This window comes from Rhinatrema bivittatum, chromosome 14 (assembly GCF_901001135.1).
Source record: "Rhinatrema bivittatum chromosome 14, aRhiBiv1.1, whole genome shotgun sequence".
In the NCBI taxonomy this organism is placed as follows: Eukaryota; Metazoa; Chordata; class Amphibia; order Gymnophiona; family Rhinatrematidae; genus Rhinatrema; species Rhinatrema bivittatum.
The window spans coordinates 20,678,953-20,812,694 of NC_042628.1; the positions used below are offsets into that span (position 1 = coordinate 20,678,953).

At 45.3% G+C, this 133,742-nt stretch overlaps 2 protein-coding genes and 1 long non-coding RNA gene across 12 annotated transcripts; 1 reads left to right on the forward strand and 2 right to left on the reverse strand.

The window, feature by feature from the left end:
* The first annotated feature begins 22,921 nt into the window (after nt 1-22,921).
* On the forward strand, nt 22,922-91,954 carry ABCC6 (ATP binding cassette subfamily C member 6). 7 transcript variants are annotated; one of them, XM_029576405.1, is made up of 31 exons: nt 22,922-23,368; nt 24,829-25,005; nt 26,908-27,033; nt 29,024-29,161; nt 35,674-35,799; nt 36,376-36,437; nt 36,730-36,861; nt 37,967-38,182; nt 41,079-41,256; nt 43,907-44,068; nt 46,242-46,334; nt 46,890-47,093; nt 54,234-54,380; nt 55,378-55,465; nt 56,573-56,642; nt 57,988-58,114; nt 60,716-60,892; nt 63,241-63,408; nt 64,103-64,286; nt 67,831-67,885; nt 70,695-70,815; nt 72,617-72,824; nt 72,955-73,265; nt 76,228-76,427; nt 77,705-77,831; nt 78,528-78,629; nt 79,067-79,213; nt 80,851-81,009; nt 81,180-81,346; nt 83,074-83,268; nt 83,678-83,820. In XM_029576405.1, the coding sequence occupies exons 1-31, from the start codon at nt 23,024-23,026 to the stop codon at nt 83,688-83,690; spliced, it is 4,725 nt and encodes a 1,574-aa protein (XP_029432265.1). In that variant the 5' UTR covers nt 22,922-23,023; the 3' UTR covers nt 83,691-83,820. The 7 variants fall into 7 exon arrangements, with proteins under 7 accessions (XP_029432265.1, XP_029432270.1, XP_029432269.1 ...); XM_029576404.1 differs by lacking the exon at nt 83,678-83,820 and adding an exon at nt 91,660-91,954 and having other exon boundaries at nt 22,928-23,368; XM_029576406.1 differs by lacking the exons at nt 60,716-60,892; nt 83,678-83,820 and adding an exon at nt 91,660-91,954 and having other exon boundaries at nt 22,927-23,368.
* On the reverse strand, nt 60,861-64,208 carry LOC115075729. The gene is made up of 4 exons (XR_003852587.1): nt 64,075-64,208; nt 63,417-63,460; nt 62,040-62,100; nt 60,861-60,937 (listed from the first exon to the last, which is right to left on the reverse strand). It is a non-coding gene; the product is annotated as an uncharacterized LOC115075729 (long non-coding RNA).
* On the reverse strand, nt 64,855-120,047 carry LOC115075728 (cilia- and flagella-associated protein 251-like). Of its 4 annotated transcripts, none has more exons than XM_029576417.1 (5): nt 119,795-120,047; nt 102,091-102,268; nt 99,154-99,244; nt 67,701-67,760; nt 64,855-65,499 (listed from the first exon to the last, which is right to left on the reverse strand). In XM_029576417.1, exons 1-5 carry the CDS (start codon nt 119,800-119,802, stop codon nt 64,913-64,915), a joined length of 924 nt encoding a protein of 307 aa, XP_029432277.1. In that variant the 5' UTR covers nt 119,803-120,047; the 3' UTR covers nt 64,855-64,912. The 4 variants fall into 4 exon arrangements, with proteins under 4 accessions (XP_029432277.1, XP_029432276.1, XP_029432278.1 ...); XM_029576416.1 differs by having other exon boundaries at nt 67,701-67,763; XM_029576418.1 differs by lacking the exon at nt 67,701-67,760 and having other exon boundaries at nt 119,795-120,045.
* Between the last annotated feature and the right edge of the window lie 13,695 nt (nt 120,048-133,742).

A 133,742-nucleotide genomic window follows, 5' to 3' on the forward strand; every position in this document is an offset into this window, starting at 1 on the left:
TCGGGCCGTCAGCTGCGCTAATAAAAATGGCGCCGATGGCCCTTTGCCCTCACCATTTGACAGGGTATCCGTGCTATTGGCCGGCCCCTGTCACATGGTAGAAGCACTGGATGGCCAGCGCCATCTTTAAAAATGGCACGGGCCATCCAGTGGACAGCCGGCGCCATCTTTAAAAATGGTGCCGGCCGTCCAGTGCTCCTACCATGTGACAGGGGCCGGCCAATGGCACGGATACCCTGTCACATGGTAAGGGCAAAGGGCCATCGGCGCCATTTTTATTAGTGGCAGCCGACGGCCCCAGAGCGGGAGATCGCTCCCGGTGCCCATACTGGACCACCAGGAGATTTTAAAACGTTTTGGGGGGGTTTGGGAGGGTGGGGGAGGTTAAGGAGTCAGGTTTAAAGGGTCGGGGTGGGTTATTTTTTATCGGGCCATCGGCGCCATTTTTATTAGTGGCAGCTGACGGCCCGAGAGTGGGCGATCGGTCCCGGGGCTTCCACTGGACCACCAGGTGATTTTAAAAGGTTTTGGGGGGTTGGGAGGGTGGGAGAAGGTAAGGGTTTCGTTTTAAAGGGTCGGGTGGGTTTAGGGGTTGTTTTGGTGTGCCGGTTTTCCCGCCCTCCCCCCAAATAACTCCCGTTAGTGGACACAAACTCGATTAATGATTTTTCACGATAAATCAGGGAAGTTTCTATTGTATCGCACTCTTTAATGATTTATAAAATATCGGACGATATTTTAAATCGTCAAAAAACGATTCACATCCCTAGTAAAAACTGCTTTTCTGTGCACCCTCCGACTTAATATCATGGCGATATTAAGTCGGAGGTCCCGACGGGTAAAAATAGTAAAAAAAAAAATTTAAAAATTTTTTTTAAATGGGCCGGCACCTGTCGGGTCGTAAACCGGACGCTCAATTTTGCCAGCGTCCGGTTTCCGAGCCCGGGGCTGTCAGCGGGCTTGAGAACCGACGCCGGCAAAATTGAGCATCGGCTGTCAAACTCGCTGACAGCTGCTGCTCCTGTCAGCGTTTCTACCGCTGGGCCTAATTTAAATACTGAATCGCGCACACCGGCGAGTAGCCAGTGTGCGCGTCGGGAGAATGGGCGTTCGCCCGCTCTCCCACGGACTTTACTGAATTGGCCTGATAGTTAGCAGTATTTTTCTCATGTGCAGCATCTGTCAGTTTTCCCAGTGGAGAGAAGTGAAAAGCAAATTGCAGCAGGAATCTGTCCTGGGAGCAATGTTGTTTAACTTATTCATTAAGGATCTGGAAAAGGGAGCAATGAGTGAGGCGATCAAACCTGCAGATGGCACAACACTAACCAAAATAGTTAAACACAAGCAGATTGAGGAATTGCAAAAGGACCTTGTGTTCATCTAAATGGCAGATCAAATTTGAGGTGGACAAATGCAAATTTTGTCCTATTTTTTACTAATTCACAATAGAGCATTGCCTCCTATCTCATGACTTTTTAATTTCTCAAGCTTCTCTTATGAGGGACTTCATGAAATGCCTTCTGAAAATCCAGATTCATCCTGCAAAGCATTCTCATAGGGCAGTAAAGCACAACTTCTTTTGCTAAATTCATGTCAGGATTATTCATGTGCCTAATAATTCTATTCTTAACAATGGCTCAGCTTCCCTATCACTCCTGGATCCCTTTTTAACACTTTGCATTACATTGGCTACCCTCTAGTCCTCAGGTACAGTACCAAGTTTGAATGTATTTATTTATAGACATTTGATACTCTGCATTTTACCAAGGGTAGCCTGAAAGTGGATTACAAATTGAAAAATAGAAAATACCATTTGAATTGACTATACCAGAGCTTTCCAAACTATGTGTGCCTGCAGAGTGCAGGTGTGTCGTGCACCGTGCCATCAACTCCGACGTGAGTTTAGACTTTTTTTTCCTAGCCAGTCACTTTTTTTTTCCCCCAGTTCGTAGGTTGCTTATTATTGGGCGATTTTTGCTGTCAATCGTGTTTTTTGGTGCTTGGTGGGTGGGACTTGAGCCCAGTTGTTCCTGTCATTGGCTACTGCTGCCCATAAGGAGTACTGACGGTAAGCGTGTGTCTGGTGGTTGTGGAAGGTGTTATGCAGCGTGGTAGGCTTGAACCATGAAGAGGCAACAATACAAAAAAAGGAAGAGGTACATGAGTGTGGGGGCCAGACGTGCTGGGGTGGGGAGAGAGATGAGTGTGTGGGGGACAGCCATGTGCTTGGGCTTGTTTTTTTTTTTTTTTAATTATGCTGGCTTTTTCATGAAAAACTGGCAACAATCAAAAAGAAGAGGTACATGAGTGTGGGGGCCAGACATGCTGGGGGGGGGGGGAAGGGGGGGAGTGAGTGTGTGTGAGGGGCCAGACTGTGCTTGGGGGGGGGGAGAGTGAGTGTGTGTGAGGGGCCAGGACATGTGCTTGGGGGGGGGAGTGAGTGTGTGTGGGGGGCCAGACATGTGCTTGGGGGGGGGGGGGGGGAGTGAGTGTGTGTGTGTGTGGGGGGGCCAGACATGTGCTTGGGGGGGGGAAGGGGGGGAGTGAGTGTGTGGGGGGCCAGACATGTGCTGGGGGGGGGGGGAGGGGGGGAGGGTGTGTGGGGGGCCAGACATGTGCTTGGGGGGGGGGGGAAGGGGGGGAGTGAGTGTGTGGGGGGCCAGACATGTGCTTGGGGGAAGGGGGGGGGAGTGAGTGTGTGTGTGGGGGGCCAGACATGTGCTTGGGGGAAGGGGGGGGGGGGAGTGGGTGTGGGGGGCCAGACATGTGCTTGGGGGAAGGGGGGGGGAGTGAGTGTGTGTGTGGGGGGCCAGACATGTGCTTGGGGGAAGGGGGGGGAGTGAGTGTGTGTTTGGGGGGCCAGACATGTGCTTGGGGGAAGGGGGGGGAGTGAGTGTGTGTGTGTGTGGGGGGGCCCGACATGTGCTTGGGGAAGGGGGGGAGTGGAGTGTGTGTGTGGGGGGCCAGACATGTGCTTGGGGGAAGGGGGGGGGGAGTGAGTGTGTGTGTGGGGGGCCAGACAATGTGCTTGGGGGAAGGGGGGGGGGAGTGAGTGTGTGTGTGGGGGGGCCAGACATGTGCTTGGGGAAGGGGGGGAGTGAGTGTGTGTGTGGGGGGCCAGACATGTGCTTGGGGGAAGGGGGGGGGAGTGAGTGTGTGTGTGGGGGGCCCAGACATGTGCTTGGGGGAAGGGGGGGGAGTGAGTGTGTGTGTGGGGGGCCAGACATGTGCTTGGGGGGAGGGGGGGGGATGTGAGTGGTGTGGTGGGGGGGCCAGACATTGTGCTTGGGGGAAGGGGGGGGAGTGAGTGTGTGTGTGGGGGGCCAGACATGTGCTTGGGGGAAGGGGGGGGGGAGGGAGTGTGTGTGTGGGGGGCCAGACATGTGCTTGGGGGAGGGGGGGATAGTGAGTGTGTGTGTGGGGGAGGCCAGGACATGTGCTTGGGGAGGGGGGGGAGTGAGTGTGTGTGTGGGGGGCCAGACATGTGCTTGGGAGGAGGGGGGGGGATGAGTGAGTGTGTGTGTGGGGGGCAGACATGTGCTTGGGGCGAGGGGGGGAGTGAGATGTCGTGTGTGGGGGGCCAGACATGTGCTTGGGGGGGAAGGGGGGGAGTGAGTGTGTGTGTGGGGGGCCAGGACATGTGCTTGGGGGGAAGTGGTGTGGGGGGGCCGACATGTGGATGGGGGGGGAGTTGGTGTTGTGGGGGGCCAGACAATGTGCTTGGGGAAGGGGGGGGGAGAGTGCGTTTGGTGTTGGGGGGCCAGGCCATGTGCTTGGGGGAAGGGGGGGAGTGAGTGTGTGTGTGGGGGGCCAGACATGTGCTTGGGGGAAGGGGGGGGAGTGAGTGTGTGTGTGGGGGCCAGGACATGTGCTTGGGGGAAGGGGGGGGAGTGAGTGTGTGTTGTGGGGGGCCAGACATGTGCTTGGGGAAGGGGGGGGAGTGAGTGTGTGTGTGGGGGGCCAGACATGTGCTTGGGGAAGGGGGGGGAGTGAGTGTGTGTGTGGGGGGCCAGACATGTGCTTGGGGAAGGGGGGGGAGTGAGTGTGTGTGTGGGGGGGCCAGACATGTGCTTTGGGGGAAGGGGGGGGAGTGAGTGTGTGTGTGGGGGGCCAGGACATGTGCTTGGGGAAGGGGGGGGAGTGAGTGTGTGTGTGGGGGGCCAGACATGTGCTTGGGGGAAGGGGGGGGAGTGAGTGTGTGTGTGGGGGGCCAGACATGTGCTTGGGGGAAGGGGGGGGGGTGAGTGTGTGTGTGGGGGGCCAGACATGTGCTTGGGGAAGGGGGAAGGGGAAGGGGAGTGAGTGTGTGTGTGGGGGGGCCAGACATGTGCTTGGGGGGGGGGAAGGGGGGGAGTGAGTGTGTGTGGGGGGGCCAGACATGTGCTTGGGGGGAGGAGGGGAAGGGGTGAGTGTGTGGGGGCCAGACGTGCTTGGGCTGGTTTTCTTTTTTTTTTTTTTTTTTGCAAATAGTGCTTGGAATATTATATATTTTTAATATAAATGAGAGGTTGTGTCTTGAGAGGTTATATTTGTCTATATTTAAGGAAACATACATAAATTGTCAAAATATGTTTAATTTGTTTAACCTTTAACCTCTGGTTTGCTAGTAGACTGAATTACTTTGTCGTGAAATTGTTTGTCTAAAGTGTGTTTCACCAAGATGAGTTTGGATAGCTCTGGACTATACAGTTAGAGCTTTCTGCAGGGAAGGTCTGGGTGAAGAGCCATGCTTTTTGCTTCAGCTCTTTTTCTGAAAGTAAGGTAGCTGCTCTCAAGGTGTAAAGTTAGTAGTGTTTTAGTGCATAGTAGCAGAATGCCCTGTGCTAGACTCTGGGCTATCTGGCAGAGGCCACATTGGGGTGGATCACAGTTTTCTTATGGGGGTGTACAGGAGAAGGTGAGAGGTAAGCTGGAGCCTGTTTATTCATGCATTGGAAGATGAAGCAGAGTTTTCAATTATATCTTCCTTTTGACTGCAGCATTGCTTTTTATGTGCTCTGTTGCTTTGGCTCCTACCAGAATTCCGGCAGCTGTATTTTTTTAGAACTTGGAGGCACTTCATGCTATCTTATGAGATGACATATTGCCAGCAGCAGGTCTGTAATTTCTTATTGAAATTTTTTCAGAACTCTGGAATGAAACCCTTCAGGTCCTGGGGATTTGGTACAATTTAGTATTCCTGTTTGCTCTAGCATTTCTTCTGAATTTCCACTCATGTGCTTTAGTTGCTTTGAATCGTTGCCTGCAGAGGATGGTTCTGGTGTGGGTGCCTCTGACATCCTCTGCAATGAAGACTGAAGCAAAAAATAAATTTTAGTTTATATCCTAGGGTGCCCAATTTACCCCATCATCTAATGGTCCAGTTGACTCCTTCAAGCCATTCATGCACATCTTGCTTTTGATGCAACTGAAAATGATTTTTTAATTCATTTTTGCCTCTTTGACAAGTTTCTTCTCTAATTCTGTCTTGTCCTGATTATTAATATTTTACTTATGCTCTTTTCTACTTTCCCAATATGACTTACATACATTTTTGAAAGGATGGATTTAAGGCTTTTACATTTTCTTTTATGGCACAATCTGCCAGACATTTACAGCTCAGTTGACCTTTTTTTTTTTTTTTGGGGGGGGGGGGGGGATGAGCAGTTTCCTTCCTGTGGACTTCAATTGAGTCAGAACCAGGGATCTGATACTATAAGCTTTAAATTGCAACTTCTCAATGATTTTGTCCTTTCTTTTATAATTACCCCCACCCCAACCTCACCTAGTGCATCTGGAAGGGGTAAACATGGTCTTGCAATCCTGGGTCAATGCTGAATGGGCTTGTGTCAGAGCTTCTTCCCTCCCTCCTGTAATCCTGAGCTATACAGAAATCTTCCTCTTCAGATCACTGAGCTGGCATTTGGTTTGCCTAATTGCTTGATTTGACTTCTTGGCTGGGGAAAGGAGTCTCACTGTTTACTACAGCTGATAGAACTCAGCTCCTAAAAATAGCTGATGCAGTAATAAGGCGCATGCATGCATGTTAGCTCATGGTTGTGTGCATTTAGTTTTGGAGCATGGAACTTTACTCTCTGTATAAAAAGGAGTTTGGTTTGCAGAAAGTGTGCACACAACTTAGCGCGCACCCCCCCCCCCCCCCCAGGCATTACCTATTACTCCCCGATGCTAAGAGGTGAGCTGGGATTACTCAGGTTTTATACTGCTGGAAATTTAAGTTCTGGGGAGAGCGGGGACAGGGGCTCCCAACCCAGTCCTCAGGACAGGACACTGCTAATAGATACAAAAACACATAGCAGGCAGCCCTCGCTTCTACATATTCATTGTGAATATTCTGAAAACCGGACTGGCTAGGTGTGCCCCAGGACTGGGCATGAACCTGGGGTTCATGGTGTGGGGATCCTGAACTTGCAATATGTCCCTAAAACATGCTTTTTTGCATGCACATTTTGGCTTAGCCTGCTTGTTTTGTTTTTCACTCCCGATGCATTAGCCTGCCTTTAGTTTACTGCACCCAGAGTTAACATTTCTAGTGCTCGAATAAAGCTGAAGGTGCTTGCACATTTTTTTTTTTTTTTACTCGCATCTTCTTACATCAGAGGCTCTGTTCTCTAATGCATGTGTGTGATTTTACTCACGTCTTTTTATGTTGAGGCTCGGTGCTCACGCGAGTGCATTTTAAATAGGTGACTCTTTCTTTCCTATGCTCCCCAGAACGGTCTGGGCTCTCTATTTGCATTAGAAAGATTATTTGTGTGGCAGTATTCCCAGTGTAAGCTCTACTGGACTCAAACCAGTTTCCAGTGGACCAGTTGGTGTTTGCCTTGCAGAAGCTAAAATTGCAAAGACCATTCCTTCAACAGAACAGGTGGTGGTGGCTCCGTCAGTGCTGCCTGACCAGATAAGATTGTTTATCTGGTTCCTTTACTGTGGAAGAATCAGACACACTCCTCTGCGCGCTACATTGGGATTCTTGGATGAGTGCTCTGTTTAAGTTGCAGCTGGCTGAGGTGGTGGGCGGTGTCAGCGGGTCCAATAAGCCATCTGGGTCTGGCCTGACGGAGAGCCTGGGTTTGATTCTGCTTCAGGGGCTAGACACGTTGCAGAGGCTGTGTTCACAGCCCTGGGGGATGAAGTGTAATGGTGACACCTAGTGGTGGGTTTAGAGCTAATGACTCCGGGGCTCTGGCAAGAATCCTGGTGCCCGGCTCTTGGCTGAGGACTTGCCCGGGTTAGGTGAGTTGAGAGGGGTTATAAAACAGGTTCGTTACCCCCATATCCCAGCCCTGGTTCCAATCAAGCTGGAAGTGCAAACGTGCAAGTGGAATCTGCTGCCTCTCCCTCTCACCTCAAAAAAAGAAGCTTTCAGCTTTTTTTTGACAAACTGACTGTATCCTCCAGCCTTTTATTTCTTTATTTGTGGTCTGGCAGTTTCTTCCTGCTCCCTTTAGGCTTGCAGCTTGAGTCTTCATTCAGCATTACCCAGGGTTTGCCCTAGGGATGTGCAGAGGGCAAACCATACCTTGGATTCGTATTCGGGGGGCAGATACATTGCATTAGGCAAGGTGGCACCCCGATAAGTTAATTCCTTTTCGTTTCCCCGCTAAAATTAAATAAACTAAAACTACAGTCCAGTGGGGGTCCAGGAGCGACCACCTGCACTCTGGCCGTTGGCTGCCAGTATTCAAAATGGTGCCAACCATCACTTTGCCCCTGTGACATAATGAGGGCAAAGGCTATCTGCACCATAGTAAGGACAAAGGCTATTGGTGCCATTTTGAATACTGATAGCCCCTCTGACATAATGAGGGCAAAGGCTGACAGTCGGCCCCTGTGACATAGGGCAAAATGACGGTCGGCGCTATTTTGATTACTGGCAGCAGATGGCCAGAGTGCAAGAGATCGCTCCCGGACCCCCACTGGACTTTTGGCAAGTCCTGTGGGGGTCAGGAGGGTCCCCCAAGACTTGCCAAAAGTCCCTGGTGGTCCAGCGGGGGTCCAGGAGCAATCTCCTGCACTCGGGCCGTTGGCTGCCAGTAATCAAAATGGCGCAGATAGCCTTTGCCCTTACTATGTCACAGGGGCTACCGGTGCCATTGGTTAGCCCCTGTCACATGGTAGGAGCACAAGATGGCACTGATGGCCATGTGACAGATGCTGACCAATGGCACCGGTAGCCCCTGTGACGTAGGTCAAAGGCTATCAGCACCATTTTGAATACCGGAGCAGAGGGTGTGAGTACAGGGGCTGGCTCCTGGCGCCCCCCCCCCCCCCCCGGACCACCAGGGAGTTTTGGTAAGTCTGGGGGGGGGGGTCAGGAGGGTGGGGGGTTTGTTTAAATTGACTCCTTTAGGCGGCCAAATAGGTGAAGATTGGTTGTATTTGTGGGGAAGCGTGATACGTTTCGCTTCCCCACGAATACAACGAAAATGACCCTATACGTTGCGGATTCCCAATTTGTAGGGAACAAATGCACACCCCTAACTTGCCCCCTTCTCACTCACCCCAGTCGTTGCAGTGACAGGCGCTCTTCAGAACCTGATAAAACATGGATTCCAAGTCTGGGCCATTGTCACTTCTCCAAGCCCATCCGGCCCAGGGAGCAGGTTCTCCTCAACTTTGTAACGTTTCTTGTACTGATTTCCAGTTCGTGTCTGAATGGGAGCTTTAGGACTCTTCCTCTGTTTTGGAACGTGCTCTTGCCCCAGAGCGTCGATAGCTTTGCAGATTGGTCGCCTTTCCGGTCTCTGATATTTGTCTCTGCATGAGTAGAGCAGGGACAAGCAGGAAGTAAGACCACAAATGCAAGTGTTCCCCCCTCAGTGCAACTAAATTTCTCCCCGAGATCCCAAATTGTATTTTACCCCTTTAGGTTTGCTGCTTTTCTGCCTTGCTGGCTCATTTCTGTTGTGCGGGGAATATAGCACAGGTGCGGAGCAGCAGCAGGAGAGCAGTACAGGGCTTGCAGAGTGGCCCAAGCATCTACCATCGCACAACAGAGAGGAGAATAAACAGGCCGGCCCGCTTTGTGCAGAAAGTGCGCTTAGTTCGGGTCTAGGACGGTCAGAGGTCACACAAATTCCACCTTGAATCTGTGGTAAATTGTTGAGCCCTGCTGAGCTGGTGGCAGTTGGAGCCGTTTTCATGGCTAAGGAAGTGAAGCTTAAACAGAGCAGACGGAGGTTCTCTCTCGTTTTTCTACCACTTGTTGATTTCAGCAATGGGCATTTACATCAGCTCTCGACCATTTCCCCAATACTGCCCTCTAGAGCTGCTTTGGGTATGTCCCTTCCTTTCACAGCTTCCCACTGGTCCTTTAGCACCGTTCTCATTTTTAACTTTCATCCTGGTTTTTCTTGTCGGTGCCTCCCTTGGTAGAGTATTCCATGCGTCGTCCACCAGTAAATGTTTTCTCATGTTCTTCTACTCCTTCCTCCCTGCAGGGCTGGTGCAAGCCACTGTGCAAGCCATGCATTTGCACAGGCTGGTGGCTTTGGAGAGGGGGGGGGGCAGCGGTTTAGGGGCCACCTGCAACCAAAGTTAGGAGGAGGCTGCGGACTGCCCAGCAGACCCCCAACGCACGGGCATCCAAGGTGCAGAAGATGCCATGGGCTAGCCAGAGGACCCCCAGACCATGGGCAGCCAAGGTGAAGATGCCACATGCCACCAAGTGGACCCCAATCCACTGGTGGCTGAGGTGAATAGGAGGCTGTGAGGCCCAGGTGGATCCAAACTCAGCTGCCAGAGTTCAGAAGATGCTATGGCAGTCCGGCAGGTCCCACCCCACTGGCTGCCCAGACGGAGAGGAGGCCAAGGCAGCTGGAATGAAGAGGAGGGCCTGGGATTGCTGGTGGACAGGAGAGAGAGGCCCAGTGTGTGAGCTTGTGTGTCTGTATTTGAGAGAGCAGTGTCAGTGTGAGTGAGAAGGAACATGTGAGTAAGAGGGAGCTTGTGTAAATGAGAGGGAGTGTGTGCATGAATGAGCTTGTGTGAGGGGAAAAGAGCATGCACTTGTGTGTGAGAGAAGAGTTTGCATCCTCAGTCCCACCCCCACTAATCAATGACAGTTTCAAGGTGACTGGAAATGAAAATTCCCAGGTATTTCTTAAGAGGATTTTTAAAGTTCTTATGGGTTTTAATGATTGGGTGTTTGCGATATTTTACTGATTTTTGGGAAATTATGAGCTTTTCATTACTGGATATTCTATTCATCAGCTGTGTTAAAATATTTATTCGTTTTATTAGTCTGGTTCTACTATTTTGTTTTCTTGGTTTTATTGTTTAAAGTTTTATGAGGAATGTACTGTTTGATTTTTCCATTGTTGCAGTGCATACACGGACTTCTGGTTTCCAGTTCATGTTTTGTATGAACATTTCTAGTTCTGCTTTCTAGTCTCTTTATTCTATATTTCTTGAGGTTCTGTCTGTGTGACTGAGGTGAGGTAGTCTGCTAGCGAGGATGCAGGGATCCACAGCAGCCAGGCTTGTTCTGTTTTCCTAATAGAAGGTGTATTGGTGTTTTAGGGCCTGTGTAATATTTGCAGTGTTGCCATTTTATAGGACAGGACACCTCCCAAACTTCGCCACATGATGTGCAGCTCCTGGCAAACCTGCTTGTGGAGGATGAGACACCTTTTTTTTCGCCCTGGGCGCCTGCGAAATCAGGCTACGTCAGATGCTGCCTGGCAGGCGCTCAGGGCGAGAGTCAACGCCCAAGCCACCTACCTCAGGGAGGTGAGCATAGCTGAGGCCTCGAATTGTACGATGGGTGGCCCAGCATTAAATAAATGCTTGCATTTTTTATTTCTCCCCTCCCTGCCTATGGGGAGGCCTCCATTGGAAGCTGGAATTGTAGGATGGGTGGGAGGTGCAGGCCCAGCATTAAATACTGTAGTGCATAAGGTAATGTTTGCATTTTTTTTATTTCTGTGCCCAGGTGGAGACATTGAAGACGAGGGCCAGGCGGGAGGAGAAGGAGGGGCTCCTGGCCCTCCCCAAGAGACATAGGCAGCCGGCTGGTGAGTATATTAGGAATTACAGACAATTATTACACTGCCTAAATCAACAATGTTCATGCGTGCACTTGTCCATTTACTTGGCTTCCCATCATTACAATTGTTGAGTGGAGAGAATAAGGTTTAATTACATCTGTTGTGTATTATCCAAACATCTTTCCTTCCATCCTTCTGCTTTCTCGTCTCTTTATTCTATATTTCTTGCAGCTCTGTCTGGGTTCCTGAGATGAGGTAGTGAGGATGCAGGGATCCACAGCAGCCAGGCTTGTTCTGTTTTCCTAATAGAAGGTGTATTGGTGTTTTAGGGCCTGTGTAATATTTGCAATGTTGCCTTTTTATAGGAGAGGACGCCACGGGATGTAGAACTACTTGTAAATCTTATTGAAGATGAAAGGCACCTGTTTTATCGCCCTGGGCACCTGCGGAACCAGGTTGCATCAGAGGCTGCCTGGCAGGCGCTCAGGGCGAGATTTAACGCCCAAGCCTCTTACCCCAGGGAGGTGAGTATAGCTGAGGCCTCGAATTGTACGATAGGTGGGAGGTGCAGGCCCAGCATTAAATACTGTAGTGCATAAGGTAATGATTGCATTTTATATTTCTGTCGCCAGGTAGAGGCGTTGAAGAAGAGGGCCAGGCGCCTGCGGCGGGAGGAGAGGGAGTGGCTCCTGGCCCTCCGCAACAGACGTGGGCAGCCGGATGGTGAGTATATTAGGAATTACAGACTATTACACCGCCTAAATCGATAATATAGAGGTTCAAGCGTGCACTTGTCCATTTCCTTGGCTTCCCATCATTACAGTTGTTGTGAGTGGAGATAAGGTTTAATTACATCTGTTGTGTATTATCCAAACATCTTTCCTTCCATCCTTCTGCTTTCTCGTCTCTTTATTCTATATTTCTTGAGGCTGTGTCTGGGTTCCTGAGGTGAGGTAGTGAGGATGCAGGGATCCACAGCAGCCAGGCTTGTTCTGTTTTCCTAATAGAAGGTGTATTGGTGTTTTAGGGCCTGTGTAATATTTGCAGTGTTGCCATTTTATAGGACAGGACACCTCCCAAACTTCGCCACATGATGTGCAGCTCCTGGCAAACCTGCTTGTGGAGGATGAGACACCTTTTTTTTCGCCCTGGGCGCCTGCGAAATCAGGCTACGTCAGATGCTGCCTGGCAGGCGCTCAGGGCGAGAGTCAACGCCCAAGCCACCTACCTCAGGGAGGTGAGCATAGCTGAGGCCTCGAATTGTACGATGGGTGGCCCAGCATTAAATAAATGCTTGCATTTTTTATTTCTCCCCTCCCTGCCTATGGGGAGGCCTCCATTGTAAGCTGGAATTGTAGGATGGGTGGGAGGTGCAGGCCCAGCATTAAATACTGTAGTGCATAAGGTAATGTTTGCATTTTTTATTTCTGTGGCCAGGTGGAGGCATTGAAAGAGGGCCAGGCGTCTGCGGCGGGAGGAGAGGGAGTGGCTCCAGACCTGGGCAGCCGGATGGTGAGTATATTAGGAATTACAGACTATGACACTGCCTAAATCAATGGCTTCCCATCATTACAATTGTGAGTGGAGATAAGGTTTATCTGTTGTGTATTATCCATACAGGTTTCCTCTCGTTTTTTTTTTTTGTTTTTTTTTATTCCCCCCCCCATCTTTTGCTATTACAGATTTCAGGCTCCTCCAGTTCCAGTGCCGAGGAGGAAGAAAAGGTGCCCTAGATTGCGGAGGAGCCAGAAGGCCCTGCCCCGTTTCCTGGATGCTGCCGTGGCCCTGCTTGGTCGGCTGGACCACAAGATGGATGCACTGGAAGGGCTCCTAGAGGCCAATTTGGCAGAGCAGGTCCATGGCCAGCAGATCATTCAGCTTCCGTCAACCAGGGCAGGAGCTGAATCACTGCAGGTCCTGTCCTGGCCCCTGCCAGTGACACTCCTCGTCCCTCATCCCATCCCCACCACCTCCTTGAAGACTTGTAAATATTTTTGATGTATATTTCAAAGAAAACTCTTTCCTTGTGTTAATTCTGAATGTTATTGTTTAGAACTTCATTTTAATCGATTTGTTTTATAATATTATGTATTTTAGAATTTAATTTTAATCATGTTTGGTTTTAATATTAAATATGTAAACAAATATAAAGTTTGTTTTTACAAATATCAGTATAAAAGTGTGTAAATAAAATTCATACATTTCATGCTTGTCTTGTTGGTTCTCTGGTGCTGTCCCTGTAATGTGCAAGGGGGAAGAGGTGAGAGGATGATGGGGAGAGGGTACATGAAGATACCAGGCAGGGGGTATCAGTGGCGATGTCTAGGGTTTGGGGGAAGAGGTGAGTTGTGCTGCCATCTCCTGTGCTTTTTATTAGCAGGCTTCCCACCTTTAATAAAGCATAAGAAGGTAAAAAAATAGACATCTCGTAAGCACTGTAAAAATGAGACATTGCAGCCTTGGAAAAACAGGGAACTAATTCATGGAGAAGACAAAACTGTCACTGTGGCTTTGCTGATGTGAAGACTTGGCTTAAGGTCGCCACAGCCAGAACCAGTCTTCCCACCAGTGCCGTGATGTCTTGGAACTCTAGATTCTCCCGCTGCATCTGCCGGAGGACCGATTGGACTCCGTCCACCCCTCCAACAGCAGCGTTGTGACCTTGCTGATGTTCTATTAGGTTGGTCACCATGTTGGCAAGCTCATTGAGGCAGATAGGCAGGCATGCAACCTCCTCCACTTGCTGCATTTCTGGGGTGTCCTCCTGCAGGGTCAGCATCCAAAGTTGTTTGGGCTGCATGACCTCAACCATTTAGGTCTCAGTGGGAGGGTTCTCATTGGTGATGTCGGGGAATATGAATTCAGGTGTAGGAGAGTCCTGAATCACCTTCCACACCCTCATCCATATTGTTTCTTGTCAATTCTGACACAGCAGCTGCAGGAATGAACAAAACATTGCAAAAATTAGTTAGGTCACTTGCCCAAGCACATAGAAATAAACAATTGTAGAGCCATTAAAATCAGCTTAACTGTGCTGCCCCATGGATCCAGAGGTACTACACCAAATTTAAGTTTATTGCATATCAACAGGCAATTATGGGACCTCTGGATGGCTCGGCGTAATAGCTCCATCTTTCCAGAGCTATTCCTGTGTCTCCCCATATGTGAGTACATGCTGGCTTTTTATAGGTAAAACATAACAATAATCCCTAACAGGACTCCATGAATGGGAGTAGATCGTACCAGGTGTCTTGTGTTAAAACAAGATAAGTTGAATCTAAGTTGCCCTGTCCTGCCTCCTACCGTGAGGCCAAATTAAGGCCTAGTTGAGACCCACGTGTCTACCGCTTACTGTCAATCTTCTGTTCGTTCTTTGTCCTGTCAGCCTTTCATTCTCTTAATCTCAGGAGGATCTCCAGCACTCTGATTTCACTGGGGCCCTCAAGTCGAGCCTGTGGGAATGTGGCCTCATCCAGGTGCTCTTTGTGACCTCATGACCCTCCATCATATTTGAACAGCTCCAAATGCAGTCCAGATGTCTCCCAGAGTCTTTCCAAGAGGAGGGTCACTCTGAGGTCCTCATGGCCAGAGTTTGTTACCCAGCCTCCTTTGCAGCTTGGCCTAAGCCAGAATCTCTGTGTTGGTCTCAGACTTCAGGCACACACATCACAAGGTAGTCATTTTGAAAATTCAACCTTCTGGTTGACCTGAGTCACTGCCGTCAGGTGCAGTCACTCCAAGCACCTCTGGGTGCAGTGTGGAGAGGACCAGCTCCTCTTGGGGGGGGTCAATTGCAGACTGCAAGCAGGCCCACCACCTGTCTGTTTACGCGAAGCTGCAATTTTGGCAGCTTTCTCCTTCACCACCATGTGGGTGTTATGCCAGCAGTGCTGAACCTACTTCACATCCCTGGTCTTGATCCCCTGGAGACTGACCTCTCCAGCGATCTGCTCCCAGATTTGCTTTCTGGTGGACTGTGAGCACTTGGGTTTGAAGAGGGTCCTGTTGTCTCACACACTCCGGCAGAGCTGCTCCTTCTCTGCATCAGAAGCGCACATCACGCGCACACTTCTGTGGAGGTGGTTAGACACCACGAGGGCCTAGGGCCTTGCATTCATTTGCAACGTATGGGCCGTATTCATGGGGGTCACGAAATGTATGGTGAATCCTCGCGAATACAATGTATCACTAACAAATACACCTCATCCTCCTGACCACCCCAAGACTTGCCAAAAGTCCCTGGTGGTCCAGCGGGGGTCCTCGAGATCTCCCGCACTCGGGCTGCTGGTATTCAAAATGGTGCCAATAGCCTTTGCCCTTAATATGTCACAGGGGCTACTGGTGCCATTGGTCAGCCCCTGTCACATGGTAGGAGCACAAGATGGTGCCGGCTGTCCATACACCCCAGAGTTCTGAAGGAACTAAAAAATGAAATTTCAGACCTATTAGTAAACATGTAACCTATCATTAAAATCATCCAGTGTACTTGCAGACTGGAGGATAGCAAATGTAACCCTAATATTTAAAAAGGGCTCCAGGGGTGATCTGGGAAACTACAGACCCGTTAGCCTGACTTCAGTGCCAGGAAAAAATAGTGGAAAGTGTTCTAAACATCAAAATCACAAAACATTTAGACATGGTTTAATGGAACAAAGTCAGCATGGCTTTACCCAAGGCAAGTCTTGCCTCACAAATCTGCTTCACTTTTTTTGAAGGAGTTAATAAACATGTGGATAAAGGTGAACCGGTAGATGTAGTAAACTTGGATTTTCAGAAGGCGTTTGACAAAGTTCCTCATGAGAGGCTTCTAGGAAAAGTAAAAAGTCATGGGATAGGTGGCGATGTCCTTTCGTGGATTGCAAACTGGCTAAAAGACAGGAAACAGAGAGTAGGATTAAATGGACAATTTTCTCAGTGGAAGGGAGTGGACAGTGGAGTGCCTCAGGGATCTGTATTGGGACCCTTACTTTTCAATATATTAAATGATCTGGAAAGAAATACAAGTGCAATAATCAAATTTGCAGATACAAAACTGGTCTGAGTAGTTAAATCACAAGCAGATTGTGATAAATTGCAGGAAGACCTTGTGAGACTGGAAAATTGGGCATCCAAATGGCAGATGAAATTTAATATGGATAAGTGCAAGGTGAAGCATATAGGGAAAAATAACCCTTGCTATAGTTACACAATGTTAGGTTCCATATTAAGGGCTACAACCCAAGAAAGAGATCTAGGCGTGATAGTGGATAACACATTGAAAGCGTCTGTTCAGTGTGCTGCGGCAGTCAAAAAAGCAAACTATGTTGGGAATTATTAGAAAGGGAATGGTGAATAAAACAGAAAATGTCATAATGCCTCTGTATCGCTCCATGGTGAGACCGCATCTTGAATACTGTGTACAATTCTGGTTGCCGCATCTCAAAGATAATTGCGATGGAGAAGGTACAAGAAGGGCTACCAAAATGATAAAGGGAATGGAACAGCTCCCCTACGAGGAAAGACTAAAGAGGTTAGGACTTTTCAGCTTGGAGAAGAGACAGCTGAGGGGGGATATGATAGAGGTGTTTAAAATCATGAAAGGTGAATCAGTTGTTTACTCTTTCGGATAATAGACTAGGGGGCACTCCATGAAGTTAGCATGGGGCACATTTAAAACTAATCGGAGAAAGTTCTTTTTTACTCAACGCACAATTAAACTCTGGAATTTGTTGCCAGAGGATGTGGTTAGTGCAGTTAGTATAGCTGTGTTTAAAAAAGGATTGGATAAGTTCTTGGAGGAGAAGTCCATTACTTGCTATTAATTAAGTTGACTTAGAAAATAGCCACTGCTATTACTAGCAACGGTAGCATGGAATAGACTTAGTTTTTGGGTACTGGCCAGGTTCTTATGGCCTGGATTGGCCACTGTTGGAAACAGGATGCTGGGTTTGATGGACCCTTGGTCTGACCCAGTATGGCATTTTCTTATGTTTGAGCATGTGTGAGTATGAACATGTGTGAACTGAGCATGTATGATGTGTATGAGCATGTGAGAGTGTATGAGTGTGTCTAGTATGGTTGAGCATGAAAGTGTGAATGAGCATTTATGTATATAGTTGAGCATGAGAGAGAAAAGCATCTGTGTATGTAAAATTGAGTATGCATTAGAGCATATGAACATCTGTGCATGATTAAACGTGAAAATGTATGAGCATGCGTGCGTATGATTGAGCAAGTGAGAGAGCGCATGGTATACCTGGGAACCTTTGAATCCTGCTCACCCTGAGATTTCTCAAGATTAGCAGGGAGGGGGAGCAGCCATTTATTCAGATATTCATAATCATTGTTTTAATCACCAATTCATCAATATTATTCAATCAATATAATCAGTATCAATATTTAATATTAATCCTCAATTCATCAGGCAGACCAATGAAAACCTGTCCCACTCACCCACCCTGAGTTGCAAGTGTGCTCTTACTGTGCTGTGTATATATAGTGATCGTGTTTCTCTCTCGCTCTCTCCCCTCTAGCAATTCTTTACTAATGCTGTTTGTTGAAAAGAATTAGCCTTTGTCTGGCTACAACAAATATGATTATCACAAGTTTTATTTACAACATTTTTACCATCTATTACACACCTAGTTTAAATAGCAGATTAAAAAAAATAGTAACTATGCAGCATTATCCTCCCAAACTCGCACTCTTTTTTTAAATCTTTCCTTCAGGTATAATAGAAATTGTATGAATCCCTAAGAGGAGAGAATTTACACATCCGATCAGACAATATTTCAAGAGCATCCAGAAAACAAAATAATGGCTAAGCTGGCTCCGTGTGTGCTGGGAGGAATCTGGGTTTTCAAGTGAAGGGGCCAGCCAGGCCTGTCCTGTCATGGAGAGTTTGTGCAGCAGAGTGGAAGCGTAACCTGCTGGTTATGGCAGAGGACTGCCAGCCACACGTGTGACCTTAGATAAGTCCCTTCATTACCTCAGGTAGAAAGTGAGATTGTAAACCCTCTGGAGCAGGGAAGGGCCTGCTGTAACTGATTGTAATGTGCTCAGATTTAGAAAGGGGAATAAAAAAACAAATAGGAGTGGCTGCGACTGGCAGCCCTGAGACAGACAAGGGGTTTCTGATTGCCTGAACATGACTAGAGGGGGAGATCCCTCAGGGTACTAGGTTATAAATAATAATAAAAAAAAAGTTTTGTATTTTTCTAATTTAAATCTGGGGACTATAAGACCTGTGTGGTTTGCCTGCTTTATGTCCTAGTACACTTTTTTTTTTTCCTCTTTCATTTCTTCACATCCAGGGATCTTCTGTGCTCATCCCACCTTCGTGAATCTTGGCACTGATTTGCCCCAACCACAGAGCTATTCCAGGCATTCCCCACCTTTACCATGGAGACTTATGTTCTGAGGTTCCCCCCGAATCAGTCTACCCCCTTGATGCTTGTGCATGACTTCACTCATCCCCTGTAGGAACGCACGGATGCTCTCCACATGCAGGTGGCTCACACATAATTCTGTAGAGGATCTGACATACGGCTAGGTCTTTCTGAGTGACTTGGGGAACAAGGAAGGCAATGCAGCGTCTGAAATATCCCAGCATTTTACTTATTACCAAAATCTGATTACTTGCCTAGGTCAAGTACATCCTTCAAAGCACAAGAGTTAAAAGTAAGTTCAATTCCTTGGGGTTTCTGTTACTGTAACCCGCTGGGTCACTAGATGGCACAGTATGCTATGGAAAACATTGAAGACTGGTGGCTTTAACATTAGGGATTTTTTTCCTAGGTGAGTTCACTCACAGGTCTTCTTAAATGGGGACTTTTGCAGTTCAGAAAGGTTTTCTGGAGGTCCGCTATTTTTTAACATTCTGGAGGGGGGAGTTCACAGAAAAGGAAAGGGAGGTAGACATTACCTGGATTGACAGAATGGTCCAGCCCAGTAAGGGGAATGGTGGAGTTTGTAGAGCTGGCCTGGGAAGAGCTTGAGACAGATGGGGTGGATGTAGCAGGTTCTATGCCCTGCAGAGCCTCTGTGTCAGAGTTGGACTCCCTGAGCTGTTTCCAAAAGACCTCAAGGCGTATGGGAGCTGGGGAAGTTGGTGACTGTAGTGCACTAAAGAAGAAGAAGTGAAATTTGGAGACCTGGATACTGGGGTTGAAGGCTACAGAACCTAGAGCAAGGGGGCCTGTCAGAGGTTCAACGCAGGGAGGAGGAATGGGGGTGTTTCGTCCGGATCCAATCCTGGTGGCTGGGTGCTGAGTTTGCTTGTAAAGAGACTTTAAGTGGGTCTGGGAGAGAGGAAAGGTAGGCTGTGAATAGCTGGGTGTCTCTCCTGGAGCCGCAGAGGATCTGGGGAATGTAATATCAGGACTTGCTAGACACAAAGTTCCTGGATGCAATAAATGACTGCTTCATGGAGCAATTGGTTCAGGAACCAACAAGAGAGGGAGCTATTTTAGATTTAATTCTTAGTGGAATGCAAGATTTGGTGAGAGGTAACTGTGGTGGGGCCACTTGGCAACAGTGATCACAACATGATCAAATTTAAACTAATAACTGGAAGGGGGACAATAAGTAAATCTGCAGCTCTAACACTAAATTTTAAAAAGGGAAACTTTTGATAAAATGAGAAAAATAGTTAGAAAAAACTGAAAGGTGCAGCTGCAAAGGTTAAAAGTGTTCAACAGGCATGGACATTGTTTAAAAACACAATCCTAGAGGCGCAGTCCATATGTATTCTGTGCATTAAGAAAGGTGGAAGGAAGGAAAAACGATTACCGTCATGGTTAAAAGGTGAGGTGAAAGAGGCTATTTTAGCCAAAAAAAAATCCTTCAAAAACTGGAAGAAGGATCCATCTGAAGAAAATAGGATAAAACATAAGCATTGTCAAGCTAAGTGTAAAACATTGATAAGACAGGCGAAGAGAGAATTTGAAATGAAATTGGCCATAGAGGCAAAAACTCATAATAAAAACTTTTTTAAATATATCCAAAGCAAGAAACCTGTGAGGGAGTCGGTTGGACCATTAGATGACAGAGGGGTTAAAGGGGTTCTTAGGGAAGATAAGGCCATTGCAGAAAGACTAAATGAATTCTTTGCCTCCGTGTTTACTAATGAGGATGTTGGGGATATACCAGTTCCGGAGATGGTTTTCAGAGGTGATGAGTCAGACGAACTGAACGAAATCACTGTGAACCTGGAAGATGTAGTAGGCCAGATTGACAAACTAAAGAGTAGCAAATCACCTGGACCGGATGGTATGCATCCTAGGGTTCTGAAGGAACTAAAAAATGAAATTTCTGATCTATTAGTTAAAATTAGTAACCTATCATTAAAATCATCCATTGTACCTGAAGACTGGAGGGTGGCCAATGTTACCCTAATATTTAAAAAAGGTTCCAGGGGCGATCCGGGTAACTATAGACCAGTGAGCCTGACTTCAGTGCCGGGAAAAATAGTGGAAACTATTCTCAAGAACAAAATTGTAAAGCATATAGAAAGACATGATTTAATGGAACATAGTCAACATGGATTTACCCAAGGGAAGTCTGGCCTAACAAATCTGCTTCATTTTTTTGAAGGGGTTAATAAACATGTGGATAAAGGTGAACCGGTAGATGTAGTGTATTTGGATTTTCAGAAGGCGTTTGACAAAGTCCTTCATGAGAGGCTTCTACGAAAACTAAAAAGTCATGGGATAGGAGGCGATGTCCTTTCGTGGATTACAAACTGGTTAAAAGACAGGAAACAGAGAGTAGGATTAAATGGTCAATTTTCTCAGTGGATAAGGGTAAACAGTGGAGTGCCTCAGGGATCTGTACTTGGACCGATGCTTTTCAATATATATATAAATGATCTGGAAAGGAATACGACGAGTGAGGTTATCAAATTTGCAGATGATACAAAATTATTCAGAGTAGTTAAATCACAAGCAGACTGTGATACATTGCAGGAGGACCTTGCAAGACTTGAAGATTGGGCATCCAAATGGCAGATGAAATTTAATGTGGACAAGTGCACGGTGTTGCATATAGGGAAAAATAACCGTTGCTGTAGTTACACGATGTTAGGTTCCATATTAGGAGCTACAACCCAGGAAAAAGATCTAGGCATCATAGTGGATAATACTTTAAAATTGTCAGCTCAGTGTGCTGCAGCAGTCAAAAAAGCAAATAGAATGTTAGGAATTATTAGGAAGGGAATGGTTAATAGAACGGAAAATGTCATAATGTCTCTATATCGCTCCATGGTGAGACCACACCTTGAATACTGTGTACAATTCTGGTCCCCGCATCTCAAAAAAGATATAGTTGCGATGGAGAAGGTACAGAGAAGGGCGACCAAAATGATAAAGGGGATGGAACAGCTTCCCTATAAGGAAAGGCTGAAGAGATTAGGGCTGTTCAGCTTGGAGAAGAGACGGCTGAGGGGGGATATGATAGAGGTCTTTAAGATCATGAGAGGTCTTGAACGAGTAGATGTGACTCAGTTATTTTCACTTTCGAATAATAGAAGGACTAGGGGGCATTCCATGAAGTTAGCAAGTAGCACATTTAAGACCAATTAGAGAAAATTCTTTTTCACTCAACGCACAATAAAGCTCTGGAATTTGTTGCCAGAGGATGTGGTTAGTATAGCTGGGTTCAAAAAAGGTTTGGATAAGTTCTTGGAGGAGAAATCCATTAATGGCTATTAATCAATTTTACTTAGGGAATAGCCACTGCTATTAATTGCATCAGTAGCATGGGATCTTCTTAGTGTTTGGGTAATTGCCAGGTTCTTGTGGCCTGGTTTTGGCCTCTGTTGGAAACAGGATGCTGGGCTTGATGGACCCTTGGTCTGACCCAGCATGGCAATTTCTTATGTTCTTATGTTATTATGGGGAAAGAAAAACACAAGGCTGGGAGTGGAGGTAGGGCCCTGGGAGTGGGTGACATTGATGCCAACTGTTTTCTGGGCCCTGTTTGTGAGCTGGAATGAGTTGGGTCCTTCTTCCACTAAACTGAAAAGAAGGACAGTGTTGTTAATAATCCCCTGAACTACAGTTGATCTGGGAAAGAAGAGCACTAGGACTATTCTGGTGAATTCTTGATCTGTTTTACTGTGTGTGATTTTTGGAACCCGGAACAGTGAATTTTTTCTAAAACTGCTGAATTTGAACTGATTGCTGTTTTGGATTTTTTTTTAGATTTTGCTACTGAACTGATTTGAACTGTGCATTTACTTCTTCTGTTATTTTTTCCTGAACTGTAATTTTGATTCCACCTATTTTTCTGAATGCATTAATTTATAGTGCATCTTTTATTATTGGAGCACAAGTATTGCAGTGGACAATGTGTTTTTGCAGAGTCTTTAACCCAGTTTGGTTTTGCAGGAAAGCCTGCTCCCAGCCCACCAGAAAAGAGACAATGTACCCAGCGGCGGATTCACGATGTCGGACGGGCCCGGGTATTCGCCGCCCAGGCCGGTCCAGGACACATCACGTGGTCGGCCGAGTTTGGCTCTGTCACAGCCGCGCACGGCAGACCACGTGACTGGAGTGATCGGCCCACTGGGGGATGCCTGATCCCCCAATAGGCCAATCCGCCCCTGAATGTACCCCCACGCTGCAGAGGGGACTGGGAAGGTGACCTCCTGGGAGGGAGGTGGCTACATTACATTTTCTGATTATAAAGCTTCTGCTCTGTGGATTCTCTAAGGCAGGGGCATACTACTTCCTGTGTATGCAAAATATTTCTCATGCATATTCATTAGGGATATCCTAAAACCCGACTAGCTTGGGGGGGGGGCGCGCTGTAGAAATGATTTGAGCACCCCTGCTCTAATGCTTGTGTGATTTTTCTGAATTTTTCCGCAGGCGAAGTATTTTAGATACAGAAGTTGACTATAAAGAGGATGCTCTTGAAATCTATGGGGAAACAGAAGGGAAAGCTGGAAGTTTTTCTGCAATAAACATGAACTTGCATTGCTGGCCCAGGCGCCAGGACGGCGTCTGCTCAGCACCGGGAGGACCCTCTCTCCCTCGTGTACTTCTGATCTTATGACAAGCGTGGCCAGGGAGGAAGAGGCAGCGTTTGATCTGGGACTGCGCTGTTCCACTTTGCCAGGAAGGAAGCGCGGGGGGGGGGAATGTGAGCGCTGCCCCAGACGTGCAGAGCCTTCGGGAGTGGACATTGCTCTGCGTGACCTCAGAGGCAGGAACCTGGTTGGAGTCAGGGAAATAAACAGGGAGACTGGCCGGGGCTGGAGGTGCCAGCTGCAGCCTCCCAGCCTGCCAGGACGAGATCGTGCTGGGTCAAACGATTCGAATCGGAAGGGTTGCACCCCTCTCGCGCCAGGAAGGATGGAGGAATTTTGCGCTTTCAATGGCTCCGCTTATCCCTGGGTAAGTCTACAGCAGCCGAGACGCGCACCTGCAGATGAAAGCTTTTAGCCAGTCGGGTTGATTTCAGTCGCCAGCACTGCTCGGAGATGATCTTCTCTTTTGTTCAGTTTTGCTTGCTTTTTAGAGTATTGAGATTACTTTCCCATTAATGTTCCTAATGTCACTGCTGAGGTTTTTCCTATTTGTTGCAGGCAGTTTTGCTTCTTGTTTTTCTTTTTCACTTCCTGATCCTGAGGTTTCTCTGCAGGCGCCTCATGCCAGAGCAATGTCAAATTGAACTCAGAATGTAGGCTGCTATTTTGGGTTTAATGTGACAAAAACCCTTCTTCTCTGATAAAGAGCTGTAGTAGTGCGGATCTCATTCTGTCTTTTGCATATAAGGCATGGAGTAGTTCACTAAATAAATGACAGGCAGAAGTCTGTGACAAAGTGAAAAATCCCCTGATAACTATTGGCCAGGTTGTTTTGCCCGTTGTCCCCTTCATTACATGGAACACCCTGGGGTCTCCCATCCCCTACACAGTTGCATTTTAGCCCTTAGGCACCCATGGCCCAACCAATCAGGAGCCTTGCAAATAAACACACCACAATGTGAAGAAAACACACAACCCCCCCCCCCCCCTCCTGAAGAATGTAGAAGAAGAAATATGAGAAATACAGAAGAGAGGAAGAGAATGAAGAGAACTGGCAGGACATCTGATGAAAGGGTGAAGTTCCACACCAGTCTTATTCTGAGGGCTTTTACATCTGTGCTGGGGGCCCAGACGAAACCCTGGTGCTTGTAAATCAGGAGTCATAGACACCATCTCCTTATGCCACCCCGTGGTGCCAGGCATTTGGCTAATATTCTGCAATCCCACAAAAGAATAGCTTTGGCGATCAAAGGGGCCCTCTTCTGGGCTGTTTCTCTCTCATATCCAGGCAAGATCGCCAGCAAATCTTCCCCTGGGCCCATGAGAGAGAAACAGCCCAGAAGAGGGCCCCAATGATCGCCAAAGCTATACTTTTGTGGGATTGCAGAATATTAGCCAAATGCCTGGCAGGGCCCTTCCTCAGATGCGATTCTCATATAACATAGGCTGTGGATTAACCAATAATCCCCATAAGGTAGTGTTTTCTAGCTCCTGTTTTAATTAAACTTCCTTCCCTTTCCTGTTTACTTATTCCTGCTTGCTCATTTTCCTCTTCTTAACTTGAGCAATATCCGTTGAGTATATAGCACTCTCCTCATAGGAATTTCGCTTTAGTGATAATATGGAAATATATTTTTAAATAAAATATTCATTTCAGGGTGGAACTGTATGATTTAGCTGTACAATGCTCTCATATTTTCAATTCTTTAAGTGATTCCTCTTATGCCCTTGGGTGCAATATAGTAGCAAGGCATGGTTTATGTTGCTATTTTTTCAATATTGTATCTTGTATAAATGTCACAGTCTGATTTTGTTTGCATTTGTTAGGACTGGAACCAGAAATGGCACATATGGGATAGCTCACACACCCGCTGCTTGCTGAATACCATCTTGGTTTGGATTCCTTGTGCCTATCTTTGGCTCCTTTTCCCATTCTACTTTCTATATCTTCGGCAAAACGGTAGAGGCTACATCAGAATGTCACATCTCTTCAAAGCAAAAATGGTAATCAAAGTCCCAGCGTTTTATTGCAATTACTCGTCTGATATGGTAATCCTGTTCAGAAGAGGGTCCCTCGAATGAAAGGGTTCAGTACTCAGATTTATGCTAGTATCTCCTGAACCAGAGACTGAATCCAGGAATGAATATATCAGAGTTGCTATTTGCTGTGCCTCAGAGGTGACACATTTGATCCTGTAAAGGGAGGGAAGACAGCAGCTGCTGCAGCGACCCCTGCTGGCCAAAGCGTGTCTGAGATTCCCCTCCAGCCTTCTTGGCCAATAAGGGCGCATGTATTACGGGGCGAGCCATTTTGCATGGGAACTGGGTAGAGAGTACTAAAAGAGGGGGGAAATGGGAGATACGTAGATATTTAAAAAGCTATTGCAAGGATAGAAACTCATATTTGCACATTTATATGTTTTCATTCATTATACTGTTAGTCAATGCTACAAAAGATTGGGAAAGGTAGTTAAACCAAACTGTTTTCTAATTGAGGATCCATATTGAATGTAATAATTTAATCTGTTGACTAGGGAAGCCTTGTTTTTCAACTGGATTGTGGGGCCACAGGGAAACGAGGTGGCTTCTCTGAGCACGCCTCAGAACGTTTTCTAACTCATAGTACCATGTTCTAGCCACAAGACCACTCCTCCTCCTCCTCCTCCTCCTTGCTAAATAAAAGCCCTTTCAGGTCTAAGTAAGAATGCGCTGACATTTACGCGGGTCAGTTTTCAACAGGGGTTTCCACGAGTAAAAGAGCATTTACTCCAAGAAAAAAAAAGCCTTTGAAAATTGATCTCCAGCCCCACCTCCCCTCTCCACACCCACCCACCCCATTGGGAAAAGTTCATGTGCTCGCCCTAGTGCGTGTACTTTATCCTATGGAGAAGAGGAGTGGTGCCAAGGGCTACCTTAGGACAGGCCCGGCCAAGTGTGCACAGGGATTTAATTCTGGAATACCCACATGTTCTTTACCCCTCCGTGCACTTTACTCCCTGTAATTTGCAAATGCAAAGAATCCCTGCAGCGCCGGCCACCGCAGGGGAGCTTCCCTTTCAAAGTCCAGCTGGCAGGCCTGTGGCTGCCCCACGTCATGGTTTAGCTCCTGTTGGGCTGGGCTACTTTTCACTTTAAGATGGCAAACGTTAAGGGTCTTCAAAAGTGCTTTTACATGGTGTCGCACCAACACATTTTTCATGGCCCATTAGTGCACCCCGGCTTCCAGCATTACAATAATTCTGTATAATGTCAACAGTATACACAGCCAGCGTATCTTCCTAAGAGGATCAGCTTACAGACTTGGATCGCACAAGTGTAGCACAGTAAGAGTTTACTAATTTGTAAGAGGTAGCCTGGTTGCCAGGTTAGTCCATGTGAATCCATGTAGATAAAGGTCAGTCATCGTAAGCTAGTTGAGAAGTGCATTAAGTTAGTCAAATGAAAAACGTGTCACCTCTTATTTTATTTCTTCAACAACCTTTAATGCCACCTATTTTATAACAGACATTTCCAGAGAAAATCAGTTTGGGGACTGAAAGCGACTGCACTATCTATCCAGCATCCTTAAAAACATGAGCTTGACTCTGACAATCTTGCTTTCCCTTTTGGTCAAATTCCTAGATTTCCTTTCTTTTTTGTTCTAATGTTTTGCTTCTTGTGTTTTTATTCCTTTTTTTTTTTTTTAGCATAAGAGGAAAAGCTGCTGCTTTGTCATAGATCTGCCCTCTCTTTTAAAAACATCTCCTTCTCTTCTTTGAAACCTGTGAACATTAATGAAATTCAGAATGAAAAAAAAGAGGGAACAGCGACTGTGATTGATATAAAATGGAAGTTAAACCAGTCTCAGAACAACTTCATATCTTCTTTGCTTATTTTACACCGAAAATGTATTTCTCCCTTTCACAGGCATTTGGATTTGTCTTGATATTGTTCTGTTTCTGTAAACTTTTCTTCACCCTTTGGGAAATAAACCAAGGAATCCGAAGGCTTCCAGCGTTCCTCCTAGGTCCAGCAGTGCTGGGCATCACACTGGTAATTTTGCTATCGATTTTGGTTGACTTTTACTATAACATTTTAAAAAGTAGCGACTTCTGCTTGCTGGAAAGTAAGGTTTTCAGGGAGTAAGAGTGCACAAAGCATTAAAGAAAAAAGCAACGCTGCTTCAGATTCACTTTTAATCCATTTAGGAGCCTACTTACTCTTTCTTGTTAAAACTGTCCATCAGCGCAGGTTAAAGCACCCATTTTAGCAGGGGGGAGGGGGGATGAAAGGATTTAACACCCAATTTACTAACGGGGATAAAGTCTTGGATAACGTGAGTGCTTTCCTGGTCTCATTAATGCCAGCCCCAATGGGAGATCTGTCCCTACCCCGAGCTGATCCCCCACCTTCTGCGAATCTTGAAGGTAGGGCTCACGTGGACCGATTTCCCCACTCCCCTCAGGAAAGCAAAAATAAACCTCTGAGACTTAATTTTTCCCCCCAATCCAACTATCCTTAAATTAAGATGAGGGCAGGAGAGGACTGCCTCATGCCCTGCTCCGATATTAAAATGGCACTGGCTGACTTGATGTGCACCTTTGCTCTGAATGCAGATGTACGCTGACTAAAATTGTAAAGTGCAAGGAATAACCCAAACATTCATGCCCTTTAAGGCATGTTTAACACGTGTTAATACCTGTATCAGCATTAACGATCATTAGCAAGAAGACCCCATACATTTGTCAAATGAAAAGGAGCTGAGAGACTGCTGGTCGGGAGGTCTGGACCTTGCTTTATCCCATTCACACTTTGGCTGTAAGGGAGGGCCTGCTGTCATTCTAAAATGTCAGTGAAATATGGTGTTTTAGTTTGTGTCGTTTCCAATCTGGAACAAAACAATTACATTTTGTTTGTTTGGTTCATGTGGTTTAACAACAGCACTGGGACAGGGAGATCATGGTGAACCCACCAGAATTCCCTGCACCCTCTGGAACCCCCTTCCTCCAGAGCTGAGGAAAAGTCTCAGGGGCAAGGTTGCAGGCCTGGACTGACTGAGAGCGGGCACGCGAGCCTTCTCAGCGACCCAGTCTGCGGTTCAGTGGAAGAGCTCCAGCCCTTCAGCTGGGCAGTCTTTGCTTGATAACCAGGTCCAGCTCTTTATTACCCTAACAGTACCCCCCATCCTGGCATCCCCAGAGAACCACTGGGCTCCACGGTCAACCACCAGGGGACAAGGCTTGGTCTAGGATAGGGCAACCAAGTCAGAAATCAGGGATGTGGGATTTAGGATTAAAGTATCTGGCAAGAAAACAAAAATATTATTGCTAGGCACCAAAACAAAATCTGAGCCAAAGGCTGAAACACAGTCTAGGTCAAAATAGAGAATTAGCACAGGGTGACGGTCCAGCTTGGAGTCTGGGTCAGCAGTGGCTGGAGCGGCCCCCTCCCCCCCCCCTCAGACATAGCTACGGGGTGTGGAAGAGAAGCTTGAATCTGAAGTCAGACATTTTACTTTTAAAATGTTTGGGGTTTGTTTTTTTAAAGACAAATGAACCAAACTCAAGATAAATAGAATTATTGAACTAAAGGGATAAACATATTGAAATAAAGGGTTTACATTTTTAAATGTCAACGGTGCTGAGATAGTCTGCAGTTCAGAAATAAAAACCCTTCCAGATTTTGGAGGGCTTTTTTTTTTTCATTTTGCTTTTTAACAAAATGAAACAAAACAAGATTTTGTTGTATTTTTAAATTTGTAAGAAAAGAAATTCATAACCCTAAGTGTTGATGAAAGAGTCCCAATCAGAGGGTCTCATGCCCTCTTTAAGTTGTACAAATATAAAAAAGTATGAAAGAGGCTATATTTACTTTGTCTAGCTAGCTGTATCTGTGTATGCATGATAACATTATTTTTGTGAGGCCCGTAGTCCATAAGGCAGAGCTATGCCTCATGGTCCTGAAAACAAAAAAACAACGCAATGATCTTCCTTTGAAGTAGTTCTAAAATTGTTTTTAAGTACTTCTGTTCCTTTCTGCGCAGGTACTTGTAGTATTTCTCATCCAGTATGAAAGGACGAAAGGTGTCCAGTCCTCTGGAGTTTTGATTGTCTTCTGGTTGTTATCCCTGCTGGCGGCTGTTGTCCCATTTTGGTCTAACCTTCAAAATGCTTTGCAAGAAGTAAGTTGGGTGCACCGTTCTGGCAATTGTAATACCGTAGTTCTATGACTTCTCAAGACTGTAGTCTGTATTTTGAAGAATGCTGGAGTTAACAATCAGACTGATATTCTGCTGTTGGGATGTTTTGGTTTCAGTAGGTCACATATTTAAATCAAATAGATTTTTATTAATATGAACATTATTGACAGGGCCATTGGAACAGTGTAGGTGCCTTAAAATTGTAAATTTAATGTGCTTTTATGTTGTATTGCTGTGCTGCAAACACAGTATCTTTTGAGTTATGTGCCTCCTGATGATTTACAGAAAAACCTCATTGGCAAGTTACCTATGTATTCAGCAGTTTTGTAACCTTTGCTCTGACTGGGCAGGAAGCAGTGTGTTCTGGGAGATTTAGTTTCACTGTAAGGTGAATTTTAAAAGCTCGGTGCATATTGAAAAAAGGGGATGCACGAAGAAGTTGGGCTTACGCACGTCAACCGTATTTTAAAAAGTGCCCATATATGTGCATAAATCCCGCAGCACACACATTTCAAAAGTTTCCAAAAAGGGACAGGGGATGGGTGTGGTCTGGGCGGGGGCATTGCAGGGCCTGGCCAAGAGATGTGCGCATAAATACTGACGCGCTCCGGCACGCACCATAGTCCTCTGCCGCATAACTGTACTTCTGCTATGAATGACGAGATGTGTAAGTTATAAACTAAAAGGATCCAGCTATTTCTGAGGGGTTTAAAGGGTCTGGGGTAACTGGGGGGAGTGTAGGCTATCAAACCGGGAGAGAGGTTTGAGTACCTAGTTGTTAACTGGATGAACTGGTGGAGGAACTGGTAAACTGGGAATGTGTAGGTGTGCGCCTCTTTTAAAATCTCCTGACTTACACGGTAGAAGCAGGATTTCCGTGCCCATGCGTATGTCCACTTAAAATTTGGCACGTATGTGCGCACAGCCAGGCTATTTTTATAATATACGCACATATATGCACGTAAATTATAAAATAACCACATCCCTGTGCACGGGCTGACACACACGTGCAAATTGTCACCCACGTGCCAGTTTGAAAGTTACCAACCCTGTGAGGATTCACTATTTTCTGTCGGCAATTCTCAGATAAGCCTGCCATTCTTGTTACATTTTTCTGTATCTCAGAACTTACAAAATGCATCGCTTTTCACCCTGATTCAACCTAAACATTAAAAGAGGTCTTCATTACAACTTTAACTCAGTTCAGGCACTGCGACATTTATTCTTATTTCCATTTCATCTTCCAGTAAATTTTGTGGTTTTTAGTTTGTTTTAAATAAATGTATAGAATTACCAGAATGTAGGTTTTTGGATTGTATGACAGTGTTATGGTTAGTGGTGTTTAGGTAGATCCTTGGACACTGTGGCAGCTGACCACGCCCACGGGGGGCAGTCCCGTGAGGGACCACGGTGTCAGGCTACACTCTGGACACACAAACACAGATTTGAATCTTTTATTAAACAGTCTTGGAAACCACCAGAGGTGGCAGTAGTGAGTAGTAGATGTGAAGCCCGGCTGGGCGCGTCTCCCACAGAACACTGGAACAGCGAATCCTCTGCTAGGCTGTGCTGTAGTGGAAAGAGACAGAGTTATGAGTATACAATGAGAAGCATTCAGAGTCACAGACAGAATTAGGAGAAGCTCCGAGACAGGGAGAGCAGGCCCTCGAGGAGCGAGTACCTGATCCCTTAGAGCAGAGAGACTCAATTGTATTGTACTCACGTAGCAGTAACAGAGATTCCACTAGACGAGAGGTCTGGCACTGGAGCAGAGGACAGGCCCTCGAGGAGCGAGTACCTGGTTCCAGTGAAGCAGTACTGTGTAATAGATGGTAGTTGTACTCACTGATGGAAACTGTTAGTGAAGTCTTCCAAGTAGAAAGGTTTGAAGATGCAGGCAGCGACTCAGGGAACATGGGCCCTCGAGGAGTGAGTACCGGTTTCCTGATGGCACCTGAAAGAAGCAGAAGAGGCCCCGAAGGGTGTAAGAGTTCCAGAAGCGCAGGAGTGGCAGAGTAGCTTCAGTACGGAGAGTAAATCCCATCTGTAAGGGTTCCGTTGCTAACTCGATGAGCTAGCAAATGCTGTAGGCTTAAATATCCAGGAGGCATGATGTCAAATCAGGGGGACGCCCCTGAGGTTCGCGCCAACATGAGAATAAAGATGAGGGTGGCACGCACGAGCCCTAAGGACCTTGGAGGAGCATAGCGTGAGGCACCACCAAAGCTGGTCTGGGGACGCCGGAGAGGTGAGCAGGAGGAGCCGCAAGAAGTGAGAGGTAGGCAGGGCGAAGCCGTCGTAGACCGATGGTCGCAACAGTACCCCCCTTCAAAGGGCGGACTCCAACTCTTTTACCAGGTCTTGGATTTTGAGGATGCATCTGATGAAACTGAAGAAGCTTCTCTTTATCCAGGATATTAGCCATCGGCTCCCAAGAATTTTCTTTGGGGCCGTAACCTTCCCACGAAAGAAGGTATTCCTAAGTTTTGCCACATCTTCTTACATCTAGAATAGCTTCAACCTTATATTCAAGGTCTTCTTCTGTGTTAACAGAAGTTGGTTCTGGAGACTTGGAAGAGAACTCACTGAGAATGAGTGGTTTCAAAAGTGAAACGTGGAATGCGTTGTGGATTTTCAATCCAGGTGGTAGCTTCAGACTGTATGTAACGTTGCCAAGATGTTGGAGGATTGGAAATGGTCCAACGTAGCGAGGAGCAAATCGAGTGGAGAGTAACTTTAGTCTCAAATGCTTGGTTGATAGCCAGACTTTGTCACCAGGTTGAAATACAGGCGCTTTAGAATGGTGAGCGTCGTAGGATTTCTTGGCTCGTTCACCCGCTTTGATTAGCATATCTTTAGTCTGAGTCCATAATTGATGGATATCATCAGCAGTGGGTTGAGCTGCTGGGGACGACACTGAGAGCGTCAGTGGAAGTGGCGGTGAAGGTAATCGTCCATATACCAGTGGATGACGCTGGATGTGAGTTAATGGCAAATTCTGCCCATGGTAACAGCTCGGCCCAGTTATTCTGATGGCAACTCACATAGGCTCAAATGAACTGTTTCAGGGTCCTATTCATCCTTTCAGTTTGGCCATTAGATTGTGGATGATAGGCAGATGTATAATCCAGAGAGATGTCAAATAGCTTGCACAAAGCCTTCCAGAATTTTGCTGTGAATTGAGATCCTCTATCCGAGACTATGTGCTTCGGTAGGCCATGAAGGTGAAAGCCATGGATGATGAAGAGCTTCGCAAGCTCCAAGACTGAGGGTAAGCCAGGCAGTGCCACGAAATGAGCCATCTTGCTGAAACGGTCAACCGTCACCCAGATAGTATTCATTCCTCCAGAAAGAGGTAGATCAGCTACAAAGTGTGTAGCAATGTGAGTCCATGGCTGTTCCGGAACTGGCAGTGGTTGTAGCAATCCCCAAGGCTGACCAGAAGTAGGCTTATGTTTTGCACAGTTGGAGCATGACGCTACATAGGACGCTACATAGGAGTATGTGTCTTCCTTGATAGTAGGCCACCAATTTCAGCAGGGTACAGTGTTGACCAGGATGGCCAGCCAACTTGGAATCATGAGCCCAGTGTAGAAGTTTCTTTCTGAGGTTCTTGGGCACAATTGTTTTACCGGCAGGCACAGAATGGGTAGCAGCCAAGATGACTTTCTTCGGGTCGATGATATGCTGAGGTTCTTCAGGAACATCCTCAGAGAGGAAAGAGCGTTGCAGGGCATCAGCTCTGGTATTCTTGTCTCTGGGGTGATATTTGAGCACGAAAACAAAGCGATTAAAAAACAAGGACCATCTAGCTTGTCTGTGATTAAGACATTGTGCATGGCGGAGATACTCTAGATTCTTGTGGTCCGAGAATACGGTAATTTGATGTTGGGCGCCTTCGAGCCAAGGCCGCCATTCCTCAAATGCCAACTTAATAGCCAGGAGCTCTTTATCTCTGATCCCATAGTTGTTCTCTGCAGGAGAAAAGCATCGCGAGAAAAAGGAGCAGGGATGTAAGGCTTTAGAATCTCCAATTTGGCTTAACATGGCCCCTACTCCGACACCTGAAGCGTCAACCTCCACGATGAAGGCTCTATTGGGGTCCAGATGACATAGGCACGGCTCAGTGGAAAAGGCAGTCTTTAATTTCTCGAACGCGGAAATGGCCTCTGCAAACCATTTAGAAGCATTGGCCCCTTTCTGTGTCATCGCAGTTAAGGGCACTGTCAAAGAAATATAATGATCATATGTTGCTGTCCTAGGTGCTTGGCACTGGCTTCCAGTTGTAGAAAGAGTTAAATTTAAGTTGCAGACCTTAGTCTTTAAATCATTGTATTATGACAACTTTCCTATCACAGATTGTATTGATCTGCATGTTCTGATTAGGTCACTACATTCTGAAGGGCTAAATTTAGTTAGAATACCCCCTCCCTCCCCCCTTACAAGTGCAAATTTCAACCAACTACGAGGTGAAGAGCTTTTTCTCATTGGGCCAGTGCTTTGGAATGAGTTTAGAATTTATGCTGATGACATACAATTCTTCATTTCTTACAGTGTTTCTTGGGAAAAAATATCATTGGTTAGTCTGGGTACAAAATCCACGAACATTTGACTATCTCACAATTGTTTAAAACTGAATACATCTAAAACTGAAATCATACATTTAACAACCTCCCCAAATTCAATAAATCTTCCGCCTGGCATTTTGAAAATTGATGGTCATTTAATGTCAGTTATGCAAAAGACCCGGAATCTTGGTGTAACTCTTGATGCTCTCAGTTACTGATGAATCATCAGATATCTGCAGTTGTCACATCTTCTTTTTATAAAATTCAATTACTGAAGCAGCTAAAACCACTCCTTGACAAAGAGAACTTTTGTTCGGTTCTACAAACACTGATTCTTACCGGTTTGGACTATTACAGTGCTCTTTACACTGGTCTCCCTACTAACTCTATCTGCCCACTTCAACAAATTCAGAATTTAGCTGCCCGTATACTAATGCATTTGACTCGTCGGCGAGCATATCATGCCTATCCTTCGCTCTCTACACTGGTTACCTATTTCTTTTTGTATACAATACAAAATTATTTCCTTGATTCACAACCTAATTCATAATTACCACTCTATGTTCATCATTACGCACTTATAAACCTAACAGACACTTAAGCTCAGCAAATAAAAACCTCTTAGACATCCCCATCACTAAAATTGCTAGACTTGACCTCACCAGAAAGCATGCTTTCTCAATCGCAGGCCCAATCCTCTGGAACTCTTTACCCAACTCTCTCCATCTTACATCAGATAGCAAAGGGTTTAAGAAAAATCTGAAAATCTACCTATTCAAAAAAGCATTTGAAGTCTCAGGTTGATATCTTTCCCATTGCATTATTATCATTGATATGGAGACATGCCTTTCCTTAATCAAGACTCTGTCTATTGCTTGTTATTTATTTTAACTTGTTGTATACTGTATGATGTATGATATGTTATTATAGAATATGTAATATTAGGAATGTAATACTGTAAATCACCCTGACCAATGCAAATTGAAAGTGCAGTATATAAGAATTTTCAATAAATAAATAAATAAATTTCCCTCTACTGTTAGAGCGTTTGAAGAGTACATAATTTTTAGAAAGCAACTTAAATCTATGCTCTTCAAGGAAGTCTATGATTTTGATCTATTTATTTATTTTATTTATTTTTCTGTTATGTTTGTGGAGAAATGTGTGGTTTACTGTTTTCAATGTGTCTATGAGTGTTGTGTTATCTGCATTGATCAATTTGTAATTGTATTTTGCGGGCTACAAGTACATTAAGTAATCAAATTTAAGAACTGAGACCAACTTCATATATGAAGCGGAATAAGAGTTTAACCCAGATCATTGTCAATCGCTGCTGCTGCCATTGCTATCTCATTCTGTGAGCTCTCTCATATGGGGTTGCTGCAAACAGCAGCACCGAGACCTCCTTCTGCAGACCATAACAAAATTAATCATTAGGGCATCTCCTTCCCTACGGCCCCCACCAGATTTGGGCCATGGAAGCCCTACACCCTGAAGCCAGTGATGATGATGAAGATGTAAGGGTGGTCACTAAGTCTAGAAGGGCTGCTGCTAAGCCCAAGGGGAGGATTTTTTTTTTTTTGTTTAGCAGTGGGACATGGGGTAACGATCAAGGTGTGGAATCTGTTGCCAGAAGATACAGTCAAGGTGACTATGATAAGGGTTTAATAGAGTTTGGGATAAATTCCTGGAGAAAAGTCCATAAAACATTATTAACCAGGTAGACTAGGGAAAGCCATCACTATCCCTGGTAGCCAGTAATAAAAAATAGTTTTACTTTTTGGGATTTCAGGTATTTCTGATCTGGACTGGCCACTGTTAAGATCCATCAGGTCCTGAATTCAGTCTTAATTTGGACTCAGCATGGCATATAATGTGTTCTTATTTGTGTTTTTATCTCTCTCTCTTATGCTTTATATTTTATAGGGGACCTCAGTGGGCACCTTCTACCATGTCGCGTCTTACATTTATTTTACCCTGGTTCTGGTAGAGCTCATAACCTTTTGCCTAGTGGACCAGCCTCCTTTCTTCAATGAAAGTTTGCATGACATTGTAAGTATATTCGGTTTCTTAAAACGTAAATGGATTTTGTACACGTTATACTTAAGAGATTTGTGTAATGTTTATTTCAGCTGTTGTTAAGTGCTCATCTAAGGGCATCATATAAAAATAAAAAATAGCCACAATAGTCAGCCCATGGTATCAGTCCTAGATACTCAGACAGATGTATTAAATCAGAGGTGGGGAAACCTTTGGTCCAGATGGCCACATTGGAGGCATGGTCCAGGTAAATGGGCCAATGAGATCCAAACAGAGGAGCGGAGGTTGGGAGAGGCTGCCTTCCCTTCCCCCTGAAATTCCAGACTGAGAGGGTTGCAGCGGCAACCTGACTTCCAGCCTCTTTCTGAATTTCTGTCTATGGGAAAATGCTTGGTATATTGAGCCCATTGGAGGGGAGGAACAAGATGATAACAAATGCTCAAATCCGTACCCAAAATCTAGGCAGTTTGTCAACACGCTTTGAAAGAGGTAAGCTGCACAATCCTTGTAACGTTGAGGAAAATGAGGCTTTTCTTGGAGGTAACAGCTTATGAGGTTGCAAGTCTAATGTTTCTTTTTTGCACGCAGAATCCATGTCCCGAAATCAGTGCCTCTTTTTTTTCCAAAATCACATTCTGGTGGCTTTCAGGGTAAGAAAATGTCACCTAACAAATCTGTTCCACAGTGAAAATTAAAAACGTCTTAACGCTTGTTGAAATTTTGCTGCGAGACATTGCATATTGATTCCTATGGGTTACCTCATGCCTCGCTTTAATTTGTTTTGCTGCTTTATAATGCACTTTGGGGTTTTTGACGCTATGTATACATGTCTAAGCTTGAAAATAAAGTTATAAAAAATGCTTAAAGATTTGGGGAGGGGAGGGGTTCAGCGTATTTCTTCTCTGCTTGCTCAGTAATTGCTATCTTTGCTGACGTTTGTAGCTTAATCCTGAAAGGGTGTAGGAAGCCACTAGAGTTGGAAGACCTGTGGTCACTGACAAAAGAGAATACCTCTGCGGAAATTGTATCACATCTTGAAAGGGAATGGAGAAAAGGATGTGATCGGCTTCAGCGGTGAGTCCTTCTCTCAAACAGTGGGTGAATTAGTGCACGTTCACCTGGAAAGTGAATGACATTGTTGATGGACTGAGGCTCCTGCTTATATGGCTTTTTGAACTGTTTTCTTTCTAATCCCATTGCAAGTAAATTTGCAAACAGCTAAGGCTGTAGTGTCTGTCAGATCTACAGGAGAGAGAGCTATGGCAAACTACTGGAGGAGCAGCCTAGTGGTTAGAGCAGCAGGCTATAAATCAGGGGTAAAATCCCACTGCTGCTTCTTGTGACCTTGGACAAGCACCTTTACCTTCCGTTACCTCAGGCACAAACTTAAGGGTGAATTTTAAAAGCCCAGCACGTGCCAAAGCCGGGAGATAAGCGAGTTGAGTCCAGCTGGTGCACGCCGTGTGGATTTTAAAAGGCGCCCATGTACGCGTCTCTCTCCCGCTACGCGCAGAAATACGAAGTTGAAAAAGGGGCGGGTCATGGGCGAGGTTTGGCATTCCGGGACCGCAGCATGAAATGTGCGCGTAAGTATTTACCTGCACAAGTGCGCGCCGGGCTCCCCTACTGCGTAACGTTACTGCTGCTATGGATGGCCTGTAAGTCCAGGAACAACAACAACAAAAAAAATAAGCTAGTCAGCGGGGTTTTAAAGAGCGGGGTAAAAGGGAGGTGAATTAACTAGGGGGGGGTTAGGAAGTCCTATCCTTTACCTAGGTGAACTGGGAAACTTGCAATTGTGTTGGCGCGCGTGTCTACTAGAATCTCCCCACTTATGTGGTTGAGGTGCATGCGTGCATCTATACAGAATTGTATGCACATGTACGCACGTTCAGCCTCTTTTTTACCATGCATGTACAAACGTATTTTATAAATGGCCGCGTCCTTTGGTGCGTGTACGTGTGCGCCCGCGCGGCTGTTTCAGAGTTACCGTCTTAGATTCTGAGCCCTCTGGGGACAGGGCAATCCCTCCAGTACCTCTGTGTAATCTGGGTTGAAAAGCAGAACCTAAATACCATGTGCTGAGAGATATTACAAGACCCGTACCTCATGCTTTCATTTTGAATCTTACATTTCTTTACATTCTTAGCATTAAAGATATTATTAATTGTTTTCTAAGAGACACAGAGCATGTCACTTTCCATCATCAGCAAACCGGAGCTAGCTTGACGTACCCTGAAGAAACCCAAGCTTTAATGGAGCTGCGTCCAGAGCAGAGTAAAGCCAGGCTGCTTCTGGGAACTCTCTGGAGAGTATTTGGCGCGTACTTTCTTCTTGGCACGCTTTCTTTAGTAATCTGTGATGTCTTTTTGTTTTCCATTCCAAAAACACTGAGGTGAGTTAAGATGTTAATCATCTTTCTAGATATATCACATATTTTCTTTTCATCAGCGCGATGCCCAGGCCCATGTATTTCTTAATGTTGCCTTTATCTCGATTTCATGTTTATTGCTGCTCTCCGCCATGCTGATGTGAAGAAGATAAAAAATAGCCCTAGAAAGATGCCCCTCTCACGCAGTCACTGATAGGAAGCATAACCGACTGGATCCAGTTGGGGGTTTTTAAATAAAATGCATCTTCTCCTAAGCAGTGCATTGCATCAGAACATGCCTTACAGCTGCTAGCACCGCTTGCACAATATTTGCTGAATGGGGTCAAAATGAGACAACAGGGCTTGCTTACACTAGGGTTGTGCATAGGAAAAACGTGCATTTCGTTTGCTATTTTTATATATTTTTTTCATTGCATTTCTGCATTATAGCACGTGCTAAAATACAGAAATGAAATGAAAGTTTGGTTTTTTTTGCATTGTTTCAGAGGGGAAATGACACAAATGAAACAACATATGTAATTTCCCTGTCATTTAAAAATAACAGCACATCCCTGCTGATCATGGCAATGTTAAACCCTTAATTACCCCAAACCGAGTCCAATGCCATAAATAACGCTGATATCAGCCTCAAATCTCTTGTTAAATGCTCAGTATGAAAGATCTATATCCCGCTGAGCAAACAGGCAATTAAGGTGTCTATAAAACTGTCCCAAATTGGATAGGTTTGTAAAGCAACCCTTAAATTTTGAAAAAAAAAAATGCTGTTCGGATGTAAGGAATTTTGGTTTCTAAATCAGTGGTCCAGATGTCCTAAGCATTTTTCCCCAGAAAGACAAAATGAGGAAAAACATCTGCCCCCCCATTAAATTTGGAGTTCCAAAATCTCAAGGTAGAGAGCCTTTTATTTCTCTTTGTAAATCTGATCAGATTGGGGGTGGAGATTTGTCCTCCTGTAGCAATTCTTTTCATATTTTCAAAGGCCATAGAAACCCCTAGGCACCAAAAGGCAGCACTATCAGTATTTTCAGGCCTGCTTGGTAAATATACTGAGAGTCTCAACACTGCCACTAAGCACCAACACTTAGCGCCTTGTAATCGAGCCACCCCGCCTTTGAGTGAGATGGAGGCAGGGATCCTGGTGGAAGATCAGTTCCCTACGTACCAGTAAATGATGGAATAGTGGCAGGAAAAGACTACATTGGCCCATCCCGTTTTCTCATTTGCCGTTCTTTTACCTTGTGTAGGTGAGCACTTACATTCCCACAACTTAACCCAACATTAGTTCCTGCACCCCCTAAGTCTTTTACCTGAACTTTCAACTCCTTTCCTGCTCCTGCCCTCCGCCCAGAATCTGCTAATGCATTGGAATGGCCTCCACCAGTTGAGCTGCGACAACGATTGATAGACAACAGCAGAGTTTATAGCCATTTGCCACTGGAACATATTCAATGAGAGAAAACCTTTTTAGCTCCTTAAGATCGCCCCTATCTCTGTGTCCTCATGAAGAGAGGCCAAATGCCTTAAAAGTGGGGATATGCAGCCCCCCCCCCCCCCAAATATTTTTCTTTTTTTTCATTTTGTTTTTGTATTTTTGTTCTGCTTCGTTAGGTTATTTTTCATTTTGTTTCATTTTAGTGCACATGAATTTCCATTTAGTGTGCATTGATAGCTGAGCCTTGCAACGCTTTTGATTGTAGTTTTTCTGATTTCTTTCGTCTTTGTTTGTTTCAATGTAATTTTATTATATGTGCTTTTTTTGTACCCTGCCTTGAACGTAGGAGGGGCGGGTTATAAATATTTTCAAATAAATAAATAAATATTTACTTATTTATTTGTCAGCCTTTATACACCGCAACTTCCACGGTGTGGTTTACATCATAACCATTCATAGTTTGCACATACATTTAAGGCAAGCACTATATTTTAAGTGCACTAAAAAAAATTAGTGTGATCTAATCGTAACAAAACCAAAAGAAGTGCTCATCCCTACTTGAAAGAAAACTGTGTTGCGTGTCTTGTGAAACATTTCTAAAAGAACATGAAGGCCCAGGCATCATGAACCAGGAAAGGTCCCATGACCTCCTGGGGTTCTGGCACAGGGGGGTTTTTTCTCACGCTGGGTGGATTTTCTAATCACCAAACCAGTCACCCTGAAAACCACCCTGCTGACTCGCAGGTTGTTGTTGAAAATTAAAAGCCTTTACTGGTATTGATGAGCAACTAAAATCAAAGTCCAAAAACCTCTGGCACAGCAGTTGATGATGCACCACCCTGCAGCATGAGGGCAAAGTTCAGCACAAAAATAAACTCAGTCTCTCTCTCGCTGTCTCTTTTTTACTTTTTTCCCCATAAACACACTCCCCTTCAGTAGGGACCCTCCTCCCCGGGACCATCCCCTTTACCTCTCTGCTAGGGATCACTCTCCTCCTCTGTCCTCTCAATCTCTTAACCACAAGCACTCGGAGCCATACAGTATAACCTCTAGTTAACAAAAGCTTTTCTTAAGTCATTATTAAGTCTATTCATGTGATTCTCTAAACAGCTATAAAATATGTATCTGTGGTAAGTTAATTATGCATATGGCAAATCTTACTCCCAAACAATTATTCTTAAGTATAATTCTTGTCAACACTTGTAGGAAGATATTAATTGGAGTGGACAGATAAAGTAAATTTGTGTTCTTAGTGGAGGAGATAAAATATATCCTATCAGTTTCTTTACATATCCCCTTGAAAATGCCAACATTTACATTTTTTTGGTAGGATACTGCTCGCCTGTTAACATTAAAAGCAGCTGACTGTTGTGAGGCAAGTCTTACATTCAGTTATAATGCTTAACATCAAGAGCTACATGTTCCAATACCTCAGCTAATCTCTCTTCAATTATTTTATTCATGCAGCCTATTCCTTGAGTTTATGAAAGACACTGAAGCCCAGGTCTGGAAGGGCTATTTCTATGCTGCTCTGCTCTTCCTGTTAGCCTGTGTACAGACTCTTTTTGAGCAAAGATACATGTACATGTGCTGCCTTTTAGGAATGAGGCTAAAAACTGCAGTTCTTGGACTAGTTTATAGAAAGGTAAGCATCTAGTTCCAATTTTCAACAGAACCCTATAATTTGTTATATCTAGGCTGTTGAATATTTGATAACTTCACAACGTGGACTGAACAATTATGGTGAACGTAGAAACATTGCAGGTTTGCAGAACCTATGATTTCGAAGTCACTGGTCGATGTCGGTAGCAAGCCAAGGTCATTATCATCTTATGGCCATGAGGCAGCCTAAACAAAATGAGTTGAGCGGTCTCAGTCTACTCTTCCGTGGAGAGATGTCCACACCAAAAAAAAACCAAACCCCTTACCATCACCATTTGACACTAAGTGGCACCATTGTTGGCAGTCTTGGAAGAAAGGTTGACGATTGTACCTGCGTAGAGACTGAATTGTCCTCTCAATAGGATGCCATCAGATTCTGTGTTTGTAAAAGCGGGTCCCTCCAGGCATATTGATAGAGGAGTATGAGGCAACGCTGCTGCCACTGGAGTAACAGTACGCCATTTGCTAGGCCTGTTGAGTGGACGTAACATATATAAGCAGCGGTGGTACTGAGTGACCCACCTTCACCATGATGGCTCGGTCCAGATATTCAGCACATGCTGCGTACACTCAACAGGCCCAGCAGGTGGCTTACCATTGCACTGCCAGCAATGGCAAACTGGTAGCAGGCCAGGAGAGGAGCAGCACAGTCAGGAGCAGATCAATGCAAATCTTGCTCCCTGGTTGCCAGGGGGTGAGGAGGGACAAGGAAGCCAGGAGTATGGGGGTCTGCCAGAAGTGTGCAGGCACGGAGGGGCAAGAGGGGAGAGCTCCCACCATCCAGGAAAGAACACTGGTGCATCTCTGTGCAGTCTCTCTGGGACTGGAGCCTTCTCAGTTTTTGTTTTCCGTGAATATACTGCTCATGAAAGGTGCCAGACTGACAGCACTGAAAGCATAAGTCCTCCCTGTATCTATAGAACAGGTACAGAAGCAGTAGCAGCAGCATCTTCCCCACAATCTTCTACCGCTGCGTCTCAACCCTGCCCTGAAGGACTGATCTGATGGCAACTGTTCAGAGGACAGTCCAATCTCCATGCAGGTTCAGTCTCTGGCCTTTCTACTAAGACTGCCAGCAGTGGTGCCATTCTGTGTCAACTTGTGAGGGCGAGATCTTTTTCTTGGTGTGGACACGTCTTCACTAGTAAGCAGACTGAGAACGCTGGGACCCACGCATGCGTACATCAGAGAAGGGTCACAGGCAAATGCACAGACAGACGGACGGACAGGTCCTGGACACAAAAAGTGTCCCTTTTAAGAGAGGAACACCTAGAAAAGAACATTCCATGTAGCAGCCTTGGTTTGATATGTTGCCAAACAGATTTTATGTCTAGAAAAGCAGACTAATTACAGGGAAAGTGAAATTGTAACTTATACAAAGATACAGGAGGCTATGGACAAGAGTGGGACTCCCCAGAAGGTGGAAATCACTCTAGAATAAATACAAAAGAAGATTTGGCAGCAAGAAATAAATATTCTTCTGGAAGCAAATGAAAATGTTTTCGGAATTTTGGTAATGTGTATGATCCGATAATGCTTCCACTGCATGATGTAGCATGGGTTAATATGTTGATTTCTGGATTAGATTTGGACCTCGTCACAGAAAAGACCAAATAGGTCATAGTAGTTCTTAAAGGAGTGGAGGAGTAGCCTAGTGGTTCCAGTGACAGGCAGAGAACTAGAGAAGCCAGTGTTCAAATCCTCTTTGTGACCTTGGCATGTCACGTCAACCTCTATTGCTTCAGGTACAAACCTAGAGCCTGATTTACTAAGGCTTTTTTCCCATTCTGTGTCTATGGGAAAATGCTTAATAAAGCAGGCCCTTAGATTGTAAGTCCTCTGTGGATGTTGAAATACCTATAGTAAGAACATAAGAACATGCCATACTGGGTCAGACCAAGGGTCCATCAAGCCCAGCATCCTGTTTCCAACTTGGCAGGTTCTTATGGCCAATCCAGGCCATAAGAACCTGCCAAGTACCCAAAAACTAAATCTAAGCCATCGGGGCTCCCTAGTACCCGAATGTTACTTGCCTTGAGCTACCATTGAAAGGGTATGAGCTAAATAATGCATTAAAGGCTTTTCCACTTTGTACGAGACTGTAGCTAGAGGCATCAGATTAACGGATACCCTCTTTGCATTTGTCTAAAATATTAGACTTCAATAAGACGCTTGTCTGCACGTATACAAGGATACCACAAGGAATTTAATTGAGGCAAATATAAATTTAATTTTGCATATCCTTGGAAGACACAGATGCAAGACCTTCAATATAGGCAGTCATTACTGTGTCTTCCAGTCTCTTGTGAAAGCTGCATTATATAGTTTCAAACCATACATAGAAAATGCTTGTGAGAGGATTACTTATGCAATATGACAGTGTAATAAGCTAACCTTCTCTAGCCTGAGAAATCTCCTCCCCCATTAAATATCACATTCTAGAACATGTGAGACAACTCTTAGCAAAGCCAAACGTACACATTCAACTTAAAAATATATGGGCACACTAATGTTTCCCAGTTTATTATTAAACTCATTTTTTCTTTCAAGTCGAAACTCGGCTTCCTCCCTGCCTTTGGACTGATTTATGGAAATGTGTACTACAGGGTTTAACATTATTTTTGTGTTTATAGATCTTACTTCTCACAAATGCAACAAAAAGAACAGTTACAGCTGGAGAGATTGTAAATTTGGTATCTGTTGATGTGCAAAAGTTGATGGACCTCATTATCTATTTTAATGGCATCTGGCTTGCCCCAGTTAGAATTATTATCTGTTTCATCTTCCTCTGGCAGGTAAAATGTAACTCTCTTACTCTCACTTAATTTGTTTGTATTAATTTTCCTGGTTAAGGAGATACTCCATTGACAACTGAATCTTGAACAGGGCTGGCGTGACCTACTCTGCTGACTGTGCACTTGTCCGGGGCAGCAGCTCCAAGGGGGCGACATCACACAGCTGTGCTACCCATGGGGTCTAAACAGTGCAGAACGTGGCTTGACCTCTCCATTCCCTCTGCACCCCTCCCCAGCTGTCAGGGGTGGCAGATAACCTAGGGTCAGCTACCTGTGCTGTGAGGCAGAAGATCTATGGGTTTCATGCAGCCAGTACCATGAAACTGCAAACACACAGCACAGGAAGTCAAGTGCAGCTCCTTCGGCCGCCGAGCAGGGAGAATCAGGAGGCGGGCAGAAAGGATCAGGGGGAACTGGGGAGGGGCCTCGGTGCAGCCAGCCCCATTTTTAAATGTACCACCAGTCAGGGCAGGAGCGAGTAAGGATCAGTACTGCCCTTTGGACCACAAGGAGCCCCCACAAAGGGGTAAGGGGGACTCAGCCCTGGCAATTTTTCTAGGGGGGGGGCAGGTGGGGGTCATACAGGACATCTCTACAAGCCCTGAGGACTGTGGACTGGGTTTGTAATATTTAGTGCGTTTAGGTATATTTTAAGAGTAGATTCCTACAATTTTTCATAGGGGCAGCCAGAGAACAAACTGCCTCACGTTCCGACGAACTGCTTGATCAATATTGTCACCACCATGACCAAGTTTCCCAGATTCACACACTAGAAATCTGGCAACCTTACTCTAATCTATATCCACAGTTGTTAAGTCTTCATGCTTTAAAATGCATTTTTTTAAATGATTAAAGCTGTTCCTTGACAGAGGTGACTCGCGCTCTAAATCTCACTGCCCTAGATTGTTGCATTGCCCTATATATAGGCCTTCCAGCTAATACTATCCGTCCTCTTCAATTAATCCAGAATGTGGCTGCTGACATTATACCCATCCTTCGATCTCATTGGTTACCCATATCCTTTCGTATACAGTATAAAATTCTTAAAGTGATTCACAATTTGATACATAAGAATTCTGCTGTCTGGTTATGTACAACTTTACGCATTTACAAACCTGGAAGACACCTCTGCTCGGCAAACAGAAACCTCTTAGACATTCCTACCAGCAAAATAGCCGGACTTGACCTTACTAGAAAGCATGCCTTCTCAATTGCTGGTCCCACTCTCTAGAATGCACTGCCTGACGTTCTCCATTTAGCATCTAATATAAAAGAGTTTAAGAAAAATTTAAAAACATATCTCTAAAAAGGCTTTTGACAACCCAGGCTAATATTCTCCCGTTTTATTTACTAAACTGTTATTTGCCGAGGCATGCTTTGGCTGCAACTTACTTTTTGAAAAACAGTTTGTTGATCGTTTTAATTTTGTTTTAATGTTCTTAAATTGTACTTATAATGTAACATTGTGAATGTGACACTGTAAACCGCCCCGATAAACATCTCTTGAAGGGTGCGGTATATAAACATTTTTAAATAAATAACGAATATGCCATTAGTTTCAGCTCAGGCACTTATAGTCTAATCGTACACCAAAGGAACAAATAGGTAGAGTGTGCCCCTTCACCAAATCACTTTTTTTTTTATTGCACAATAAATTATATTCAAAGTGGTTAGCTAGTAGTATTGTCAAAAATCATCCCAAGTTGGTAGCCAGAAAAGACTTGGTGTAATATCATGATAGCAAAAAGTGCTTAAGCTTACTAGCTGTTCTAGAGACTTGAAACTTTCCAAAGCTGTAGGTTGCGAATCCTTCATCAATTGCCCAACACTGATAGTGTTGCGATGGCGGCCATCTGTGTCAGGGGCAAGTTGGAAGATAATCGAAGCAGTAGCTTTATCATTTCAACATGGCCACCCCCATGAGAACAGCTCACTAGGCAGGGGTGCTTCCAGGAGAGGGGTGGGAAACACTGCTGCACATTATGGACTTTGTTGAAGGAGTTTTTTCCATTCTATGCCAATGGAAAAAAACTTTATTGAATAAAACCCAATATGTCCTGTTTTCTGCTATAAGAAATATGACCCAGTCTTTAACGAACAAGCTAAATTGCCACACTGTCTTCAAAATGATGTGATCCTGAGTTTGGATCCGGCTTTTTATATTTACTTTCAGATCTTGGGACCATCTGCGCTGTCTGGAATCATCGTTTTTTTTCTTGTGTTGCCTCTCAATTTTCTGATTGCAAAAAGAAGAAGCCAGTTTCAGGTACAGAGCAAACATTCCTTGCACTAATGGAAATCCAAAACTTGCTATTCTTGTATTCGCTAGGGCCAAGACAAGGCACAACAGCAAACATTCAGGTCTGTTTGACTTGCTCTTGGATAGCTCTTGGATTTGCCAAGCAAACTTTGTGTGGCTTCATATTTTTATCTCAGATATAATTCCTGATTAATAATTAAAATTATTTAATTGGTGCTAGCGTATTTTACATCTTTGCATCAACATTAAATGCTTCCTTTATTGGCACATCCTAGTGAACTGAGATATGAAAGGAACAGACATCCCCATTTGCTTACTGTCTAATTTACAAGTGGTTCATTCCAAATATTTGTGTGGCTAATAGTCAACCACATGTGTTGTGTTTACTCTCCAGAACTTGCCAAATCAGCCAATCAAATTGACCGGCCCTGATATGCAGTGATATCTCCGCCACACACATAGCTTGAATCAGCTCTTGAATGTTTTCATATTATTTTCCAATTGCCTGCTTTTTTAAATTCCATATTTCTAATGCATGGTTTATGACCTTTTTCTTTTTAGGTGGAGCAGATGAAGCATAAAGACAAGCGAGCCAGACTGACGAATGAAATGCTGAGTGAGATGAGAACTGTTAAGCTGCATGTCTGGGAGGAAGCCTTCTCAGAGAAAGTGCTGAGCTTCCGTGAGCGAGAACTCGGAGCTCTGAAAGCATCTCAGGTTCTCTTCTCCCTCTCTTTGTCTTCCTTCCACTCATCAACATTCCTGGTAAGCACTGCTTCTCCCGCGCAACACACGCAATGGTTTCACCCTCACAAGCAAAACGCGCACTGTTGATGAATATCACTGGGCTTGTGATGCAGGAAGTACCATGTAAGCCCATCACAAGACGACTTTGGTATAAGAAAACCAGTTCAGTTGCCTTTTAGTAGATTACCAACTGTTCAAAGATGCAAGCTTTTACGTAGGGCTGTACATGGGAAGAACATTAATTTTGTTTTATTTTTCATTTTGTTTATTTTTTTGGTTTTGGTTTTTACTGTTTTAGTACATGCCAAACTCATTTAATGCACTAAATGGTTTTAGCATGCAGTAACCAAAGTTTTGTTGACTTTTTTTTTGTGATTTCCAATTGGAAATAGTACAAATGGAAAGAACAAACTCCATTGTGTTTTCCACAAATGACAGAATATCCCAAACCTTTTAAGACCGATAACATCCCTTTCTTCAAGCAACTACTTTGTGGATTTTCAGTTAAGAAATATTAGTTGTGGATTGTCTAACACAGGACTCCCACTATGTTTTAGGAAGAGCGTTGCCTGAGGAAGGGACTTGAAATAATCACAAGAGCTTCCACTTTGACACGTTCATCGACCTCATGAAAGTGTCATCTCTATAATAGTTGAAAGAAGACCAGTGAAGCAGTTGGGTAGAGATTAGACTGAGGTTTAACTGAAACACTTTTCCACCTATCATTGTTCAATCCTTGCAGGGACTGCTGTACAAGATAGAACAAATAGTTTTTAAATGAACCTGTGAAATCACCGAATGGGTCAAATGAATACAGAATGCCCTTTGAAGGAACACTATTTGTGTCTAAGCTTTTAATGTGGCATTTTAAAAGAAGCGCACCAAAAGGCATCAGTGTTATCCTCAGCTGCAAGGGCAGAGAATTATTATCAGGGATAACTTTCCAAATTTACCATATGCACTTATTCTCGACTTTAGCGCGGCGCGTATTAACGTACTTATTCCAGTGGTGAATCATGCCCTGCCTTGCCTGACCTCACGCCGAGAGGCTCAGGCTGAACATGGGCGAAGCACCAGCCTTCCTAATGGTGATGAACATCCTCCCTTTCTCACTGTAATTAACGTCCACCCCCCCCCCCCCCCACCACATACTTTTTCACCCATCTCTTCTCCCTCTTTCCTTTCAACGTTCTCTCTTTCTGTGGTTTTAATCTGCTGATCTCTTACTGCAAGTCTCCCCAGCAGAGACATTTCTACTTCAATGACCCCATGAGAATTAGCCACCTGTGGGGAGGGGAAATGAACAAACAGCCTGCTCATTATCCCAAATTGTCATGTCCATTTACTTAATTGAATATGCGGGCATGGTAGGATTACGCAGTCATATTGGGATGATGCGCCACTTTTCTTTTTTTAACACACATGGTAAAATCTCCACTCTTTATTTTTATTAGAAGTCATTTCTGTAGTGCATACCACATCTGCACAGTGCCGTACCAAGACACATAAGAGACAGTTCCTGCTGCTTGTCCAGACAGACAGACAGGGCATGCAGATTAAAAAAAAATACACGAGAAGCTTTAAGTTAACAGGGAGACCTTGATTGGGGAAAAAAAAATCTAAACTGGGTGGATTAGAGGTGGGAATAATTAAGGTAAGGGTAAGTGGGTAAAGCTGCTAGGAATGAGGCCGTCTAAGAGTTTATGTACATAAGGAAATATCAGTGGGGAGGCTTAGACATGATTCTATGACCTCAACAAAAAGTCTGAGAAAACCAAATTTAAACCAAACGGATAGTAGAAAGACTAGGGGGCACTCCATGAAGTTAGCATGGGGCACATTTAAAACTAATCAGAGAAAGCTCTTTTTTACTCAACGCACAATTAAACTCTGGAATTTGTTGCCAGAGGATGTGGTTAGTGCAGTTAGTATAGCTGTGTTTAAAAAAGGATTGGATAAGTTCTTGGAGGAGAAGTCAATTACCTGCTATTAAGTTCACTTAGAGAATAGCCACTACCATTAGCAATGGTAACATGGAATAGACTTAGTTTTTGGGTACTTGCCAGGTTCTTGTGGCCTGGATTGGCCACTGTTGGAAACAGGATGCTGGGCTTGATGGACCCTTGGTCTGACCCAGTATGGCATTTTCTTATGTTCTTATTTCCAGCTAGGATACCACGTCACTTCATGACTGTACTGTAGCATTCTAAAGTTGCTGGAAGTCAAACTAATGTCATTTTAAAGCGTGATTGTTACTGTAATATTTATCTTGTGTTCCCAGCCGTCTCCTTGCTGGGCCTTTATCAGCAAATTAATCATAAGGTGCAGGCAACCTGACAGAGCCCAGCACAGAGTCAGTTGGAAACACAGCCTTCAGGGTCCAATTTGGCTGCAAACCGTGCTGCCTCTTTTAATACACGTACTTTTTTTTTTTTTCTTTAATGCAGATTTTCAAAAGAAAACAATCCACATGGTTTCCTTTTAAAAATCAGCAGCCGCAAAGGATTCGAACAGAAAGCATTTGCAACTTCGGCTGGATGTAGCTCTATGCGCCGAAGAACCTTGCCGATCAGCGGCCAAGGAGGGAACACATACAGCAGTATGTCCAGCAGCCAGGGTGGGCGCCTTTGCATTCTGCCATGTGGCCATGAGGTCCATGTGTGGCGTCCCCCACTGTTCGCAAATGAGGTGAAACGCCTCCGGCGCCAATTCCCACTCTCCGGGATCCAGATGATGACGACTGAGGAAGTCCGCCTGAACATTGTCGACTCCGGCAATGTGAGACGCCGCTATGTTGCTGAGGTTGTACTCCGCCCAGGCTAGCAGAAGCTGCGCCTCCTCCGCCACTAGTGGACTTCTCGTCCCCCCCCGACGGTTGATATAAGACACGGTGGTGGCGTTCGACAACACTCGAACCGCTTTTCCCCGCACGAGCGGCAGAAAAGACTGTAGGGCCAGGAGAACCGCCCTGGTCTCTAGGCGATTGATGGACCACGGAGTCTGAGCCAAGGGCCACTTGCCCTGCGCCGACTTGCCCAGGCAGACTGCTCCCCAGCCGGAGAGACTGGCGTCTGTGGTTACTACTGTCCACTCGGACACTAACAGGGACACTCCGCAAGTCAAGTGGTCCGCTTCTAGCCACCAGTGAAGACTGGCCTGCGCCTGGGCCGTGAGTGGCAGTGGCAGATTAAACTCCTCGGAAACCGGCTTCCATCGGGAAAGTAATGCTGATTGCAACGGACGCAGATGAGCAAAGGCCCAGGTGACCAAATCTAGCGTTGAAGCCATAGAACCCAAAACCGTCAGGTAATCGGATACCAGGGGAAGCCGAAGCGACAACAAGCGGCGCACTTGCCCCTGCAGCTTGAGGACTCTGTCCTTGGATAGAAAAACCTTGCCCCTCTTCGTGTCGAACAGGGCCCCCAAGTACTCCAGAGACTGGCTGGGTGCCAGATGACTCTTGCTGAGGTTGACAACCCAACCCAGGGACTGCAAGAGCGCGAGGACTCTGTTGACTGCTTGTGAACACTGAACCTCGGACTTGGCCCGAATCCACCAATCGTCCCAGTAGGGGTGTACGAGGAACCCCTCTCTTCGGAGGTGAGCCACAACCACCACCATCACCTTGGTGAATGCCCTGGGAGCCGTGGCCAGCCCGAAGGGAAGAGCCTTGAACTGATAATGCTTGCCCAGAATGCAGGAACTGAGGAACCGGTGGTAAGACGGCTGGATGCCAATATGAAGGTACGCTTCCGTGAGGTCCAATGACGCCAGAAATTCGCCGGGGCGCACCGAGGCAATCACTGACCGGATTGTCTCCATTTTGAAGTGTGGAATGCGAAGACATCTGTTTACCCCCTTGAGATCTAGAATTGGCCTGGAAGCCCCGTCCTTCTTCGGCACGATGAAATAAATGGAATAACAACCTTGGCCGCGCTGCTCGAGTGGTACTGGGGAAATCGCCCCCAAAGCCTGCAGGCGTTGCAGGGTCCCTCTTACCGTTGCGCACTTTATGGGGCACTTGCATGGCGACACCAGGAACTTGTCTTTCGGAATCCTGCAAAATCTAACACGTAACTGTGATTTATCACGTTGAGGACCCACTGATCTGAAGTTATCTTGGCCCATTCCTTGACAAACAACTGCAGCCGAGCTCCCACGTTTGGACCGAACAACTGAAGCTGAAGCGAGGGATGGACCGGCCGCATCTCATTGGGAGGCCTTGGAGCTCGAGCCCCCCGGGGTTCCACCCTGCCGAAAGGACTGAGTCCATGAGGACGACCGTGAGGAACCGGAACGATAGGAAGGACCTGCGGACCTCTGGAGACGGGACCTTCTGCTACCACGGAAACGGGCCCGGTTGGAGAAGGAGGATCGGGCTCTGACCCTATCCTCAGGCAACCTGAAAGCTCTATTCTCGCCAAGAGACAACATGAAATCGCCCAACTCCTTGCCAAACAATAATTTCCCTTTAAACGGCAGCGCCCCAAGATGAGCCTTGGATGAGCCATCTGCGGCCTAATTCCGGAGCCAGAGGAGCCGACGGGCCGACACTGCCGAGACCATGGACCTGGCCGAAGTACGAAGGAGGTCGTGTAGCGTATCGGTACTATACGCTATTGCAGCCTCAAGCCGATCTGCTTGTTTGGCCTCCGCTTCCGAGAGACCTGCATTAGCCTGGAGGACCTGAGCCCATCTCAAACTGGCCCGCTTAGCGAAGTTACTGCAGATGGCAGCTCGGACCCCCAATGCTGAGACTTCGAAGATCTTCTTCAGCTGTACCTCCAGCTTTCTGTCCTGTATGTCCTTGAGAGCCGTGGCTCCTGTGACAGGAATTGTCGACCTCTTTGTCACGGCGGACACCGCAGCATCCACCTTCGGAAGTCGGAGAAGTTCCAGTGCATCCTCTGGCAACGGGTAGAGCCTGTCCATAGCTTTACTAACCTTCGGGCCCAACTCCGGAGTGTCCCACTCCCTACCCCCAGTTCCTGGAGGATAGCCGGAATAAGCGGGGTTAGTTCCTCTCTGCGGAACAACCGGACCACCTTTGGGTCAGCACCCTCGACGGCCGGCGTTCCTTTCCCCGCTCCCGGCTGAGAAGGACTCTCGTCTGCCGTAACACCGGCCCCCCCCCCGGGGGCTCTGCAGCCGGGTCATCTTCCTCCTGGGAGGTAGAATCTGAGTCCGTAACCTGAGGCATCCCCCGCACAGGGCGCTTCCGCCGCATTGCGTCGCCCTCAGGGACCGCCGAGGATCTCCTCTTCCAGGATCCAGCTGATCTGCTGGAACCCTTCGCTTTCTTCGGCCTCCTTTTGCTCCGTTTATATTTTAAGATTTTGCGCAAAAGTAGCGCAAAATCGGATGAGCAGGAGGACCCGGAGCCCGCAGTGTCCTCTTCAGACCCGGACCCCTCATGGGACCGGGCCTCCCCAGGGGCTTCCCCCGAGGGACGTTGTTGTGGCGAAAGCGCGGGAGGCAAGCCGCCATTTGCGACTGCCACCCGCGTGGCTTCCCTGACTGTGGACAAAATGGCCACCGTTCCCGCGCTAAGCGGGAACGGGTCCCCCGGGCCATCAGCAGCAGCGGAATCGCGAGGCGGCGAACGCGGCGCCCGGGAACGACCTTCCTGAGAGACCCCCGAAGGACCTTCGCCCCCGGCAGCACAGGACGCGCAGACGCTATCCAGGGAGAGGCGAGAACGCGCCGAGCCGCACGCGCGGCAGACGGATCCCCTCGGCATGCGGCCCAGATGGGAAGGAAGGCCCCGTGTAAATTAAGGTTAAAACGGCGCGGGCGGCGACGAAGACGGCCCCCCCCCCGAAGGAACGGAGAGCCGGCGCGAAGGAGAAGCCGCGGCACAAAACAAAACAGGCAAACACTTTTTTTTTTTTTTTTTTTTTTTTTTTTTTTAAAGAAAACTGCCGCTGTCCACGGTCCTGAGGCTCCTGTTCCAGCGGGGGTGAGTGAACCGGGCTCCCCGGTGTCACCCCCGACGCTGCTACTTCCCTAGGCGGGTCCTCGACCCTAGCAGCGGCCTCAACCAGGGGGGGATGGTCCCCTCAGAACCTTCCGAACCCCCCTGGGAGGCTGGACCAGCGGGGTGTATCCTCTCAGCAGAGGAAAAAAATTCCTAACCTTTTTTTTTTTTTTTTTACATACCAATCAAATCCCAATTAAGTAAAAGAACCTTAACAACCAAAGGAAAAAACCCCCAGGGAACAGCCAAAACCCCCAGGGACCAGGGCTGTGACCAAACCTGCACCATCTACTGGAGACAGAGTAAGACTGAGGGGCTGTGACAGGAGTGTGACCATATATGGGTGAGCCCGACAGCTCTTGCTCTGTCTCCATCTACTGGTGCGGAGTCACAACCCAGGTGTCCTGGACTGATCCTGGTACGTACAGGGAATGCAGATTTTCAAAAGAAAACAATCCACATGGTTTCCTTTTAAAAATCAGCAGCCGCAAAGGATTCGAACAGAAAGCATTTGCATGCTTTGCATTTGCTGTGTGTGCTCGCGAGTCGTGAAGATGAGGGCGGGGAAAGTCCCCGGACCGGAACGCACCCCGCGGAACGCCTGTCTTTAGCGTGGCTTTGTGCATGCTCGCCGTGGATCCCGCATGTACCTTTAGCTGTGTTTTTAGGGGTCACTGTTTTCAGTCTGGCTATTGTACCCTGGTAAATACCTTTAAAATTTGAACTTTTAGAAAGCCAGTGGCTCACGTTGTGGGAGCAGGAGCTTTGCAGGGAGTCACTCAGCATATGCAGCCAATAGCTGATTATGGTGGGGGGAAATTTATTGCCTCTAATTTTCCAACAAAGAAAAATCACTGGAGAATTCTTTGGTTGGCTGTGATAAAATGTACTGGATCCTAAATATTTCTAACAGAAAGAAAGCCATAGATCCCCGGGGTTCATTATGATCCTCAGCAGTCCTTAGCACAAGGGGGTTAAAGGATCTCACTGAATTACTAAAACTAGGAAAAGAAATAGACCCCAGAGCAATCAAATGTGGGTGTGTAACTTATATAATGACTGTGAGATGCTGTAATTTCCAGACTTGTCAACGACTGCCGTACAACTTTTCAGAAAATGATTTTTACAGCTTATGAATTATTTCCAAACTCATCTTTCTTTTGCTCCTTGTTCTTTTTCAGGTTGCGTTCATTGTGTTTGCGGTGTACACCTCGATAGACGAGAAGAATGTTCTGGATGCAGAGAGAGCCTTTGTTGCTCTGACCTTAATCCACATTTTGAATACGGCTCACTCCTTCCTACCGTTTTGCATTAATGCCGCTGTTCAGGTTATTTCCATCATTGGTCAATGACATTCATGAACTTGCTGGCTCGTTGCGGTTAGAAAGTCCAGTAATATAGCAATTTATAACTACTCATATTATAACCGATGAGCATTTAAACAAGAAAAATGCGTTTCTTATTCTTTCATTGATAGCTCTATAAATATTCCAAGTATCTGTACTGTGAATAGTGAAACTCCAGTGCCAAAGGGTAATTTCAGCTTTCGTTAGTTTCCATTTCCTCTTCTAGTTCTGTTCTATACTCTATCCTCACAGAGCTCTAATTAGAAGTGTCTTCTGTGCTGCTGCTTGCAGGCAGAAGGCTTTACCAAGGCAGCTTCTCCCATCTGAAAAAAAAAAAGAAAGAGATTACACAGATATAGTCTATTTTATATAACACGGGCTTCATACTTATCTAGCTACATTTTCCAGCTAAGAATGAAAAGAAAAATAAGTGATATCCTGGAGGCAATCAAGCTTGTTTGGCTAATAGCTGGGAGATATTCTCAATACAGTGGGTGGGATTAACAGTAAGAAATGGTGATGGCCACTGTGTAGGCAGTCAAGCTTGTATAGCTGACAACTGGATGTTATCCATAGTTAAAGCAGTGTAGGCAGGGGCAACTGAGCAGACTGATTGGGCCACATGGTTCTTATCCACTGACATCTACTATAGCACTATGTTTTCATTTAAAGGGAAACTCTGTGCTCAGGTGACTGAGGTCCAGCCTAGTGAAAGTAGCCAGGTCAGATTGTGGACTACCTCACCTTGAATAGGACTGCTCATTGCTGCAGGCAGAAAATGGATGTTCATGTTTAAAGAGCCCTCTTCAAGTAAAATAGCTCCAGATTCACATGGATCTAAAACATTTCATTTAACAGGAGGATATTTTTACTAGGCTGGACAATAAACCACTTTGAATTTGACCATAGAACATCCCTTAAAACTGCAACTGATGATTCTGACTTGATTTTTTTGTTCTACCTTTTGTTGGTCCTGCAGGCTAAAGTTTCCTTAAATCGTTTAGCAGCTTTCCTTAGTCTTCAAGAAATGGACCCTGACTACATGGACAAAAGTACCACAACCAACTGTAAGTACCTAGACCCTGAGCGCTCTCTATCCACTCCTGCATACAGCTCAAGCTCCTCTTTCTCACCTACAAATGCCTTCAGTTCTGCAGCACCTCACTCTCTCCTTTCTTATCTCTCACTACCCCCCTCCTCGTGCATGCCGCTCGTCATGTAAGTCACTCCTATCTGTGCCTTTCTCTATTGCCAATTCGAGACTCCGTGTGCTTGGAATAGTCTTCCTGAACTGGTGTGGCATGCTCTCCCTCTCGCTATATTTAGATCCCATCTAAAGAGCCACCCATCTAAAGAGTCTGCTTTTAATCTTGTTAACTAACTTTCATTTTTTTCTAACCATTATCTTGCTTTATGAAATGCTCCAAGTCTGTTGTCCTGCATGTTTGTCTTATTAGATTGTAAGCTCTATTGAGCAGGGACTGTCATTTTGTATGTTTGTGCAGCACTGCGATTGTCATGTAGCACTATGGAAATATTAAGTAGTAGTAGTAGTAGTAGGGCTCCATTTTCCAAAGGTGAGGAGTCGGGGAGAAGTTTTAGAGGCAATTTTCAGATTGCCTCTGTGGTTGCAAAGCATGAGAGCGCTCGTGCCTGCAATTAATTTTCAAAGAAGAAACCACCCAGGTAACTGACATAAAGTGCACGCGGCAAATGTGCCCCCTCACTTTTGCACTTGGCTGTTTGCATGGGCAAAATAGCACACGTAGGCTTGGAAATCAAATGCCTGGAAGCTTTTGCTCCCCTGTTGTAAAAAGACCCATGGAAAGCTTCTTTTTTTTAAGCTGGCTAAACACATGTGGGCTACAGACGCCTAGGCCTACTTTTAGTCGGGCAGAGGAGGGCACTGTTCAGGCAGTCTGGTTTACCCGAACCAATGGCTTTGAACGTTGACCACTTTGATGGGATTTGTCAACTTTTGTTTTAGTTTCGCGCCAATGCAAAATTAGTTGCAGATTTCTGGAGTTTGAATGTGGGACTGTAATATTACCCAACCTGTATCATGCAGCAGATAGCATATATGTTATACAGTACGCGGCTAATACCGTTTGTATGTTTAGCCATTCTATTGTAAAAGAGATTGATAGATCTGAAAATCCATGTTATCTTTTTAGTCCGAGACTGCATCCAAGTAAAGAATGGAACATTTGCCTGGTCCAAAGAAAGCTCTCCATGCCTTAAAAGGTATATCACACATTTTACCTAGACTGCTTAGTGATGAAGGCAACCCAAAGGCAGCTGAAAGAAAACCAGTGAAGAAGATGGGAGGGTGTCATATCTTTACAAAGCTAATACATTTTTACAGATGACAACATCAGGACCACTATGGCCCCTCCCCCCTTTCTCAAAAGCTTGAATTTTTGCAGATTCGTTAGCCATCTACAGATGTTATCGCTACCCAACTAATACGTTGCTTTTAAACTAATTATATTTTTGATATGGTTGTATGAAGAGTTCCTTACACTGTGTCTGTTATGCAATTGTAAATATTTACAGTTCAATAAAAATATTTGAATCTGAACTAATTATACTTTTAGTGGACTGACATTGCCCTTCTGTTTAAAACTGGTGTGCAGGCGCACATTTGCACTCGCGTGTCGGCCTGCACCCAATTTTAAGTGGGCGCACGTGCAAATCTCACTTCTGCCGTGTGAGCTGGGATTTTAAAAGGGGTAAGCACCCACGCCATTCCCACTTTACCAGTTCATCCACCAGTTCACCCAGTTAACAGCTAGGTCTTCCGACCCTCCCCCCCCCCCCCACCGGTTTGATAGCCTACACGTCCCCCAGTTACCACAGACCCTTTAAACCCCTCGGGAATGGCTCTATCCTTTGATTTTATGAGTCACTCGTCATCTCTTGGCCAGGCCCTGAAATGCCCATACCCTGCCCTTTTTGGAAATTTTTTTAGAGGTGCGACCTGCAGCATTTATGTGCGTATCTGGGTGCTTTGTTAAACATGGTCGCCCATGCGAGCCCGACTTATTCATGCCTCCTCCGATTGATGTGCACGCCAGGCTTTTAAAATTCACCTTTCGGTTTCTCAGGGCATTTTGATCCATTGCACGCATGGAATTGAAGTTCAGCCTTTCTAGGGTAAATCAACAGGGCCATCAGCGTTACATGAATGCAATGAAATAAAACCAAGAGCAAGTCAACCTGAAAAGATGAAGCCAGTAAATATAAAAACTACAACATTTGAGCATAAGACCACACTAACATCCTAAAACAATTTTGAATCAATATAAATTGCTTTCACTAGAAATTGATACCTGGAGTAGGAATGTTTCAAACAGTCAGGAATGTATTGGCACGCTCCAGGAAACTCAGAAGCCACGGGCTCTGGAAGAAGACAGCTTTCTAAAATCATTATGGCAGCTGTATAGTCTAAGCCAACGAAATAAGTATATTTCTTGACAATTTTTTAAATTATAGGGTCGACTTTGGGTGTTGACATTTTCATTTATGAATACTAGTGAAGAGATTCACTTTGCAGTATTTACACTAAAACCAGTTCATATTGTTGCAGCATCAATCTATCGGTTCCAAAAGGCTGTTTGCTCGCTATAGTTGGCCAGGTAGGAGCTGGGAAATCATCTTTGCTGTCTTCATTAATTGGTGAGATGGAGAAGCTGGATGGATACGTATCTCTCAAGGTAATGGGTTTTTCCACCTTTTTACTAAGCTAATTTGATGATTGGACCAAATGTTTGTGCCTGTTAAGCTTGACTGGTCGATTGCACTGGGAACTTGAAGTTTTACTTTGTTATCCCACAACAATGTGTGCTTTCCATAGTACCTGACCAGCCGTGACCCTACAAGAACAGCATTCATTACCCAGGCAAAACTTTGAAACTTTGGCATCTTGTGGGCATTAAAATGTGTTCACCAAAGCAGCCACCTCCTCCACTTCAATGGCATGAAAACAAACAAAAAGAAAACCACATCCAACTGAGTCAATTAAAACTGATTATCTTCGTGAGACATCATATATTTTTAGGCTTAAGATATCACTTAAGAGTAGTTAATGGTACCAAACTTTGTACCAAAACTAAAAATGATGGGCTATATTACATCTTAGTAATCATTGGTCTCTTGAAAGAGTCACTTTTTAAAAAAGAATTTTTAGTTGCATATAAAAGGTTTTTGAAAATGTAAACCATTGACACTTATTTTAATAAAGTCCATTGAGTATCCTTGTTTCGCCATTTCCAAGCCCAACACAGCTCATGTTTCGATATCCTCCTTCGTCAGGGGCAATTTTTAAAAAATGGCTCAAACTTGGGATAAATTTAAACTGAAAGATTAAAATCTTGACTTAATTATCAAATCCAAGATACAGACATTTTTTCTTTTATATTCAAGATTTATATGTCAAACAGTATCCCATTTATTTTTACATCCAGTGCAAACATTCACACTGAACAGCAGTTTGTTCCAGCATCCGTTTCTTGAATCCGCCATTTTTTTTTAATATATATATTCAACTATTTCTTAGGAAATGACCAATTACAACATATCCAACTAAAGAACTTGGCCAATCACCTTGCAAGTATATCATTTCAATGACATTGAACACAGATCTAAGTCAGAACTCGCTTCCTTGAGAAGTCAAACTGACCAATGGAAGAAAAGAGAAATGAACCAATCATCACTCTTACACTCACAAGAGGGAGGTCCATTCAACATCATCATTCAAACCCATTGGTTGGATGGAACATAAGTTGAAAATCCATCTTTCTTTTTTTTTTTAATTTAATCGAAATAGTTTGTCTCCTCCCCTATCGGATGATATGACACATTCCAAAATAGTCCAGCGTAACTCTTCAAATGTATCACCTATCCTTAGACAATGTTTAATAAGTGGTGCATCAATCTTCTTTGTATTTAGCCTACGTTGATGTTCTCATAGACGTGTTATTCTCGATCTTGTCATTCTACCCACATAGATCATGGGAATCGAACATTGTATTATGTATACTTCAGCATGGGACAAACGAGGAACCCACTCAATGGCAGCGACAGTGCTGTAGAATAGCCACTGCTAATGTTTAAAACAACTGTATTCACTGGATCCTCAAAGGATACACATGAAAATGAACATTTTAATCCATGTTATCTCGTACGCCATCATTTTATTACATTACTGGTTTAGATTGTCTGATACACATCTCTGGCATTTGACAAATTTCCCCATAAAGCCATTATCATTCTATGTCACAGGTGGCACACTCCGGTCCTCGAGGGCCAAAAACAGGCCAAGTTTTCAGGATATCCACAATGAATATGCATTAGATAGATCTGCATGCTCTGCCTCCAATGTATGCAAAATTATCTCATGCATATTCATTGTGGTTATCCTGAAAATCTGGCCTGTTTGTGACCCTCAAGGACTGGAGTTCGCCATCCCTTTTCTATGTAGACAGTAATTACTGCCATTCCAGATAACTGAGAAAAATCAGTTCTCTAGGGTCCCTTTTAACTTTGTGACCAGTGAAGTGCCCCATCTATATCAGCATTCAGCATCAATATATTGGCACAGTTGCATAATGCTGATTTGAAGAAATGCCTGCCAAGTTACACTCACACTGTGGCAAAAACAAAAATTCAGATCCAGCTAATCTGAGCAATATATAATTTGGCAATCTTGCCATTAAGTGCACAGCCCTGATCCTCGAGGGCCAAAAACCGGTTAGGTTTTCTGGGTAGCCAAACTTAACATGGTTCTCAGACCAAATGTGTAGAGATGTACCCAATGGACATCCTGAAAACCAGACCATGTAACCCATATAGCTAAAAGGATTGCTTTATGAGAAGAGTTTTACAAATTTCAGTCATATTCAGGGCATCAGGAGACTGCCATTCCTTTAACTTAACTTCCTAATCATTCTGTGTAATGGCTAGAACAGACAGGACGTTACCCTCTGTGAAATGCAAACTTTAATGTTAGCAAACATTGTAAGCATACAATTTTCATGCATAAACATTAAAAAATACCTTTTTTTTTCTGTCCTGGTGCTCTGACTGAAGAACACCTTGATCTGATTCAGATAAAACAGTGGTGTCAATATGATCACAGTATGACGTGGATCCTCTTGTTAAGTGCTGTGCTGTTCTTGATACTAGCCAGCGGTATAGAGGCCATGAGGCAAAATAAACCAAACTTACAAACATGCATGATATTTTTTCTTCCCACATTTCTACATTCAATTAGTCACTTTCTAACATCTTCTTATTACATCATTCTTATCTTACAGGGATCTGTGGCATATGTTCCCCAGCAAGCTTGGATACAAAACGCCACTGTGAAAAACAACATCACCTTTGGGCAGGAGCTGGATGAGAGCTGGTATAATATAGTGGTTGATGCCTGTGCATTGCAACCAGACTTTGATAACTTACCTGCTGGAAGTAACACAGAGATAGGAGAGAAGGTTGTTATCCCAATTTCAAGTCTCCGAGTGCTAAAGTTGCTTTTCCTGGAAAATATTGAAACGGAAATTGCAGAAAATTAAACCTAGGGCGAAAGCTGCTCAGAAGAAGGGATGGGTCAGTCCAGCCCTGTTGATTTGTTATCCACGATCAAACAAGAAGTTCCACACAGCGCTAATGGAGCCTATTTTCCGAGATGTCCATGCATCCGCATATATTAATGGATTAAAAAAACCCCAAACAAACCTTAAGCACCAGTCAGGGATCCCCTTGGACCTCCTGAAGAATACTGAAATCTGGGGTGGGTGGGACACTAAACACAAAGGGGCGAATCTTTAAACTTACGCGAGGGCGCAGATTTGTTCGCGCAACCCGGCACGAACAAATCTACGCCAGATTTTATAACATTAGCACAGTACCGCGCGCATGTTATAAAATCCGCGGTCGGCGCACGCAGGGAGGTGCACAATTGTGCAACCTGTGCGCGCTGAGCAGCCTGCCTCCGTTCCCTCCGATTTCGGAGCGGCCTTGGAGGGATCTTTTTTTTGGTCCCCCTCCCCCACCTTTCCCTCCCTTCCCCTATCTAACCCACCCCCCAGCCCTAACTAAATCCCCCCCTACCTTATTTTGTGGAGTTACGCCTGCCTCTGGCAGGCATAACTTGCACGCGCCGCCGGCTCCCTGCCCCGGCACAGGCCGCTGTGCCGGAGCACTCGGCCCCACCCCACGGACCGCCGCCACTCCCCCGGCCAGCCCCTTATTCGAAGCCCCGGGACATACGCGCGTCCCAGGGCTTGCACGTGCCACCGAGCCTATGCAAGATGGGCTCGGCGTGCACAGGGGGAGCTTGGGGAAGGTTTTCGGGGATTACGTGCGTATCTTACGCGTGTACCCCCTTTGAAAATCTGCCCCAAGGTTATTAGGAGGACACAACCACACACAGACATGAGCTCATAAGTTTGCTTCCCTTCAGAAAGTAGGCTAAAATAAAAGCACAATTTAACACCAAAATTAGGTCCAGTTTGCAAATGAGGTACAAAATTGCTTTAAAGATCACTAAACATTATGGTTGTGCCACCTCTAATGCCCAGGAGCCTCATCATGAGCTAAAAATGGCTTAACTGTAGAGGCACAGATGAAGATACTTACAAAAGCAGACACGTGTGTACTCCCCTTCTTAGGGTAATCTATTCATGACTGGCAGAATCCCCTAACAGAAGGGAGTTTAAACTTATTAAAAATAATGCCCAGAATGTCATTGAAGAGATGCAAAAAAAAAAATTGTTAAAACAGGAATACTTTCTGTGTGCGCAACGGAGGTGAGCGTGCTCAGTCCCAGAGAGGGAAGCGAGATGACTACCGCCATCATGGCGGCCCCTGCTGACTGGTGAGCGGTGCTACCCGGGCACGCTGACTGGGGAAAGAGGAGAGTGGCATAGACAACTGGGGAGAAAAAAAGGGGGAGCAGATTAAAAAAAAAAAAAAAAGAAGAGTGTGGGATGTTTTAGGCGGCCACTGGCATCCTTACCTAGAGTCAAAAGTTCCCAAAACAGCACCTTCCTTATATTGAACTGGAGCTCGGTTTACTGTTATTATTCCTTCTAGAGTTGTGACTGCTTTAGGATACCAGGCACAAATGTAACTGGAAAAAAGTTCCAGCTTAATGGAGTTATAAATTACTCTTCATATCTTAGTGTATTACCTCCCAGGTTGAGCTGTTATCCTATGGGTAGTGGAAGGCAAGAACAATACAACCGTGCAACCAAACTTTAAAATATTTCTCATTTTTGATACCTCACTGAGGGCCTCATTTTGCACTGCTGGCACCCTCCACCCTGTGCGTCACCCTCCACCCTGTGCGTCTCCCTCCACCCTGTGCGTCTCCCTCCACTTGTAAGCCCACTGCAATAGCAAGGTTTTGCTTTTTTTGTGCTTTCTAATGTTATGCCCCCGATGCTGTAAAACTACTGCAGACATGGACCAGGGTGAAGCAGTAAGTACTGTGGGGATATTGCAAGTGGCTGTTTCAACATTTGCGAACCTGTCACGCGTAATTACGTAAATTGCTGCAAGGTGACCGGATGGCTGCTTTTCTTAGAAAACCTGGAACTATTAAGTCCCTGGATGCAGTGGGATTGGCTTGGTCTGCCCCTTATGACACTGAACTATCCGGGCCACCTTAATTGCTATTGAAAGCACTGAACCTGGATCTCTGTAGGTTGTATTTATCATCTCATGAATGCTTTAATTCAGATTGTATCGTAGGAATCCCTTTACAAATGCCATTAAGGGGCAACCGGAAAGAGAGCAGATACTTAACGTGATTATAGTCCTTGAAATATTTCACTAGGGTATAAACTTATCCGGAGGACAGAAACAAAGGTTGTGCCTTGCTCGGGCTGTTTATAAGAAGGCCTCGGTTTATCTCCTGGATGACCCACTCTCCGCAGTAGATGCCAGTGTTGGACAGCATATTTTTGAAAACATCATTGGGCCAGACGGTTTACTCAAGGACAGGGTACGTACTGTTAAGTTTTGTTTTCCTGCTTTTCCTGCCTTTGGTGACAGATCTGTAAGCAACAACAGTGTTGGACTGTAATTAAAACGTTGCCTCTGCAGGCTTCTTGCAAAGAACAAAAGTTCATGCCCGTACGCAGAATGACCTATAGACTAGAAATGATTGTACTAACCGAACCACCCCCAAAGCTCTCTTTACGGAAGATCCCAAAACAGAAACTGGAAGCCTATTGTACTGAAAGATTTTAAAATGTTTGTGTCAGATACAGAAGATCACAAAGTCTATAGTAAGAGATGTACTTGACATAGCATAAACTGAAAATATTGTTTCAGTAATAAATGTATGCTGTATATTAACATGGAAAGCATGACTCTCAAACTACAGTTCTGGTTCTCTGCAAGAAAATATTGTGTGCATTTAACACATTTATATACCTCATGATCAGTGTGATGCAGGAAAGGAGAATAAATAATCTGGCAGTGCCCCAAGGTTGTAGGGTACCTGCCAATCTTCTGCAACGTACTGAATTTTCATGAGTACCCCCCCAGAACTAAATGAATAAAAGGGGAATGAGTAGGAGACACTGAGCATCTCTGTCCTTGACATGGGCGTGTTCTGATTTCTAAAAGGATGTCCACATGAGCACAAAATGAGGGAAAAAATTACCTTTTCCTGTAATGGAAATATTTTTCAGACGCGAGTTGTAGTGACAAATGCCATCGCCATTTTGTCACAAGTGGATAAGATTGTAGTGCTGGTGGATGGAGAAATCTCAGAGGCTGGCCCCTACCACGAACTCCTGCAGAGAAATGGAGATTTTGCAGACTTCCTCCGCTCGCACAGGAGAGCAGGATATGATGGAAGCCATAACTCAGAAGGTACAGGACGTGCAATGAGCTGTTTATTTTCTCCAACCAATTTCTTTTCATAAACATTGCATGACATTTGACAAAACATTGTAAGGCATGTTATAAATATGTTAATGTAATGGAAAGCATGGGGGGGAGGAAATAGGAAACTTTGGCTCGATCTGTACTCAATGAATCAACGCAAACCTTTATGTGTATTAACATGGGGAAAAAAGACCTGCGCTCGAGTGCTGTCCCGTGCAGCCCCCCAATAATTACTCAACAACCTTTGGCATTAAAAAATAGGCCGCAGTTTAATACCAAACTAACCTGAGCCCTTACATCAACTTTAACAGTAACAAAACCACTTAACCCCACACCCCCTTCTCCCCCACCCTTCCTTCTCCTCCAGTACCTTATGCCCCAATGGTGGAGTTACCCTCCCCCCTTCCCACTTGCTCCGCCTCGTACCAGCGAGAGCGAGCTCTACCGTGAACCTTAGCCCCACAGTTCTCCAGTCCTCCTGTGTAGCAGCTCCCCCAACTACACAGGGTACTCCCCCTCCTCCACCAACCAGCCCCCCCCCCATAACCTGGGCTCGGGTTTACTGCCACAAACAAGCTGTCTTCCGGCTTGTTCCCCCACTGCAGCCCTATTTACCACCTGCCAATCTCCTTCTTGGGGCCTTCATGCAGTGCATTATTGAAGAAGTCCATCCCCACTTCGGAGAGATGAACCCCCTCCCCGCTAAATAAACCCGCTTCTACTCCCCAAGACCAAGGTTGTCTTACCCAAAAACCTCCTTCCCAACCCATCCACTTCCCCATTTGCCTGTTGAGTTTCTTGACGCCTGTTTGCCAAATTGTGTCCTCCCTATTCTTCAAACGGACTATTATGTCCGACCACCCTACCCTCACCTGAGGCCACCATATCATGATTTGCGCCAAGTCCTTTTTTATGCAAGTAAGCAAGGCGCGACACGATTGGGAACCCACGTCATTTCCCCCCAAGTGGATTAGCAGGATGTTTGGAATCCCCCACATGTCCATCCTTTCTTGTATAAAAGGCAGCAAGTCATCCCAAAGCATACCACGTCTGCTATACCATGCCAACTGCCATCCTAAGCGCTCCAATTCCAAGTCTTCACCATAAGGGCGCTTCAATGCTCTCCTCTGGGCTCTGTGTATGAATGAATAGCCCACGATCCAGGCGCATCCAGTCCCACGCCTCCTCCCCGCAAACTCTGAAACAAAAAACGATTCCATTAGCGCACAATTCCCAACTCCTTGCTCCGTCTGCCATCCCCCCCACTCAGCACTCTACAAAGGGCCTGCCTGCTCCTGTTCCGTGGCACCTGTAGAAACAAATAGACTGGCCGTAGTACCTGTCCCGAACCCCTCATGCTGTGCCCCTTCATATCTCCCTGTGCTCTGCCGCCTTTCCTCCTCTGGTACGCCAAAGAACTCCCTACTATCTCTACCTCTTGCCGCACCCATCCACTGCCCCACTACCTTGTAATTCTCCCCCTCCCCCAAGGACCAGGCCGGCCACCCTCCAAAACCCCGAGCTTCGGCTGAATACCGTGAGGGGGATGCCATTGCCATCTGACTCCTATGCCATGTCCCTCCGCCTCTCTCTCTTTCTTGTTCCATCCTTCCGCACTCACTGCACACGAGGCGTCTCCGCGTCTGGATGTGCTCCTCCTCCAGTGAACAGCCAATCTGCTCCCCTCCTGCCTCTGCTGTCCTTCGAAGCCCCCTGCTGTACTTCCGCCTCTCTGCACATTTCTCTCCGGCTACTGCTGGTGCTGGGTCCTCGTCTCTCCCTAGGCCGCATTCCACCTGGCTCCACTCTCTTCCTCATCGCACCGCTGCGCACTTCCTTCCCCTTGGTCCCTGTCGTCTGCACCCCCGCCTTCTGCGCCTCTGTCGTCCGGGCACTGGTCTCAATCAGGCTTCTTCTACACCCTGTTGTGCCGGGCCTGTCTGGGTCTGTTACCGACTCCTGTGGTATGTCCATCTCGGACCATGAGGTGGGCAAAGAAAGGTCTAACGGGAGGTCTGCCTGGCCCCCCCCCCCCCCACCGCTACATCAAAGTCTGTACCGGCGCCGGCTTCGGGGCCGCTCCCAAGCTGGCCGCATGTGCTCGGACGGTAGGCTCCATGGGTTCGGGGGGGGAGGGCAGCCACGATCCAAAGCTGGGCGGTCGAATCTGGCTGTGACGGCGCCCCGTCGTCCCCTTTTCTTGATCCCCCTCCCGCTTGTCCCCGACCTACCGCTGCCATCCCCGCTCCTCCGCATGGCTCCCTGGTCACAATTACTAACAAATTCTCTTCAACTAGCGCTCCTGAGGGACAGAAACTTGTACGCTCCCCTCTCAGGTTCCCTGTGCTTCTGCTGACTGCCTCCAGTGATGTAGCTGTTGTGTTCATACCCAACCAGTGCAACGTCTTCAAAACTTTCCTCCAATGGCTGCCTCGCATATCCCCCCTCCCTTTCCCTTCCCTGCTAGCCCTTCCCGCCTTTCCTCATCTACCTCTCTCTCCTGGCCTCTCGCACGCTTTTCCCCTGTCATGGCTGCCGCGCTGTTTCAGCACTGCTTGTCTTTATTTATGTATTCCATCAGTGTATTATCCATGTCTCTCAACAAGCTTTGGGCGGATTACAAAACATAATCAGAATACGCAAAACAAATCTTTTTGACCTTTGTTTGCTCATCATTTTTCCCTACCCCAGTCTTCTCCACCTATATTCAAGCATTTAAAAACTATTTTTAGAAAACCATCTTCTTTGCAACAACTTTATCCAGTTGATTCCACAGTGCATTGAGATTTAATGGTAACTGCAACAGTATAAGAGTAGAAACTGAACAATAATAATAATCAATACACTATCACACACATCTGAACTCACTCCCTGCTCTTACTAGCAGTGATATACTAAATCATATAAACATAATTATACTTAAATCTACTAAATCATCCCCCCAAAAGCCACCCCACACCCCATCATCTAATAAACAAAACTCACTGCCCACAGAATGCATCCTTCTCTCAACTCCCAAAGACTTTTTAGATCCAGAAAATTACGGTATCGGTGGCCAACTTCAAAGGTGAGGGAAGTAAGAAAATATTTCCTTCTTCTACCTTCCCCCGACTGAGGGTAGGTCAAGCTAACATTTGGCTCCATGGTAAAAAAAAAACCCAAAACAAAAAAACCCAGCATGGCCGAGCCAATCACTCCCTAAGGAGATCCCCATGGAAGAAAAATGGGAGAAATGCAGGAATGTTTAGCAAGGGGAGGAAGTCAAGAATGATCCCCACTGCCTCTCCTGACTGGGAGTCTCTTGGCATTTCTGGAAAGGAGTTTCTTGTCTGTTTCCTGGCTAAGACAAACAGTTTTTCTCAGTGGGTCGGCTTATTGTATGGATGGTGTTCTGCCTACCTGATATCCCTGCAGGAAGTGAGGAAACCTCTTCAAGCACTACAGGTGGCACGGGAGCTTCTGCTTGAAGATGGAAAAGAGATAGGAATCATGCCAACCTTTTATAAGTCTATAACTGTTTTTATTTCAGAAACTGATAACTCCTCTATATCAAGAAATATCCCATCAGAAGAACAGCTCTGCAGGTCAGCAAAGCACAGAGGGAATAAAAATATAAGATTTATAGTCTTTAACAGTATTTATGTTACTAAATTGTTACTGGAGACCTTTGAGCATTGGGACAATAGGATCACTGGATTGTTTGAGTACTTGTGTTTGATTGTCACCTCATGCTAGATGTCGCCTATGAGATGACAAAGACACAGCAGTGAATAATATAACCAACAAACAAAACAGAGTCATAGCCTACTGTAGCATGGCATTGCATGTGTGAAAGAACAACATGGACTTTGTGACTGGAAAGTAATGTTCTGGTAGCTATGTTGGTTCTGAAGAAAACGGGATTCTTGGCAACATGTACTGCTTTTGATTGGATCAGCAACAGAATTATCCAAAGATGCTGATGTTTTTTGGATTATTCTTAAGTTGGTACAATAAAAGCCACTACAGCCCACTAAGATTCCAGCAGATAAATGTATTATATGTATATTATTATATGTCGATAGTAGTATAATCATGTAATTAAAAACAAGTTTATCTTTAAAATAAAACTGTAAACATTTACTTCTAAAATATAAGTATTATTAGAGTAAGGTGATGTCTTAGGAAAGATTAACATCACTCTCTAATTCTATTTTTTATTTATTTTAATTTATTTATTTACATTCCGCTTTATCAGGTACTTTCAAAGCAAATTACATTCAGGTACTGTGGGTATTTCCCTATCCCCAGAGGGCTCGCAGTCTAAGAGGGTCATTTATCAAATCAAATTAGGCCGTTATCACAGGTGTTTGGGCCCTAATACCTGCGATAAATAGTGCATCATGAGATGGGTATGCAAACTTTAAAATTTTTCCCAACTGGGTGGAGTTAGGACAGAGTAAATTTAAAATGAGGGGTGCTTAGCATTGTGTGTGATAGCAGAATGCATGCGATTGTGGGTTTTAATGCTGGAAATAACTACACCTTTTTTTTTCCTGGCGTTATGCTGTGATAGTTATGTATTCCTGCTGAAATGGGATTTGTGATATTTATTTCAAATCCTGTTTTGGGTAGGGAGAGGAAGAGAGAGCCTCTAGGGAGGAACACATAATAGTCTACTTTTTATATCACTGTAAGAGGAGGCATTCTCACAGGACAAGCAGGATGGTGGTCCTCACATATGGGTGACATCACAGGATGGAGCCCAATCACGGAACACTTTTGTTTCCAGAACTTTGACTGGCCCCTACTGGGCATGCCCAGCCTGGCACTAACCCTGCAGCCAGCAGGGGTCCCCCTTCAGTCTTCTTTTTTCCGTGCAGCAGTAGCCACGTGATTAAGGAGCTCTGCAGAGATTCCTGACGGGAAGTTTCCTCACGGAATTACTAAAATCTAATTTACCCCACAGGGGTCCCTCCTTTAACTTTTTCAAGCCGCGGTCAGCGGGTTTGACAGCCAACGCTCAATTTTGCCGGTGTCGGTTCTCAGCCCGCTGACAGTCATGGGCTCGGAAACCGGACACCGGCAAAATTGAGCGTCTGGTTTTCGACCCGACAGCCGCCGGCTGACTTCAAATTATTATTATTTTTTTTTTACTTTTAGAAAGTTTCGGGACCTCCGACTTAATATCGCCATGATATTAAGTCGGAGGGTGCACAGAAAAGCAGTTTTTACTGCTTTTCTGTGCACTTTCCCGGTGCCTGAAGAAATTAGCGCCTACCTTTGGGTAGGAGCTAATTTCTGAAAGTAAAATGTGCGGCTTGGCTGCACATTTTACTTTCTGAATCGCGCAGGAATACCTAATAGGGCCATCCACATGCATTAGGCGGGGTCATTTTACTAAGCATTTTTCCCATAAGATACAGAATGGGATAAAACCTTTAGTAAATAGGGTCCTTAGCTGGATAATTGCAGATATTCAGCATTATTTTAACTAAGAGCCAGCTAACTTTAGGATGGCACAAAAGGCAATCCAAGCTAACTTTGAGATAGTTGTGGATATTCAGCTTTGCAGACAAGCTATTGAATATCCAGTATAAGTTTGCTGGATAAATTTATCCGGTTAACTTATTCGCTCTCCATGCTGCTGAATATGTGGTGCCTTGTGTTCAGTTCCCCTGTACTGCAGACCAGCAAACTGTGCTGTGTTATATGTACTTGATGAAGTAACCAGGTTTGAATTTAAGAATAAAACTCCAGTGTTAAACCTGCCTTGGAACTATGTCCCACACTTACCAAGTCCTAGTCTGACACATCAACTATATATGTTATTGGTGCTTTTAGCACGCATTATTTAACTATTGCAAATAGTACAAAATTTGAACAAAAACAGCTAATGAGCTGAATAATCATACAAACCAGCTCATTACCTATGAACGTAAAATAATGCAGATTAAAATGTGTGAACATAAAGACAGACCCATTTCTGCAAGAAACTTAACTGTGCTGCGGGGTGATTGGTTAAGGTTTTTTGTTTTTTTTCATTAATGTCAGTGTTAGAAATTTAGCGACTGATGGATTTGCATGTTGTCAGCATGATCCTTTAACATGAGATAATTAGTGTGCCTTAAAGGCCTATGTTATTGCACTTTACAACATTGGCCTCTTAGTAGTATTTTACCCTTCAGACATGGAATAAACAAGTTAATCCTCAAATAAGGCACTCTGGATAATGCTGGACTGCACTTATAGTGAGGGCTTTTGTCTCATTTTATATCTGGAGGAAGAATGGTTTGAGTACATCTGGCCTGTGCAAGTCTCGCAGAGTATTCATTTTTTTCATATTTTTCTGAAATAAAGTGTATTGTTGTTTTGTTTGTTGTTTATTTCTGTTTAATATGAACGATGTGCTAGGCCAGGCAAAGCTGCTAACCACCGTGGAGGGCCAAAGGTTGCAAACGCAAACTGTATGAATGACAAGACTTTAAAGGAAGCGAGCAAGCTAACAGAGACCGACAGAAGGCAAACCGGCAGGGTAAAAACATCTACACGATCAGTCTTCTACACGCATCCTTCCTCTTAATGTTTGCTTGTATATGTGGGTGCAGGGCCACCGGAAGGGGTGGGCAAAACAGGTGGCCAGACCCCTAAGGTGTCAGACTGGGGGAGGGGAGGGCAGCGCCACATCACTGCCACAGTCATTGGAGCAGCAGCTGAAGTAAGATCACGTGCTGCAGCTCTTGTATGGCTGACATGGTCCCGTAAGGGGCCACATCATCACAAGGAGGCCCCCAGCTGGCCTTGACAGAGGAGGACACCCTTCTGTTCCCTACACCGACCACCAGTGCACCATTTAGCCTGCTAACGGTCCTGTGTACATAACCTCCTTATCAGAAGACAATGGTCTTTCCCAGCCTACGATATAAAAGAATCTCTATATTTATTTATTTATATTCTTTTATATACCGAAGTATAGCTGGTGCCTTCACCCCGGTTTACAGTGAAACAACTTCATACAGAGAACGAGATATAAAACTTCATACTTCTCTTATACAGAGACTTCCGCATGGTACTACAGGCCATCATACTCCCAAAACTGGACTACTGCAACTCCCTCCTTCTAGGCCTACCAGCATGCACCACAAAACCACTTCAGATGGTCCTTAATGCCTCAGCAAGAATCCTCTCAAATGCCAAAAAAAGAGATCATATTACCCCAATCCTTCTTCATCTCCACTGGCTCCCGATTAAATTCAGAATCCAATTCAAATCCTTAATGATGATACATAAAGCTTTGCACAACATCGCACCGCTCAAGTTAACATTCCAAATTCAACTACACACATCTACAAAACCCACCAGAAGCGCTTATCAAAACAGACTAACCACCCAACCGGCTAAATCCTCGCTGAGGAAATGCGCTCTATCCACAGCGGGCCCTTCACTCTGGAACTCGCTTCCTCCTGACCTTCGCCTTGAACCATGCCACGCTACATTCAAAAAGAAACTTAAGACTTGGTTATTCAAACAAGCATTCCCATAGAACCAAGAGCAGGAAGAAAATCAGTCACATATTTTCCGATCACCCCAGCATATTTCACATAACCTTGTTATTTAACCATGTTATTTTCTCATTAACCCTCATGTTATTTTACCAACCGCTATTGTATTTTATTTATTGTCATTTTTTATTGCCATTTTTCATTGATATTTATTGTTGTTTATTTATTAATTATTTATTAATTGTTATTGCATTTATTTTCATTTATTAATTGTTATTTATTAACTGTTAGCATTGTTATATATATATATTTTATTCTGTTTCTTGGATTAACTATGTTCATTGTAAACCGCTAACTTGAAGCGATAGTTACTGTTCATTGTAAACCGGGGTGATATGTATATTATACAGGAACCTCCGGTATATAAATCCTTAAATAAATAAATAAATAAATAAAATAACGAGTTATAAAACTTCATACAGTGAACGAGTTATAGGTTGAGGATAAATGCAGATGATAATAAATATAACATCTCGGCAAGAGGCAGAGTAGAACAAGTTATCAGTAGGCAATATATAACTTAAATAAATAGAAAAGGCTTGTTACAGAAATCAAGAAGTGGGATAAACTATATATTAGAGAGGCGAGAAACCTGGGGTGAAGGTCCATCTAACCCTCTCCTCTCTCCCTCCACAAACTATATATACACAGCTTTACTTGCATAATCCACCTCTGATAGAGCTGCAGCATTATACGCACACACATACTCTCACTCTCAGCATTTCCAGCCATCTGTCTTCTACATGCGCCATTAAATCTTGCTTTGCTTTGTAGGTTAATATCAATGTTTACTTGGACTATCTGAGGGCAGTGGGGCCTCCTCTCTGCTTCTATATCATATTGTTACTCATCAGCCAGCAAGCTGCCTCCTTTTGCCGTGGGTACTGGCTCAGTCTGTGGGCGGACGACCCTGTTGTTAATGGAACGCAGCAGCATGGCGGCCTGCGACTTGGCGTCTTCGGTGTGCTTGGGCTTGCTCAAGGTTTGTTGGCTTGGCTCATTACCTGTATTAGATGTCACCCCCTCTCTGTTCCGTGCATTAGATTTAACAGCTTGGGGGCTCCCACGTGCAAGCAGAATCTTAATCGGTTTCCTTTTCTTGTGTGCTGCAGCTCTAGGAAAGTTTGGAGCCACCTCCTCTGTACTGCTAGGAGGAGTTATGGCCTCCCGTCACCTCTTCTTGCAGCTACTGCGGAACGTCGTCCGATGTCCCCTGAGTTTCTTTGAGCAGACGCCCATTGGAAACCTGCTAAACCGCTTCTCTAAGGACATGGATGCCATAGATGCCGAGATACCAGACAAGCTGAAATCTGTGCTGGGATTCCTCTTCACTTTGCTGGAGATCTACGCCGTGATCATTGTGGTCACACCCATCGCCACGGTGGTGATAGCACCTCTAACAGTTATCTATGTCTGTTTCCAAGTAAGCCTTAAGCATTGCAATCCTGAAAACCCAACTGAATGTGGAGTCTGCAGGATAAGTTTGGGAAACCCTGGTATAATGAAGTCATTATAGCACATTCATGCTATAATAATTATTTTCACAGGCTCATGGCTGTTACCAATTATTAATTAGCAGTTATTGGCCCAATGGCCTTACAGGTCTGATTCTAGCTCTAGATATCTCATTATCTAAGGACATGGATGGAATTTGCTTCCAAGGTATGCAGTTTTCTTCTGCTTAGTGTTGTCAGTTGGCTACAGGTGTTACTACAGAGTGGCACGTGACATCCCAAATTAATGGTTTACTACCCCAGTTTTAAAGACATCTGTTCAGGCCAGAGTGGTGAGGATCCATTGCCAACTTCAGCTCTGGCCTGCAGTTAGCACTGTGTGCTGCTTGGACTATCTATTCAGTCCTCTCAGCTCTGTATCTCTCACTTCCTCCCAGCAGCCATCTTGTTTCCTGCCTAGTATTTATACTTGGGCCTTTCCTCAGTCAGTTGCCAGAGCCTGCTCCTCAAACTCTGGTTCCGTACTTGTTACCTGAATTCAGACTTCTTCATCTCAGATTTCTGCCTTCAGCAATCCTGATTTCCTGGTATGCTCCAGCATCCCACTTTTTTTTGTTTGTTTCAGAGGTTACCCCCTATTCTTATGCCTTGCTGGCCTCTAGCACCTGATGCCTCAGCCTGAGGGAAGGTGGTTGGCATAGTGGAAGACACCCAGCTTCTCTGTTTTCAACATCAGCTACCTGGATTTGCCTCTCCAGAAAAAGCCTCTGAATATGGATCTTACAAATTTTTAAAAAAGAATAAGTTAAAGATTAAACACCCTGGACCTGATCGATTAAACCTTAGTGAATCAGGCCCTATAACATTCATTCTTTGTCTTTCTATGAACTGCCACTTCAGCTGAGAATTTCTTGCAGCCTTTTACTGTTTCCCTTTGGAAGTCCCAGCTTATTCCACATCTGAAGAAGGGGCTTATGTGTTCTTGAAAGTTCATGCAACCAGGACCGGATTTAAGAGTTTGGCGCCCCCAGGCAGTGTTGGAGAGTGGGAGGTGGGAGATCAGAAAATGGTAGAGGTCACTTCCTCACCACCACCACCACCTTCCACCATCCCAGAGTGCCACAGCTGCATTCCTTGGAAGTGGACTGGAGCAGGCTCCTCCTTGGCACAGTTGCACCCCTCATTTTGGCCTGGGTATTTGGTGCCTTCAAAGTTTGCCGCCCTAGGCAATTGCCTGTGCCTGAATCTGAGCCTGCATGGAACACAGCACCTTTCCAGGTTGGACCAATAAAAGGTATCCCAGCTGAAGATTTCAGTTTCCTCCAGGACAAATGTGTGGATACTAGAAGGCTGCAGTACCCAGGGCTGGATTTAGGTTCAGGCAATATCGGCACAAAATTTTGAAGGCACCGAAAAACCGGGAATACCTCTCCCTTCCTTTCCCCATTCACCTAATCTTGCCTATGGGCACTGTAATCTTAAATCCAACCCTAGCACTTCCATCTGATGGGCTGATGTATTCTAATTTGCATGTATTTACATCAGAACATGATCAGGTTCACTTCCTGGAGGCAGAGTATTCAGACAAATAAAATGCATTAGAAATAACGGTAAATATCTCAAAACCCACCGATTTCAAAGACTTAGGGGCTTGATTTGCTATATATGTCTCCTGGAAAAATGCTAGATCAAGCAAGCCTCTTATCCTGCTTGGCATTGCAAAACTTCCCTGTGGTTCCTTCTAGCTTTGTAACAGAATGAAAGGAATCATTACTTTTTTATCTCAAGTTTTGTTTGTTTACAATTAAATAGACAAACAGTAAGCAATACTTCACATCCAATTAGTACAGATCAAAAGGTAAACAGGAAAACAACAATACTTGAGTTTCTTTCACTCTACAAGCAATCTTAGGATGTAAAGGATTTATGTATTTATTTACCGAGTCTTTTATACCGATATTCGTAGAGACATCATATCGGTTTACAGTGAAACTATAGAATGGAAATTACAAACAACAGGTAGTGGGGAGGGGATACATTAAACCAAAGAAAAGTAAGAGAGGCAAAGTCGCAACGGGCAAAGCACATGCAAGTGCAGTGCTAACATAACTATGTACAAAGCACACAAATTGCGTACAGGATAGGGGAATTACTGGAGGAAAAGAATGTGGCGATTAGGCTGGGACTGCTAAGGGTTTTGGGGGAAGGCTTGTTTGAACAGCCACGTCTTTAATAAGGATCTGAATTTTGCAGTGCAGGACTCTAGCCTGAGGTTGATCAGTAAAGAGTTCCAATGTGTAGGTCCGGCAATGGAGAGGGCCCGCTCTCTCGTGAATGTGAGGTGTGCCTTTTTTAGGGAGGGAACTTGGAGGGTCGCTTTGTTGGAGGTTCTGGTGGGGCGATTAGAGCATGTAAGGCGGAAGGGGTCATCAAGCCAATTAGAATTGTATGTGTATATGGCTTTGTGGATAGTGGTAAGGGTTTTGTAGAGGATACGGGATGGGACGGAGAGCCAATGGAGGTCTTTCAAGATGGGGGTGATGTGGTCTTATTTACGGCATTGGAGATAGTTCTGGCAACTGCATTCTGCAGCATTTGGAGGGGCTTTATTGAGGAGTGAGGTAAGCCAAGGAAGAGGGAGTTACAATAATCCATTTTGGATGAGAGTGTGGCCTGAATGACTGTACGGAAGTCATTTGCATGAAGTAGGCCCTTCAGTTTTTTCATAACATTGAGCTTGAAGAAACCCTTCTTGAGGATTGAGTTGATTGTGTTTTTTTAGGTTCAGTTGCTGGTCAATCTGAACCCCAAGGTTTCTGGCGCAGTGCTGTGAGTGGAGTGTTTTATAGTAATCATCACTTCTAATCATTTATCCCTTGTGACTATATTTTGCACTTGGTAATAGCCTTCCCTGCTATTTCTTTGCATCAGAGCTATTATGTGTCTACCTCCTGCCAGCTGAAGCGTCTGGAATCATCTGGCCATTCACCCATCTATTCCCACTTCTCTGAAACGTTCCAAGGGGGCCACGTGATCCGCGCCTTTGGTGAACAGAGAAGGTTTATCTTACAAAATGACGCCAGAGTGGACATAAGCCAGAGAGCACGCGTCCCCGCCATCGTTGCCGATAGGTAATATGCGCACTTAGCAGTTATGACATGAAACTTTATGGCCTGTACTGTAACCGAACTTGGCAAATTCCTCCCCTAACTCTAGAAAACAGAGGCACCAATGAAAAACTGGGGAACTGTGGCTAGCTGAAGCAGGAAACGCACATCATTTGAATGATTTTGATTGTACAAGTGAGGAAGCAGATTGCATCCATTACAATAACAGACATTAGCAGATGTTAAAGCCTGCGTGCAGGCTACTTCTGTCACGTGTGTCTGTATTTCCGCTTGTGAAAATTTCTAGCAACTATTCCTAGTATGAGTTGTGATATAGCCCAGTGTGATTTTGTTTTCTTTTGATCTAATGCATCCAAGACTTTTGTCTGAATGGATGATACAAGAACTCTTATAAAAACTAGGGTTGTGAATTTGTTCGAAACAAAATTTAGCTGATTTTCCTTTCACTTTGTTTTGGAAAAAAAAAAATCCCTATGACACTAACCTGGGGCTGACCCGGGACCTCCAAAACCCCTACCTCCCAATAGTTATTGGACACTGGGAACCACCCTAGCCCAGGCTTACACTGTCCAGGGTCCTAAGGGGCAGGAGGGATGTGAGCTCACCTCCTGCCCCTAAGATTGTCCACCTTCAAATGCCACCAGTCGCTCATGAGACCAGCGCCCTAACACCTTCATGATGGCACCAGTCTTAGGGCTGGCCTGAGCCATTTTCTTGTACGGCCATAGAAGAGACCCTGAGAACCTGCTATTTTGATATCACCATGGGGCTGACAGTGCAATTTGAAGCAGGAAAACATGGGGGGGGGAGGGGGGGCAGGAGGTGGGTGGACATCCCTCCTGCCCCTGTGGATGATTCCCAGCCCTGGCCCTTTATTGGAGCAGGTGAAAGAGAGCCAGAGGAGAGCAGGTTTTTCTCTTTTGTTGTGGTTGGATGTTTTTGGTTTCTAATATTTACATTGTTTCTGCAAAGGAAGAGAAAGAATATAAACATTAAACCAAAAGGATTTGCAGGGAACCCCCCTCCAAAACAAAACAAAAAATTAAATTTGATTTTGGAGCCTACACCTCTCTGATAAAAACTAGAGACGTTATAGGGCTCTTTATCCAAACATAGACATCTTACAATCACCAAATGGTCCCATTACACGTCTTTTGGACGAGCCGCCTGGCCTGGTATTATAATCAGATAATGCTACTTGAGAGATGTGATATCTGAAATTGAGAAGCAGGAATTACCACATAAGGAAAACAAATGCATTTTGTCGTCACTGCTTGCAGGTGGCTTGCCACAAACTTGGAATTTTTGGGCAGTGTTGTCGTGCTGTTGGCTGTAATACTTGCTGTGGATGGCAAAAACCATCTCAGTCCTGGGATTGTGGGCTTTTCCGTATCGTATGCGCTTCAGGTACAGAAAAGCTAGATTTCCTCTCTTTGCATGATTCTTTCACTACTGACTGGAGACAGGGGGAGTAAATACTACTAATCTGAGCCTGGGAAAGCACTACATGGTGCACACGTTAGTTAAAACAAGAGCCTCACAAATCGGATTTCTTTTGAAGGTGCATTTTGCCTATGATGCTAATCTCATGAAAGTTCAGAGTAGGAGAGAAAACTGAGAATAGATAAAGTAGCCACTATGGCAAATAACACGTGGGTGCACTATTTATTTTATTTTCACAATTTATACTGTTCCATTTGCCAGAGTGCCTTACATTTTAAATAAGAAAATAGCAGCAACAGCAGAAACCAAGAGATGAAATATTCAGGAAACGATGATGCGGGAAGTCTAACTGAAGTTTAAAGAGGATCACTGGGGATTGTAGAGTGAGGGGAGTTGTAGTGAAATAGGGGATTAATCTACCATTGGAAACTTTCAGATTTCAGATTAGGACCTTTGTTTGTACATTAGGTTGTAAACCACAAAGTGCCATGACAGGTTGTTTGTTTTTTTTTTGTTTTTTAAATGTTCTGTGCCAGGAATGAGTGATGGGGTTGCTTGTTATCATTTGTTACTAGTGGACTATTCCCATAGTCTGCAGTCCTAAAATCATTTCCTAGTTGTAATTGTGAGCTGTGAGGTTTGCGTTTCCTCCTCCTCCAGGTGACTGGCATCCTGAACTGGATAGTGCGCTCCTGGTCAGATGTAGAAAACAACATTGTTTCTGTAGAAAGGGTGAGAGAGTACTCCGTGACTCCAAAAGAGGTAAGCACTAGTTCCGCCTCAGAAACTTCACCTTTTGCTGAGATTGATTTATTTTAAATCTGATAAAATTGCGGTTGATTGGTGCCAATTTACCTTTGCCTTTGTGTGAACAGGGTGGGTAAGCTTGTAAACTCAAATGGCTCCAAGAGATGTTCTGACAGAAGTACAGGTTACGTAAGTTGGAGGGTAGGAGTTGGAATAAAGAGAAAGGGCTGGTCAGAGCAAACTGAGGAGGGAGGGGGGTTGATTTGCTGCAGGTTAGCAAGGGCCACTTTAGGACTGCAGTTCACACCTGCCCTCACCTTGCTCTCTAACTAAGCCCAGGCTGTGCTTTTTACAGTTATGTTGGGGGAATTCTATCCCCATTTTACTTATCATACCAGATTTATTGCTCATTGAACAAATGTTCCCCGAAATGCCTTTTCCCATTCGTGCAGGCTCCTTGGATTTTGGATTCAAATTCTCTAAGTAATACATGGCCTGCTGATGGAAGGATTGAATTTAGAGACTATGGCTTAAAGTACCAGCCAATCTCAGACTTTGTTTTGAAAAACATTAACATAACAATTAACCAACAAGAAAAGGTAAGCAAATTAAAGATCGTTCAACCATTATTGTATCTTCTAAGCTATAATATTGATTCTGTTGTTAAGATGTTGCTTACATCTCGGGTCTATTATGGATATTCAGTGCACTAAGATATCTAATATGGAAGAAACAGCAAGGGTGCAGCTCCATAGTGGATTTGCCCGGTATTTCAATTGTTTACTCCTCTCTGCGGTAATGAGCAAGACCAATAATCGAAGGATTTTTATGTAGTTAAACACGTGTTTGTTTTTTTATGTGGATATTTTGAAAATTGCACTGTTCCCCCCCCCCCCCCCCCCCCGCAGATAAAACTACACTTTATCCAGTAAAAAAAAAAAATTAAAATAAGGGGGGTGGACTTAGATGTTCTCTTACATGCGTGTATCCACGTTGGCGGTAACGTTAATATTGGCGTGCGGGTGCACGCATTTGCCACTCATGTCCAGAGATGCGTCCATTTTATTACATACTCACGTATGTGCACACGTTATAAAATAGCCTGACGGCGCACACACGTGCGCATAATGTTAAGTGGACGCACACCACATGCGTGCAAATGCAGCCTCTGCCGCTTAACTGGAGGAATTTTACAAGGGACACGCGCTGAGGCTATGGGATAGCCTCTCTTCTCCTTATAAGCTCCGACTTTTAAAACCCCGCTGACTAGCCTAGAATTTTTTGTTTTAAAAGTTACACGCCATCCATAGCAGAAATACATTTGGGCAGCAGGGGACTCCGGTGCACACAAGGACGTGTAAGTGTTTATTTGCAAATTTCTTGGCCGCTGACAGGCTCATTCCCCCACCCAGGATGCACCCATGCTCCGCCCCTTTTTTGAAACTTTTCTGGGTGCGCGCAGTGGGAGATATGCGTGTCCATCGGCAGCTTATAAAATCTGCTTGGCCTTTGCCAGTCCAACTTGTGTGTGCATCTCCCGCTTTTGGCACACGCAGGGCTTTTAAAATTCGCCTGATTGTGAGCACCTGCTGCATTTTCAGAAGCAAATTCCATGAGGAGCTTCCATTTGAAAATGAGCTTGCAGTCCCGTGGGTGCATAGGGCACATGGGAATGCATGCTGCATGGAGAAGTTGAAACTTGCCCTCTAAATTAACATTCACATATCAGTGTGCCACTTGCAGTTTTAATGCATCAAATTATTGGATGGGAAATTGGCTCATTACCTGCTATTTGGTGGAGTTAGCAGTGCTTGTTCTCCAAAAGTGAACTATGAGTTGAAGAATGGCATATTTAAAAAAAAAAAAAAAAAAAATGCCATGACAATTGCAAAGCCAAATTCCTAGCTGGGCATTAGGCAGAAGAAAGTAACAGAACGGTTCTCAGATCTGTCCTGGTGACCCCATAGCTAGATGGGTTTTCGGGTGATGTATTTAGCTACAGTGGAGATCCAGTGCATGCAAATGTATCTCATGTATAATCACGATGGCTATCCTGAAAAGCCACCATTCTGTGGGGTCACCAGGACAGTTTTGGTAACTGCTACAGTAACGAAAAGAGAGATGGGGAAAAGGTTTCAAATAAATATTTCTTAAACAGAGCTATGTTTACTCCAGTACATGAAATGCGGAGAGCCCTGTGTACAATTGGAAATCCCTTAGATATCTTGCATTACAGATTGGCATAGCTGGACGAACAGGAGCAGGGAAATCATCCCTGGCCATGGGTCTGTTAAGGCTGGTTGAAGCTGCCCAAGGACAGATCCTGATTGACGGAATAAATATTGCTGACCTGGGGCTCCATGAGCTCAGGAAAAGAATTACATTTATTCCTCAGGTAAGGCTGGAAGTGAATGGTTGAAAGCATTTGTATATGGAATACTAGACCAAGACTTCCCAATGTATACACAGGGTATAGTGTGAGGAGAGATTATATCCAAAGAGTAAAGGGAGAAAGGGAAGCTGTTCATTTTTTACATGCAACTGTCCTTCTGTTTTATATTCCAGGACCCAGTTTTGCTTTCGGGTTCTTTGAGACTAAACCTGGACCCCTTAAACAGGCGTTCTGATGAAGACATATGGGCGGCTCTGGGCCTGGTCCTGCTGAAGGACTTTGTGTTAGAGCTGCCTGATCAGCTGAATCACCAGTGCTCCGAGGGAGGGGGAAACCTCAGGTACAAATCATGCAAACCCTTGTGCAGTGGAACTGATTCAAGAGAAGAACAAAATCCTCTGCCCCTTAGCATCTCATGGCCCGGCCTTTCCAACTGCTCGTCCATAAGGAGGTGCTTTTATTTCAGTGAAAAATGTGTTTCATTTTGTTTTGAAAAGCAATTTTTAGCCAGCCCCAGCCCTGGGCCCACTCCACAACCCCCCCCCAAAAAACCCTATACCTTCTAAACTTAAAGACCCTCCCCCGCCCCCAGGCTTGTTATCACCCCCTCCACCCCCACCACTTCAGAGGCAGGAGTGATCCCCAGTTGCTGCTGTTTCTCAAAATAGAGCCAGCTGACCCCCATTTTTGGAATCTTTTCTGTACAATAAAATGGCAAAAGCTGACCAAGATAGAGTAAGAGGTTCAGGAGGGATCCAGAGGGCTAGTAAAAAGGCCATGTTTTTTTCAGCGAGGTGGGGCCAGACCTGACATTCCTTATTTTACATTTGTTTTCCCATTTGCTTTCCATTTTGTTTGGACTTTTTTTTCAATGTTAAATAAATGAAATGAAAAAAGAAAACAAAAGGAAAAAAAGCGAAGATCTAAATAAAATTTAGAGTGCACGCCTTCCCCCTACTCGTCAATCAGGCAAATGGCATGAACTGCCTGATTACTAAAGCATTATTTATCCGTATGGTTCTACAGTAAGATTCATTTTGTATCAGCCTGCATAAGAAAGTCAACAAAAATATGCACAATTTTCACCATTTTTAAAGTGAACTTGTGTATATTTGCTTTGAAAATTATCTGACCAAAACTATGTGCATACAATTACGCTCGCCAAACGTGCAGACATCTTTCAGGAAATTCAGAAGGATGTGCATGTAATTTCACATATGTAATCGATCATGCAATGTTCTAGAGGGCCTGTTTGCAAGTAAAGTACGACTTTACCCAGATAAGTCCCTTTGAACATTATCCTGCCTGTGCTTACTGGAAGAGCAGGTCTTAGCTTGACCCTACGGTAGAGGAGCGAAGTGCAGAGAAATAAGGACAGCAGTTGTGCAAGCTCTGAGAGGGAGGTGAATAGTCAACATCATGTGGGCAACAATAGCAAATGGAAGCCAACTTTCTATGCAAAGTTAGCCTTTAATTCTGAAAGGCTAGGAAGAAGCCATAGAAAAATTTACACAATACCTTATGGGCCAAAGTCCGCAGTTAATATTTTGCCCGTGTACTGTGCTCCAACTTTCAAACCAGTCACAGGTACGATGCAGCTGCAAATGTTTTCACCTACTATCTGACCTGCGTGCATTAATTTCCTGGCCCAACCGAAACACGTCCGGGGAACACCTATTCTGAATGCGGCTAAAAGTACGCATGTTGCAAGAGAATTCGCATGCTTTTACTCATATTAAGGAAGGGCAATTTCCATGCATAAAATTGCTAGTTACCTACAAAATGACTTGAAAAACTGCTGTCCCCAGAAGCCTGTCTTCCTGTTCCTGACTGAGGGTTTATTTTATTCAGACATACTTCTAAATTTAAGATCTTCACCGCTGTGAAAATTCAAAAATCTCTACTAACAGAGCGGAAAATTCACAGCTGCTCCACACACATGAATCGCCCCTAGATTCCCTGCTAAATGAACCAAGATACGTTTCTAAAACAAATAAAGACGTTTATAAAACAGCACGGTGTAAAATGATCCTGAACCTATTGTGCTGCCCCTAATTTTCTTTGCAGTGTTGGTCAAAAACATCTTCTCTGCTTGGCAAGAGCATTTCTCCAGAAAAGTAGAATAGTGGTTCTAGATGAAGCAACAGCCGGAATCGATCTCGAAACGGATGACCTCATCCAGTCTGCCATCAAGATGCAATTTAAAGACTGCACTGTTCTAACAATAGCACACCGCATCAGTACCATCATGGACTGTACAAGGTAACCACTTATATCTGAACATTAATCCTTGCAAAATAGACTATTACCTACAGAATTATTCTTTAAATCAAACCTGGACAATCTGTTGGATTTCATACAAAGAACCAAAGGTATTAAATTCTTTGATTTATGTTTCCTTCAGTAAATCCCATCAGGGAGTGAGGTCTACAAGTGTACCTAGAATTTTTTTCACGTCTGTCGTACAATGGAAATATGTGAAGTACCCTGTACTAGAAAAAACCATTTATGCTTTCCATCCAATTATAAATTGTATCAAGTAGCCCCCTTCTTTGTCTAGTTCGTCAAATATTTGTGGATAGTTTCCAAATAGATTTTTACATTTTGAGTCATTGGGAAAAACACTTAATACATCTGGCCCTAAGGGAACATTTCTTGATTTATTATCTAGGCAATTCAATTAAAAGATCGCCCAGGTTACAGAAATAACAGATGTGCTATCTGAAAATGGCATTCAAAAAGCTCAATGTATGAGGCCGTCATGTGAGTTGCAAATGCAGTTAAGCATTAAGCGCCTGATTTTCATAAATATTTACATGCTTAAAATTGTTCTACATGAGTAAATGCACTTTATGCATGTAAGTGGGCTTTTGAAAATTGCTTCAATATTTGCCATTGAATTGCCCATAGAATATTCATGTGTAAGTGTACTTTCGGCCAGATTTTAAAAGGGTCACATGAGTAAATAATGGGGGTTACGTGCATGGCCAGGCCTTGCGTGCACTGTGCACATTTTCGGAAGGGCCCAGCCCTGCACGTAGCCCCTGTTCCCTGTATGTACCCAGATCAGTCCAAACAGTGGGTTGAGCCTCCTGTCCAGCAGATGGAGATAGAGAAAAAACTAAAAGGGTATCCTATATTAGGACAGTGCTCATCCTGCATCCCTTCAGTATGTCTCTATCTCCAGCAGATGCAGATGGCAGACCATGCGGCTCCCCTCTAGTCAGCTAATTTGTTTAGGAAAGTCTATTTTCTCCCTCTTTCTGTCTTATTTGGATCAAGCAAGTACTTAATTTCTATTTTCAGTTTTCAAAAAAAACAAAAACAAAGTTTTCATTTTTGGTAGGGAGCAACAGTGTTTGCCTCTTGCTCTTACTGGGTGCCTAGGGGAGTTTGCCCCTTGAGATCCTCAGCCTAGCACCCTACCCGGTGACCTGCCTGGCTAGGGGTGAAACTGGTGGTCCAGTCCCTCCCCCGTGCAGACCCAGAGACGAAGCATTCCTCGGGTCTGCTGCAGAGAAGTTCATTCCTCTGCTTCTTCAACTTTACTAAGTTAAAAAAAAAAAAAAATCCTTCCATCAGGGGAAAGAGCAGGTAGCTGAACTTTCTCTTCCCTGCTCTCAGCCAGGCACCGGCGATTCTTGCTGTCTCACAAGCGGCAGATCTGCCCCTCCCCCTCCATGTCTCGATCAGCCTTTTGCCTCGCGTGTGAAGAGCCTGCCTTGCGGCTCTCCCGCGAGGGAGTGTGTTCTCGATGCTTGAACGGAGGGGAAGGCTCCTCTGCACCGGAGAGATTAGCTGGTCGTTCCTGGCCCTGCAGATGCGCTGCAAGGACGGCCCCGTTCCTGCAAACCGCGGGAACTGTGGCCATTTTGGCTCCAGACCTCGCTGAAGATTCTGAGCCTGATGGGGGCAGGGACCCGATTTTTCCTCACTCCCCCCCCCCCCCCCCGATTTAAGCCCCGTGGACCTTCCAGATGCTAATTCTGACCCCCTGCCTGCTGACCCCCCTCCAGGCAAATCTCCAGGACTTTTTTCAGCTTATTTTGTTCTCCTCATGCATAAGGCTTATGTTACCAGCCTTCTACAACAGGATGACCCACCAGATCCTCAGCTGCCTGCCTGCCCACCTCCTGCCGAGGTCCCTAGATCGGCTGCAGCACAGGGGCCCAGGACCCCAGGCTCTCAAGGGGCGAGCCGGATTCGGGTGGTCCCAAGGGTTCCCGTCCCTTCAGCTCCCACTGATCCGCCCGCTCCAATTCTGGACCCTGACCTAGATGCCGATGTCCTTGCTCTGAATCCACCGATAGAGGGGGACGACCCCAGGGTGTTGCGTCTCTTCCAGCATGAAGAACTGGATTCACTTATACCCCATATTCTGTACGAGTTGGGCTTAGATGCCCCTCCGGAGGGCAATGCATCTGCTGCAGCTTCTAGCAACGTCGACCCAGTCCTCACCGGCCTGAGGGCACTCCCACGCACATTCCCTTTCCATCCGATGCTAATGCTGTTACTGCTCAGGGAGTGGGAGACACCGGAAGCCGGTTTGCGTGTGGGCAGAGCCATGGACAAGCTATACCCGCTCCCAGACCAGTGTCTGGATATGTTCCGGGTCCCCAAGGTAGACGTCTCAGTCTGCGCTGTCACGAAGCGCACTACTATCCCAGTCGTGGGGGCGTCTGCCTTGAAAGATCTTCAGGATCGCAAATTGGAGGTCCACCTCAAAAGGATTTTTGAGGTCTTAGCGCTCGGGGTCTGGGCGACAGTCTGTAGCAGTCTCATGCAGCGGGCAAGCCTTAGGTGGATTCAACAACTACGTGTTGTGGTTTAAGGGTGTTTGGTAGATTCTTAGGTGCGGCAGTGATGGTCTCTCCCACGGGGAGAAGCCCCGAGGGGAACTGCAGCACCAGGCTAGACTCAATAGCACAACTCAGAAAGTGTATTTTATTGTACAGCTTGTAGAGTTCGCAAGAGTTGGCAGTAGTGAGCAGAATCCAGTAGCAGCAGTCTCACCAGAGATGGCAGTAGAGAGTAGATTCCAACAGCAGCGCTGGGGAGTCCCGTTCCACAATGGTGGTTAAGGAGCTCCGATGCAGATATTCAGTGTGTAGCTGTAGGTGAGACAGACTGGAAGATTTATTTATTTATTTGTTTTTACTATACTGATGTTCAACTGGTTTTATCACACTTATAGATTCCATTGTTAAGCTGTAAGTATAGATTTCATATTTTACATTGAAACATTGTAACATGATTATTTTTGTAACATGGGAAACTTTGCAACATGAGTGAATATGTAACAAGGGTAACTTTGTGATAAGAGCACTTTTGTGGCAAGGGTAAGTTTGGAGCAAGGGTAACTTTGTGACAAGGAGATCATTATAACTTAGGTGTGGATGTAGCAAGATGGCTTGATTCGCATTGAGTTAACTATTATAGGTTCTGTTGTGGGGTGGGGGAGTGAATTGTGTGTTCATTGTGGGGGAGCTCCGCTTGGTGTGATAGGTGGTGTGTGATGTGTCGCTGTGGGATATGCTTTTTTGATGAGCCAAGTTTTAAGGTTCTTTTTGAATGAATGGGTTATAGAGTCGAGCCTGAGTTGAGGTAGTAAACTGTTCTAGATTGTTGGGCCCGCAATTGTTAGGGATCGTTCTCTTGTTGAGGTTAGGTGGGCCATTTTTAGTGATGGGGTTGAAATGAGTCCAGTGTTGGTGGAGCGGAGTGTTCTCTGCGTGAATTGGAAGTGCAGGGCGGGGCTCATCCAGTCAAATTGTTCGGTGTATAGTGCTTTATGGATGAGTGTTAGGACTTTGTATTGAATCCTGTGTGGGATGGGCAACCAGTGTAGGTTTTTGAGGATTTGTGTGATGTGTTCAGTTCTTTTGATGTTTGAGATTGATCTTGCCACTGCATTTTGGAGTAGTTGTATTGGTTTTAGAGTATTGGTTGGAAGGCCCAGGAGTAGGGCATTGCAATAGTCGAGTTTGGAAAATAGTAGGGCTTGAAGTACTGTTCTGTAGTCGTGATTGTAGAGTAGAGGTTTGATTTTTTTTGAGAATCTGGAGCTTGAAGAATCCCTCTTTTATTATTGTGTTGATGTAATTCTTCAAGTTGAGTTCATTGTCAATGAGAACTCCGATGTTAAGATGTAAATAACTACAGATTTTCTTGTAGCTGTATTGATGTAGTTCCAGCAGGTAGTAGAGATGGAAGCAGGCACCAAGGTAGAAACACAGGCCCTCGAGGAGCGAGAACATGGACACTGGATAGGCACCTGGAAATAAGCTTAGGGCCCCCGAGGAGCAGGTACCCAACTTAGAATAACCCCAGAGGGTGAAGAGAGCTTCCAGCAGCAGCGAGAAGTGACAGAGTAGCTTAGACTGAACGAATCTAATCCTTATTTATTTATTTTTATTTATTTTAAAGATTTTATATACCAACAACCGTTTGCACATCGTATCGGTTTACAAATAACTTAGAACAATGATAGCTTGGGTATCAATTAGGCATGGCCTTTACAATGAACAAGAACAAGGGAAAAATACAACAAGAACCTGAATAATAGTTAAATATATTCAACTGGGAGCAGCATAATTGGGAGAGGGGGATAAACAATTGAAGAAGAGAAGGCTATGTACAAGGTTCGAATATATATTCGTTGTAGTCCTTGCTAACTCAAAGTCAGTCAGCAAATGGGCAACCTTAAATATCCAGGACGTGTGACGTCACTGGAGGGGGACGCCTCCGAGGTTCGCGCCAACCTCAGAATAAAGACAGCCACGGCCACGCGCACATCATAGGAGGCCCTCAGGTGAATCATGGCGGGACAACATGCCATAGCCATTCTGGGGACACCGGAGGGTGCAGCAAGAAGACGCTGCAGTCGCCATTCTCCTGATGCTGGTAGAGAAAGCAGAGATTGAGGTGAGGCACGTTGGACGAAGCTGCCTGAATCCAACGGACACAACAGTACCCCCCCTTCAAAGGGCCTCCTCCAGACCCCCTACCTGGTCTTGGTTTCCGAGGATGTGCACGATGATACTGGTTCAGCATCTCTTTGTCCTGAGATGACATCATCCGCTCTGGATATTTAAGGTCTCTACAAACGCTAACAAATCGAGTTAGCAAGGGTTACTCTACCTAAGCTGCTCTGCCTCCTCGGACTTACCAGGGGTATCCGCTCCTTGGGGGCCTTGCTCTCTCTTTGCTTTTCAGGTCGCAGTCTGGAACTGGTACTCGCTCCTCGAGGGCCCATGTTCCCGGACTTGGTTCTGAATATCTCTTCTGCCAGGAAATCGTCGCTGCCTACAACATCAGTGAGTTACCATTTCTCCCTCAGAGCTTTCCCTGGAACCAGGTACTCTCTCCTCGAGGGCCTACTTCATTCCAGCTCCTGAGCTAATTCTATGAGATTATTGTGTGAGTGTTTCCATCGAGATTCTATACTTGAACTCTGCATACCCTGCCTACTCACTATATTTAGTTTCTCTACAGCTCAGCCATCCTGGGATCGCTGTTCCAGTATCTGAGGAACTACAGCCCAACCGGGCACTTCCAGCTCACTACTGCCACCTCTGGTGGTTCAATGTACTGTTTAATAAAAGAACTAGTATGTATCTATCTCCAACTCTGAGCCTGACCGGTGGTCCCTCTCGGGTTCTTCCCCTGGGGGCGTGGTCATCTGCCACTGGCCCAAGGATCCACCCACAACTATCCCAAATAATAACAGATTGCTAACTCCATGGATCCGGCACAGCTCAATGCCTTGCAGGCCATACCGAGCCTGGCCCTGTGCATTGTGGAACAGCAAGACGCCTTGGAGAAACTTACTTCAACGTTCCACCAGCTTCACACACAGGAGGTTCAAGGCACAGCTTCCAGCCATGAAGGTCAGTTACAGGAGGTAACTTTAAAGACTGCTGTACCACTGGCGGCTCCAATTCGCTTTTCCAGAGAAATCCAGAAGACTCGGGGCTTTTTATCCAGTGCTGCATCCATTTTGCCTTACAGCCATCTTTATTTCCTATGGCTCTTTCCCAGACTACCTTCATCCTCTCATACCTGGATGGTAGGGCTTTGTCTTGGGCATCTTCCTTGTGGGAACATAAGGACCCCATTTTGCAGGACATAGATGGATTTATGGACTTGTTTAAATCCGTTTTCGATGACCCTGCTCGAACTTCTGTAGCCGGTTCTGCTTTGGTTGATTTGAAGCAAGGCAACAGATCATTGGTTGAATTTGCCATAGAATTCAAAACGCTTGCAGCGGAACTTTGCTGGGACCCCAAATGTCTGAAGACTCACTTTTGCAGAGGCCTGGATAACCGTTTAAAGGATGAGATGGCTGCTCGCCAAACACCTGACTCACTGAATGAATTAATAACCTTGGCCACTCGGATTGTTCCATCACCGGCTCCGGGACAAGGTGAAGGAACTCCGGCCTGAGGTGTTACCTGGGTTGAAACAGGCTAGTGCTGTCTATGCACCTCGGATAGTTCCAGTAATCCCTGCTGCTAATACAGATGAACCAATGCAACTTGGTCATGGACGTTTGACTTCCAAAGAGAGGAGATTTCGAAAGAAGCGCGGTCTTTGCATGTACTGTGGTCAGCCCGGCCATGATGTCTCTACATGCTCTATTCGTCCAGAAAATGGACAGGCCTAAGTCCTGCAGGAGGACTGTTCTTAGGCCATTCTGCGTCCTCTCCTCCGCTATCTCTCCCAGTCTCCTTGACCTACGGACCAGTCATGGTTCAGACTCCTGCCTTGGTGGATTCAGGGGCAGGAGGCAACTTCATTCTCAAACGACTAGTGGAAGAATTGAGGAGTTCTCCCATCAAGTTGAAAGATCCACTATTGTGTCATCATTTGAAGTGGGCTATGGACGTTCCCCAACACCGCCACTTCTACTGAAGCTCAGTGATGTCCCAGCAGCTCAATCCACTGCTGCTGATATTCATAATGCTTCTCATTCTCAGTGAATAGTCTTCCAAATCTCAAGATCCACCTGTCATCAATGCAGAAGACGACTTAGAATTCAAAGTCGAAGAGGTTCTGGATGTTCGTAAAAGAGGCAATACTTTTGAATACCTTCTAAAGTGGGAAGATTTCAACCCTGAAGAAAACTCTTGGGAGCCTCAGGCCAATATCCTGGACAAAGAGATGCTTCATCAGTTCCACCTCACGCATCCTTCTAAACCAAAGCTTGGTACCCGAAGAGAAAATCGCCCTTTGAAGGGGGGTACTGTTGTGACCGTCGCTGCCCAACGTCTCCACTCCGCCCTCTTTACCTCTGTGGCGACTCCCTCTCTGCTCAGTGGAAGGCTGGCTTCCGCGGCGTCACTCTGCTGTCTCCCTCCGGTGTCCCCAGACCGGCTCGATGCTGCACTCCGCCATGATTTCCCAGAAGCCTTAGGGTGCGCGCGGCCCCAACTGAAGTACCAGCAGTGGTGTGAACCTCAGGGGCGTCCCCCTGAGATGACGTCATCCGCTCTGGATATTTAAGTTCTCTACAAACGCTAACGAATCGAGTTAGCAAGGGTTACCCTACCTAAGCTGCTCTACCTCCTCGGATTTACCAGGGGTACCCGCTCCTCGGGGGCCTCGCTCTCTCTTTGCATTTCAGGTTGCAGTCTGGAACCGGTACTCGCTCCTCGAGGGCCCATGTTCCCGGACTTGTTCTGAATATCTCTTCTGCCAGGAAATTGTCGCTGCCTACAACATCAGTGAGTTACCATCTCTCTCTCAGAGCTTTCCCTGGAACCAGGCACTCGTTCTTCGAGGGCCTCATTCCAATTCCTGGCCTAATTCTATGAGACTATTGTGTGTTTCCATCAAAATTTTATACTTGAACTCTGCATACCCTACCTACTCACTATATTTAGTTTCTCTACAGCTCAGCAATCCCGGGATCGCTGTTCCAGTATCTGAGGGACTACAGCCCAACTGGGCACTTCCAGTTCACTACTGCCACCTCTGGTGGTTCAATATACTGTTTAATAAAAGAACTAGTGTGTATCTATCTCCAACTCTGAGCCTGATTGGTGGTCCCTCTCTGGATCTTCCACCGGGGGTGTGGTCATCTGCCACCGGCCCAAGGATCCACCCACAACTATCCCAAATAATAACAGTTTGTTTGGTTCTTCACAGCTTTTTGGATCCAGTTACTTCCTATCAGAACACCAAGGCACCGGAAGGCTTTCTCAACTGGATATATATGTAAGAGCATTCTTTCACCTGGTGATAGTTCCAATTCCATGTTGGTTGTTACTTGTTTGATCTTCTTCTGGTTAACTTACTTTTCTTGCTTTGATAACATTTATACTGAAGGGATGCAGGGTGAGCACTGTCCTAATAGAGAAAAAACTAAAAGGGTATCCTATATCTCCATCTGTTGGACAGGAGGCTCAACCCACTGTCTGAACTGATCCGTGGTACTACAGGAATGAAAATTAGCAGGTAAGAACCAATTTTCCTTTATGCGCGGAAGTGCCGGGCCTCTGCAAAGGGGCGGGGTCTGGGCAGGGGGGCGAGCCGCGACAGCACCATTAGCCGCTGTCCTGGGGAATATATATATATATATATATATATAATTTTTTTTTATTTTTTTTTAAAGATGCTCTTCTTGCTTCATTTCTGTTTCATTATTCATAGAATTTTAGTTTTGGAAAATGGCCAAATCGCAGAATTCGATACACCGAACAACTTAGTAGCACAGAAGAAGATATTCTATAGACTGGTGGAAGAGTCTGGCCTTGTGCGATCATGAATGTCTCAGAGACACAACAATACTGCTCCGGTTAGCTGAAAGAATCCAGGAAATCCTCGGGGATTACTCCACCTTGCCAACAACTTTGAAAAGCTCATAAAATGAAGAAAAAAAAAAAAAAAAAAAGGAAAACAAAAATGAAAGTTTTTCTCTATTAACAAATAATAATCACTCTTACTTGGCATCAGTTTGTCTAAGGAATGAACTAAATTAAATTATACATTTCTTCAGAGGTGTCTGTGATGTGTGACTGCTCAGACTGAGGAATTCCTATTACATTGCTGAAGATTTCCAGTTCACCTCTGGACCTGGGAGTCACACTATATCCATTAAACAGGCTGTGTCTCTGTGAATATTTATTTTGATTTGATTTCCTGCCTTATCTGAACACCTCAAAGCGGGTTACAATAAGAGTAAGTACTAAAAAAATCAATAACTAGCCTCCCCCATAACCATACCACCACCTAACCCTTATCACAGCATATTAATAAATTCTAAAATAATTTTAGCATGCACTAAACCATTTAGCACATCTGTTGTATTTTTCTGTTTTGGATTGGAAGTGAGATGATATAAAATAAGAAATCTGTGTTTTCAGTCATTTTTAAGTGACTGCAAATCCCCCTCCTAGCTAATATCAGAGGCTACTATTGAAGGTGGCGGACCTCAAGCATCACCCAGATAGGATTTTAGACAGTGCTGGGGAGGAGCTGGCTGTCGTGGTACATGTGGGCACCAACGACATAGGAAAATGTGGGAGGTAGGTTCTGGAATCCAAATTTAGGCTCTTAGGTAGAGAAACCAAATCTATACCCTTTCCTACCTTCTTCTAATTCAATTACATTTCCAAACTCTTGGACCACCTGTCAAGGAACCCGGTGAAGTAGGAGGCGAGAGAGTGAGTCCCGGAGCCAGGCTGCTGGATCAGGGATTGGGACTGATGTCCTCTTGCAAAGGCAAAGGTGGTCTGCGCTGGGGGGAGTCCTCTCGTGAAATGGGGTGGGACTTGCTGCTCCCCTAATCCTCCATGGAGGAGAGGAATTGGGTCAAGATCCTGGAGATATGTGACATTGCCTGTGGAGCCAAGGTCCTGCGCCCAGGACCTGGTGACAAGTCCCCTGCCGGTGGTTTCCTTGGCGGCAGTGCTGCTAGCAGGATGTCCAAGTCAGGACCACGGGACTGTTGAGGTAGACCTCTTGTGCTATTTTCAGAGGGGCTCCTGCAAAAATCCTGCCGATCTCTTCTGTCTGGAGACTGATGACAAATCAGAGTAAACACGGTATAAGGAGTGGGAGGAGTCTGTGGAACCAAAGTCAGACGCCGGCTCATTGTCAGAAAAAACGAGATTCACTAAGTCAGGGATGATGGCCCCTTGCAGTTCCCCAGCCGGGGGTGGATTCTGGGGGAACTTCATTGCCTAGTCCCCTATAAGTGCTTTTTATGTTGAGCTTCGTGGCTCCACATGGGCCTGCGTTGATGGGCCGTCCCGCATCGATCCCAATGGTTTTTGGCGATGGTGTGTCACTGCATTGAATCTCCCTTGTACTTTGACACATACAGCGACGGCACTTCATGCGGGTGGTGCTTCCTGGTGAGTGGCACATTGGCACAGTGCAACGCATCGGATGGCTGTGCCGGAGCTTTGACTCCAGACGACGCAGATCGCCTTGGTGGATGGGTCTGCGCATGGGGTGGATTGCCCTATCAGGGGATAGGGCTTCCCCTGGTGGGCCGGTTGCTCTCATCAAGTGATTTTTTTTTTTTTAAAGACTTCCTGGCCAAAGGGAAGAAGAGAGGCTGCTGCGGCCCAAAGAAAAGCCGGCGGGGCTGGGAGGCCTGCAAGGCCCTGGCAGAGCCCAGCCTGTTGCAGCTGGAAGAAAGCCCAAACAGAGCCCACCCAAACAGAGATTACCGACACCGCAGCAGCACAATGATGACATGCCATCTACTAAACAAAATGCTCCATGGTACACCCCGGAACTGAAAACATCAAAACGAACACTAAGACAAACCGAAAAACAATGGAGACGAACACCTACACCAAACCTAAAAGACAAATACAGATCACTACTACACAACTATACAGCTGAACTCAACACAGCAAAGCGCAATTTCTACACAACAAGAATTCATGAATACCAATTCAACCCAAGGATCCTCTTCTCCTACGTCAAAGAACTTACCAACCCTATCCAGAATGACACAACACCAAACTCCAACAACATCTCCAGTGACAAACTAGCACAATTTTTCAAGGACAAAGTCGACAACATCATTGCCAAGATTCCCCCATCCCAAAACGACTCAACAAACATCCCCCCACCCATCTACATATGGACTCAATTCACACCTGTTGCATCTACTAAAATTGAACCCATCATCAAAAAAACCAACCCAGCTTCCCACCCCGTAGACTCCATCCCCATCAAAACCCTTAAACTCATCAAAGAGATTATTGTCAAACCTATAACACAAATCATCAACCTATCACTTGAGCAAGGAATCTTCCCGGACAAACTCAAAAACGCCATCATCAAACCAATCATTAAAAAACCGCAACTCGACAAATCAGATCCTGCAAACTACAGACCAGTCTCCAACCTCCCATTCCTAGCAAAAATCATCGAGAAAACTGTCAACAATCAACTTACAGACCACCTAGACGCCCACAACTTTCTCCACCCAACACAGCATGGCTTCAGAAAATTCTACAGCACAGAGACCCTCCTCCTCGCTCTCACCAACACCATCCTACGAGGTCGTGACAGTGGCAAAACATTCCTCCTGATACTCCTTGATATATCAGCCGCCTTTGACACCATCAACCACAGAACACTCCTCACCAGGCTTAAAGAAATCGGTCTTCAAGACACTACACTCAATTGGTTCAAATCCTACCTCACTAACAGATCCTTCATTGTCAAGACAAACTCATCTGAATCCTCCCAAGTGCCCCTCACACATGGAGTCCCTCAAGGTTCTTCACTATCTTCAACCCTCTTCAACATCTACCTCCTCCCACTATGCAAATACCTCTCAGATGCCAACCTCACCTACTTTGTCTATGCAGACGACATACAAATTCTACTCCCCATAACCAAGTCCATTGAACTCACCATGGAAAGATGGAACAAACTCAGTACAAAACTATCAAAACTGCTATCCCAACTATCTCTCTGCCTTAACCAAGCCAAAACAGAAATCATTCACATCCATGACGACCGTCCCCCTTCTCCTCTCACGAGCACCCCCTCAAACAACCCTGGGACACCAAACTTATCAAGAACCTCACTCACACCATCCACAAAAAACCTAGGAGTAACAATCGACAGCCAACTCAACTTTAAACGGCACATCTCCAATACAATCAAAGATGGATTTTTCAAGCTTCAAACACTTAAAAAACTCAAACCCCTCCTCCAACCGCACGATTTCCGAACAGTACTTCAATCAATTATTTTCTCAAAACTCGACTACTGCAACTCCCTCCTCATTGGACTACCAGAAGTCCACATCAAACCCCTCCAAGTCCTACAAAATGCTGCCGCCAGAATTATCACCAACCACAGAAAATCCTCCCACATCACACCCACTCTCAAAGACCTCCACTGGCTGCCCATCACACAAAGAATACAGTATAAAACCCTCACCCTTATACACAAAAAAATAAACAATAGCAAAATGGTCTTGCTAAACAACACTATCCAACCATACACCACACAAAGGAACCTCAGATCCTCCAACACAGGTCTCCTCTCCATCCCAAATCTCAAAAATGCTCACCTCAATGCAACACGCAAACGAGCCATTACAATAGCTGGCCCTACCCTATGGAACTCCCTCCCCACTCATCTCAGACACGAACCCTCACCACAAGTCTTCAAAAAACAGCTAAAAACATGGCTGTTCTTGAAAGCCTTCCCTCCGGATTCCCAACCCCTTCAACTGCATGTTCTTGAAAACCTGCCCACTTGACCCTTACATGCACTACCGCATATCACCCCCCTCACAACCACCCCCTCCTTTTCCCCCCCTATTCCCACCAGAACTAATCGTAACCGTAACCAATTCAAACTGTATATATTGTATATAGGATAGATGCTACAAATTATATTCCCATTCATTTGTATTCATATGTTACAATGTTTTTTACTTCAATAGTTTAATCAATTGTTATCTTGTTAAATGTAAAATAGGGCAGATCTCGCCCTATTCAACCTGTTACCTGGAAACCGATGTGATATCTCGATCGAATGTCGGTATACAAAAGAAATAAATAAATAAATGCCCACAGGGATCCCCTCTGCGGGCCTATGAGCAGAAGTTACTGTGGTAACATGGTGATGACGATCCTTCCCCGCCCCGTGGCTCAGTGAAGACCTGTCCGTGAGGGTCCTACCTCTGCGGGCTGAAGAGGACCATGGCTGCCTGGTGAAGAGTGGCCTGCAAGGGTACCGTCTCCCGCTGGTGGAAGACCACAGTGACTTGACAGGCCTCAGGAGGTGCGGGAGGCAGGCTGGGAAAGGGAAAGTAGGACAGTGGGAATGACTCTCCCTCGGCCTCCTCTCCCCATCCCTTCCTTTTCCATCTGCCTCGGTGCTCATTTCCCCTTCCTTCCCTATTTCTGAGGCTGGAGGGGAAGAAAAGGGAGCCAAACTGAATAAGTGAAAGGGTAGAGAGCTAGTTGTGAGTGAGAGGAAAGGGAATGGAGGAGGAGTGAGAGGGAAAGATTATATGAAGGGAGGAGGAGGAGTGAGTGGAAGGAAAGGGGAGGGGTAGTGAGAAGAAAAGAAATCTGATCCGTCTCCAACTGCTAACAGGAGTACACTATACCCATTGGTCCTGAGTCCAACTGCTACACGCTAGGAAAACCTATTTACTACACTTCCCATATTCTTGTCGTCAGCCCTTCTCCGTAAAACGCAAAAGAAAATTTTTGACTTTATCTGGCGCTGCAGGCCCCCTAGGGTGGCCAGAAGCACCTTACAACAGGCTAAGATACGCGGAGGTTTGGGAGTGCCAGATTTCCAAGCATACTATGCAGCCACACAAATGAAAGCAGTAATAGATATGGCAAGGGTACATGCTCCCAAACAATGGGTCACTTCCATGGCAGCCGCGACAAACATGGAAACACATACATTGCTTACCCTGGTCTTTATTTATTTTATTTATTAGCTTTTATATGTCGACATTCGTGTGTACATCATGCCGGTTTACAATATAACTGAAGGAGGAACTTTAAGGACCACATTACAGATTTTGGATAAATGGAAAGGCAAATTGGTTGGAAATCACACCTTTTACTATAAAACATATATATATATGGTATGTTGCATACAACCAGAACCCCCACTCTTAATCATATTTCCAAATGGGAAGTAGATCTAGGGGAGACTATTCCTGCCAAGTTGTGGGACGCTATCTTTCAGAGAGCCAGTAAATGTTCCATATTAGCACGTATACAGGACAATAGCTATAAAATGCTTTATAGATAGCACCTAGACCCTGAAAAACTACACAGGATATTCCCCGAGATCTCTAAGTGTTGGTGGGAATGCGGCGCAACAGGATCCTTCTTTCACATATAGTGGGAGTGTATAAAGATAGTCCCCTTCTGGCAATCCATTAAGCAGTGGATTAACCAACTTTAAGGCCTCCTTGTCAGTGGCTCCCATAGAAGGGTTGGATAAGCATCAGTAAAAGGTTATGCATATATATAGTGACTGCATCACGTATAGCTATTGCCCAGCATTGGAAATCCACAGATGTACCAACTCTGCAGGAGGTGGAGCTCAAACTGCAGAGCCACCGCTGCTTGGACTTCTTGACAGCGGCGAAACATGATAGAGTGGCCTCCCATTTTCAGGAATGGCAACCGCTTAGTACATGACCAACAGAGCAATAAGAACTACAAACTAACCACCTTCTGCAATGTGTTTTGCCCAAAACTACCTGGGAAAGCGGGAATGTTCAGGCCTTCACATAATCAGATGAGGAAGAAAAGATCAATTCTGAAACTCAGGATGCAATAATGTTTACGGTCTTGTAATAATGTGCATTGACCTATTTATATTGATGAGTACAGTTGTGACAGAAGCTCAGCACCGCTATGACCGCAAACAACCCTGCGAACGTGTGATATCGCTGGACTGCGAAGATAGACTTTGGAGAACGTCCCATGGGATGAAAAACAATAGGGTATACTTGGGAGCGGGGGGATTAAACACTACAGAATGTTGTTCATGCTGAGTAAGAGTCAATACTCCTGAAACTGTTCTATTCTCTGTTTATTTTACATTATTGTATCCTGCACAACAGTTTGGATATTATTAAATAAAACTTTTTTTTTTTTACACAAATGTACAGGGAGGTGGTGGGGATGGATGGCAGATATTAGATATATTTCCCGGGGTGACGAGGAGAAGCATCACTGGGGGAGTGGCAGGGCCCACTTGGCATGGGCCGGGACCGGACCAGCGGCGATCCAGCTCCTGCCATTGCTGACAGAAGCTGAATGATCTGCTGCTGGCCCTGCACCAGCTCTGCCAAATGGGCCCCTAGGAGCCCCTCCAGTTCCTCCACCCTGCGGTCCAGCCGACCAATCCGTGCCAAGGCAGCATCCAGGCGTGCCTCGATTGAGGAAGGCCTGGATGCTGCCTCTTGCTCCTGGACCGCAGATGGAGCATCACTGGAGGGCTCCTCGTGCTCCTCGTCACTCCGGGAAACGGGGTAGGAAATGGGCAGGGAATGGGGCGGGGGTGGCTGTGTTGGGGGTGGGCCTTCTGGCTCCTCCTCAGCCTCCGTGGCCACGGCGGCCTCCTCCTCAGCCTCCGTGGCCACGGCGGCCTCCTCCTCAGCCTCCGTGGCCACGGCGGCCTCCTCCTCAGCCTCCGTGGCCACGGCGGCCTCCTCCTCCTCCTCAGCCTCCGTGGCCACGGCGGCCTCCTCCTCCGTCTCCGTGGCCACGACCTCCTCCTCCTCCTCCGTGGCCACGGCCTCCTCCTCCTTCGTCTCCGTGGCCACGGCCTCCTCTTCCTCCTCCGTGGCCACGGCCTCCTCCTCCTCCTCCGTGGCCACGGCCTCCTCCTCCGTCTCCTCCTCCTCCTCCTCCGTCTCCGTGGCCACAGCCTCATCCTCCGAGGTGGAACTGAAGATGCCTGAAATCGGTAGTAGCAAAAGATGTTGGGGGAAACAGAAAGACGGAAGGATGGAAGGAAAGATGTTTGGATAATACACAACAGATATAAACAAACCTTATCTTCACTCACAACAACTGTAATGATGGGAAGCCAAGGAAATGGACAAGTGCACGCATGAACATGAATATTATCAATTTAGGCAGTGTAATAATAGTCTGTAATTCCTAATATACTCACTATCTGGCTGCCTACTTCCAATGCGGAGGGCCAGGAGCAACGCCCTATGCTCCCGCCGCAGGCGCCTGGCCCTCGTCTTCAATGCCTCCACCTGGGGACAGAAATAAAAAATGCAAACATCACTATATGCACTACAGTATTTAATGCTGGGCCTGCACCTCCCACCCATCCTACAATTCAAGCTACGAAAGGAGGCTTCGCCCATACGCAGGGAGGGTAGGAATAAAAAGGAGAACAATACTATTTATTTATTTAAAGATTTTTATATACCGCGGCACATTTGGAACATCACCTCGGTTTACAATGGAACGTAATGCAGCAACAGGCTTTACATGTAACACAGTATAACGACGAATAATTCATACATTGAAACAGGGGTAGAACTGAAAAATTAGGGATAACTTAAACTTAATAAATTTAACACTTCATAATTAATTAACTTCATAATTAATTGGCATCAGAGTATGGGGGCATGATTATGGTACATATGGAACAGTCCATTATGTTCATGAAGCGAGGGGGGAGAGCGCAGGGTACTGCAAAGCAGGGAAGAAGTCTTAGAGGGGGGAGGGCTAGAATGGTAGTGGTCAAGGGAAGATGACTAGAGTAAGGTCAAGTTAAGAGAAGGTCAGGAGTATGCTTGTTTGAAAAGCCAGGGTTTGAGGTTTTGTTTAAATTTCTTGGGGCATTGTTCCTGGCGTAGATTAATTGGCATGTTATTCCAAAGAGTTGTTCCTGCAATGATAAATGATCGTTCTCTGGTGGATACATGTTTAGTAAGTTTGGGTGAAGGAGTCTGGAGTTTTGCCTGGTGTTGTGTTCTGGTTGGTCTGTTTGGCTTACGGAAAATGAATTGCTCAGAGAACCATTGCATATTTTGGTTGTGTATGGATTTATGTATGAGAGTGAGTGATTTATAAATTATCCTGGATGCGACAGGTAGCCAGCGTAGGAACTTGAGGACAGGAGTAATGTGGTTGTGACGGTGCATGTGGGTGAGTATGCGAGTTTTGTAGCATCTGTAGCGGTTGTATTGAGTTTTTTGGAAGGCCTAGAAGAGTGGAGTTGCAGTAATCAAGTTTGGCAAGGGTGTGTCAGTTTGTATGAGTGAGTTGGTGAAAAGGTCCAGCGTGTGCCCTGCCTTATGTGTGGGATTATTGACAATCCCACAAATAAAGGGCTTGTTTGAAGCCTAGAGCATTCATGTAGGCCAATATTGCTTCGCAGGAGGGGGGCAGCGGTCGACGTGGAGATTCAAATTTCCAAGAATGATGGCTGGGGTAGATATATTAAGATGTTTGGAAATGTATTCAGTTAAGAGGGGAAGGGTTGTTTTCCAGAATGCCTGGGGGTGCATAAATTAGGCATATTTGGAGGGAGGGAGATTTAAAAAGACCTATTTTGAGTTTGTGTGGGGGAGGAATGGCTTGTAGCATAAGGTTGAATTTCTTTCTGGCCGCAAGGAGGATTCCACCTCCTTTTTTTGTGTCTTGGGAAAGAGAAAATGTTGTATGTGTCGGAGGGGAGTTGGTTTACTAATACTGTGTCTGTATCCTTTAGCCAAGACTCTGTGATAGCACATATGTCAGGGCTTTGGTCTGTGAGGATGTCATGTAGTAGGGAGGTCTTTTTTTAAAATCGATTGTGCATTAAGAAGGAAAATGGTAAAGGTCACAATTCCGATAAGTTGTGTTAGGGGTGTTGCCATTATGGGGATAAGTGGTCTGTGGTGCTGGGTATGTTGTAAGTGTCTTGTTAATTTGTATGTGGTGTTGATATGTTTAAGGGTGGGGATGGGGAGTGGGTTCATACTGAGAAAATCAGGTGCTATCATTATCTGTAGGCTTCGAAAAGGGAGTGTGATAGGGACAGTTGAAATTAAGATTCACGGGGAAGAGGATAGGAACAAAAGGAGGAGGGGATAGAAGCGGACAGTGGGTGTTCCGATGGGACTTGGTGGTAAAGGGAGAATTGAGGTCAGTGGGTATAATAGCCTTTTGGAGAGTAGTGATTTTTGAGGGCGGATTTTTTAGGTCCAAGGGTTCCACTGTGTGTGGTCTTTAGGAATCAGTGGTCTGTGATGAGTTGCCAAGTGCAGATCTGTCTCAGTTCCGGTTGTGTTCCCAGTTTCAAATGTGAGGAGTCCGTCGCAGGTTGTTAGTGTAGAGTGGGAGGAGGTATGAATCCTTGTTCCTTCTTAAGGGGACGCTGCTGGAATTTTAAAGCTTGAGCCACTTGTGGATCACATGTGTACGTTGTCGATGAGATTCTAAGACGCTTGTATTGTTCGTAATTCACAGAAGGATCGCACAAAGAGGCGCAGTAAGGGGCATGCCCCTTAGGTCACTCTCCTTTGTGCGCCCGGCGTGTGGTGCTGCAGGTGAGCGCCCAGATTTAAAGGGCTTACCCTCTGTCTCCAGGATATGCCGTCGGTCGGTGGCTGAGTTCTGATTGGGTGGCACTGGTCGTGGGGGCATGGTCAGGGCCGGGCCACGCAGTTTGAAGGCCAATCGGCGTTTTAGAGCCTCCAGGACCTTCGGCGCCAGGTCGGGCAGGCTCTTTCCCTGATGGGAGTGCGCCAATCACGTGAGCCTAAGTCGGGGACAGCCGGACACGAGAAGGGTTCGCCGCAGGTGAGCGCCCAGATTTAAAGGGCTTACCCTCTGTCTCCAGGATATTCCGTCGGTCGGTGGCTGAGTTCCGATTGGGTGGCGCTGGTCATGGGGGCGCGATCAGGGCCGGGCCACGCGGTTTGAAGGCCCAATCTATATTCACTACAGTATTTAATGCTGGGCCTGCACCTCCCACCCATCCTACAATTCCAGCTACCAAGGGAGGCTTCCCCCATACACAGGGAGAAGAGAAAAATAAAAAATGCAAACATTTATTTAATGCTGGGCCACCCATCGTACAATTCGAGGCCTCAGCCATACTCACGTCCCTGGGGTAGCTTGCTTGGGCGTTGAATCTCACGCTGAGCGCCTGCCAGGCAGCATCTGTCGTAGCCTGATTGCGCATGCACCCAGGGCGAATAAAGAGGTGCCTCTCATCCTCTTTCATTAGCTTTGCCAGGAGGCGCACATCTTTCTCCGAAAAATTTGGGAGGCGCCTCATCCTATAAAAAGGCAACACTGCAAATATTACACAGGCCCTAAAACACCAATACACCTCCTGTTAGGGAAACAGAACAAGCCAGGCTGCTGTGGATCCCAGCATGCACGCTAGCAGACTACCTCGCCTCAGTCACACAGTCAGAACCTCAAGAAATACAGAATAAAAAACTAGAAAGCAGAACTAGAAATGTGCATACAAATTGTGAACTGGAAACCAGAAGTCAGAGCGTATGCACTGCAACAATGGAAAATCAAACATTACATTTCTCATAAAACACATCAAATTAGTAGAACCAGACTAATAAAATGAATATTTTAAAACAGCTGATGAATAGAATATTCAGTAATGAAAATCTCATATAATTTCCCCAAAATCAGTAAAATATCCCAAACACCCGATCATTAAAACCCATAAGAACTTTAAAAATCCTCCAAGAAATACCTGGAATTTTCATTTATATTCACCTTGAAACTGTCATTGATTAGTGGGGTGTGGGACTGAGGATGCACAAACTCTCTCTTTTCTCTCACACATAAGAACATAAGAAATTGCCATCCTGGGTCAGACCAAGGGTCCATCAAGCCCAGCATCCTGTTTCCAACAGAGGCCAAAACCAGGCCACAAGAACCTGGCAATTACCCAAACACTAAGAAGAACCCATGCTACTGATGCAATTAATAGCAGTGGCTATTCCCTAAGTAAACTTGATTAATAGCCGTTAATGGACTTCTCCTCCAAGAACTTATCCAAACCTTTTTTGAACCCAGCTACACTAACTGCACTAACCACATCCTCTGGCAACAAATTCCAGAGCTTTATTGTGCGTTGAGTGAAAAAGAATTTTCTCCGATTAGTCTTAAACGTGCTACATGCTAACTTCATAGAATGCCCCCTAGTCCTTCTATTATTCGAAAGTGTAAACAACCGAGTCACATCTACTCATTCAAGACCTCTCATGACCTTAAAGACCTCTATCATATCCCCCCTCAGCCGTCAGACCTCTCATGATCTTAAAGACCTCTATCATATCCCCCCTCAGCCGTCAGACCTCTCATGATCTTAAAGACCTCTATCATATCCCCCCTCAGCGGTCTCTTCTCCAAGCTGAACAGCCCTAACCTCTTCAGCCTTTCCTCATAAGGGAGCTGTTCCATCCCCATTATCATTTTGGTAGCCCTTCTCTGTACCTTCTCCATCACAACTATATCTTTTTTGAGATGCCGCGACCAGAATTGTACACAGTATTCAAGGTGCGGTCTCACCATGGAGCGATATAGAGGCATTATGACATTTTCCGTTTTATTAACCATTCCCTTCCTAATAATTCCTAACATTCTGTTTGCTTTTTTGACTGCTGCAGCACACTGAGCCAACGATTTTAAAGTATTATCCACTATGATGCCTAGATCTTTTTCCTGGGTGGTAGCTCCTAATATGGAACCTAACATCGTGTAACTACAGCAAGGGTTATTTTTCCCTATATGCAACACCTTGCACTTGTCCACATTAAATTTCATCTGCCATTTGGATGCCCAATCTTCCAGGCTTGCAAGGTCCTCCTGTAATGTATCACAATCCGCTTGTGTCTTAACTACCCTAAATAATTTTGTATCATCCGCAAATTTGATAACCTCACTCGTCGTATTCCTTTCCAGATCATTTATATATATATTGAAAAGCACCAGTCCAAGTACAGATCCCTGAGGTACTCCACTGTTTACCCTTTTCCACTGAGAAAATTGACCATTTAATCCTACTCTCTGTTTCCTGTCTTTTAACCATCTTGTAATCCACGAAAGGACATCGCCTCCTATCCCATGACTTTTAGTTTTCGTAGAAGCCTCTCATGAGGGACTTTGTCAAACGCCTTCTGAAAATCCAAATACACTACATCTACCGGTTCCCCTTTATCCACATGTTTATTAACCCTTCAAAAAAATGAAGCAGATTTGTTAGGCAAGACTTCCCTTGGGTAAATCCATGTTGACTATGTTCCATTAAATCATGTCTTTCTATATGCTTTACAATTTTGTTCTTGAGAATAGTTTCCACTATTTTTCCCGGCACTGAAGTCAGGCTCACTGGTCTATAATTACCCGGATCACCCCTGGAGCCTTTTTTAAATATTGGGGTTACTTTGGCCGCCCTCCAGTCTTCGGGTACAATGGATGATTTTAATGATAAGTTACAAATTTTAACTAATAGATCAGAAATTTCATTTTTTAGTTCCTTCAGAACCCTAGGATGCATACCATCCGGTCCAGGTGACTTGCCACTCTTTAGTTTGTCAATCTGGCCTACTACATCTTCCAGGTTCACAGTGATTTCAAAAAGTTCGTCTGACTCATCACCCCTGAAAACCATCTCCGGAACTGGTATCTCCCTAACATCCTCATTAGTAAACACGAATGCAAAGAATTCATTTAGTCTTTCTGCAATGGCCTTATCTTCCCTAAGAGCCCCTTTAACCCCTCTGTCATCTAATGGTCCAACCAACTCCCTCACAGGTTTCTTGCTTTGGATATATTTTAAAAAGTTTTTATTATGAGTTTTTGCCTCTATGGCCAATTTCATTTCAAATTCTCTCTTCGCCTGTCTTATCAATGTTTTACACTTAGCTTGACAATGCTTATGTTTTATCCTATTTTCTTCAGATGGATCCTTCTTCCAATTTTTGAAGGATGTTTTTTGGCTAAAATAACCTCTTTCACCTCACCTTTTAACCATGACGGTAATCGTTTTGCCTTCCTTCCACCTTTCTTAATGAGCGGAATACATATGGACTGCGCCTCTAGGATTGTATTTTTAAACAATGTCCATGCCTTTTGCACACTTTTAACCTTTGCAGCTGCACCTTTCAGTTTTTTTCTAACTATTTTTCTCATTTTATCAAAGTTTCCCTTTTTAAAATTTAGTGTTAGAGCTGCAGATTTACTTATTGTCCCCCTTCCAGTTATTAGTTTAAATTTGATCATGTTATGATCACTGTTGCCTAGTGGCCCCACCACCGTTACTTCTCTCACCAAATCTTGCGTTCCACTAAGAATTAAATCGAAAATAGCTCCCTCTCTTTTTGGTTCCTGAACCAATTGCTCCATGAAGCAATCATTTATTACATCCAGGAACTTTATGTCTCTAGCAAGTCCTGATGTTACATTTACCCAGTCAATATTGAGGTAATTGAAATCTCTCATTATTATTGCACTGCCAAATTGGTTTGCGTCCCTGATTTCTCTTAGCATTTCATCATCTGTCTGACCATTTTGTCCAGGTGGACGGTAGTATACTCCTATCACTATACTCTTACCCAACACACATGGGATTTCTACCCATATAGATTCTACTGAGCATTTAGTCTCTTGTATGATGTTTATCCTGTTGGACTCTATACCCTCCCGGACATAAAGTGCCACACCCCCACCAAGTTGATCCTCCCTATCATTGCGATATAATTTGTACCCTGATATAGCACTGTCCCATTGGCTATCCTCCTTCCACCAAGTCTCTGTGATGCCAGTTATGTCAATCTCATCATTTGCTGCTATACACTCTAACTTTCCCATCTTGCCTGCTGAACCACCCGAGGCATTTATCTCACTGCGTTTCACTTTTCTTTTGTCTCCCAGTTCTTTTCTCTCTCTCCACAGGTCTCAAGTGCTCCCGAACCCTCCCCGACTTCCGGGCCGTGCTCCTCCCCCTCGGTGACGCGGTTGACATCACTGAGGGACCCCCGAGGATAAAAGCAGACCAGGAAGCCAGGAGGCGCCGCGCGCCAGCGGCGCACGCCGAAGGGGCGCACCAAAGGGGCAGGCCCCTTTGTAAGCCCCTTCGTACAGCCCCTCGTACTCCCCGTGAGAGTATCAATGGACAAAGACCACCGCTTACCAAGCAATATGACCATACCAGCGACCACAAACTCCTTCTTCAACATCCAAGTATGCACAGGAAACGGTAAATATGCACATAACACACAGAGACTACATAACATAAACCAACAAATTAAAATAGAAAATAGCAAGCTGACTACAAATAACCTAATTCCAGTAAAATGTATCAAAAATGCCAAATTAAAAGGCCTACTAATGATTTCTTTTTTATTAGTTAATGCACAATCAGTATCAAAAAAATTTCCCATTATCACAGACCTTCTATATGACACAAAACCTAATTTCATAGCAATAACAGAATCATGGCTAAAAAAATCAGACACAGTTTTAAAGAATCAGCTACCAAACAAAAACTACGAAGTTTTTTCAATCCCAAGAATAAACAAAAGAGGGGGCGGTTTAATACTAATCATTGAAAAAATATTTAAAACTAAATTACTCTCGATAACACCACCAGCAAATCATGAAATTGCCCTCTTTGACACTAACAATTTTCAAATATGCCTGGTCTACTGCCCACCCAGCCTCCTCGAACTAAACGTCTCCCCACTAATTGAATTCTTTACAACCCATCTTAAACCTTCTAAACCCACCATAATACTCGGCGACTTTAATCTACACATGGATGTCCACCCACTATCAAATACCTGCCAAACACTAATTGACATAATGACAGCATTAGGTTTCAAACTTATCACTGATAAACCAACACACAAAGCGGGCCACTCGTTAGATTTAACCTTCATTAACAATACCCTCCTTGAAAACATAAAAACTGAATACACACAAATCCCATGGTCAGATCATTTCCTCATTAATTCCAAGATCAAACACATAGGACCAATAAAGGAACAAAACACGGAACCAACCAAATTCACATACCGCCCACCATTCAACACAGATATTCTTAAAGACAATTTAAACAAAGAACTAACGAACATAAACTCTACAAATAGTCACAACGCAACTACCGACTGGATAAACAGAACCACTACTTTAGCAAATGAAATAAACCCTCTAAAAATGGCCTACATTAAAGAACCAAAACAAAATAATCCATGGTATAATGAACAAATAAAAAAAACAAATCAGATCCTTAGAAAGAAAGAAAAAGAGTGGCAAAATAATAAAACAACTGAGAATCTAACAATATACAGGAAGCAACTAGCCTACTACAAAAAAACTATTCTAGACACCAAAAAAAAAAATTACAGTACAAAAATAGAAAAATTTGCAAACAATGCCAGAACACTATTTAACATAGTGAAAAACCTAACCAGTGACAGCACAAATAACAAACTAACCCTACAAGAGAACCAATGCAACGAAGTCGCCCAATTCTTTAAAGAAAAAATTGAGAACTTAAGAAAAAAATTCCCCAACACAACAAAACAAAAGATTCAGATGCCCATTAGGGACATAAACAACTGGTCAGAATTTGAAGAAATATCACACACCGAAGTTGAGAAAATGATAAGTCAAATGAACCCTGCTACACATGTAATAGACACCATACCCATCATAGAACTAAAAAAACTAGCCACCACGGTAGCCCCAACGCTAACCAAAATCATCAACCTCTCACTTGATGAAGGAATAATGCCTGATAACTTGAAGGGTGCCATAATCAAACCAATCATTAAGAAAAAGAACAGCAACCCACTAAATCTCAACAACTATAGACCAGTATCCAACCTACCCCTAATAGCAAAATTAATTGAAAAAACAGTACAAAAACAAATGTCAAACCACCTTGAAGATAATAACATATTATACCCAGCACAACAAGGATTCCGCAAACACTACAGTACAGAGACCTTATTATTAGCTCTATCAGATACTATATTAAGAGGCTTTGACACAGGACCACACTACATCCTGGTTCTACTAGATCTCTCCGCAGCATTCAACACGGTAAATCACAAAATACTAAACAACAGACTGAAAGAAATAGGACTCACTAACAAAACAATAAACTGGTTTGAATCTTACTTAAACAACAGATATTTTCAAGTCCAAATCAATTACACACTTTCAGACAAAGTCTCACTGCTAACAGGTGTCCCACAGGGATCAGCCTTGTCCGCAACACTCTTTAATATTTACTTACTACCAATATGTCATCTACTAGCAGGACTTGGAATCATACATTACATATATGCAGATGATATACAACTACTGTTACCCATTGTAAACACTATTGAGGAAACAATGAAACTAGCCAATATGTACCTGGAAATAATCAAATAGCTACTAAATCAAATGGAACTGGTCATAAACATTGACAAAACTGAATTCCTACACCTTGAACGCAAAAAGATACATCCTATACAACCCACAATCATAACCAAAAATAATCAAGCTGTGGAATTAGCAATAAAAGTACGGAATCAGGGAGTAATAATTGACCCTGAATTAAACATGAAACAGCACATCTCTCAGAAATTAAAAGAAGGATACGGTAAACTGATGACACTGAGAAGACTAAAACCCCTGCTAACGATAAACAATTTTCGCACAGTTCTACAAGCAATGATATTCGCATGTACAGACTATTGCAATTCTTTGCTACTAGGGCTACCACAATCAACAATTAGACCACTGCAAATATTGCAAAATTCCGCTGCTAGAATTTTGACTGGCAAAAAAAGAAGTGACCACATTACAGGAACACTGGCCAAACTACACTGGCTTCCAATTGAACAAAGAATTCAATACAAAGCATTATGTATAATCCACAAACTAATTCACGATGAGAAAGCTGACTGGCTCAATACAGCATTACGTGTACACGTCCCAAACAGAAACCTGAGATCCACCAATAAGGCTCTACTAACCATACCCTCTGTTAAATCAGCACGCCTTACTCAGGTGAGAGAAAGAGCACTGTCACTGGCTGGTCCTGTGCTATGGAACACCATGCCACTCGAGTTGAGACGACAGAGAGATTTTAAATTATTCAGAACCAACTTGAAAACATGGCTTTATAAACAAGCTTTTTGTATAGACAAAGAGAAGGAGAAATACAGCTGAGTGAAAAGGTCGCACCAAGCAAATAAGTTGTTTTTAACCTTAAAATATATCATTACATTAAAATTCAAATCAATATTTCTTAAAATACATATAGGTTTAATTTATACACATAGTTTATTATTACGAAAATGTTACCGTACTTTGATGGCACATGGTTAACTTGTAAATCTATACCAATCTTATTTTACTTTATCGTACCTCCATGTAAACTGTTGTGATGGTTACCTAACTTAACGACGGTATAGAAGAATTTTGAAATAAAATAAAATAAATCTTACTACTTAGACTTCTGGCATTGGCATACAGACATTTCAAAGTGTGTTTTTTGCTTGTTTTAACAACCTGCTTTTCAGTTGTTTGGGATAATTCGGAAATCATTAGCTTTGGTGATTTTTTACATATAGGTATATGAACTATGTTTGCATTTAATGGAACCTCTCTGTTGGGATGCCCTAACTCTCCTGTTTCATTAGTATCCTTCAAGGATACATTTCTCCGAACCATGCACTGCCGAGTATAAGACAATCCTCCAACTGCTTAATTCCCTGCTTCATGAAAGAGCACAGCGGATGCTCCGTAAGAGGGCACATAATTTGTACCGGTTTGGGAATAAACCTGGGTGCCTACTGGCCAATATAGTAAGGGCTGCAGGGGAAAAACTATAATTGACAAATTACGGGACAAACGGGAAAATATTGCAATCAGGGGCGGAGATTTGTGCTGAATTTTGCTCTATGAACGATTATATAAGGAGGACAGGGTGGGTGGAAAGGTTCATGAAGACAAATTTTTCGCAGGTCTGCGTATCCCTCAGATTACGGAGTCCCAACTGGCAGCCTTAAATAAGCCTCTTCAGATGCAAGAGCTTATCGAGGCGATCAAAGGGAGCAAATTAAATAAGGTTCCTGGACCTGACGGTCTTAGCGCTGAATATTTTAAATGTTTATTACATCAGGCAACCGGGGACCTCTTAAAATTCTATCATGAAGCACAACGAAGAGGCCAGTTTCCGGTGGGGGTCACAAAGGCGTATATAACGGTTTTAGAAAAACCAGGGAAAGATTTAGCTTCCCCAGCTTATCGGCTGATATCGTTGCTGAATTTTGAAGCTAAAATATATGCAATATATAGACTGAGCTCGGTATTCCCCACGATTATAACTCAAAACCAAGTTGGCTTTGTCAAGGGACGGGCTATCAGCACCAATCTCACCAAATTAATTATAGCAATGGAAGAATGTCGGAAGCAAGATAAGGAAGCGATGGTAGTGGGATTTGATTCCGAAAAAGCTTTCGATCGAGTCTCCTGGGAATATCTATTCTCTGTATTAAATCGATATGGGTTTACTGGGGACATTGGGCGAAATATGTCAGTGCTTTACCGGAATCCCCAAACGGCGATCCTCGCCAAGGGCCACATATCAGAGGATTTTCGTTTATATAGAGGTACTCGGCAAGGTTGCCCTCTTTCCCCGCTTCTATATATTTTGTCCATTGACCCGTTACTACGCAAAATAGAGTCAGACCCCTTAGTGCAAGGTTTTACCTGGGGCCCTCAAGAATTTAAAAGTTTCCGCTTTCGCAGATGATGTCCTTGTATTTTTATTGTCCCCCCAGAGATCCCTGGAGAGGGTTCTCCAACATCAGGTCCAATTTGGAACATTTGCGGGCTTGAAAATTAATGGGAGGGTCCCTTCCCACTAAGATGGGTGGAACGCGCAATGCGTTATTTAGGACTACAACTCACCAGCGATTCTTCCAAACTGTATGAAGCGAATGTCCATCCTCTCCTTCAAAATATGGAAAAGAAATTAAAACTCTGGGGGGCGCTGCCATTATCACTGTTGGGGAAAATCTTTCTACTCAAAATGCTGGAATTGCCTAGATGGCTGTACATCCTGCAGCAAGTACCCCTCTGGCTCAATAAGAAGGAGATTGCCAAAATCAATCATTTGGTACATAAATATATATGGGGGAACCGTACAGCCAGACTAGCCCTAAAAACTTTACAACTGCCTAGACGGCAGGGGGGACTAAGTTGCCTTAAATAGCGCGAATATAATCTGGCCTGTCTCCTAACACATATTCAAGACTGGATGGACGGAACGGGAAGGTTTACACCTCAGGAATTCATAGGGACCTGGTTGAGTCCATACCATCCTGTCAATCTCATGCAAATCCCAAAGTCCCTGGTTCCTGTCACTTATAGAAACCATTGGATTATCATATCAGACAGGCATGGCGCTACTTATGTCTACAGAAATTGAACCTTAGCCAATGTGCCACTCCGTTACTTACTTTCCAAGGGAATCCCCAATTTCCGATAGGCTTTTCTAATCCGATTTTCCAGAAATGGCATAGTGTGGGACTATCCAATGTATTCCAATGCTATGAGCCGGGTACGGAGATATTGCAGTGTTTTAAAGATCTACAGGATCAATATCGCCTAGTATCGAAAGATTTCTTTGCCTATCTTCAGATAAGGCATTACGTACATGATCGATTTGGAACAAAACCGTTAGGGACGGAGTGGAGTGGCAAGCGGGAATTCTTTATCTCTCCTACAATACAGAGGAACTCCTGTGCCTCATTCTCAAGGGCCATACGTGAGATCTCAATTCCACTAGCCTTACAAGATATTCAAAATAAATGGGTCTATCAGGCTGATATGTATGTGTCCTGTTCTGACATTGTTGTAATCTTGGAAAGTTGCCATAAGCTAACAGAAAATGTAGCACTGAGAGAAACTGGATTTAAGATTCTGCATTGTATGTATCTACCTAGAACTCGTTTATATGCAGCCAAATTATGTGATTCAGATCTATGTCTCAAATGTCAAAGCAGCAGAGGTCCTTATATGCATAGCTTATGGGAGTGTAAGCACTTGGGCATGTTTTGGAAAGCGGTTTTGTTAAGTCTAAGTAAGATATTACAAATCACCATTCCTATGGATCCGAAACTTTGTCTTCTGCGACTATATCCGAAATCACTGCCAGACCTCACGGTTTTTGACTCTTATTTCTGGGTAAAGCATTACTCATTGCCCTGCAGACAGTTATGGCTGCATGGATTACAGATGACGGACCGAAGAGCAATCAATGGCATGGTTGCCTACTACAATTGATGCAATATGAATATATGACAGCCAGCTCCTCGTCGTTGGAATCACGGAAAGCTTGCTATTCAATCTGGAAGAGATTCTGGGATTCCTTACCACAAACCACAAGAGACCTTATTTCAGACTGTACGAAGTACACATATCAGGAGTCCTCACGGCTGACTTTGTGGTCTTAAGCTGAGATAGACTTTCGTTCTTGCTGAGGGGGGTGATGGGAGGGTTGGGGGTAGGGAGGGATGGGAGAAGAGGTTCTTGTACAATGATCTTGCCGTGTATTGGTTATTTATGCTGTGTTATAATGTTGAAAATTACTAAATAAAATAAATAAAAGTCATGGGAGGAGGCGATGTCCTTTCATGGATTACAAACTGGTTATAAGACAGGAAACAGTAGGATTAAATGGAGAAATTACTTACGTGATAATTTTGTTTTCCTTAGTGTAGACAGATGGACTCAGAACCAATGGGTATAGTGTACTCCTGATAGCAGTTGGGAGACGGAGTCAGATTTCAAGCTGACGTCAGCCTACATATACCCCCGTGCAGGAAGCTTAGCTCTTCAGTATTCACAATTGCTTTTCGAGGAGATGTGTGTGCTATAATAACTTGGTTAACTAGGACTGGTTCAACTGATTTTCAATTGGAGACCACCAGTGCACTCAACCGAAAAACGCCGACACCCGGCAACTATGGGTGCCTTGAACTAGGGGTAATACCTAGCTTACCCGTGCTTGTCTTTCTCTCGGGTATTGTCACCCGAGATTTCCTGATTTTGGGGCAGCTGTGGGGGGGATGCTGAGTCCAACTGTCTACACTAAGGAAAACGAAATTATTAGGTGAGCAATTTCTCCATTTTCTAGCGTGTAGCAGATGGTTTTAAATGTACCCCAAGCTAACTTCATGGAGTGCCCCCTAGTCTTTCTACTATCCGAAAGAGTAAATAACCGATTCACATCTACCCGTTCTAGACCTCTCATGATTTTAAACACCTCTATCATATTCTTCCAGGGACTCAACTTCCTCTTCAGAGTGGTCCATGTCCCCGTAGGCGCAACTTCTGAACGGTGTGGACCTGTGCCTAGGCTTCGAGGGTCCTGGGGCAAGAGGGTCCTCCAGAGGCACATGTGGCTGGACCTCTCGGGGGTCAGTTTGCATCCTGAGAAAGGCGTGAATCCCCTTGAACAGCTCCACCCAGGATATCGAAGCTGGGTCTAAGTTGAGGGGCGCCGGTTCTCTGGAAGTCCCCGACTGCGGGGTGGACTCACTGGGGCCTGCAAGGTCCGGGGTGCCCCCTGAGGAGCTAGCATTGGGCCCTGGCTGGGAACAGCCCTGGCCTAGATCTCCCAGGGCCTCCACACAGTGTGCGCACAGGGCATCAGCCTCCTCGCTCTGTGCGGCTCTGATGTGGCATGCTGGGCAGAGGCCTTGCGCTTTTATGCCTGACTCTGGAGGTGCCATGACTGTGGCCGCGTGAGCTTTGTGCGCTCCAATGCGCCTGAGATGTGCGTGGAGATGTGCGCCTAGCCGCAGATATGCGCCTTGTTCTGTGCGCGCAACTTATGCGCGTGAGGTATTATGTGCGCAAGGGACTTGTGCGCTTAGCTCAATTTGTGCGCTTGGGTCAAACGGCGAGCGGCGCAGCGAGTAGGACCAAGAAGGCGAAGGCTAGCATGCGGGCAATATGGCGACCTCCTCGGAGGGTCTCCACATGGGTAGACCCTCGGGAACAGCCGGGGCCTAGCCCTGCTTAGGGCGGATCAACCCGGCAGCAATGGCTCCGATTGGCGGCCTGTGCTCCTCTTTGATCCTCGGAGACCATTTACATAGAAGATTTCCACCTTACCTTGTCTTCGGCGCTTCCCGGTTTCATCCCGGGCGGTTTCCGGCTGCGGGGGGAGAAGGCAAATACCTTCACCGCCGTGCTCGAGGAATGCACCCGCTGCCTCTCAGCCGTGCCCGGAATCGGGGGCTAAGTCCTTGCCGCGATTGGGCCACCAGACCGAGGCTCACCTCAGAGGGACCACGGAAATCACCTCGGGAATCTCAACTGGGGGAGGGACCCAAGGGTATCACCGCAGGAGAGCGGGGCTCGTCGTCAGGTAAATTTTTCTTCTTAAATTTGGGTTTCTCCTTGAATTTTTGTTCTAACGCTCATAGAGCGTGCAGATAGTCCCTAACTGTTTTGGAGACGGAAAATACTGAGGAGCTGCACTTCCTGCAAGGGTATATGTACTAGGAGCTGACGTCAGATTGAAATCTGATCCGTCTCCAACTGCTAACAGGAGTACACTATACCCATTGGTCCTGAGTCCATCTGCTACAAGCTAGGAAAAACTGCATTAATCATGAACACGTGCAGAGCAGAGCTAGGACAATTCACATTACAACATGAAAAAAAAAAATTCAAGTTCTTGTGTCACCTCAACAAAAAATATCCTTCCACTGCTATTTTGTGAAGTAACAAACTCCTGCAAAGAAAGAGGCATCTAGAACCTTGCCATACAATCACAGCACTGACTCTCAGGACTCAAATAACAGCAACCTTACGAAAAAGCAGCAATGCAAATACTACACCAGGCCCTAGAACATTAATACATCACCTACTGGAGTAACAGAACAAGCTGGACTACTACTACAGAGAAACTACACGCTAGCAGAAATACTGCACTTCAGTCACACACAGGCAAAACAGAGAACAACACTTACCTAATATAGAAATGAGACTACAAATTAGAAACAGAATCTCACAAATAAAACTAAAATAGAAAGCCTGAGAAACTAGACTGTGAACAGAAGAATACTGAAGAAAGAGCAAAATACAAAAATATAAGAAATGCACATTCCCAAAGACGGCATATTCCAATTGCTAATATTTCAAAATAATTTTTTTTTTTTTATAGTTTATTGAGATTTCTTCATCATTTTACAATGCAAAAAGAAAAAAGAAAATATTGATTCACATCATCAAGAACATAAACATAAGTACATTGCCTCCAAAATATCATGCGAAAACAATATCCAGCCCACTTAACGGGGAGTTACAAAGAAGAAAATTTAAAGGAAAATTTTCATATCTAACATGAAATTCTAGGAGAAAGCCTATTATATACCAGTTATTCCCTCATTTTAGGAGGGTAGGCTACCATGCTTAACCACCTTTATCTAAAAGAAAAGATTCCAAATGAGGTGGTTCCAGAAACACAAACTTATTTTTTTGAAAAGTAATTAAACACTTACACGGGAATTTCCAGACGTTTCCAAAGACACCCAACTGAGGCGGAAACAGTTTTTGAATTTGAGACAGAGAGTGTTATCCCTTGGGGCATCCTTTCATCTTAAATTCCCGTAATTTTTTTTTTTTTTTTTACCTTTGTCTGATCTTTGTATTTTTCTAATCAGTTGGTCCTGGTCTCTTTTTCCCATTTTTCCCTTGTTGATCATTTATTAATTCCTTTTCAGTGCCTTACTTCTACTACTGTCTTCTTCCCTTCCTCACAAACACACACTTTCTCTCACAGACTCCCTCACATACTCAAGCTCTCACTCTCTCACCCCCCCCCCCCCCCCCACCAACCCCAGGCTCCCATTCTAAACCCACACATACACACACACACACATTCAAGCTCCCATTCGAAACCCCCACACACACACATTCAAGCTCCCATTCTAACCCCCACACACACACACACACATTCAAGCTCCCATTCGAAACCCTCCTCACGCACACATTCAAGCTCCCATTCTATCCCCCCACACACACATTCAAGCTCCCATTCTAAATCCACACACATTCAAGCTCCCATTCTAACCCCCCCACACACACATTCAAGCTCCCATTCTAAATCCACACACACACACATTCAAGCTCCCATTCTAAACCCACACACACACACATTCAAGCTCCCATTCTAAACCCACACACACACATACCCATTCAAGCTCCCATTCTCACCTACACACACACCCAGGCTCCCATTCTCACCACACATACACCCGTTCAAGCCCTAGCACAGCTTCCGCTCCCTCCCCAAGCAGGAAGATTGGTGCGCCTCTCCTGTTGCTGCCAGCCTCCTGCTATCTTCGAGCCGTACGGCCCACCGATCTTCCCGCTTCGGGGGAGAGGAAGCGGAAGCTGTGCGCGGTGCTTCCGCTCTCTCCCCCCTCCCCAAACAGGAAGATTGGTGGACCCTACACCAGCAGGAGAGGCCGTGGGCCGCAGGCAGAGCCTAACCAGCCCGCGGCCTCTCCTGCCACCGGGTGTGCCGCTCCGTGGCTGAGCAAATGCACAGAATGCACACCTGGTCATGCCAGGCCTGGATCCACCCAGGCCCACCCTTGGCTATGCCACTGCATAGGCCTCTAGAACCATGGTTGCAGCCACGGGACAAGCAAAGAAAACAAACAAAAAAAAAATTCCAGAAATGATCAGAGAGCCTCGGTGGAAGCTCCCTGCTCCACCAAAACTGCTGTGGGCCGGGTGTTTATTGCAGTGCTTCCATGGGCATGGGGCCCCTGCGAGCACCGCCAGTGTCACATGACTTCCCTGTCCGGCCCACCAGGGCATGCCCGAAGCCCCAATAGGCCAATCCGCCCATGATACTGTGTACAATTCTGGTCGCCGCATCTCAAAAAAGATATAGTTGCAATGGAGAAGGGCAACCAAAATTAAAGTAGATGGAACAGCTCCCTATGAGGAAATACTGACGAGGTGAGGGCTGTTCAGCTTGGAGAAGAGAGCTAAGAGGGGATATGATAGAGGTCTTTAAAAATCATGAGAGGTCTTGAACGAGTAGATGTGAATCGGTTATTTACACTTTCAGATAGTAGAAGGACTAGGGGGCATTCCATGAAGTTAGCAAGTAGCACATTTAAGACTAATCAGAGAAAATTCTTTTTCACTTAACACTCAACTAAGCTCTGGAATTTGTTGCCAGAGGATGTGGTTAGTGCAGTTAGTGTAGCTGGGTTCAAAAAAGGTTTGGATAAGTTCTTGGAGGAGAAGTCCATTAATGGCTATTAATCAAGTTTACTTACGGAATAGCCACTGCTATTAATTGCATCAATAGCATGGGATCTTCTTAGTGTTTGGGTAATTGCCAGGTTCTTGTAGTCTGGTTTGGCCTTTGTTGGATACAGGATGCTGGGCTTGATGGACCCTTGGTCTGACTCAGCATGGCAATTTCTTATGTTCTAAAAGGACCCTGAAGCTCAGACTGTAAGCTCCCTGGGGATGGGACTTATTGCACCTGAATTCTAATAATGCTGCAAGCTGCCTTGGGCATCCTTTGGTGGGTGAAAAGGGAAACAAAACCAAAAAAAACACTAAAGGAAGTCAGTGTTGGGGGTATGTAACTCCTATTCCTGCAGAACTTCGGGGTTTTTAGTAATGACAAGAAATGCAGAACTGAAATCCCAACGTACTTTGGAAAAGAGATTTAATAGGACTGCGGATGAAGTGGCCCAGTGTTATTGTAAATTTAGGACTAGCAGAAAAAAACTGGATCTTCACGACAGATTCTCCTCAGCCCCTCCATCTGCTGCACCTGGTCTCGACCCCCACCCCGTCTCCATTCGCCTGTGCGTCGTGGCTGCTAAATGGGCTGATTAGCTTTAACTTATTGCCGAAGGCGCAAAGCGGCGATCACAGAAGGCAGAAAGTAAAGCCGGAGAACAAGAGGAAGCAGCAATCTGGAGAGTTGTGGAGAGGATACCTGAACACACCGCAACCCGGGAGAGAAGAGCCAGGCTGCGAGCAAGTGGTGGCAGGAAGGGAAGGGTCAGGAGCACAGCAGGGCAGGGCAGAGCAAAGGCACAAAGTGCAGGGGTCTGCAGCCACACTCACTGCAGTTGTCCGTCTGCATCTGCCTTCTCCTCGCGCATGGCAGCAGCGGCTCCGTACACCCCAAACAGTTTGTCCACGTCCTCCTCCTACTCCTCCCAGGCAGGATCGGAGGGGCTGACTGAGAGCTGGCTCGTACTGGAGCACAGCGAGGCGGCGGGCAGCCCGCACGGGAAGCAGTCAGAGAGCTGCTTGATGGGGCCCAAGCACACAGTGCTGGCCATGTGCTCCTGGATGCTGACGCATGCTGCTCTGTGCTGCCTCCCACTCCAGGGAATCGAGGCAGAGCCCTTGCAGGCTGCAGCGGCTCAGGTGGTGGTTACCCTGCCAGCTGCTGCCACCACTCAGGAAGGCACACGAGTCCATTGGGGTGGGGCCCCAGTGACATCAGTCGGCGGGCAGCTCTCGGTTCAGGCCACTGGGAATCCGAGAGGACTGAGTCGTCTGCTTGTGGCATTTTAACTGGAGCTTTGTTGGCCCCCCATACTGAGCTGCCTTGTGCCCCCATAAACCCTCGGTGCTTCTTTATCGTAGCTCCCCTGCCTTTTTCTTTTTTTTTCTAGGCTGCTTAGCCTTTTCTTGCTTTTGTACTTCTCCCACACCATCAATTGCAGCACCGGCTCTCTCTGCCTTCATCTCCCTTTAATTCACCAATAGGTGAACTTGCAGGAACAGAAAGTTTCCTAATTAGCTTGAGCTGAAAGTGAAGCTCATCCCCCCATCTAAGTTTCTTTCCCTTCCTCTTGAGGTCTGCTTCCTTTACTCGTCCCCCCTTGTTGCACACACACACACACACACACACTTCTGTGGTTTCCTACGTTTTCCTGCCAACCCTAGCAGGGAGACAGCAGCTGGAGGCCCGCTGCATAACATTATAGAAAAGGCCCCAAAACACAACCCCTGAAATGTGAGGAACGCTACACCAACCACAGCTGCTTCTCAGGGTCACTCCCCATGAACCCTGAGAAGCTGAGTAACTTCCAAACAGATAATGAGGTTTTCCCAGCAGGAAAGAGGAGATTCAGGGACAGAAATATCAGCACGAGCACACCCTAAGGGAACGATCTTCTATGGTCACCATCACCTCCTCCTCCCCAACTCCCATCCAGAATGACACCGCCCTCCCTTCTGGCCAGTCCCGTCCCCCGGGTTGTAAATTGGACTCCCCCACCCCCAAATCAAGAGGTAGCCACAAATGCCCCCCCCCCCTGCATCCACCACCAACGAAAGAAGTGGCCCTCGTTGTGGAGGCCAAGGGAGAGTTGGGGCACCCCCTAGTACCCAGCCCCGGTCCATGTGACAAGGTGCCGGGTCTAGGACTAGGTGGAAAGGGAGGGGAAAGCAAGGGCCCAGAGCGCCCGGCTCAGACTACCGCGGTGCACGAGATGTTTGCTGCAGATGCATGCAGGAAGCTGAGGCAGCAGGGCCACAGGGCTCGGCGCCTGCTAATCGTTACCACAGTGGGAGGTGAAGAATTTCAGTCATTTTGGATTGCAGGGTGAGAGAAGGGACAGGTAGATCAGATCGTTCAGATCCCAATTAACATGAGAACATAAGGAGTAACGGGAGAAAGGGGAGTTGAGCGAGTGAGTGAGGTAGGCTGAGGAGAGGGCCGGCGGGCAGCACACAGCCTCTCAGGCCCAGATATTTACCGCAGCATTTCTTATTCTCTGTAGAACAAGATGAGTTTTCAAACATCAGCGGGTCCATCACGTCTCCCACAGCCCCAGTTATACTTCCGTTTACCTTCTTCCTGCCCCCGCGGGCCAATGGGAAGCCTCCTCCGTTCTTCCGACCAGTGGGAGGAGGAAGCCTCTGATTGGCCGGTGGGGCAGGAAGACGGGGGGCATCTCATAGCCATGGGGTGGTTTAGGAGGGGGCTGGGAGGACTGGCAGTGCCAACCTCGCTTATTTACCGCGAGATTGGGTTTCTTTTTGTAGTCATTCGCGGTTTTTTTTCCGATTCGCGGGTTGCTTTTAATTGGACTATTTTTTCTGCCAGTCGCTTGTTGGGCGGGACGTGTGCTCAGAATCATGTTACAGTGATTGGCTGCTGCTGCTGCGATGAAGCCTGTCCATAGCAGGCGCACCCTATCCCGATATTGCAGCAGTAACCCAATCAGAGCACAGCTGCAAGCCTTGTTGATGCACACCACACGAGCACATTTTGTGGGCAGTCCTAGAACAGGAAGGCCAGCAGCAAGCAACAGTAATGTAATCTTCAGACTGTGCAGCTACAGCCAGGGATCAGGAGGGGAGGAATTAGTATGTTAGGAGGGGGGAATGAGAAGGGAATGAGTATGTGAGGGCCAGAGATGTGCTCGAGGGGGGGAATCAGTGTGTGGGGGGCCAGAGATGTGCTCGGAAGGGTTACGGAGGGGGAATATGAGAGTGGAGGCCAGAGATGTGCTTGGAGGGGGTGGGGAGAGGGGAATGAGTATGTGGGGGCCAGAGATGTGCTCTGAGGGTGGGAATCAGTGTGTGGGGGGCCAGAGATGTGCTCGGAAGGGTTACGGAGGGGGAATATGAGAGTGGAGGCCAGAGATGTGCTTGGAGGGGGGTGGGGAGAGGGGAATGAGTATGGGAGGGCCAGAGGTGTGCTCGGAGAGGGGGAATCAGTGTGTGGGGGGCCAGAGATGTGCTTGGAAGGGTTAGGGAGGGGGAATATGAGAGTGGAGGCCAGAGATGTGCTTGGAGGGGGGTGGGGAAAGCAGAATGAGTATGTGAGGGCGTTAAATGTTATAAAAAATTTAAAAAGTTGCAATCTCACGTGTTTTAGGCTTTTTTTGGGCTTATTTTTTTGGAAAAAAGTGCTTGTTCTTTCATGAAAACCTGGCAACACTTGTCCAGGCCCCTGGCCGCCACGGGCTGGAAGTGCTGAGATTAAACACAGCGGCGAGCCACAAAGAAAAGAGGCCAGCCACCGGGAACCGCAATAGAGTAGGGATTCCCCAAAGCGGCAGTGAGTCGCAAGAACAAAGAGTCCGGTTGCTCCGTGGATTATACCCCCCCAACAATGAGCACGGCAGAACCGCGTTTAAAGTAAAAGTGGCACTCCCCATGCTGATTACAAATGGGGCAGTTGGAGTTCCCAGCGGCCGTAAAAGCAGGCAGATTGGGGGGGGGGGGGGGGGGGGCAGTGGGAGCCTAGGGATATCCCAACAGCCAGAAGAAAGGCTTGAGTTCTGTGGCATATTTTTCTAAAATAAATGTTTGCTGGTTCAGTGCGGCTGAGAAGGCAGCGGCAGCACTGGGAAATCTGCCACTGCGAAATTAAAGGGGAACACAGCATTGGGGCTCTAAACAAAGTGTGTGTGTGTGAGAGACAGAGACTGGGCAGGAGGTGACTGGGGCGAGTGTGTGAGAGACAGAGACTGGGCAGGTAGGTGAGTGTATGAGAGACAGTGTTACGCTCAGAGGTGTGGACCCTTGGTCCGGCGATGTCCGTTTAGGCCACCGTCGGTAGGCGAGGCCGGTCTTCGGAATTGCAGGTAGGATTGAAGAAGATCTGGATGCAGGCGCCTCCTGCCAGTCGTGTAGTCCAGATAGCTGGCGCCTCCAGCGGGTCATGTAAGCAGTAGCTGACACCTTCAGCTACTGCTGAAGGTGTCACAGATTCTCATAACAGACAGAGACTGGGCAGGGAGGTGACCGGGGTGAGTGTGTGAGAGACAGAGACTGGGCAGGGAGGTGACTGGGGTGTGTGTGTGAGAGACAGAGACTGGGCAGGGAGGTGACTGGGGGGTGTGGGTGTGTGTGGGAGGTTGAGCAGGTCTAGATAGGCATCCCAAAGCAGATCCCACACCCCAATCGCTTCCTCCTACTCTTAGGGAGGATTCGGAGGGGCAATTACATTCCAGGGGGAGTGTACTCAGGAAGGGAGTAGCTGTGATGAAAGGGGGCCCAGGACAGGCATCAGCGAGAGGTCTATCTAGCCGCCATGTGGGAGGTTGAGCAGGTCCAGATAGGAGTCCCAAAGCAGATCCCACATCCCACCCCAAATCTCAAACCCCTTCTGGGAGAGTTGGACGTGCTCAATTTGGACGTCACGACTGGATGTGCGGAAATCGGAAGTTCCACATTGGGATGTCCAATCGGGATGTCCAGAGTCGGGACGTCCAAGTTGTTCTCACCCAGCAGGGCAGCTTTCAGCCTGTTTGAAATTTGGGGTGGGATGTGGGATCTGCTTTGGCGGCTACAAAGACCTCTTGCGTCAACCTGTCCTGGGTTCCCTTCCATCACAGCCGCTGCCCTCTTGAGTACACTGCCCCTAGAATGTAATTGCTCCTCCGAGTCCTCCTAAGGGTACGAGGAAGCGATTTATTTTTTAATGGAAAAGAATGATTCAGAAATTTTTGTTTTTTAAATTAAAGACATTCGCGACTTTCAATATTTTTTCAAAAGTTGGCCATCTTTTCAAAACTGTACCCATGGGGATGCGTTGGACATTACCTGTCTGTTTTCTCTGCTGGGAATCTGCAGTTCTCACCCAAGTCCAGTTAATGCAGGCGATTTCAGCCTGGGGTTTGAGATTTGGGGTGTAAGGTGGGATCTGCTTTGGGACCCCGATCAGACCTGCTAAACCTCCCACATGGCGGCTAGATAGACCTCTCGCTACTTTCGGTCTTTACGATTTAAAAAAAATAAATCGCTTCTTCATACCCTTAGGGAGGACTCGGAGGGGCAATTACATTCCAGGGGGAGTGTACTCAGGAGGGCAGCAGCTGCGATGAAAGGGGGCCCAGAACAGGTAGCAGCGAGAGGTCTATCTAGCCGCCATGTGGGAGGTTGAGCAGGTCCAGATAGGGGTCCCAAAGCAGATCCCACATCCCACCCCAAATCTCAAATCCCTACTGGGAGTGTTGGACGTGCTCAACTTGGACGTCCACAGTCGGGACGTCCAAGTTGTTCTCGCCCAGCAGGGCAGCTTTGGGGTGGGATGTGGTATCTGCTTTGGCGGCTATAAAGACCTCTTGCATCTACCTGTCCAGGGTTGCCTTCCATCACAGCCGCTGCTCTCCTGAGTACCCTGCACCTAGAATGTAATTGCACCTCCGAGTCTTCCTAAGGGTATGAACAAGTGATTTTTTTTTTTTTTTTGTATTTAAACATTTTTATTATCAGAACAAACAGGATGCATACATTCCATGAAATCCATCGAATACAAGAAATCAGAAACATAATATAATGTACAGACGACATATGTTCCTCAGAAAAATACACTACGGACATCATACCATTCCTGAAAAGAACTTTACCAAGAAGCAACCGTCTGTCCTAATATACTTTTCCATGGACAATAATTCCTAAAAATATGTGTCCCCCCCCCCCAACCCTTGTTGACAGCAAAAGCAGAGTAGTATACATAACAAATAGCGTCAGAATGATCGGGATCAGGATACAAACGTAACATAGAGGAGATAATAAGAGAGGTAAACTCATAGGAACATCTTTGCACCACAGTGGTAAACACCCAGACATAAGCCTATTTGGTCATTACTGGGCTGCTAACCAGGTCTGATAGGGAGACCAAATTTTGAGGAAAGCTGGTAAACGATCATGATGGGTAGCTGTTAAACGTGCCATTTGGTACATAAAATGAAGTTTATGTTGCATCATAGCCAAACTGGGAGGCTTGTTGTCTTTCCAGTGCATTGCCAAAACTAATCTCACAGCAATAAAAAGTTGTTGGAGAAAACACTGGTTGTCTTTATTTACAGTGTCCAGAGGTAGGTTCAACAATACATGCCATGGTTCCACTTGGATGTCCAACTGAAGAATAGTGGATGCCCAAGACAGGACCGAGGACCAATAGGTCTGAATCTGCGAACATTGCCACCACGTGATAAAACGTGCCAACTACTCCACACGCCCTCCAACATTGATTAGATTGCCTTGGGAGAAATTTGTGAACCTGCCTTGGGGAGTAATGCCATCTATATAGTAGCTTGTAACAGTTTTCCTGTATATTCGCCGAAATGGAACACTTGTAGGCCGCATTAAATATCAGGTCCCAATCCTTTTCACAGAGCTATTGCATAAAATCGTCCGTCCATTTCATTTGCTGTCGGAACTGCTTTGTGCTTGTACCACTTAATAGAGCATAAATTTTTGATATAATACCTCTAACATATTGGACATTTTTACATAGCATCTCAAACAGCGTCGTGGTTAGACGCAATTCACCCCCTCGAACCTTTCTTGTGATAGCATGGTATATACTAGCATGCAATAAGAAATCTACCTGCGGTAGGCGATAGCGAGTCTGCATGTCTTCCCTGGTCATAATAGAGTCTGGTCGCAACATATCCTTGACACACCAAATTCCCACCCTCTGCCAGTGCGATACCAGGTCATCTTGGGATGGGATTGACATAAGTGCATTGCTAAAGAGATGGGTCATTGGGGTAAATCCTGCCGGACCTGTTAAAACCATTTTCCATCGTGACCAGACTTGCATAATGGTCTCTAAGGCATAAGGCACATAGTCAATTCCTGTCCAGGTAGATCTAGGTTGCCAGGGAAGAGCTGATAGGGGCAAGGGTCCTAAAAAGGATTGTTCAAACAGCGCCCAACATGGCCTTGCAGTACATTTATGTAATATTACTAGAGCTCTAAGTTGTGCTGCTCCATAATATTTGGCTAGGTCCGGTACACTCAATCCCCCCTGTACCTTTGGAAGATATAAAGTAGTCCTATTAACTCTAGGCGGGCGCTTCCTCCAAATAAAACCAAAGATGAGTTTTTGCCATTTTTTCAAAAGTGTAGTGGGAATGAAGATTGGTATGGTGGTAAAAAAGTATAGCAATTTGGGTAAGACATTCATCTTAATGATGGCTATACGACCCAACCATGAAAATGTTCCCCTAGCCCATCCTCCCATATCCCTCTGGATAGCCTGAATAAGTGGAGTATAATTAAGGGCAAGAAGCTGGTTAGCCCTGTTTCCAATCCGCACACCCAAATATTTCAAGGCCTTGTGCGCCCACTTAAATTGGAAGTGTCTCGCAATATCAGCTGCCTGGTCCTGCGGCAGGTTAATATTAAGGACCTCTGACTTGTCATAATTTACCCGCAGACCTGATACTCTACTAAAAGAGGTTAATTCCGGAGGTAGATGGATCTGTTAAGGTAAGCATAACGTCGTCAGCAAACAGTGAGATTTAAAAATGGTATTGGTCTCTCACTACTCCCTGTACTGCATTAGTGGCCCGGATGCAGGACGCAAAGGGCTCTAGAAAGATGGCAAACAAAAGGGGGGATGGAGGGCAGCCTTGTCGGGTACCCCTCCCTATGGGGAAAGCATCTCCATAACTGCCATTAATTTTTACTTTAGCAGATGGTCGATCATACAATTTCATGATCCATTTTATGAAGTAGGGCCCAAATCCCATCCTTTTAAGTGTGGCAAACAGAAAAGGCCATTGGACTAGGTCGAACGCCTTCTCCGCGTCTGAAGACAACAGGACCGATGGGATATCACATTTCTGTACATATTCAATTAAATCCATAATTCTACGTACATTGTCTGCAGCTAGTTGACCAGGGACAAATCCCACTTGGTCAGGGTGTACTAACTCAGGGAGCACCATATTCATCCTAGCTGCCAAGATTCTAGCCAAGATTTTTAAATTTATTTATTTATTTATTTATTTATTTATTTAAAGGCTTTTATATACCGGAGTTCATGCACTAGTGCATACCACTTCGGTTTACACAGAACAAGGATCAGAAAATTACATCAAACAGATTGAACAATTAAACAAATATACAATTACATCCAACGATTGGGTATAAATAACATGGCTAACTTAGTAGGAACTTGGAGTTTGAGGTAAAGGAGCGAAATAGTTCCAAGTGGTAACAGAACAATGTTAATAGCTAAATAATAAAATAAATAGTAAATACAAATTCTTATAATAATAAATACCGATGCTTACATATTACAGTCTTCATGAAAAATTTACGTCTACAGAATAGGGTTAAGTAAATAAGAACTGGCGGTTATTTCTTAAGGAGTGAAGACTTCAAAAACTGAGGTTACATCTGGATTAAAAGGTATTGGTGTAGCATGTTCAAATATTTAATGACAAGCCGTTAAGCCCGTTAAAACGGGCTACATCCCTCTGTCTCTCACCTCCCCCTCATTCTCTCTCCCCTCACTCTTCACCACCCCCCTCCCCCACCCACTCCTCTCCACCCTCCCTCTCCTCTCACTCAGTCCCTCCCTCCCCCCTCTCCCTCACTCTTCACCACCCCCCTCCCCCACCCACTCCTCTCCACCCTCCCTCTCCTCTCACTCAGTCCCTCCCTCCCTCCCACTCAGTCCCCCCTCTCCCTCCCACTCACTCAGTCCCTCCCTTCACCCGCCTCCATTTCCTTCCGACGCCGTACTCGCGACTCCTCGCAGCCCACACCCACCTCCATTTCCTCCCGGCGCCGTAAGCGCGACTTCCCGCAACCCTCACCCGGCTCCATTAACTCCTCCCGCTCCTGCCGGCAGATCTCGGGGGGGGGGGGGGGGGGTGTGTCACTCCCGCGCGGCAGTGACCCCCCCCCCCCCCCCCCCCCCCGAGATCTGCCGGCAGATCTGGGGAGGAGAAGTAGCGGCACCGCGCGCGGCGCCGCCGCTGCTGCTTCTCCTCCCGCTCCTGCGGCCCCACCACCATTTTTTTTTTCTGACCGAAGTCCTTGCCCGCACATGCGCAGTAGAGCTGTGCTCTACTGCGCATTTGCGGGCCGTCGGTCACAGGCCATTTATAAGGTAGATTTGGAATTGTGAGACCAAGGATAAATTAGGAGTTGTTTGATATGATTATAAAAGTGAGAATGATTCAAGTTCTGGGACGTGGTTCTGAGCTAGACCTTTAAGTGTAGGCTTTTGTAAAGAGCCAGGTCTTGAGTTTCTTTTTGAATGTTCGAGTACATGTTTCGAGGCGAATGTCCGTGGGGAGGGCATTCCAATGAAGGGGGCTGGCAGTCAAGAATGCACGTTTCTTGAGTGAGGACTTGGCTGAAGGTACGTGTAAGGAGCCTAAGTATCTGTTTCTGATTGGTCTTGAAGACTCGTGTAGGCGAAGTGGAAGGCTTAGATCTAGCGACGTTTGTGAATGGATGTTCTTGTGTGTTATAGTTAGCACTTTGAAAATGATTCTGGATCTGATGGGGAGCCAGTGTAAGTATTTTAGTATGGGTGTTATGTGTTCACTTCTGCTGGTGTTAGTAAGAATCCTTACTAACTAAATCCAAGTTAATTAACGACATTGGCTGGTACGAGCCACATTGTTCAGGGTTACGACCCGGCTTTGCTATAACAGATATTCCTGCCGTATTTGCTTGGCTATCCAACTGACCCTCCTCCCTTAGAGAATTAAACATGTCCAGTAAAGGTCCCATGAGATATTGCTGAAATTTTTTATAGTAGGCAGCAGAGAACCCATCTAAACCGGGTGCTTTTCCCATTTTCAACCTTTTGATGGCATCTTCCACTTCCAAAACTGTAATAGGTTTGTCTAGAAGGGCGGACTGTTCAGGGGGGAGTAATGGTAGAGTAACAGAATCTAGATACTCAATGATATTTGTTTCGGCTACCACTTCCCCCACGGAGTACAAGGTAGCATAAAAGTTTGTAAAAGCCTGACGAATCTCAATGGAGGCAGTGACAAGTTTCCCTGCCAAGTCGCACACCTTAGGAACCAGAGTTTGCGCTCTAGCCGCCCTCAGTTTGTTGGCCAAATATCGACCCGCTTTATTGCCACCCTCATAATATTGCTGCTTTAAGATGTTCAGGGAGTGGCTGATAGCAGTATTATCTATCGCCCCAATAGAATCCCGGACTTTAAGTATTTTATGATAATCCTTCGCAGATAAAGACAATTGATGTTGGCGTGTTAGCGAGTCCAACTCACTTAGGAGTGACCTGCGAGCGCCTTCCCTTCCCTTTCCTTATCCTTATCCTATAAATATTCCTCTCATTACAGCTTTAGAGCACTCCCATACTGTTGTAGGGGGCATGCCCTCTGTGGTATTAGTTTCAAAATAAAATTTAAGTTGTGTGGCCGTGTGACTCACAAATGTCTTGTCAAGCAACAGGCTTTCATTAAGTTGCCACGTACGGAGCCCTTTATCCGGGTCCTGCAACTTTATATCTACCCAGACAGGGGCGTGATCAGACCAGTGTATACTATCTATGCCTGCTTTACTAACTGCATTCTGGAGGGTAGTGCTAAGAAATAGATAGTCTATGCGAGTATAAGTGCAATGAGGCTTAGAAAAAAAGGTATAGGAGCGCGATCTGGGAAACCGCTGACGCCAGATATCTATGATACTCCAGTACTTCAGGAAATCTGACCAATCCCGTTGCATTCCTCGTACAATTGTGTTAGCCTTGGAGGAATCGAGCTTGGGGTCGCGAACTGCGTTAAAGTGAAGCAGATCCAGCACCACTGGTGTGACACCCGTATTGTGGTGAAAGAGAAAGCTGCCAAAATTGTGGCTTCGAGTAAACGGACAGGTGGTGGGCCTGCTTGCAGTCTGCGATTGACCCCCCTGGAGGAGCTGGTCCCCTCCACACCGCACCCAGGGGCGCTTGACAGAGTGACTACACCTGACAGCTGTAACTCAGGTCAACCAGAAGGTACAATTTTCAAAATGACTACCTTGTTTGCATTATTTGTTTATTTCTATGTGCTTGGGCGAGCGACCTAACTAATTTTTGAATGTTTTGTCCATTCCTGCAGCTGCTGTGTCAGATGTGACAAGAAACAATATGGATGAGAGTATGGAAGGTGATTCAGACTCTTTCCACGCCTGAATTCATATTCCCCGACATCACCGATGAGAACCCTCCCACTGAGACCTAAGTGGTCGAGGACATGCAGCCTGAACAACTTTGGACGCTGATCGTGCAGGAGGACACCCCTGAAACACAGCCAGCAGAGCAGCAAGTGGAGGAGGTTGGCATGCCCATCATCTGCCTAAATGAGCTTGCCAACATGGTGACCAACCTAATAGAACATCAGCAAGGTCACAGCTTTGCTGTTGGAGGGGTAGACAGAGTCCAATCGGTCCTCCAGCAGATGCAATGGGAGAATCTAGAGTTCCAAGACATCATGGCACTGGTGGGAAGACTGGTTCTGGCTGTGGAGGTCTTAAGCAATCTTCACATCAGGAAAACCACAGTGACAGTTTTTTTGTCTTCTCCATAAATTAATTCCCTGTTTTTCTAAGGCTGCAATGTCTCATTTTTACAGTGCTTACGAGATATCTATGTTTTACCTTCTTATGCTTTATTAAAGGTGGGAAGCCTGCTAATAAAAGCACAGGAGATAAGGCACAACTCACCTCTTCCCCCAAACACTAGACATCGCCACTGATACCCCCCTGCCTGGTATCGTCATGTACCCTCTCCCCATTTTGTGAAATTACCCTTGTCATCATCCTCTCCTCTAACCTCTTCCCACTCTATCGTATTTTTCCCATTGCACATTACAGGGACAGCATCAGAGGCCAGTGCTGGTCATAATAGTGGAGAGCCAACACGACAAGCATGAAATGTATGAATCATATATTTCAAAGATAAAACTATCAAAATTATTTACAAATGTGATGGGGGTGCTGTTCGCCACAAGGCAAGATGGCAGTCTAAACCTGCAGCTCCCAAAAACCTCCACCTCAATTACCTGATTTTGCGCATAACACGAGCTTAAACGTTTGCCAGGATAGTATCTGGCGCGTCTTTAAGGCGGACTGATGACTGCTAGGAATAAAGGAACGGATTTACAGAAATTAATTCACAAGAGTGGCAGATGAACTGAAAAAAACAGGGCCTGACATCTGACTGCATGACGGGAGAAATGGAAGGCACAGAAGCAGAAGCCCCGATTTTTATCACCGCAAGCTACAATGGATCCTGCACAGAGCCTGTCTGAATTGCCAACTAAATCGCTCTTGAGCAAGTGGTTTGTGGAGCTTAGTTCTGAGATGAAGCAACACAAGGAGGATTTATTAGCTTCCGTTTCAGAGCTCCGAGAAGATTTTGTGTCTCTGGGGCACAGGGTCGATGAACTCGATATCAGAATGGACAGCCACGACTCAGCAATCACTACCCTGTCGCAGAAAACAGAGGAAACACAATCGGAGTTGCACACGCTTTCCGAAAAGCTAGAAGATATGGAAAATCGGTCACGGCACCTCAACATAAGACTTCGTGGGATACCAGAAACCGCCGAGTTCACAGACAGCATGGCCACCTCGAAGGCGTTGTGCTTTCCTCGTCGCTCAACCCACACCCGGGAGCATACCGCGTGAAGAAAATGAAGTCCCTACTATTAAAATTGAACGTGCGCACCGGGTCTAAGGGGCCCGCAGATACAATAGACCGCAGGATATTATTCTAAACTTCCACAGCTTTACCCAGAAAGAAAGCATTTTGGCAATAGCTCGGAAGAAGAGACAATGGGAATGGAACACCTTTGAAGTCTCCGTATTTCAGGACCTCGCCGTGAGCACCTAAAAAAAAAGAAGAGGTATGAGCTGAGGGCTTTGGCAGAGGTGCTACGCCGCGCAGATATCAAATATCTGTGGAACTTTCCATTTGTTCTGTCATTTCAACACGAGGGCAAGACGTACCAGATGAAGAATGAGAGAGAGGTCACAGTAGCTTTCCAGCAAGCCAGCCTAGATCTTGCCTTACCAGCACAGAACGTCGGATCCATTAAATCCAGGCTCGCACTGGCTCCCAAATGGCAACGGGTCGAGAGGCCCAAGCGACGCGCAGCAAACAAACCTTCACCGCTGCAAGAAAGCATGGCTGATCAGGGTGGACTTGGACTCTCTCCTCTCATGCTTTATATCTTAGTCAGCAAAAGCAGAAATCAGATTGACTTGAGTACTATAAGGAAGGAATTTAATGACGGTTCAGCGTTTGATAATCCACAAAGAACCGGTAATGGGTGATGTTTAATTCTTAATGTTTGAATTTCAGTTGAGGAGGTGCAAGGAGGGACAGGATGGGGGCCTTATTGTCTTGTACACTGTGTTCCCCTAGGCTGGAATCAGAGGTGGGAAAGCGAATCAAAGGGAAGGGGCTTTACCCTATGGAAAAAGGTGGGAAATGATTGTAAATCTCTGGTACCACGGGGTGTGAGGGGAGTCATATTTCACAGTATCCAGATCTGATTCCAGGTTGGAGGGTAAATATCAAGCAATTGGAAAAGCTTCTGTTTCTGGTTTATCTTGCTAGCATAAAATCGTAAGCAATGATTTGCTTTGCCACTTTTAAGGTAAAAGGTCTTAATACCTATAGGAAGCGTTATTTGCTCCTGAGAGACCTGAAAAGATTGAACATCGCCGTAGCCTTCATCAAGAGAGACATTCGAAAGAGGTATGAACACTTGCTTTCATTTAGGGAATTTCCACATGTCTCTTTAGCAGTGGCAGATAAATCTAATAAATATGCTGGGATGGGCATCTTGATACCCTCGGCAGTCATATTTGACACACTAGAGCAAATTATAGACATCAAAGGCAGATATGTGTTTCTCAAGATTAAAATGGGTAAGGATATATTTTCCTTATTGTCAATTTATGCGCCCACGCAGGACCAGATGACCTTTTTTCCAGTGATTGAAAAACTACTAGATAAGCATGGGGAGGGTCACATAATATGGGGAGGGGATTTCAACCTTACAAGCAACACAGAGATGGATAATTCCTATCAAAGTACTAAGAGCAAAAGCCCCCATGGGAAAAAAGCAAGATCTGGCATAAGCTCTATTATGAAGGACTGGCATTTAGTGGATATATGGCACCAACGTAATCTCTCCTCCAGAGCATACACAATTTACTCCACAACTCGTATTCCCGCATAGATTTTTTTTTTTTTAGTGGACACCTGCTTGGTCTGTAAAGTCACACAGAGTGAGATCGAACCGATTAACTGGTCTGACCATGGCATTGTATGGGTAGACATCTCGGTCCAGGGGGGTCGTGGAGGACATTCATTTTGGCGGCTTGATACTTCTCTGCTCAAACAAAAGGCCTTTGTCCAGAAATTAGCAGATAGTCTAAAAGAATATTAAGCCTGTTGCTGCATTGTGTCACTTATTATATCACTATAAAGCCTGTTGCTGCATTGTGTCACTTATTATATCACTATAAAGCCTGTTGCTGCATTGTGTCACTTATTATATCACTATAAAGCCTGTTGCTGCATTGTGTCACTTATTATATCACTATAAAGCCTGTTGCTGCATTATGTCACTTATTATATCACTATAAAGCCTGTTGCTGCATTGTGTCACTTATTATATCACTATAAAGCCTGTTGCTGCATTGTGTCACTTATTATATCACTATAAAGCCTGTTGCTGCATTGTGTCACTTATTATATCACTATAAAGCCTGTTGCTGCATTGTGTCACTTATTATATCACTATAAAGCCTGTTGCTGCATTGTGTCACTTATTATATCACTATAAAGCCTGTTGCTGCATTGTGTCACTTATTATATCACTATAAAGCCTGTTGCTGCATTGTGTCACTTATTATATCACTATAAAGCCTGTTGCTGCATTGTGTCACTTATTATATCACTATAAAGCCTGTTGCTGCATTGTGTCACTTATTATATCACTATAAAGCCTGTTGCTGCATTGTGTCACTTATTATATCACTATAAAGCCTGTTGCTGCACTGTGTCACTTATTATATCACTATAAAGCCTGTTGCTGCACTGTGTCACTTATTATATCACTATAAAGCCTGTTGCTGCACTGTGTCACTTATTATATCACTATAAAGCCTGTTGCTGCACTGTGTCACTTATTATATCACTATAAAGCCTGTTGCTGCACTGTGTCACTTATTATATCACTATAAAGCCTGTTGCTGCACTGTGTCACTTATTATATCACTATAAAGCCTGTTGCTGCATTGTGTCACTTATTATATCACTATAAAGCCTGTTGCTGCATTATGTCACTTATTATATCACTATAAAGCCTGTTGCTGCATTATGTCACTTATTATATCACTATAAAGCCTGTTGCTGCATTGTGTCACTTATTATATCACTATAAAGCCTGTTGCTGCATTGTGTCACTTATTATATCACTATAAAGCCTGTTGCTGCATTGTGTCACTTATTATATCACTATAAAGCCTGTTGCTGCATTGTGTCCACTTATTATATCACTATAAAGCCTGTTGCTGCATTGTGTCACTTATTATATCACTATAAAGCCTGTTGCTGCATTGTGTCACTTATTATATCACTATAAAGCCTGTTGCTGCATTGTGTCACTTATATATCACTATAAAGCCCTGTTGCTGCATTGTGTCACTTATTATATCACTATAAAGCCTGTTGCTGCATTGTGTCACTTATTATATCACTATAAAGCCTGTTGCTGCATTGTGTCACTTATTATATCACTATAAAGCCTGTTGCTGCATTGTGTCACTTATTATATCACTATAAAGCCTGTTGCTGCACTGTGTCACTTATTATATCACTATAAAGCCTGTTGCTGCATTGTGTCACTTATTATATCACTATAAAGCCTGTTGCTGCATTGTGTCACTTATTATATCACTATA

Excerpts from the sequence above, each read along its gene's own strand:
- ABCC6 (XM_029576404.1), top strand. The coding sequence starts at position 23,024 with ATGACAAGCGTGGCCAGGGAGGAAGAGGCAGCGTTTGATCTGGGACTG. Across the intron at positions 58,115-60,715 it reads ATGGATACGTATCTCTCAAG|GGATCTGTGGCATATGTTCC; the intron begins GTAATGGGTTTT and ends CTTATCTTACAG. Across the intron at positions 81,347-83,073 it reads GAGGGAGGGGGAAACCTCAG|TGTTGGTCAAAAACATCTTC; the intron begins GTACAAATCATG and ends TTTTCTTTGCAG.
- LOC115075728 (XM_029576415.1), bottom strand. Across the intron at positions 99,245-102,090 it reads AAGCAAGCTACCCCAGGGAC|GTGGAGGCATTGAAGACGAG; the intron begins GTGAGTATGGCT and ends TTCTGTCCCCAG. Across the intron at positions 98,935-99,153 it reads TGGAAGTAGGCAGCCAGATA|GCATCTTCAGTTCCACCTCG; the intron begins GTGAGTATATTA and ends TACCGATTTCAG.